Source organism: Lingula anatina, chromosome 7 (genome assembly GCF_051362555.1).
Source record: "Lingula anatina isolate TDL-2025a chromosome 7, LinAna3.0, whole genome shotgun sequence".
Classification (NCBI taxonomy): Eukaryota; Metazoa; Brachiopoda; class Lingulata; order Lingulida; family Lingulidae; genus Lingula; species Lingula anatina.
The window spans coordinates 21,524,097-21,630,583 of NC_141773.1; the positions used below are offsets into that span (position 1 = coordinate 21,524,097).

General features: G+C 36.8%; 9 protein-coding genes and 3 long non-coding RNA genes across 14 annotated transcripts; 5 read left to right on the forward strand and 7 right to left on the reverse strand.

The window, feature by feature from the left end:
• Positions 1-10,171: 10,171 nt before the first annotated feature.
• LOC106158661 (uncharacterized) lies at positions 10,172-17,007 on the reverse strand. Its single transcript, XM_013534738.2, has 11 exons — positions 16,836-17,007; positions 16,386-16,468; positions 15,982-16,125; positions 15,354-15,548; positions 15,107-15,171; positions 14,613-14,757; positions 14,255-14,352; positions 13,764-13,954; positions 12,217-13,355; positions 11,641-11,728; positions 10,172-11,140 (listed from the first exon to the last, which is right to left on the reverse strand). Exons 1-11 carry the CDS (start codon positions 16,963-16,965, stop codon positions 10,980-10,982), a joined length of 2,439 nt encoding a protein of 812 aa, XP_013390192.2. The 5' UTR covers positions 16,966-17,007; the 3' UTR covers positions 10,172-10,979.
• A 160-nt stretch (positions 17,008-17,167) lies between these two features.
• On the forward strand, positions 17,168-22,782 carry LOC106158657 (centrosomal AT-AC splicing factor). The gene is made up of 9 exons (XM_013534730.2): positions 17,168-17,314; positions 17,532-17,695; positions 18,105-18,203; positions 18,381-18,447; positions 18,795-18,866; positions 19,291-19,431; positions 19,802-19,922; positions 20,340-20,478; positions 21,933-22,782. The coding sequence occupies exons 1-9, from the start codon at positions 17,183-17,185 to the stop codon at positions 22,636-22,638; spliced, it is 1,641 nt and encodes a 546-aa protein (XP_013390184.2). The 5' UTR covers positions 17,168-17,182; the 3' UTR covers positions 22,639-22,782.
• A 5,323-nt stretch (positions 22,783-28,105) lies between these two features.
• On the reverse strand, positions 28,106-42,520 carry LOC106158652 (fibroblast growth factor receptor 3-like). The gene is made up of 19 exons (XM_087017420.1): positions 42,481-42,520; positions 41,463-41,541; positions 40,805-41,179; positions 40,256-40,522; positions 39,367-39,678; positions 38,449-38,736; positions 37,891-38,154; positions 37,175-37,447; positions 36,542-36,820; positions 35,742-36,053; positions 35,043-35,168; positions 34,617-34,666; positions 33,840-34,017; positions 33,626-33,739; positions 29,965-30,152; positions 29,542-29,664; positions 29,227-29,338; positions 28,987-29,083; positions 28,106-28,413 (listed from the first exon to the last, which is right to left on the reverse strand). The coding sequence occupies exons 2-19, from the start codon at positions 41,533-41,535 to the stop codon at positions 28,236-28,238; spliced, it is 3,609 nt and encodes a 1,202-aa protein (XP_086873546.1). The 5' UTR covers positions 41,536-41,541; positions 42,481-42,520; the 3' UTR covers positions 28,106-28,235.
• Positions 42,521-43,436: 916 nt separating this feature from the next.
• Positions 43,437-50,541, reverse strand: LOC106158660 (solute carrier family 49 member 4 homolog). The gene is made up of 12 exons (XM_013534732.2): positions 49,997-50,541; positions 49,241-49,331; positions 48,368-48,531; positions 48,109-48,178; positions 47,737-47,762; positions 47,498-47,542; positions 47,099-47,228; positions 46,746-46,854; positions 46,438-46,505; positions 46,131-46,249; positions 45,595-45,777; positions 43,437-44,995 (listed from the first exon to the last, which is right to left on the reverse strand). The coding sequence occupies exons 1-12, from the start codon at positions 50,331-50,333 to the stop codon at positions 44,733-44,735; spliced, it is 1,605 nt and encodes a 534-aa protein (XP_013390186.2). The 5' UTR covers positions 50,334-50,541; the 3' UTR covers positions 43,437-44,732.
• Positions 50,542-51,955: 1,414 nt separating this feature from the next.
• LOC106158667 (isocitrate dehydrogenase [NAD] subunit beta, mitochondrial) lies at positions 51,956-57,524 on the forward strand. The gene is made up of 10 exons (XM_013534747.2): positions 51,956-52,108; positions 52,928-52,990; positions 53,290-53,438; positions 53,900-54,040; positions 54,299-54,431; positions 54,783-54,916; positions 55,283-55,385; positions 55,629-55,775; positions 56,308-56,463; positions 56,881-57,524. Exons 1-10 carry the CDS (start codon positions 52,064-52,066, stop codon positions 56,950-56,952), a joined length of 1,143 nt encoding a protein of 380 aa, XP_013390201.2. The 5' UTR covers positions 51,956-52,063; the 3' UTR covers positions 56,953-57,524.
• A 903-nt stretch (positions 57,525-58,427) lies between these two features.
• LOC106158663 (F-box/LRR-repeat protein 20) lies at positions 58,428-75,120 on the forward strand. The gene is made up of 15 exons (XM_087017076.1): positions 58,428-58,616; positions 63,260-63,327; positions 65,966-66,020; positions 66,190-66,264; positions 66,778-66,872; positions 67,169-67,237; positions 67,443-67,538; positions 67,962-68,088; positions 68,582-68,656; positions 69,041-69,171; positions 69,609-69,669; positions 70,013-70,057; positions 70,364-70,420; positions 70,692-70,904; positions 71,477-75,120. The coding sequence occupies exons 1-15, from the start codon at positions 58,548-58,550 to the stop codon at positions 71,582-71,584; spliced, it is 1,344 nt and encodes a 447-aa protein (XP_086873202.1). The 5' UTR covers positions 58,428-58,547; the 3' UTR covers positions 71,585-75,120.
• A 1,041-nt stretch (positions 75,121-76,161) lies between these two features.
• LOC112041639 (thiamine pyrophosphokinase 1) lies at positions 76,162-89,773 on the reverse strand. Of its 2 annotated transcripts, none has more exons than XM_087017690.1 (7): positions 88,546-88,592; positions 87,589-87,785; positions 83,207-83,355; positions 82,485-82,580; positions 82,106-82,255; positions 77,011-77,122; positions 76,162-76,665 (listed from the first exon to the last, which is right to left on the reverse strand). In XM_087017690.1, exons 1-7 carry the CDS (start codon positions 88,575-88,577, stop codon positions 76,547-76,549), a joined length of 855 nt encoding a protein of 284 aa, XP_086873816.1. In that variant the 5' UTR covers positions 88,578-88,592; the 3' UTR covers positions 76,162-76,546. The 2 variants fall into 2 exon arrangements, with proteins under 2 accessions (XP_086873816.1, XP_086873817.1); XM_087017691.1 differs by lacking the exon at positions 88,546-88,592 and adding an exon at positions 89,732-89,773 and having other exon boundaries at positions 76,163-76,665.
• LOC106158674 (uncharacterized) lies at positions 77,391-80,404 on the forward strand. Its single transcript, XR_015335470.1, has 4 exons — positions 77,391-77,646; positions 77,961-78,067; positions 78,724-78,800; positions 79,314-80,404. It is a non-coding gene; the product is annotated as an uncharacterized LOC106158674 (long non-coding RNA).
• On the reverse strand, positions 77,677-81,441 carry LOC147760876 (uncharacterized). 2 transcript variants are annotated; one of them, XM_087017692.1, is made up of 3 exons: positions 81,076-81,441; positions 80,053-80,185; positions 77,677-79,201 (listed from the first exon to the last, which is right to left on the reverse strand). In XM_087017692.1, exons 1-3 carry the CDS (start codon positions 81,366-81,368, stop codon positions 78,887-78,889), a joined length of 741 nt encoding a protein of 246 aa, XP_086873818.1. In that variant the 5' UTR covers positions 81,369-81,441; the 3' UTR covers positions 77,677-78,886. The 2 variants fall into 2 exon arrangements, with proteins under 2 accessions (XP_086873818.1, XP_086873819.1); XM_087017693.1 differs by lacking the exon at positions 80,053-80,185 and having other exon boundaries at positions 79,062-79,201.
• On the reverse strand, positions 84,620-87,355 carry LOC147760877 (uncharacterized). The gene is made up of 2 exons (XR_015335471.1): positions 86,221-87,355; positions 84,620-86,187 (listed from the first exon to the last, which is right to left on the reverse strand). It is a non-coding gene; the product is annotated as an uncharacterized LOC147760877 (long non-coding RNA).
• Positions 89,774-92,050: 2,277 nt separating the features above from the next.
• Positions 92,051-94,376, reverse strand: LOC106158654 (uncharacterized). Its single transcript, XM_087018202.1, has 3 exons — positions 94,083-94,376; positions 93,640-93,735; positions 92,051-93,172 (listed from the first exon to the last, which is right to left on the reverse strand). Exons 1-3 carry the CDS (start codon positions 94,132-94,134, stop codon positions 92,577-92,579), a joined length of 744 nt encoding a protein of 247 aa, XP_086874328.1. The 5' UTR covers positions 94,135-94,376; the 3' UTR covers positions 92,051-92,576.
• An 8,552-nt stretch (positions 94,377-102,928) lies between these two features.
• LOC147760878 (uncharacterized) lies at positions 102,929-103,811 on the forward strand. Its single transcript, XR_015335573.1, has 2 exons — positions 102,929-103,046; positions 103,609-103,811. It is a non-coding gene; the product is annotated as an uncharacterized LOC147760878 (long non-coding RNA).
• The last annotated feature ends 2,676 nt before the right edge of the window (positions 103,812-106,487 follow it).

A 106,487-nucleotide genomic window follows, 5' to 3' on the forward strand; every position in this document is an offset into this window, starting at 1 on the left:
ATTGTTGAATTAAAAGTATCACAGACAATGCTTTTATACCGTCAAATCTTCACCTCTACTCTGGCGGTAAATTTGTAAATTTGACGGTATAAAAGCATTGTCTGTGATACTATTAATTCAATAATTCATAAAGATTCACCCTTTTTGACCCCTTTCTTGATGTTCAACCCCTGGAACAATCACTTACACTCTCGGTGTCACCTGTACAATGTACCTGATGCTTTAAGTACAGGGCCGTAGCCTGAGCAAAATGCCAGGGGGGGCAGTAAGCGGACACGAGGGGGCAAAGCCCCCGAGGGGGGAGGGTGGGGGGGTATCCCCCTCCCACGGTGTGGAAAATTTTTATAAACTGTATGTATTATACTGCATTCTAGTGCATTTTAACTGTTTTAACTGCTCAATCAGAAGTCAGAAATTGTGGGTTCATTTTGCCATACAAATACATTTTTCAACACAACACGCCAATTGGACTTCATTTCGTAGATTGTCTCAAGATCAGAAATAACGTTTCTTCCTCTGTGGACAAGCAAGACAGCCAATCCGTGCATTTTCTCACAGAATAGATACCAACTTTGCAATTTTTTTTTTACCTTTGCGATTATCTATTTTTTTTTTTTTGCACCTCAAATCCCAGGTGGGGCAACTGCCCCCCCCCCTGCCCCCCCGGAGGCTACGGCCCTGAAGTATTCGGTCCTCTTTTTCATCATCAGTCTGATGCACCCAAATCACTCTCATCTATGGAACTCTTTCACTCTTGGATGTTTTGCCCCCCCCCCCCCCTTGCCTCACGTATCTTATTTTTCTGTGTTTTTTCGTCATGTTTTAATCTAATAAATCATTTGTGTGGAATTTACAGGATAATATTCCATGTTCAACGTATCTTAATCTGGGGTCGTTTACGAACTCGGCACCATTTTTTTAAGTAAGATAACCTCAAACGATACCAAAACTGCAAACATATCTCATATCTCTTGTAAGCTCAGGAAAAAAACGTATAACAAAATTCGTGCTAACAAATACGTCCTGGGGTCTTTAACGGCCTGGTGCAAAATGCTGAATTAAAAACCTCAGAGAATACAACATTTTCTAAAACTATTGCGGCTTAAGGTCATTTGACCCTTTATTTTCATCCAGATACCGAAAATGAGTTTTTTCCTGCACCTAATTATTCAATAATGCATCTATCTTTGTGCTGATTTGAAACAATAATAAAAAATAATAATAAAACAAAAAAAAAAAAAAAAAAAAAAAAAAAACTCGAAAATCTAAAATATCGGCGTTTATTTTTTTCATTGCAATATATAAGTATAGACAACTGAAAGCTTTAATCGTCAATTTCACGCCTTTCTATTTTGAGGTTAGATAGCAATCGGTATGGGGCGTAACTTCATCCCTAAACAAGATTTCATCACGAACATTGGTTGAGTTGGCCAGGTGGGTATAAGCTACAATCTCTTGCCGTCATTGTGATTTAAATGTTTTTGTTATGGAGTTATGAGCCCCTTATTACAGATGTTAAATAAACAAAGGCATTTTTGCTTTATGAATGATAAAATCTGAATTCAGACTTTGAAGAAAAAATCACTGGCAGTGTATGGAGTACAATAGGCAAGGTTCCCATAAACTGGATAATTTTGTCTTTTTCATTCCAAACCAGCAAATGGAAGCTCGGGAGAAATATTGCAAATATTTACTGTATAGCTGGGGCGTTGTGTATATATACTGGAACTGAATACAATAAAGTGGTAACATTTCATAATTATCCTAATCGCTTTATTCCAGTATTGATGGTTCCAATAAGGACAGGTGTATCTTTAATCAGTAACCACCGTCGAACTCATCAAATTCGATCATGTTGTCTCCATTTAAGTCCATTTTGACAAATTCCTCATCGAAATTCAATGCGGATCTCTTGGAACCGCTCAGTTCCGTTACTGCAGCAAAGAATTCGTCCTTGGAAATGTGATCATCTCTGAAACGTGTGATAAGATAATGCAACAGGTGAATCGGATTGACGAATCAAAACTTCAAATGCTTCTGCTTAATGTTTACTTCAGCGAATTTCTATTGACTTCTCTCAGCTAAGAAATGTGATAGCAGGTTAGAAAAAAATGTGTGGCCATACACCAAGAAGAAAACAGGTGATTGCAACTCAAAGGAAATTATTTTGATAATCCACAAAAACGAGTTGAAACGAATTGAGCTGGTTCATTATGTATCTTTCAATTGACTTTTATTAATGAAAGTCTAAGTAACAGACATGTATCAGTTTTTAGTGCTACTGTTTTTTCTTACCCGTAAATGTCAATGTTACTGAATACGTCTCTGTACACACCGAATGTATTGAACAGTTTTTTAATTTTTTAACGCTATTTTTATTGCACAAATGCAAAATGGCATTGTTATCCTTGCCAGTGTTTTAATCTCTTTGGTAAAAACTGCATAAAATTACAAATGTATTTTGACTAGATGCCGAGAAGTGCTGCAAAGAACTGATCGTCACGCATTACTAGTACCTTAAACGATTGCAGCTAGAAACAGACCATGAGCAAGGTTCTTCACATTTAAGATAATCTTGTCTTTTTACTTTTTTACCATGGGCTGCATGGACACAGTTATCACTGAGTGCCTTCTACATGTACATAAGTGATGTGCACAGTGTTCTTCTTCACTGTGGTGTGCAGCTTTATTTCCAGCGAGAAATTTTCGTATTAAATTAATGCCACCACTAAGCTTGCCTCTAGTATACAGAGCATTCGATGAAAGGGATCGAAGTGGTGACTTTTTTTCATAACAGCAGTATAGCTTTGTCAGTCTTCTCAAAGTTTAAGTTAGCAAAAACTTTATTAAACACCGAATATACTTTGACTAGGTTCATGGCGTATTGAAATAAAGTGAGAGACACGTACAGTGTATTACATGCTCTACCTTGTGCATAATGATTGATTACAGGTCAAATAATATAATTGATTTGTAAAAAGTATTGCAATTAAAATAAGACAATGAAAGTGGTTCCTATGATATTAAATAATTTTAAACTTTTTCCACTTGAACCAGGAAATGGAAATTCGACAGCAATTATTAAAAAATCTACGTTATCATGCTGCAACGCTCGTGAGAAGGTTTTAAACAGGTTAGAACTGTATGCAAAAGGGAAAACATCTTTGTTTTGTGGATCACTTCACTTCATTGTTGAAAGCACATCATATACAGGTGTACATGTATCTTCAATTATTGACCACCGCCTCCAAGTTGTTTATCATGTTGTCTTCATCTAGACAAATTCTTTGTCAAAATTTAATGCATATCTCTTGGCGCCGTGGAACTCCGCAACTGCATCCAGGAATTCTTCCTTGGAAATGTGATCATCTCTGAAACGTGTGATAAGATAATGCAACAGGTGAATCGGTTTGTTGAATCATAACTTGATGACCAGCTCACTTACAATTTGAAAATTTCTCTTTTCTGCATTTCTTCACAATCATTCCTTGTTTATCCGTTGTTGCTTTAATTTGATTAAAACCCTATACTAGTACACACGGAGCTGCATTGACACGACCTACCTGTGGTTAAATTTGTCATATATAATAAAGGGCACTTTGCTATACAATATATCTAAAATGGCAATATTTTTCTACATTGTTTGCAAGTTGTTGGCATTGTGTTTTTGCATCCCACATGCAGTAATAACCGTAGTTTTTATTGTTATAAAGGCTTTGTTAGCATTTTCAGTGTTTTAGTCTATGCAGCAAAAACTGCAAAATACTACAGGAAATCCTGGATCGCACTTAAATAAAGCAAGGGGCACGTATTGCTACTTTGTACAAAATGATGAATTAAAAACCTCAGTGAATACAACTTTTTTCTACAAGTATTGCGACTTAAGGCTATTTGACCCTTCATTATCATCCAGATACCGAAAATAAGTTTTTTCCTGCATCTTATTGTTCAAAAATGCATCTTTGTGCCGATTCAAAACAATGAAAAATTCCTCGAAAATTTAAAATATCGGCGTTCATTTCTTACATCGCACTATATAAGCATAGGCAACCCAAAGTTTTAATCAATTTAACGCCTTTCTATTTTGAGGTGGGATAGCAATCGGTATGGGGCGTAACTTCATCCCTGAACAAGATTTCATCACGAAAATTGCTTGAGTTGACCAGGTGAATATAAGCTACAATCTCTTGCCTTTATTGTGGTATAAATATTTTTGTTATGGAGTTATGAGCCCCCTGTTACAGATTTCCATGAAACAAAGGCATTTTTACTTCATCAATGATAAAATCTGAACTCAGACTTTTAAAACAAATCGCTGGCAGCGTATGGAGTACCATAGGCAAGGCTCCCATAAACTGGATAATTTTGTCTTTCCGTTCCAAGCCAGGAAATGGAAGATCGGCAGAAATATTGCAAACATTTGCTGTATCAAGCAGACTACCACACGCTGGGGCGTTGTGTATATATACTGGAACTGAATACAATAAAGTGGTCACATTTCATAATTATCCTAATCACTTTATTTTAGTGTTGACGGTTCCATTAAGGACAGGTGTATCTTCAATCAGTAACCACCGTCGAACTCATCAAATTCGATCATGTTGTCTCCATTTACGTCCATCTTGACAAATTCTTCATCGAAATTCAGTGCAGATCTCTTGGCACCGCGCAGCTTCACAACTGCATCCAGGAATTCGTCCTTGGAAATGTGATCATCTCTGAAACGTGTGATAAGATAATGCAACAGGTAAATCAGGTTGTCGAATCACAACTTCAAATGTTTCTGCTTAATGTCTACTTCAGCGAATTTCTTTTGACGCAGTTTTACCTCCGCTAAGAAATTTTAGAGCAGATGAGTAAAAAATAACGTTCATGGCCATACATCTAGAAGAGAACATGTGATTGCAGCTCAAAGAAAGTCATTTGGATGATCCACAAAAACGAAATGAAACGAATTGAGCAGGTTCATAAACTATCTTTAAATTGACTTTTATTAATGAAAGTCTAAGTAATAGGAATTTACCAATTTATAGTGCTGCTGTTTTCTCTTACCCGTCAATGTCAATGTACTATACGTCTCTGTACACACCGAATGTATTGAACAGTTTCATGAATTATGTCATGTTTCTGTAGAGTAGTATGTATGAAAGAGTTAGTGTCGGGTATGTATTCATTTCTAGTGAAACTTACTCCCTTACCCGTCAATATCAATGTTTCTGAATACGTCTCTGGGGTTAACGACACGTTTAGACAAGGGACGTGCCAGCGATCTCTTGTTTAAGCACGTGCATGTAGCTGATCGACTATTGAAAAAGAAGACATGCTTTTTATATGCGAGATAAGTCAATATTTTCAGTCAATATTTCATACAAAGGACCATTAACGAATGATCTACGCATGTCACTGGCTAAAAGGCCTCATAGAGCTGCAACTCTTGTACATGTATGAGTCAGAACAAGACCCAGCAATTCGTTCCGTAAGATGTGTTTTTTTCACAGAAACCTAATATTGTAATGCTTGGAGGGACATATTAAATCTATCTGGCTGCTATGTTCACTGTAAGTAACCTTTTTTGCTTTTCACAGTATTCAGAATGGCTGCCAGTAATAAATAAATAATAATAATAATAAAAAACCTGCAAGTGGGGCCTGCTCACAAAATACACTTAAACGGAGCAGACCGAATACTTTGGGATAACGTTTCACCTGTACTTACAACCAGGACCCGCCCTCTACTCTGATATCAGAGCACCCGGATCTGCAGCCACCTTGGCAGGCGCAACCGAATATGTTGCACGAACCTACTCCACAATAGAAAGCTGTCTGAAAAATTTTATGCAAAGGATGTGAACTTAGGCCATTGTTATACAGGGAACAAAGACAAAAAGCTTTACACTTTGATCGCAAAGAAAAATAAACCACCCGACTTTATTATAATACCTGTAATCATTGTTTCAGGCGGAATCTACTTAAAACAATCATAAGAACAAGCAAATAACAACTGAAAACTATTTCAATTTCTTGTGCTGTTTCCAAATTAGACACAAAACAATCTTACTTTGCTACAGTCTCCACAGAAGTCATACAGGACAGTGATACAGCACACTGCTTGAGCGTGTTGTATGACAAGTGCTACGGAAAAAGCTGCAATAATAATGGTTACCGGCAAACAGGCCATTTTCTGAAATAAGAAGAACGAAGATATTATATATGAGGCTTTCCCCCAACAAGATTTTGACCACATTAGTCAGAAGATCAGGATACAGTACGGGTGCCCTCTAAGCACCGATCCTCTACGTGGTTTCACCGTTTCAAATCAGCGGGGTTGGTTGGAACACTTTTCACTTTTTTTGCGATATCTCAGCAGTCAAAGCTTTGGGGACAAAAATAAAAACACTGATAGGGGATAATTATATGCCGCACTCATCTATGAAATAAAACATCAAGTAGGTATTTTTATTTTAGAGTAATAAATACTCAAAGTTGCCTCTTAAAACGTTCCATCTCACCCCACCCGCGGGGTAAGTTGGAACAGTCAGTGGGGTGAGTTGGAACAAGAGGGCGAGTTGGAACGCTTGCATATAAATTCAAAGTATAATTCATTTTAAGAGTAGGTTTATCTATATTAATTTCCCAACAAGAACGTATTACCTTGTATTCGTATCTCCATAGTTTGTAAGCATTTTTTAGGTTTATAATTTGCTTTCAAATAGTCTTTTCGATATATAAACCATATCCAGTTACACTTCATTTCATAATGATAACAAAAGTGGTGTAGTTTAAGAGAAAAGAAATTGAATATCACATAACCTATCATCAACAGTATGTTAGACCTACAAATGAAAACTGTATCTCTTTCAACTAGACCTCAGAATCAAAATCGCAGTTCTGACATATGCACACTCGGTCACCCTTAATTAGTACAGTCTTCATGTGACCACTTTAGACAAACAATGCATTTAACCCATTTCTCTTTTGGTCGGCTGTTACTGAACGGCTCCCCACAAACCAGACACGGCCACTCTTCTAATTCTGACTCAGAATCGCTGATCATTTTTAATTTCCTTTTCCTTGATTTTCTCTATCGACTAGAAATATTTAACTGTTTTTTTTATTTTTGTTGCACTTGTCCTTTTTAATTTTGTTGGGCTTGGTCTTTTCTTTTTCGAGCAGCTCTTTTTCAGGTGTGTCAGTTAGAACTGCACTGCATCGTTTTCTTCTTTTAATCTTTGGGCTGCGACGGTGAGCCCAATTATTGCTGGACTTGAGCTGTTTTGGGGTTTTCTTAAGTGCGCTATAGTGTGCTGTAGCACCTCTTCCGATGAGGGCAACTAAGATTTCAACTGAAACTTTGCCTAAGTTACGAGGTGAATGTTTGTCTTTTCTGGCGGATTTTGTACTCTCGTTCACTAAACATTAACAGCAACCCCCAACCCATTACACAAAGCATTTAAAGCAGAATTGGTGTTGTATAGTTTATCCATAACGTAGGCTCTCAGCTAGAATATTTTCATTTTGCCGCGAAATGCAGAGTAATAATCGACATTTTCTTCCACTTCTAACAGAAATTTATCGCAAAGAGTAACAGTTAGCATGCAGATCCCTTTCGACCAAACAGCTAGCAACTGCATTTAACAAGCAGTGACCATCCCCCCTTGTATTTTCTATAAGCATGTACATTCCGGCATCTTGGAGATGTTCTACCAGCTGGATTTCGTCTCCAGTTGGAGTTGTACTGGGTTACTACATTACTACTCTCTTTAAAGTTGAAAATAAAACATTTAGAGAGATAAAAAAAAAAAAAATGTAAAGCACCGTGCGGGGTGGGTTGGAACACTCCTGACAGTGTTCCAACTGGCCCCATGTCAAATGTTCCGACCAACCCCCATGACGTCATGGCCTACTTATGACACTGTACTTCTTTAACACGTGGGAGGTGATTAAAAAAAAACTACAGCTTTTTGAACATAAAGGTGGTCCTAAGCGCTATGCACAGTTTCAGTGATATAATCCTTATACTTTGGTTTACAGCACGATGAGAGTCAAAAATATGAAAACTTACTTCGAGTAGCGAAAATGAGTTTTTTTTCGCATAAAACTTTTACTGCATTTTCGAAACTTCCAAAAGTTTACCGGATGAATGGCCATACCAAGTGACATTTTTATTCTGAAGGAGCACATGATCGGTCTTGTGGTTTAAGAAATAAAGCCAATGTTCCAACTTACCCGCGTTCCAACCCACCCCGCTCTCCCCTGTGTTATTGCAAAAGCTTTTAGTGAAATATTATTTTCCTTTCCTAAGGGTGATATGATAGTGACCAGCTAAATGGCAATTTGGAAATTAATAATTCTTTACCTTTCTTTGCCATTTCTTTTTCTCCTGACGCTGAGTTATGATTTGACTTGAAACTCTATACTACTGCCTGCATAAACTCGGCTTGTGCATCTACCTACCTGTGGCTGGTTTTGTCGAATGAAGGTTGTCCTGATATGTTATTTATCTATAATGACAATATTTTTCTGCACCATCACTCTCATCAGCGCTAAATTTTACGTACGCAGTTATTAACGTTGTTTTTATTTCACAAATGCAAAATGACATTGCTAACCTTACCAGTGTTTTAGTCTCTTGCGTAAAAGCTCCATAAAATTACAATTGGTATTTTTACAAGATATCGGGAAGTACTGCAATTAAGCGATGAAGTCACAAGTATTACCTTGTAAAAATGATTGATAGCAAAATGAACGATTTTTAAAATCATTTACTTGAACTTTTGCAGCTAAAAACATACCATGAGCAAGGTTCCTTATATATATATATATAAGATAATTAATTAATTAATTAATTAATTAATTAATTAATTATATTTTTCAATCTGAACCAGGAAATGGCTGTTGCTCAGTCGTACCCTGTTACCGATGTGACAAACTGCAGCTCTACTTTGGCGGTAAATTTGTAAATTTGACGGTATAAAAGCATTCTCTGTGATACTATTAATTCAATAATTCATAAAGATTCACCCTTTTTGACCCCTTTCTTGATGTTCAACCCCTGGAACAATCACTTACACTCTCGGTGTCACCTGTACAATGTACCTGATGCTTTAAGTATTCGGTCCTCTTCGTCATCATCAGTCTGATGCACTCAAATCACTCTCATCTATGGAACTCTTTCACTCTTGGATCTTTTGGGCCTTCCCTTGCCTCGCGTATCTTATTTTTCTGTGTTTTTTCGTCATGTTTTAATCTAATAAATCATTTGTGTGGAATTTACAGGATAATATTCTATGTTCAACGTATCTTAATCTAGTGGGGTCGTTTACGAACTCGGCGCCATTTCTAAGTAAGATAACCACAAACGATATCAAAACTGCAAACATATCTCATATCTCTTGTAAGCTCAGGAAAAAAAAACGTATAACATAAAATTCGTCAGATACATCCTGGGGTCCTTAACGGCCCTATCCGGTACGGATATGGTTAACCCAGGATTCCCGTTGGCGCAGACGAATATGCTTTTAATGTAATATCATTTTCTTGCTCAACAAATTATATGATGGTGACCGGCTCAATTACAATTAGGAAATTATTGATTTCCGCTTTTCCCCACTTTTTAAAATCTTGTCCCTGAAACATAATTTTCATTGACACCCATGGCATCTACCTACTAGTGGTTCGTATTGAACTGCTATGTAGTGTATTCTTTATAATAACAACATTTTTCGGTATTGTTTGCATGTCACCAGCGCTGTATTTTACATTAGACCCGTATGCAGTAAATTACGCTTCTTTTTCCTTTCATAACAGCAAAATAGCATTGTCAACCTTGTCAGAGTTTGAGATGGTAAAAACTGCATAAAACTACAAATGTAGTTCGACTAGGTTCGGGCCGTATTGAAATACAGTGAGAGACACGTATTACACGTACTGCCTTGTGCAAAACGATTGATTACAAATCAAATGAATAAATAATTTTCTAAAATTATTGAAGCTAAAATCAGACCATAAAAGGGATTCCTATAATATTAGATAATTTTAGTCTTCTTCGATCTGAACAAGGGAATGGAAATTCGACAGCAATTGTTCAAAAACCTACGTTATTGTGCAGACTGCATGGCTCGTGAGAACATTTTAAATGAGCTGGAACTTTAAATAAATTTAACAATTTCACATGTTGAAATTCATTTTATTTCTTATCCAGTCATAATTTTATCCCAGTGAGTGTTTAACTTATTAAAAAATCTATGTCAAAAATATAATTTACATGGATTTTTAACTGCTTTTACTGCAATCTACACCAGTATTTCATGGCATTTAATCTTGATGAAGTTGATTTCAAAATATTTGAAAATAATTCTTTAAACACTGTGAATATGAAATAATCCTGTCCTGGAATAAATCCATCATTTATGACAGAGAGAAAATAATGCTTCATTCAATATAAAAATTCTGACAGTTAGGAAAACACTGGCCAGGCACCACAATTGCTTATACAAGGGTAATACAATATCCTAATTCAACAGCTGACTTAGCAGCTGATGCTGTTTATTTCTGCTTGGTATCAGTTATGGAACTGTCTCCATACAACTAAAGACAATACACAACAGACAATATACTTTTTCTTCTGACTATCAAATAGTATCCAATACGGATGTTATTTAAGAGTCAGAACACATTTCTCAAACTTGGTCCAAATAAGAAGATACTGATAGACTACATAACTCATTACTCTTGATCTAAAAAATAAATAATAAAAAGATGAAAAAATGTTTTAAAAAATTTAGTTAATCTTATAAAATTTGTGATGCCATGACTAGGAAATACTGCAGTCAGTGTGGTTAGGCATTAGCCTGATGCAAGAGCAAATAAAAAGGTTTTAACTAAAAATAATACCACTTACTAGTCCACTTTTACAATCTGACTGCCTGAAGGGCTAGTAGCTTTCAAGAGTTTCTGAAACAGACAGAAAATATATAGTAATCAAAAGAAATCGGCTGCCTTTGCCCTTTTTGCTTTGACAGCTGATCTTGTCCTTTTGTAGATGGCGCCACCTGATGGGGGTGTCTTGAGTATGCCCTGTTCAGGAAGTTTCTCTGGGTTGAAGGCTGGGGTTGGGCTGGGCTTCAAACTCTCCTTGAACTCTAAACATAAAACAATCAAATAAACCTTGAATGAAGTTATGCAATATTTAAGTATTTGTACCAGGAAGACGCATGTCAAGATGTGGCAGGCATGTCAAGAAAACTTAAGGTATTCATCATAAGAATTATATTGACTGTGAATAGTAATGTAATGCTGCCCTTAAAGTTTCTGCCGTATACCTATTTACAATGTAAATTTAATATTTTTTACAACTTTGACTGGAAAATGACTTAAATTATTCATGAAGTTGCAACATCTGATGCCTCATTATATTTCTATATCTGTAGCATTCTGGTACAGTAACTGCAAATTCTATGAAAAATTAGGTCTGATACTGCCTGCATACATACACATATATTAAAATAACACAAGATGTGAACATACTATGTTGGATGGGTGGGCACAGGGTAAAACAATGAACAAGAAACTATACAAACCCTGTGCTATATTTTAGATGGGGTGGCACAGGATATAACAAAGAACAAGAAGCTATACAAACCTTGTGCTATATTTCTGCTCATGATGAAACTGACCCTCTTCTTTCCTTCTGACGCCGGGGCCTCCATGTCTGGGGTCACTAGGTTAAGCTGGCAGAAAGAGAAAGCAATTATCTTATTAACTGATATACCTTCAATCAAATGAGATAAAGGATAAGATAAAGCATCACACAGCCTTTCTCAGGGATGAGACTTTTTGGCTCCCAAAAAGTCAGAAATCTGCCAATACTTGGAAGTCTCATCGCTGCTTTCTTGAATATTTCATTTCTGCCATGGGTGATGAAATACACATAATTTTAGGATTTTTTTTTAGTCTGAGATTTATTCATAGTGTGTTTTAACTCATTTAGGTCTTTCTAGGCCAGTAGGCTATTGATTTATTATAAAGGTAGTAATAAGTATGACCAAAAATTCTCGCACAATTTCCAAATTAATTTTTCATTACCACAGTGAACATTTAATTTTTTTTATTGGTCCATATTCAACGCATCAATGTTGTGCTAGCAAGCATAATTCGATATACTTAAAGTTTATACTTCTGAACTAACAGTTAGGAATGCCCATGTTCAGTATAATACCTTAGACTTTCTTGGTTCTGTCTTAGGCGTTTCCTTAACTTTGCTTGCAGCTTTTCTGACAAACAGGGGTGGTGTTGGGGTGACATTTTCAAATGTAGCAAATGAATTAGGGGTTGTCACTGCTTTGGATTTCTTCCCATGATCTTTGACCTTTGGGGTCATGGTCAATTCTACATTGCTGACAGATGAACCAGTTTTCCTCTTCTTAGATGAAATGTTAATTGTGGTTTCTTTATGTTCTTTTGTTGTTTCTTCATTATGTGGCTCTCCTTTTGCAGTGTTTGTTTTCAAACTTGGATCAGCCTCTCCAATCTTGGCAGTTTGTTTTTCTGAAGTAAAATCTTTATTATTTTCTTCTGAAGTAGTTGGACCGTCAACTGCAGAAACCTTCCCTTTTTTCTTTTTCTTGTTTTTCGTCTTTTTAACAGAATCAGTCATCAAGCTACTTTGATTGAAATTAGTATCTAGAACAAAAGACTCATCGCCTTTTTGTACATGATTTTTTGGTGATTCTGCTGTCGTCCACGTAGTTTCTCCTGCGACAGAACCATTCGCTGGTTCCTTATTATTCTTCTCGTTTTTCTTCTTTTTAACAGAATGATTCACTTCATCACTTGGGCTTGAACTTTTTTCTTGCAGATGCACTAAATTTTTAGTTTCTTCATGTTGTCCATTAACTTGTGACATTTCTTCAATAACAGCACCCGGTTCTTTCTCCATTTTCTTATTTTTCTTCTTTTTTACAGACTGGCTTTCCTTGACATTTTGACTATGGTTTTTTTCTATTGAAGATTGGTCTTTTTTCATCTTTTTAGGAAGCTCGTCTGAAAGAACACCATCACTTATTTGCAGAGCATTATTTTTCCTCTTTTTATCTTTTTTCATTGAAACAACACCATTACTCTCCCCAATTCCTCCAACGAAAGAATCTGCATTGTCTGGAGCATTTTTTAATTTTCTAGTAGTGGAATGACCTTCACCTTCTAACTCATTTTTATCATTGCTCTCCCATTTACCCAGTTGCTCAGACTTGCATTTATTCTTTTTCTTCTTTGGAGGTTCTTTGTCTAGAATCCCATTAATCTGAGATTCATCTTCCTTCACCTCTTGTTTTGATTTCTTCTTCTTCTTGGGTTCTTCTGGAATCCAATAAGTGAATATGTATAATACTAGAATTTACATTCCTTTATTTTCTTACATGTTTTTATATGATATTTACACTAAACCTTAGGGGCAGTATAATTTTATCAACAATGAAATGATACCATTAGATTATTTATGTTTAACAGTTCCTAAAAATACTGCTTGACGTCATGAACCGTTAAACTGACATGTGCAAAGATTTTTGAATTTTTAAGATAAACTGCAAATTTTCATGTTCATTAACAAAATTGTTCATGACAGAAATAGAAAAAGGTGTCAGTTTGAAACAAATATTGATCACTGAGATGGATATCAGATTTTTAGCATAATACAATACAAAAATACTGTAATAATAGTCATAATATAATTGAAGTTTGCAAATTACAGCTTCAACAATGACATACCTTCACTTTCTTCATAAGTTTCTTCTAATTTTCTCTTCTTTTTTGTCTTCTTCTTTTTGATCCCCATCTTCTCTACCTTCCGCAGTCTCTGAACAGCCATGTTGAAATCTGCATTGCTGATTGGATCGTCTTCATCAGATGACCCTATGATGTCATCAGAAGGGAAAATACCTGCTGCCAGGTCTTTGAATCTAAAACACGAGACCCAGTTAATGTGTTAATGATGACTTATATGTGTAAATATTTTACTGTTTTCGTATATATTTAGCATTTCTCATTAATATTATTGACAGGTTAAGTTTACATAACATGATATTTTTTTTGGTCATAAAACAGTCTTTCCAAGAAAAGTATAAAAATTACGCTTGTTGATCACAAAAAAATTAAAGTACTTGTTTTGAGATACATCCAGTTTATGGAACTAACATAATTGTAATAATACTAGTAAGTGGTTATTTATACTACAACTAATAACTAAAGTCACTGCGTACCTTTTGACCAGGTCATATATGGCTGGTCTATTCCTAGAGAGACAATTGTTCCCTTTGGCTAGATCAAAGAGTTTGTCAGCAATTGCTGTGTAATCAAACTGAAAGGAAAAAGGAAAACTTAGGTGTGATGTACCTTTATAATAATCTTGGATTTCACATTCATTTTCTCAAGCATGCACACATATGACTATGTGCACACACACACACACACACACACACACACACACACACACACACACATGGCACAAATTTAATAATGGAATATTAGTTTGGAAATACTATGCCATAGATGGGTGAAAACCCTTTTATGTGGGTAAATTAAAAAAAAATAAATAAAAATTAAACATTATCTCTTCACCTGCAGCTTAGGTGCTTTGTCAGCATCCTGGTTCTCTTCTTCATCCTCATCCTCACTGACGTCCTCCTCCTCATCTTTCCCAACATCAGACTGGTCAATGATGTTTTTAAAGATCCGGTTGACCACGTGGCTGACCAGGTGCTTGCTGGAGATAACAAGAAACTTTGAATTTTTTTTTTCTACAAGTGGCATTAAAACACTTCTGCATATATCTTTGACAAGGAGAGGAAAAATTGATTCTTGGACAAAAGAAAATGACTGAACCTTTTTTTAATTGTTTTGTCACTTTTTTGTTGCTCATGTGTAAAAGTTAGTTGATCTGGGAATATCAGCTCATGGATGACACAAATTCCTGATATATAAAAATGCATTTTAAAATTTTGGAAAATGATGTAATTACTGATTTCAGTCTAGCAGCCTACAAAGTCAAAACAGATTTTTGCGGATATTGAATATTTTACTAAGAATCGGCCAATGTAAATCTGAACACCTACTTCTGACACCGAGTCATCATGGTGCAGTAAGGTTCCAGGAATATCTGAAGGGTCTCTGGTTTTAACTGGAAATGAGACATCACAATTATCAAAATAAGGCAGATAAGAGCAACATTGTAAGAGAAAATATTAGCCCAGTTGAAGAATAACATATCAGTGTACACATTATCTTCTCACACAAAGAATAATATAGTATGAGAAAATCTATAAAATTTTAAAATACAATACAATACAATACAATACATACACTGTCTATTCCCACAGAGGACAGTTCATCAAGATAAATGTCAGCCAAGTGAAACTTGAGGCCATCAGGGCCAGCGCTGTCGCCGTCAGATATCACATACTTCTCCAGAATGGAAAGAAACTGCTTCACCAGAGTCACTTTCCACTTCTTTATCTTCAACATGAGTAAACACTGGTGTATCACCCGTCTGATGAGCTGGTGAACAGAAAATACTGTTATAAGTCATGCCAATTTGATCATGATTAAATCATGTGACCAGATTACATGACAAAAAAAGCTTAAATAAAATTGAATGAAATTTGAGGTCAACAAGTCATTTATCATGTGATGATAAAGCTTTTTTTTTTACCTGGCACCATGTTTATGTTCTTAATTTTGATTCTTACTAGCAAAATGATTTCTTGAGTATTACAAAAACATGAAATTACTTATTTCAACCCGTGGAAAAAAAAACTTAAGCCTATTGGTTCAAAGTAGAAAAAGTGGCTAGTAACTGAACAAATTAAAAAAAAACGTGCTTGCCCTCAATTTCACTGGCATTTGTGTTAATTAACATTGCAGACTTTCATTTTCAAATAAAGAAAAACATACAGTGGTATCTCAATAGTTGACACTGCAATATTCTCACCATCATAAATTTATCCAGTCTCAACCTATCTATTCCAAACCACTCCCTGCACTGTGTTTGGAAGAAGGCGTCTATGAACAGGAAGGCCTGAGCATTGTTGTCGAAGCACTGGAGGAGGTTGGACAGGGTATCCGCCAGGTCCTCCTGGATGACAGAAAATTAACAAAATAGTTTCCTGGGAAATGGTTCAAGGTGAAATGTTAACTTCGGAAGCAATGTTTTCTTTGTAATATATGTAGATATAAAATCTGAAGAACAAAGAAACAGTTGGTGTTGATGATAGCTTCAAGAGACCTATCCTTATTTTTCTTTTACGGTCAATAAAGGTGTATTTTTTTAATGAATATTGATCAGAAGCAAAAACTTATTTTGTTCTGCACCCTGTTGATGTTTTCTATTCTCACCTGCACCAATGGCTTGTCACACATCCACATGCAGTAGTGTAAACCTTTCCATATCTTCAACATGTCATCTTCAGAGAATCCAACTGCAACAAAAATAAGTCAGTGATATTAGATATCGCATTATCGTACCATCAAAGACTCCAGTAATATTAATTGGTAAACTTACCACCTTTATTTCAATCTTTATTTTGAATTAATAACATGTTTTGCCGGGTTCACCAGTATCTTAGATTTATTAAGCAAATTAAAGAGTGAACTAAGCATGGTGATTTTCATCATTCTTTCTTCTTTATTTCAAGTTTTCTTTACAGTAATGGCCACTTGAAAACTCGTATTCGTAACAGTTCTCACAGACTTTAAAACAGACTCCCACGTGGGAGCCTACTAGAGTCAACTGTGACTCAATTGCCGGTCAATTTCTTAGCATTTTGACAACAAACATGGTCATACCTGACTGTGATCTCACGGATATGTACTTTCTCAGCTTTTTCACAGCTCGATCGCGAATTTTCTTTTCATTGGCGGCTAATTTTTGGGCAAAATACACCTCCGCAGGTTGGAGTTGCATGGAAGCAGCCATCTTGGGAATTTCTCATACTCTCAATGCGATGTCCTCAGATAGTTTTAAATTGTACGTATATCTTTATAAAACGCTCCTATGTAAAGAATGAAAAGGTAATTTTTTGTTTATCTTGACCAAGAAAAAAAGAAAAACAAGAGGATTAATCCATAAAATGAATAGTTCGATATGGTTTAGAGATTAAAAACCGCGCTACATTCAGTTCGAGGCCAGAGTGATGTCCACATCTTTCATACAGTTTACTTTCTGCTCCATTTGTAGACAAAACCACCAGCAAGGCAAGAAACATGTGTTTTCAAAAGGCCATCGGGGGATTGTCAAGAACATTATTGATAAATTTTACAAAAAGGTACTTGATATTTTAAAGCATTTTTTTTTTCGATATAAGTTGCATTGCCAACCTCACTCTTCGTCTCTGTTTTTCTCAGAATGTATGTAACCAATGATTTGTCAGACACTTTTAGTACAAATTAGTTTGAATAACACATAAATACAGCGCGTCGAAAAAAGATAGACTCTACAGAAAATGAATAATTACTTATTTACTTTGCCAATACTTTTACCAGGTCCAAGCGGCCAAAAACGCCATGAAGATCCCAGTGGCCCACGAGTTGTCCTGGGAGATGGGGGCCACATTTTGGTGTTACTTCTGTGCTGAAGATGTAGAGAAACATACCAGGACTGAGGAAGCCACTGTGGAATATGGAGGCTTTATCCAACACTTTCTTAGGTATGGTACTGACCCATTAATTCCGAACAAAATTGATGAAGTATGTTTCCCAAATAATGTGTACAAGACAAGGGGCCACAAGTTTGTCATACTTTTTTTTTCTGAAATAAACAAACAAAAAAACAAAATTATCCTAAATTAATTTTATAGGGTAGTCATTTTTTTCCTGACAAACTGACCTGAGGAATGTTTTTAAAATTCTGCCATACCTCTTTTTTTTTTTGGGGGGGGGGGGGGGTGGGGTGGGGGGTGGGTGTAAATTCAATTACTTTTTGTGTCTTTAAATCAAGGCATTTATCTATAAGAAACCTAAACTGATATTTTATCAGCTGAAAAATTCATTATCAGGGAATGGGGTTTGAAAGGTGTAACATGGCTCTTGTTTTAATTTTTTCTACCATCATTTCAGTGCTTCACACATCAAGAGTATGCATCACTTTTTCTATGAGAACAAAGTTGAGAAATCCAGGAAGAAGAACTTTATTCTCAGCATGGAGGACTTTGCAAGGTAAGCATCCACCTTTAATAATACAAAGTTTTCTTTGACTCTAAGGTATTGAGAGATAACATTTGATAATTTTTTTTTCTAAAATGACATCTGGAATTGTTTTCTTCTGGTTGAATTAAGTTTTTCACCAAATTGATTTTTTTAGGACTGATAGTTGGAATTTATAAATTATTTCAGATTTCAAGTTAAGGCTGAGCAAGCTGTGAAGGACTACGTAGAGGAGCAGAGAAGAGAGAGAGAAAAGGTACGTGAAGTCTGAACGTGCATTTAGATTAAAAATAACCATAAAAAGAATAGTAGTATCAATTGGCAAGAAGAAATGAACAGATTTATATATTAATTATTCTTTTATTAAGAAATAAGTTTACAAATAAGAAATAAGAATCTGATATTTATTGATAAATATTTGTTTGTATTTAAAAGTAAATTCAGAAATAAGAAATGAGTTAAGAATCTGAAGATTATTAATACATATTAAATTATCGTTGTATTTGGCTGAAAAAACTAAGCAGTAAATTTAAAGCAAAGGGAAAAAAAGCATTCAACAGTTACTGGTATTTGTCAGTATGAAACGAGAAATATCTTTTTCAGGAAATGCTTAAACTCCGACAGAGGGAGAATGAACGTGCATACATTATCCAGCAGGAGTTACGCCATAAGGAGGTCTGTTGGCTGATGGGATAGCTTGTAGGGTTTGATGTATCCACATTTGTGTTTATTAGAACACTAGCTGTTAAAATTCCAAATGACATATGATAAAAGCATAATCTGATTTATTTAACATTTTAATGATTTATTTACATTTGATTTTTATATAATAATTTAAAGGTAATTAATTAATTGTGATTTCATGCATCACAGTCTTAAGGGTTATTATTTTATTAAAAATTTGCCAGATCTGTTCTGTAACAATTCATGAATTTTTTTTAATCACTTAAAAATGATGACTTGCATGTAAAAATTATCTAGTGGCATGTAAATTCTCCGCAAACATATAGAAAAAATGAATGTCAAACTAAGGATGAAGTGTTTTGGTATATGTTCTGCAAATTTTCTTGTGGTTACACATTTCCTGAATGTTTGGCAGACAAAAAAGTACTCAGATTCTGTAGAGGGCGCTTTGTTCAAGACACCCCAGCCTAGATATGAAGACCCCACAGGTTTGCTGCCTAAGGATGTGCGGACTGAATCTGCCTTTGGAGAAGGCTTGGAGATGGTCAAACTTAAGGTAAATAGGTTTATGGTCTGGATTGTTTAAATTGATTTTTTTTTTCATTTTTTATTTAGTTTTTTTTGTACTTATTCCTCGAAAGCATGTCACAGGGATGGGATTTTTCCCTTTTTCCTGAACTCCATTTTTTTTACAACTTTGTTTTTTATCTCTGAGCAGGATAATTGCACTACATTGTCAGTGTTCACCCCCCCCCCCCAATGCCCCTCCAAAGTCACATCTCTGATGTTAACTATGACTATACATGTATTTCCACCTTTAAATAATAAAATGGTAAAAATGCAAAATAATCCTGAAATAATGGTGGCTTTTGTAAGCCTGGTAAACTGTGTCCGTCCTTTTCCTGGTGTATTTTTGCTATTCACAGCAATATGACCCAGAGGTGGGTAACATCTTCAAGGGCTCCACACCCCCTTGGCTGAGGCCAGGCTCAGGAGAGAGACGGAGTAAAGACATTGGCCCCACGGTGGAGGATCTTCAGAAACATTGTGAGTACAAACACTGGAATACTTAAGTAGTAGTACCTCAGTAAGACACAGACCATGGTATTCTAGGTCATGAGGCTCACTGTCAGGAACAAATGGATGCGCAGGAAATAAGTTACTGAAAGCCACGTCAGTGTCACTGTAGTGATTGTATCATCATCTGGTGGCTGTGCTCAGCTTTTTGTTTGTGATTATAAAAAGTAGACAGTGGATAAAACTGAGGAGATATTATCATTAATCTTTTATAAAATTCTCCCTCTTTCTCTCCCTCTCTCTCGTACATCAACTTTGATTTGTATCAATCATCAGCAGTTTGAAGTACTTGTTCAAGGGACATGGAGGAACGTGAAGTGTTAACATATACTGTACATTCAAGTTTGGTTGTTAGAAATTTTCTAATGTTGCATACCACTATTTCAGTGGAAGCTGAACAGAAAAAGAAACTTCCAGCGAATCGTGTAGGGGCCAATTTCAAGCAAGAGTCTTTGTCACAAGGTGGAGCCACTTGGCTGCCATCTTTTGGCGGGGTGTGGCACCACCAGAGGAGAGCCAATCAGAAGTCAGTAAAATTGGTTTTATTTGACCTTGTTAAAGCCTCGGTCACAACCAGACGCACGAATTTCAGGATCGTACGTCCCCTGCGATTTTTGGGTGTTGCGGAGGCCGTGGAGGTCGTAGAGGTAGAGGAAAGTCTGCCTTGTGAGTCGCAAGGGCCACATGAGATGTCCTTTCAAGCAGGGACGCTAATTGCAAGGAGCGATGGCCGTGGAGATTGTACTCATTTCTTGAGTTTGTCTTGCTTCCTGTGTACGTAGCACACACTCACCACTTACGAAGGGAATGCAACGCACGGCGAAAGTAGTGCCCTTTTGCGTCAGTTTTGCTTCACACTTGCCTCACACGTTTGTGGTGACGCACTGACGGCGTACGTCAGTTTTGCTTCATGTTCTCCTCTTCTTTCTTCTTCCTTCTCCCCTTTTTCTACTATGTAAGCTTTTTTCTCTTGCATTTTGGAGGCATATTAGAAACTAAATTGAGCATAAACTTGAAAATTTTGGACGTTTTGTACTCGTTACACAGTCGACGTTCATTGTAAAGACACGAGCGTGCGTCGTGAGCACGCCTTTTATACGCCAGGCGTGGGGGTGACGCACGTGCGACGCATTCCCGGTGTGCTCTCGACTTTGTTCGTTAGTTGTGAGGGCGTGCGCCTTACTCAACACGCAAAGGGCACTTGATTTCTTCATTGCTTGCGACGTGCATCATGCACAACGCGCGTCTCTCTTGCTAACTCCGTGCGAGGGGAGGAAGCTACGCTTGCGGCCTCGCTGTTCGCAGGCTATTCGTAGAATCTTTTGGACATGCCCAACATCCTCCGTACGTGCTTACGGACTGTCTGCGAACTCGAAATTTCGTAAGAAGGACTTGCGTGGGAAGTGAGATTTTGCGCAAAATGTCGACATAAACAGCCCGTAAGAGGCCGTACGACCGGTTGTGACCGAGGCTTAAGTTCACATTACTTATATTGAAAATATAATGCCTTCTCTAAATTTTGAAACAGTGACTTAAAATATAGGTCAAACTTAAGTTGGTGTTTACAAAAGCTTCGTTTGTGAAGTTTTTAAACAGCCCTTCCCAGTATTGGAATATGTTGTAAATCGCAATATGGATTTAAATACCTTTTACATCATCTTTCATCTAAGTATTTTATTCACCCAAATTAAAAGTATATAATAATTAAAAGCCATCGTTTATTAGTACAAGAGAATGGGTTTAAACATTTTAATTGTAAGTATAGTTGTAGGTGCTTTTCAGGTTATATAAGTGTTTTGTCATTATTTTTCTTTTGAGATTTAGTGTTGTTGATTCCTAAGCAAGCATATGATATACAGAAATTTAGTAACATTTCAAAATAATAACACTGACGGAAAAGTAACTGAAAATAATTTGAAATTTACATAATTATTTTACATGGCTTAGTCAATGTAGGTTGCTTCATGTATTTTCTTCCAGATATCAGTTCCTGAGAAAGTCAAAACAAGGATTTTCCAGATCTGACCCGTCTGTTTACTTATCAGTTCCCGTGAAGAGTATAAAACCTTACCAGAGAAAACGTCCAAATGTCACTGATGTGGGAATGCCCTCTCCATCCTACAGCGGATATATACCAACTAATATTGACACAGGACCAGAAGATATAAGATTTCATCAGCGACCTGTGCCAGAGGTGACATATTCTTTTGGGATGGGTGGGTTGCAATCACGAGGGAGCGGTGAATTTACAGCATCAAATGAAATAGGGGTTTCAACAGACTTTCGAGGAGGTTGTAGTAATTTTGATTTGACAGTGGATAATAATAATAAACGCAAGCTGATACAAACTGAGAGTATTTCTGCAGCTTTATCTTCAAATTCTGATCAGAGACTTAAAGCACACCAGAGTGAAATTTTCAGTACAAAGAATGGAGGTAGTGTTTTTTCAATAAATTCGAACATGGTTAAACCTTATCATAGGAAAAGACCTGCAGGAATTGTGGGAAGTGCATCTTTTTCAGGTAGAGACAGTGTAAAGTGTTATGAAAAGAAAAGGTCAACAGAAGCTGAGGGAAGTACATTGCCTTCAAAAACAGACAAAGTACAAATATATCCAAAGAAAAGACCAGAGGAAACAGTCACAGGTGCTTCTAGTTCAAGTTCAAATTTGATCGAACATTTCTGAAGGTTAAATAACAAATGATTTCACTGATAAAGTCAAAGATCTTGATACATTTGCTATAAGATAAGATTTTTGTTGTTTACAGGACCGTCTTTCATTTATCATTATTTTTTATGGAGATTTTGAATAAAACATCAATCAAACTTACCTGACTGCGGTTTGTAATGAGAATGCTGCCTTCCTTTTTTTTTCCCTCATCCTATATACATTTTGGACAAATCGTTTTATTTGTCCAAGTGTACACGTATGATTTTAGAGATAAAACTTATTTGGTAGGTATAGACTGAAGCTCTCTCCCCAAAGTCTTTGGCTGTTCAGATTTGTTTCGAAAAAAATTAAGGTATTTCTGTGTGTTGTTTTCAATGCATTTAATGTGGAATTTTGAATTCCACACATGTACGAAGAGTCCCTTTCTTTAGAAAAGGCATAAAAGATCGAATCCATAAACTGGGATAGTTAAAAAAAATTATTCGTGAGTAGGAAAACGCCGTTTTCTTTCTTTTGATTTATCTAAGTACATTTGGTTAGCCAAGAGACCATCAGCCATGTTAAGTGTATTTTTCCAAAATTTGATGATGTGGGCTTCAATTATTGAACAAGTTGGAAACGCTCTGACTGCCTGATTGCGTGCTTTTGAATAAAGCCAATAATGGTGTTCGAAGAAATTTTGCATTTAAAAATCAGGAAACAAAAAAAAACACGTTTCATTGCCCTTATTGTTTTATTCTTGTCCCTGCTATATCCCTTAAGCCCATGTACATTGTTGATAATTTTACAGTGATCATAAAAGTGGAAAAATAATATAGAACAACAATAGAGCCATTTGTCCCATAGAAATGTATGCATATGTTCAGACTCGGCCATACAAGTTATAGAGCCCTTTGCTCGCGGCCATGTATACGTTACTTCAAGTTTGGTACAAGCAACATACAAGTGAAAACTACTTAACCAGACAATTAACCAAACGTGCTTAATGGCTCAAAGGTTTTGGGCATATTACTAGCAGTTAAATTCACTTACAATATAGTATGATTCTTTCACTCTAAATGCTGTATCAGAATATTAGTATTATTCAGTTCATAATTTACCATATCATATTTCTGAAAAAATTTTTTTTCCTTTTTTCTCCCTTTGTATTTTCCTTACTCTGAATATATATACTGTTATAGAAAAGTTAAGGTCAATAGAAAATTGTTCTTAGGATACGTAGCAGTTAGCAGTATCCTTTTATCACGTGCGATTAAATAAGTAGATCGTATTCCGGGTGAAAAGACTCGAATCATGCAATAGCGGATTTGGGGGGGGGGGGGGGGGGCTGCTGTCATCCCTAAAATGAAACTACACCCCTCCCTCCTTCAAATAATCCCGGATCCGCCCGTGTGCAGTGTATGTTGGAGGTCATATTCAAAGGTCCCATTTAGATTGGATGATCCGAGTAGGTCTACATAGGCCTACTGATCCGCCGACTAAATGTGGCCGACCACAGTTCAAAAGCGATGCTGTTGATTTCTGATGGTCCAAACGCGCCGTCGCTGCAGGGTCCTAGTAGTTCAACCTTGAGGCAGAGATTTAATCTGTTTAAAGGCGCGTGTGGAGTCGGAGAGACCATCAGGAATCAGCGGCATAGCTTTTGAACTGTGATCGGCCATATTTAGTCGGCGGATCAGTAAGTATTCGGATCATCCATTCTAAGTGGGACCAAAGAGACAAATTAATAAAACGCAATATACTCAACACATACGACGACTTACATATTTTTATATGTAACAGTTTCTGATCTCTTCATTTCTTCACTAAAACTAAACGCACTTGTTATAAATACGTCGACAGGCGTCTTTGAAACAGTTCCCTCCCAGGCAGTTCTTGCTAGATCCGTACGTTTTTTTGTACCTTTCAAGATTGGAATAATGTTTCTTCTGAACATCAATGCAACGGTTATCCCAGCTCCAATTGGCTTTAGAAAATTTAAAGAGATCTAGGTGGAGTTTACTCCGGTTGAAGCTCGAGCATTCAGCAGGGCATAAATCGAAGCCGCCCGAATAACATAGTCCTTCCATTAATGCCATGTTGGATAAGAGTAGGGAGCCAAATTTCTTTTTACTTTTTTTAACTAAAAGGGAAAAGGTTCGTCCGTCATAGTGTAACACCTTCAAAATATAATGTGTGTATATGAGAGAGAGAGAGAGAAAAAGAGAGAGAGAGAGAGGTCATATAAAATGATATCTTGTCACAAATTTTCTGATAGATAAAAAGAGAAATGACAATCTAAAATACAGAAGCACTAAGAGACCACAAATCTCCGCCACCGCAGCCAAATTCTCATCGACATTTTCAAATGTAAATTCAATTCCCAATTACCATAATTAATCAGTTAATTCGTCAATTAATAATTAAAGACTAGCCCATTTCGGATCTGTCATAAAAGTTCTTTAAAATCTCTTCATATCTTTTTGAATAATGTTGCTTACTAACTGTTGGTAACTCGGTCTTTTTCCTACAAGTCCTTAAAATAATAAAATCTATCCACAATCGTTGGCATGATGTTGCTTACAGACAGACACCGATACAGACAGACAGACTGGCTGACAAACAAAAATTAATATTGCTTTCCTTAGCAAAATATCAGGCTTGCCGCAAACTCTCTAACGAACTTGCTGCAAATATGCTACAAATTTGCTGAAAATATTCAAGAACATGAATAGTTTCTTGCAAACTTACTGCAAACTTGAGAATTTTTGCAAATTTACTGCAAATTTGCAAGAAAATAAAAAAAAAATGTGCAGAAAAAAAAAAATTGTGCAAACGTTCTGCAAACAGATGTTCTTTCAAAAATTCTGCAAATTAGCAGCCATACTTATTTTTCTTGCAAACTTCCGCAAACTCCTGGTCGCAAACTTTTAGTTTGCAGCAAATTTGCTGTAGTGATTTTAGGACATTATAAAGCTGATCTCTACACGCCATTAGAACTGACCCTAATTCTATTATTTCACCACCGTGAACTGTATTGTAACCTTGCCAACTCAAATAAGGTCAAATACTATTTGAACCAAATTCGATATCCAATTTGGTTCAGTTAGTATTTGACCTTATTTGAGTTGTCAGGGAAAATTGTGTGCATAAATGCGAATGCTTTCAAAGCCAGCGTTTGTGTACGTGTGTCATTTAAAAAGAATTGAAACTTTTCCCATAGCTTATTGGTATACTAGTTTTCATTTTTATGCACAGACACAGGTGTGTATCTGTGTTACCTGCAGTGCACGATTAAAAATGGTGGTGATTATGTTGTTAAGCATTATGTAATATTGCATCAAAACTGAAGAAACTCCTATCCTGGGCACTGCCGCCATAGTGACCATTTACGGAAAACGATATTACTAGTCTAGCGATTCTCAAACTAATTGAAAAGATTCGTAGGCCCAAAAATACAGCTGTAATAGCTTGATTAGACTCTTTTTCCGGTTGTTATGATGTTTTTGTGATAACTTAATTTTTTATATTTGTATTTTCAATGTGGAACTTGAACTCCCACGACCAGGAAACCGTGTGGTAGTTTCATTTTTCGAATGCCTATGTTTCCTATAGTAGATAATTAAAATTTGGTGTCGTTTGTGATGTAAATCATGATGTAATATTGCATCATACTTGACAAAAAAACTATTTTTCATACCTAAGGAACTATACGGCGGATTATGGTGACGACCATGTATAGCCACCCTTGGGAAGGGCTTCTTTTCTTCTGGAGTGAAATGTTCCTTGTAGTAACTATACGGCACTCTTCCAGCGACACTGCCTTCTGTTTCAGAGAGATTGCCATGCGGATAACTCTGCAGATAAAATCTGTACTCGTTACGGTGGAAGAGGTACATGTACTGGCACATAATATGAAATTGTGATGCAACGATTTTGTGACAGATATTCTCTCTGTATATATCATCAAACGATTTATTGTATCTTTTCTCCAAATAGTGTCTTGCTTCGATTATATGCCTCACTTTAATAAGAACTGGGAAATACACCATGCAACGAAAAACTTCTGGCGTCCCAAATAACTTCTCCGTTGCCATAGCGAATTGTTGATAGACATAGTATGTTTGTTTGCCGATTAACCCAATGACGACTGGTTTGCCATTTTCAAAAAGCAATTCTGGTGTCACCATGGTAACGAATAACGTGTCAGTGTCAACAATGCCAACGTACTCAGCATCGGTGTAGTTCTCGGGGTAAAAGTTTGACCACTGTTGCCGATCATATCCCGAGTTACAATAAACATGAGGTGCAGGCTTTTCAAAGTGCACACTTGGGTACGGATAGCGCTTGGCAATTTCAGCTCCCACAATGTGATCTTGTGACGATTCGTTGTCCAGAACAACAACCAATTTTATCTCATCCGGCCAAAAAAGCCGCATGCTCTCAACAAGCATGCCATCATAGTACGGCAACACTTTCGAAAAAGTCCTAACCATAAGCACAAAGTCTGGAACTGATGCCCAAGCCGATAGTTTTTTTCCGGCTGATCCGTTACTCAAGCCAGGCCAATATCTTGAAGGTTTATCGGAGTCTTTGGACATATATATGAGACAACACAGAAAGCCTATGGTCGCAGTGACAGTCATAGTTTTCACGATACGTGCGACACGTTTGGTCAGCATCGTGGAAAGGGATATGTTCTACTTGACGGCTGCCCTTAGTGTTGGGACACAAGGGTAATAAAAACTAATGCTGAATTTGATGAAATTGCGCTGCCCACCAGGCGGAAATATCAAGCACAATGTACACAGTCCTGAGGGGACTTATTGGAACATTTCCCAGCTAGAGGCAATAGTAGTAAAACGGGCATCGATGCGAAATAATTAATAATAAACGCGCATAACTGCAGGCAAATGTCAACCTACGGACACTACTAGACCTGTGTGGGGCTTTGTGTTAAATATAACATCGCCATCAAAATGGCGAGACTAGCGAGGATACATGTAGCTTGTAGTCCAACTTTTAGTTGAGCTATTTGTACAGTTAGGTAAAAAACTGAACATTCCCTTAAAGTCTAAGAATCCCAGAATGGTGAACATGTATTTTTTGGATAAGACACCAGGACATGGTGACATCTAGTCACGGTTTTTCCAAGATGGCCGCCAATTACCATTGGAATGCACACTCTGTCATATATGATATTATTTCATATCACTAGCATATACGATCTAATATCACAGCACTATTTATGTGGCCAGATATTCTTTTGGCAGACTTTTTGTAAAACAAATTGTGAGCGGACGTCACCAGGTGCTGGTGTCATATTCAAAAACACTACTATCGGCGTTAAAAGCAATTTGATCAAATGCAGTGATTCTATTACAAATATGAACAATTATGCTCAATAACCGCATAATTCTCACCTTTTGAAAGCTCATTCTGTCCACGCAACTCCTATTTTCACCACACAGCCTCTAATAATTGTTTTGAAATGCACTAGATCTACACGTATAATTTTTAATTTTTTCGAAGAAAAAAAGACATACTCGTAGGCTTTTGTGGTACATATCCTACACGAGCAGATTACTTGTCGGGTTAATTGTGCTAGTTAAAATAACAAGAAAATACATTTCTTAGCATTTTTCGTCAGGTTTGCAATGGTCAAGTTCTTCGTAGAGCCTCTCTTCAAATTTCCCCAGAAACAAAACCTCGTAATTTGCAGACAACATGTGGTTCAGTGTGTCTGCAAGGGATTGAAACGTCGGTCTTGAGCGCGGGTTTACCTCCCAGCAATACAGCATTATACTGTACCTGAAAGGGAATTATACATGTATGTGTCACTTAAATCTATGCAGTTAAAACATGTACGAATGTCTGAATAACACACAGAATGCGATGTGCATTGTACAAGGATCTGATGGATCTTGTTTTGGCAATTCATGCTGTATCAAATATTGACTACACATACATGTAGTAAAACAATCCTCACATAGATTGACTGTTACTGAATCTCGTTTGATACCAAACTTCACTGATCAGCACTACTTTTGTGCGTTACACATGCGCACTTTCCATGAACTACTTGGCTGTGCATATATATATATATATACTGAAACTTCACATATACGTACTGTGAATGGTGTCCGCAGTGTGGTTAATGTGTAGTTAGTATCCGTTACTTCCATATTCTGCTTGAAAACACACATTAAAAAAGGTATGGGACTGTGCACTACCTGTATACTTGCGTGTGTATATACTCACAGTACATATCCTGTGAACAGTGCGGTGGTTGTGGCATCCGGTATCCCTCAGTTATAGCCACCATAACCTGCTTGGCTGACATACTGAGATATAGACTGTATGATATACTGCGTATATACTTACATGTCCTGTGAACAGTGTGGTGGTTGTGGCATCCGGTATCCCTCAGTTACAGCTTCAATCACCTGCCTGGCTGACATACCGGGGTAGGGACTGGAACCTGTAATATGGATATCCTGAAATATACTATGTTTGTCTGTCTATTTTTAATCCAGCTCTCAACGAGTTTCACGTGTGGCTTTTGTCAGATTTAATTTTCCAAAAAAATATCATTTTGTTCAGGCAAAAAAGACCCATTCTCACCCAGTGTGACAATCTCCCAGAGCAGTACACCATACGCCCAGACATCAGACTGTGTGGTAAATATGTTGTCATGCAGAGCTTCAGGGGACATCCAGCGAACTGGCAAACGGCCCTAGGAGAATAAGAAAAATGAAACATTATGATATGTTGATTTACAGACGAGAGGCGGGAACCTGTATGAATCCATTCATCAATATAACTAATTGACCGTAAGCATACTTTTAGGAAGTACTGCATATTCACTTGTACTAACTGATTAATAATTTGCAGTGTCGTTGAAAACGGTTTTAAAAGAAAATATATCACTGAAAATACCTCCGAATTTCTTTCATACTGATGGCTTTCAATCACATCCTTGGCAAAGCCAAAGTTCGTAATCTTGCACGTCTTGTCTTCAGACACCAAAACGTTCCTGGCAGCGAGATCTCGGTGGAGAATCTGAGGATATTGAAATTGATTAAGTATATTCAAAGACATGTAATATAATGTATCCACTATTGTAATATAAATCAACTGACTGTCGAGCAATTACACCCAAAAACCTCATAATAAATGAAGACATTTCTTATTCGTGATATAGCATAACCTAGAACAAAAAGTGATTAAAACAATTATATTACTAGAAAATGCATATAAATAAAAAAATTTCTTTTAAATGTTCAGAAATAATTAACTTAATAAATAACTTAACAGACACAAATTAAATATATTAGACAAAAGAAATTGTAGCGTACTCACTGCCGATGAAGACAAGTATGACATGCCACGTGCTACGTCTAAGGCGAATTTCATCAGGTCACGTGACGTCAAGGACATACTGTTGCCATGTAAATTATTATAAACCGTTTTGTTTTGTGAGCGATCATTTCGTAAAAATGTCTGTAGATCTCCGTTTGACAGGTACTCCGTGATTACCATAGGAACTCCTATAATATGCAAACAAATAACATGTTTCATATACACAACATAGGCCCACCCCAACACCATGTGCTTTTATTTACAAATGATCACCTCACAGGTGTAATTTGGTCTAAACAGTGCTTTTTATTTCAGATACCATATCCAACATGATAAATCGTTCAGCAAAAAAAAAAAAAAAAAAAAAAATGTGGTGAAGATATTCATATTTTATGCCATTTATTCAAATTTATATCCCCTCAAGACCAATGTTTCACTGTGATTTCCACAAAGATGTACATTAGATTTCAAAAAAAAAAAAAAAAACACTTCTGCAACAAAACACTTGCCAGATGAGAACTGTGAGTAAGTGCGCTCTCATGATGAGGCCTGCAGTTAACCCTGAAGTCAGCTAGTGCAGATGGAGTGAAATATGAGCAGAAAATGTTGTGTCCCGTGATCCCAGACGCAACAAAACCTGGTCAACCATCACAGGATGAAAGCTGGTTTTTGCTGAAGGATCAAGGTATTAATTATATCATATATATGGTCAAATGAGGGTCCATACATATGTTGCAGGGTGCCTCCTGGAAAGGTGTGTGCAGGATAATGTCGCCTGAGGTGTCAGATCAGTTTGCGTGTGGAGAGCATTCCAAGCCTATATTGGTATTAGTACCTTGTTCCTTCCGGCACTGAAAGTTACTGGGGCATTTTGCTGTAACATTTTCAACAGATATCTCACTCCATTTGCAAGAAATGACTTCAGGGCTGGTACTGACTACATCGTGACAACGCACTTGTTCACAGTTCTCTTCTGGTGAGTCATTTGTAGCAGAAACACTGAGGATGGAACAACCATCTTTGAGTCCTGATATTCTTCCCACTGAGCACCAGTGGCATGGATTGGAGGGTGCAATGCAGAGGAGCACCAACCTCCTAAAAATCTGGACCAACTTTGCCAAATTCTTTAGGAAAATCGGGACAATATTCCACAAAACAGATTTATTACCTTTGTGAAGGCAAACAGCACCGCCTACAGGAGATAATTGCTGCACGCGGTATAAACGCACGCAATTAGACACGTGACCTACAATGAGCATACCCTAGGCCTAATGCTAATTGCGTGTAAATTTGGTGATATTTGGTAGTGCCGTATCAATTCAATGAACACTCCTTTAGCTCTGTGGGATCTCAGTGAAATACCGGATTCGAAGGGGTACATGTTATAAAATTGAATAAATGGTATATATAATGTGTGGATTTTTTTCACCGTTATTTTGTATATTCTGCACCATTTATCATGTCAGATATGGAATCTGGAATAAAAAGCATATTTTATAACAATTTACACCTGTGAGATGACTATTTGTAGATAAAAACATATGGAATTGGGGGTGGGACAACCTTTTTGACAAACCTTCAACAAAACCCCGATACCTGTATCAGAACTATTCATACTATTCGGTAAACAAATCAAGAATATAATCTATTCTTAATTCTTAATGTTTGCAGTTGATCCTAACATGCAAAACTGCATCTAGACCAAGAGAAACAATTAAGGCACTTAATTGTCTCATCTGAAAGTTCCACATCTGATACAGCTGACGCTGTAAAATGGTAAAATGTAAAATGGTACAGAACTGACTAGAAGAATATGGTTAAATTCAACCAGCCAGCCTAATATATACAGCATTGGTCAAAAAGGTTGTCCCACCCCCATTTCCATGTACTTTTATTTACAAATGATCACCTAACAGCTGTTAATTGTTAGAAATAGTGTTTTTTATTACGTATACCGTGTCTAACATGATTAATGGTTTAAAAAAATACAAAATAGTGGTGAAAATATACATATTTTATACCATTTAGTAAAATTTATAAGAGGTACCCCCTCAAATCGACTGTTTCACTGTGACTTCTAAAGATGTAAAGAAATGACTATAAAATTAAAAAGACGCCATCAAATGTCACCAAATTCACACACAATTAGCATTAGGGTGTGCTCATTAAAGATCACGTGCCTAACAGCGTGTGCGTCTACCGCGTACTGCAATTATTTCCTGTAGACGGCGCGACAAGCCTTCAACACGGGTTACAATTCTGTTTTGTGGGATATTGTCCCATTCTTCTTAAACAAGTTGGGGGAGTTGGTCCACGTTTTTATGGGGTTGGTTCTCCTTTCATTGCACACTCCAATACATGTCACAGTTGATTAGTAAGTTTGATATCAGGGCTCAAAGATGGTGGTTCCAACCTTAGACCATTATGTTTCTTCAACAAACAGTTGCCAGGCGAGAGGTGTGAGCAAGTGTGCAATCATGATAAAGCCTGAAGTTAACCCCAAAGTCAGTTCTTGAAGATGGAATGAGATATCAGCTGAGAATGCTACGTTCAGTGATCCCACAGGCACCTGAACCTGGCCATCCATCACTGGAAGGTAGTTGATTTTGATGCAGAATCAAATTATTTCTTGTATCCCATCGATGGTCAAAGAGGGTCCATAGACATGTTAAAAAATGCCCCTTGGAAGGGTGTGTGCAGGATAATATCGCCTGAGGTGTTAGATCAATCCGCATTTGGAGAACATTCCAAGCCCATGGTATTAGTACATTGTTCCTTTTGGAACAAAACGTAACAGGGGCATTTTGATGTAACATTCTCAACAGAAATCTCACTCCATTTGCAAGAGGTGACTTCACGGATACTACTGGCTTCATTGTGACGACGCACTTGCTCACAGCTCTCGTCTGGCAAACGATTTGTTGCAGAAACACAGGGCTCTGAGGATGGGACAACCGTCTTTGAGTCCTGATATTAATCCTATTGAGCACCTGTGGCATAAATTGGAATGTGCATTGCAGAGGAGAACCAATTCCTAAATAACCTTGACCAATTCCGCCACGCTCTTTAGGATGAATGGGACAATATCCCACATAACAGAATTGTTACCCATGTTGAAGGCTTGTCGCGCCGTCTACAGGAAATAATTGCAGTACGCGGTAGACGCACACGCTGTTAGGCACGTGATCTTTAACGAGCACACCCTAATGCTAATTGTGTGTGAATTTGGTGACATTTGATGGCACCTTTTCAATTTTATAGACATTTCTTTACATCTGTAGAAGTAACAGTGAAACAGTCGATTTTAAATTTTACTAAATGGTATTTCACCACTATTTTGTATTTTTTTAACCATTAATCATGTTAGACACGGTATCCGTGATAAAAAGCACTATTTCTAACAGTTCACAGCTGTGGGGTGATCATTTGTAAATAAAAGTACATGGAAATGGGGGTGGGACAACCTTTTTGACCAATGCTGTATATATATATGGATGGATGGTATGAAGGTGAGCTACATCAGATATATATATATATATATATATATATATATATATATATATATATATCAGAAATAAAGGTTAGCTTAATTAAATATGCGACCCAGGTCAAAACTATACTGTCATAAAAAGTTGATATTTTCAAGGGATTGTACACTTACCACCGTCACGCGTGCAAGATCCAAGAAGAGATACCACATTAGGGTGAACAGAAAGCTCCATCATCACTTTCAATTCATTCATCAGATCTCTGATAACAACTGCGTCCTTTTCATCTAAAATGAAAATAATTAGATCGTTGTTTGCTGTACTATTAGTACACGACAAGAAATAAATAAAAAAGACTTATCACAAAGGCAACATTGCAGCTATTACCTCTAGTTGTTTTAATGGCAACTGTGGTCCACTTTTTTTTCCCGTACATGTTGAAGACACTGCCTTTGAAGACAAGGACAAAGGCTCCTTTGTTGATTTGTTGTAACATCTTGATACTACTTCTGGGTATTTCTACATCACGTTGAAGCATATCTATGTATGGAGATTCTTCACTAACCTGAATTTTGGTAAAATATTTGGTGTAGAAAATAACTGCTGAAAGCAAATAATTTTTCCAAAATAAGAGCTCATAAACGTTTTATATGTTCTTCTATAATATGGAATATATTACCAATTCTGAAATTCTTTTTATTTAAACTAAAATGTACGCTTGTGATGATGAAAAAAACGTCTTTTTGAGGGTTACCTATTAAAGATTTAACTACATAACACAAGTTACTAATACACAGACATTCAAAAGAAATGGTAATTTCTCCATTAAGGTATACAACATATGGTTTTGTAGTTGTAGGGTGAATAAAATGAGTGTAGGATGGTGACAACACGGACAGCGGCTGTTTATATACACCAAAACTTAATGTAGTACTATGCATTCCAACTTCTTGTTAGTATGTTAGTCTTTGTACTCGGAAGATGTTGGTCAAAAGTCATTCGCACACGCCACGATCGCCATGTGTGTTACACAGGAAAGAAAAGGGAACGTTATCAGACCTGATCTATTGAAATGTAGTTCTTCCAAAGATTCTTGTCAATTCATGCGCACTGCTAGTCTGCAACGATATCAGTTACTTTATTTTCCAATCTGATGTAGCTCACCTTCATATCATCCATTCTGACGGCGTTTGCTATCTGTGTGTTCGGTCCATCTATACAGCCAGGAATGGAAACATTTTGGGAATGAGAAAAACATTGACGGCTAATACATTAACATTTGCATTAACTGTGGGAGGCTACTTTTAAAGTTATATTCACTTTCATTGGTCCCAAATATATTAACTGCCTAGGCTGATTTGAATAAAACTTTCAAAAGTTGAATATGAATTCTCTAAAACACACCCCAAAATTATTCAACTAATTTAAATACCATAGTATTCTGCGATACTAATATTGTGTTTAGCACATGGCAGTTTTCACTCTATACTTATCATGATAGACATCTGGCATTAAATACAATAAATCACACAACCAAAGCTCCGTTATGATGAGTTAAATTTCCACCCTGAGACGACAAGGTTCACTTACCCTTTTTCCTTCTTACAGACCTTATTTTACAGACGAGAATGGCGATGACAATTGCTATGATAACCAAGGCAATAGGTACGACTATCCAGACGATAATTCCTGTTCCATTAGTTTGATCTGTCAGGGCTGGAAAAATATAAAAATTTGCATTACGTAATTTTGAAATAATTTTATATGAACGTCTGTGATCAGAGGTTTTCCCATTTGGGGTTGATGCTTTTTCAAAACTGGCTTGACTGAAAAGAACAGGTTCATTTTATTATCATTTAGTTGAATGGTGATTGCACACCATTGAGTATCATTGGTTACAAACATATGAAGCGGGAAATCAGTTCAGTTTTCGTAAAGACGTAATTACCACAAACAAAAAATCAAGTAACGACCCATTGTTTATGTCACAGGCCAGATCCCAAGTTTAATGTGATATACCTTGATCTATAACATCCACAATTTTATTACACATGCCATACAAACAAACTGACAGCTCATGTGTAAATTACTTGGCCCATAGCATGCTCATTTTGCTGTTAACAATGTAAAGACCCAATTGGGATCTGGCGTAGTCCAGTTAGTAACTGGACTAGAATGAGATCTGACCTGTGACATATATCTTGGATATAAGGATTAAAAGCAAGGGATTGCTTCCCACTTTTTTTAGGAATATCACCGCAAATGGAAAAAACTAGATCATTTTAGAACCTTTTGTGTTGATGTCCAATATATCTGTAAATGGACTGGCACTCCTACTGGCATCATCGATTTCATTCTCAGCTCGTACTCGGACATTGTAAGTGACGCCAGACCTCAATCCAGCGATCTTGTACTGTTTAATTTGTCCAAAGCCAGGATCTGGAATGTTCGAAATGCTCAGCCATTGTGCAGAAGTGGCCTCCTTGTACTGAAGAGTAAACACCTGTCTACGTCCACCGTTATTACCTGCCCTCCATGATACGGTGACAGATACAGCTGACGACGACACAGCTCGGAAGTCTAATGGAATGTCTGGCTTTCCTTTCAAAAGAACACAAAAAGTTAAAGCTTGATTCATTTCTCACACATGCGCACGTGTGTGAACCATAATTGCGGTTAGGGCGAGCGTTCTTTGATTTTATCAATTCTATTCAAAGATTACATTTGGCATTGCATCAGATTGGCTCGTTAAATGTCAAATACATCTCCGTGTTTTCCTTTCATACTTCAAATTCTTATGAGGGTGAAATATAAGACCAATACATTTCAGAAATCACTCAAATTTTATAAACTTGGCATAATCAATACATATGAGAACGCTTATATTTATCCATTTATTATAATTAACATATATTGTACTTTAAATATGAGTCATGGTATTTTACAGTGCATTCAATTGCATTTTGTGATAAATAGTATCTTTAACAAAGAACTGAATTTAGTCAATTTAAATTTCAGATAAATCCTTGACTCGCGACGAATAAATTATTAATTACATTTATCTGTATGTTGTAACATGTTCTTACTACCTGAGCGTTCCAGTGTAAAATGAACAACAAGTGGCTCCTTCACCCCATTAGTAACTTCACATGTGTAGTTTCCATAGCTAGCCTCATCTATCAGTATTGGCAATGAAGATGAGAAATCTTGGTCCTGAGATGTTATACTGACCACTTGTTTCCCTTTCTTCCAAGTGAATGACGTTGGCTTTGGGTAAGCGATGACATGGACACTTAAGGCCTTTGTTTCCCCTATATCCCCACTTACTCTGCCTTGATATCCGGTATTAGGATCTCTTTTGGGAGAATCTTAAAATGATCACATTGAATATCGAAGAACATGTATGATTCTATAAGAAGCTTGAACTATCGAAAGATACAGCCTCAATTTCAAGGGCTGACTTTGGTCAGCTTATTAATTTTAAATTTTCTATTTATATCTGCTTGGTGCGCTGATGTCTGTATCAATAATAAAAAACAACACAAATATTATCAAAAGTTTGCTTGAAACCTACCCCAAAACAAAAGTTTAACGCGTGTTTTTTTTAACTTCGACACATGCACATGTAGTTGTACGGAACCATGGATTCTGTATAAGAAAATGTGATGCTAGTATAGAATCCATCAATGACATACAAACTAGTACATATTACTCAAACTTACATCTTACTATTACATCCCCTGAAGCGGCTTTCGTGAACACTCCATTGGTTGCAGTACACGTGTAAACACCAGCATCTGTGTACTGTATACGAGTTATCACCAATCTGTCGCTGGTATTGTCAAGTTCCTTAACTGAACCTCCTCCTGTTGGCTGAAACATCCACTTCTGATATCGTATGTTGTTTCCGCCAGGTTCTCCTTGTGCTGTACACGTCATAGACAGGTTGTCACCTTCAGTCTGCTCTGGGACAACAGGGAAAGTCACTGTAAGATCTACAATAGAAAACAATCGATACTTAGATGAAGAAACTTGGTTTTATTTTGACAAAGTGATTTCCAAAGCGGAGAAGTATGCATGACATAATGTGATGCAGATTAATATAATGTTGTTGCAGTGCTTGAAATTAAATATGTTTATTAAGTATATTTCTTATGACACACCATTTTATTCTCGCGCAGCAATAAAAACACATGCAGACACAAAGTTGGTGGTGCTCACAAATTTTATATGGAAGTTCCAAATGAAGAGTTCAAATATTAAAATGTATTTTGACGCATTTCTATGACAATATGTATAGACAGCATATCAAGCAATAAAATTTGCATATGGATACCTAATAATATGCACATTAATGAATTTGCTCTACCAGATAGGCCTATATCAGTCATATTTAAAATATATGCCTGCTACAACTGCTTTTCAAATATGTTCTTACATTGGACAATGAGAGTGATGTTCTTTGTAGAGATAAGATCACCGTGTCTGGCTGAGTTGGCTGTTACTGTGCAGGTATACTGTCCTGAATCATCCTTGGTCAGTTGTTGTATAGTATGGTTGGCTTGTCCTGTTGGCCAGCTACCTTTCTGCCATCTATAGGAAGTGACAGTTGGGTTGCCGTATGCTGTGCATATTAAAGTAACAGACTCGTTGACCTCCCTGGAACTGCTGGGGGAGACGCTGACCTGAACTATAGGGTGGTCTATGGAAATGTAGAATATGAAAAGTACTAGGCCTAATCTTCTAATTAAACGTAAAAGTAGAACGTAGAATCTTATAATTGAATGTTAGAATTAAAAATGGTTGATTATGAAAGAAAAAAATGAAATAATTTTATATCAAGTCCAATTAATAATGCAGCATCTATATATCTTAATGGTATCCCACATTAGCAAAGGCGTTTTAAAGGTGAATGGAAAAACATATCCTAATAATCCACGTGTGTTTGAAATATTTTGGCCTCAACATTTATGGGTCGTGGTGACTATTAACTTACACTGAACATCAAGCCGTAGCGCCTTCTGAACAGTAACTCCTTTTATTGTAGTGTAGTCATTTGAAGCCAGGCACTTGTATTCCACTTGGTTTTCACTTATATCTACAGCTTGGAAAGTGTACGTAGCTGACCCTGGCACAGACACAGAGTTACGTTGCCATGACAACGTTGGTGTTGGATATCCACCAGTAGCTGAACATGTCAGCTGGGCATTGGTGGTTTGGTTCTGTCCTGTCGCCAACCACGGCAATGGAGGACTTGGTGTGATATTTACACTGCTTGGGGGATCTTAAAGTAGACGGTGTCAGAAATAAAATCTATCAACATCATTCATGGACTTTTAAAAATGTTTGTAGTAAACATTGATAAAAATAATATTTATTCCTTGTATAACGCATTCCGTTTTCTTACATGTGCTTTGCAAATATAATACAAAAATTCTTAAGAAGTACAGCACTAAAGTAAAGATTAACTTAAAAACGTATATAAACATTAATCATAAACATTTTTATATAATACTACTGTCAAAATATATCCATGTAAAACTACGTATTTGTTTTTCAATCAATTGGGCACCAGAAATAGATTGAATGTGGCAAGCATATTTCGTCTCAGTATCAAATTAGTGCATGTATATATGATCCTATTTTTATTGTCATTTATGTTGATTATTAATTTATCTAAAACCTATCTCTTTGTAGTCGTTTCTAGGTAACACATACGCTGTCATTTTTAATTTCAATCGGTTAAAAATAACACAGAGAGAACAACGACGAAACCTTTTCAGGAAGGTGAAACGTATACAGTCAATCTGAATCGATCTGAGTTATGCCAGGCTTTTTCATCTTTTTTCATCTTTGTCTATAAAAACCAGACATGAATGACAATTTAAACAAAAGAAGGCAAAAACATACATACGTATAACAAGAAAAGTGACATTTTTCTCCCTGGATGAAGGTGTTCCCTGTGCATGTGTAGCACGACAACCACACGTGGTTTGATGGTGACTGGTTTGTACTGTAAACCGAAGTCTGATCTCTGAGGTGTTTGAGGTGGAATGGTCACTCCTTGTACCATTTGGACAGCCAGATGTCCAGCTTAAGGTCGCTATGGGATTCCCGCCAGGTGCACTACAAGTCAAAATCACAGGTGTCTCCCCAGTGATCAGTTTGTCTGATGTGGAGTTGTATCCTGTTAGCGTGGGTATATTCTGCCAGTTGTCTGGGGCATCTGGAGGAAGACAAATGACAATGCACATTTCTACCTTTGTTGAGGACAATCCGAATTCATCACACGGCCCGATATGTCCGACAGGCCAGATATGTCCTACGACCAGAGAAGGCCAGATATGTCCGACAAAAAAGAGCCAGATGTGTCCAACAGGCCAGATATGTCAGACACAACTGGCTGTTTTTTGTCAGACATATCTAGCCTGTCGGACACATCTGGCTCTTTTTTGTCGGACATATCTGGCCTGTTCTCTGGTCGTAGGACATATCTGGCCTGTCGGACATATCGGGTCGTCACACATCACGGACCGAGTTGTTAAAAGAAATGGAGGTCAAATTGCACCCTTTAATTCATGGCTAGCTGTATTATATAGCACACCAATCTTACCTAAACCTGGGATACTTCATTACTCACAAATAAAATATGGTTTTTACATTAATTTTTATTTAGATGTGCCTGAGTCGCACATAAACTAAATAACTCTGGACGATTCCCCTCTAAAATTAATCCACTGTTGTGATGCACTGACACAAACCACCACTGTCCATTGGCCATGTTTTGTTACAGTGTCACTTACATAAAACATTAAATGTGAATGTCCGGGACTGCTGCCATGATATGGTGTTGCTGGCATTACATGTGTATGGTCCTGCTTGGTTTGGTTGTATATTGCTGATTGTCAACTCACTACCAGCCTGCCGTAATACTGCATTGTTCAGGAGCCATGTATATGTTATAGGTGTCGATCCTGATGATGTCGTACAGCTTAAATATGCGGTGTCTCCCATGGTCACATCATGGCCTGTGGCACGTGAACGGGTTACGGAGACACTTCCAACTGGAACTGGAAGAAAAGGTCTCCTAATAATGTACAGTGAATACATGTACATCTTTGGTTATACATGTATGTACTAGCAAATATTTATTCGTGTTAACAAATTATGTTAGTAAGCTACAAAGCTACTATTATCTGCTGATCACACAAAGTAGATTCTGTCGCCCTATTTTTCACAACATTACAAACTTTTAAATGCTAAAAAATAAAACTCATCATTAAAATAATTACTTCAGGAAGTCAATTTAACAGAGCCTGCAAAACGATGTGGAATTAAGTCGCTTTACTTACCCAAGACCGAAAGAATTGTACTTTTGGTGAAGTATCGAGTGTTTGCCTTATCGCAGAGTGCAGGGTCTGTAAATGTTATCATCACCCCACATGTGTAGGCCCCAGAATCTGCTGCAGTGACACCAGCGATGACAAGTGAGGCTGGAGGCTGGAATGACAACCTTTCATTCCACGCTGGCTGTAGAACAGTTGTAATTCTGCCACTGGTTAATTCTACTTCATATTCCTGTGCATTCCGCTGCCACCTCACTTGGTATCTACTTACATCTCCCGACATTGGAGTAAAAGTGCACTGCAGTGTCACATCCTGTCCACTGTGTACAGAATAAGATGACGGTAGGGTGACACTGATGACGTCATCACACGGTACCGCACCTGCAATGGGAAGAATGCATGGTTCCACCTGTACACGGTTCCGGATACCTGTGAGCTTTGAATTTTTATCCAAATATCAGGAGTTCACTTATGAGTTAATATGTGCTCTACAAAACCTCATTAAAATACATTATGGATATTTCTCCTTTGATGGCTCATTGTTTTTGCAAAATAATTTATTTTTTGCTCTGTCGAATTGAAACTGTTCAAGGACAGTTTTGGGTAAAACCATGCATTTTAATTGCTAGTTTATATCTATTGCGACTTTGCCAGTTTTATTTACCTGTTATGCTGGCAATACTGAGCACCCATAAGACCCCTAGTTCGTTTACCAGACATCGGTAAATCTTCGCCATTCGTTTCTGAAACAAACAACAGAAATTATGGCGAACACCATTTCCTTTAATGTGACTAAACTTGTACATCAGGCCTACCCAACTACCAGACTCGGCACATAAGGATCCTGAATTAACCGGTATATCGGACCACACTACCCGTTTTCAATGTGTGTGTCAGATCGTATTTCGGAGTATCACACCCCAGAACAAATTTTGTAGGACGACCGCGGGCTCATCCACGCTCGGCTGTCACCTTGATTGGATAGCAAACGATTGTCGTAAAATCGCTATATGATTTTAAAACCGGGTGCATAAAATTGAAAACAACCTAGAACAACCTTAGACTGTACTCTTACTTTAGAGTACTCTATTTTATTGTCTCTATGGGGGTATATGGGGACTTTACGACATTCGGTTTGATTGCTTTAACCACTTTTGATAGGGCTTTTTTGCATTGTATTAGATTAATGTGGCAGTCTAATCACCAGTAATTTGCCGATTCAGATAATATTTTTTAATACATAGCAACTTAGTATAAAAACAAAGTGTACACTGTTCATAGCTGCACTGAGATGCAGATCTGCCCTTGCTGTTAATGTGTTAACGCTAGTCTTAGTAATAGCAATCACTATCCCGCTGCTTGAAGTATCATATACCACGTGACTCAGATTTGCAACAGTGGAAAACAGTGCAACAAAGAGCATGCATGTTTTCTTTTGTGAGACCCAAACCAATAATGTATTGATACCTGGGTTTCAGTAAGACTGCGCAAACGATGGAATGCTTATGAAAAAACTTATGCAAGCCGCAGCATACAACTTACTTGTTTCAAATGAGGTAAAGCACACTTACGGCCCAATCTTCGTCGAGAGCAGAACTACTTTATAACGATAGCGATATGTCCCCTAAATCACAAACATGCACAAACTTTCTAAAGAAATTATTAAAAAAAAAACTTGCTACCTGTCACCTACTTCCTCGTCCTGGCTTCCGTCAAGTGGATTGATTGACCTGACCTCGAATATCAATAACACATTCTTAAACCTCTGTATAAAAACTGCTCTTGGATCAGCATATTCTCCCCATGTTACACAGCACACAAGCAGCCGTGTGCGGCAACTGAAGGTGAAATTGGGATTTAATCATTTTTTTTCTGATCATGCAATATCTGCTTCAGTCGATATACTTTTAACAAGGGACAGCGTTTGCTCAGCATCTATTCTGTGCAAAAATATGTGCAATCTGCACTGATTTTGTCGTCGAAGCAGTGTTTGCCACTGTGGAGCCTATTGATTGTCGATAAGTGCGAAATATATATATATATATATATATATATATATATATATATATATATATATATATATATTTCAACATTTTATAGACAAAGCAAGTTACAAAATTCTTCCTTTAATTTTGGATGGTTTATGGTTCGTACTACGGTATCAAATGTGCTGCGTATTAAAGTGAACCAAGGAATTATAAAGGAGTAAATATAATTCTTTGACTGAAAACACTGGTGTCCGGGTGGGCAGCGGGATTTGATAATGCTGTTCGAAATTTTGTCGAACTCTTTAACTGTTCATAAGTTCCATAAAACGTATTGATGCCTCGTAAATACCGCTATAGTTTCAACCATGAAGCAGTATTTACATTAAATGACAGTCAGGTTTTGAGAATGAAGGCATTTTTTCAAAACATGCGCCTCACATAAGGATTTTGAGGCTGGACTGACAGCGGTTTTTATATTATTTTTTCAATGTTCATGTTTAACCTTATTTGGTTCTGTACATTTGTCAGCTTTGTCTAGCTTGTTCGCAATAAAATTTTACGCATAATTATTTAATTTTAAAACGGTTCAACCTTCCATATACGAAATAAAGAAAGATTTTATGGGTGCAAATAATAAACCAACATGTAGATGAGTTTCGAATAATAAAATTTTTTCAAAGAGATTAATGAAATATATTTTTATCCAGGAATTAATATATAATGCGAGTTTTTAGAGTCTCTCTCTCACTCTCTCTCTCTCTCTCTCTCTCTCTCTCACACACACACACACACAGACAGAGAAAGAGAAAGAGAGCAATAAACATCAGAGAAAGAGAAAGAGAGCACTAAACATCAGTTTTAAGAAAAACAACAAACATAATGATAATAGCATGACCGGAATTAAGTCTAGTTAGAATAAATGTAATCTGCTAAACAGAGTAACCTTCATTAAAATAATTTATGAAAACTTACTTCCAGTGACTAACATAACACGATCCTTTAGACTTATAATCTCACTGAATTTTGTTAATATAATTTAAGAATGAAAGAACAAGAGAAAAGTGAACACATGGACCACGGATTTCTAATGGTATAATATTATCCAATCCGTGGCATTCTAGAAAATATTGACTAACAAAAAAATGAGATTTTTTTGTCTAACTTCTCACACAGAAATATTCGATATAATTCCTGAGCACATCTTAAAATGTACAATGTACATATAAATATAATGGGCGAGTAATTCAGATACAGGTTGATATTCATTTCTATCAAACAGACCTTCAGCATTTGAAACATTATCAAAAACAATCACAGTACTAGTTATCACAACCATTATCACCAGCAACCGTAATTATCACAACCATTATCACATCGTTTAAAGTGACTGTGATATTGAACCAACCAGTGAGATAGTTTGATCGTAATGTTAAATGACTTCGCACAGTATACTCTGTATGCATTGCGTTATACTTTATACACAAAACTGTTTGTGTCACACTTGCAACGTTTCGTTGCAAACTTTCTTATTTGTTAACATTTTCCCTTTTGATTTACTTCTTGTTGTTATTATTGTTAACTCTTTTTACTTCTTTACAATATCCCTTTCGATTTACTTCTCGTTGTAATTATTGTTATTGAAAACCGCGTTGAACTATAAAAACAGGAATAGCTTTAATATATTTAATGCAGCATGCAGCCCTTTATATATCACGATATAAACATGTACCTCTTAAATCACCGCTTTGTCCTTGTGGTGCAATATGATAATAAATAAGTCTGTATCTGCTTTTGATTAAATGACAAAATAATGAGATGCTCATGCAATAATAGCTACTTTTCATTTTTTCTGTTAAGCACCTTGTAATAAATAGCCTACATGTAAATCGCACTCGATCATGTTAACCATCGTTGTAAAACCCGGCCAGGAACATTGAACTCGTTGACTAGTAAAGAGGGGCACCTTCTGAATCACGTATCTCTGGCGTGGCTCTCGGGGTTGTCAGAGTGCTCTGGTCACCGTAGGGCAATCGATGGGCCGATGAATGGGGTTCAAATATGGCCCCTTTGGTGTCCTGTGTGTCACACTTGGACCCGGATGTGCCCATGCTGTCATACGTGGACCTCCTGTAATTCTCCTTGAAGGCCACAACCAGGGGGATGCTAACAATGGTTGACGACAACAGAAACCAATTCATCCAAGATGTCCCTGAAACAAACACCATTCTGTTAATCATGTAAAGTCAAGGGGGTGAGTACTTAAGTTACTGCTAATGTTAAAATGTATCACAGTTTGAAATTAATCTCAGACCTCCAAATGTTAGGCACAGAAGGTTTACACTGATCATACACAGATTAGAACAAAGAACATAACACGTTAGATTTACAAGATACGAAACAATTTGGAAACAGTTTGGTAGTGCCCGGCTGCATGTTTCGTTTGTTCAGCCGAACAGATATAAATATATGCGTCGTTCACACAATGATTTAGATTGCGGATCTCGATGGCTCCACACCCATACGGTAATGGGGTTGGGCGTTAAGGCGGGGTGCTTTCTAGAACTTGCCTAGTACAGTTTAATTATAATGCTTTTGAACGACTCTGTTCTTCGTATTCAGACTGGTCGGAATACTTCCTGGATATCCCCGTTGACACGCAGAAGTTTCGTTCAGAGATCTTATTCAGAGTTGCTGCTCACAATTGATGTTGTCAACAGTTGCTTTCCTGTATACTCTTCAATATGGCTATATTTACAGACCGATTTAAACTTCTTTTTCTCACCCAGAAACGCTGCCCTTACTACTCACCAACATTTGGGAATTGAAAAACCAGCAGAAACACAGAACATATGATAGTATTGGCCACAGTCATGATAGTACAAGGTATAGACTCGTCTATAGGATACGTGGCCTCGCACGCCATCTCGTACAACAACGGCACCAGGCCATTAATGAAGAGGCCGCTCAGGATGGCAGACGCGTAAAGGCTCACTGGAATTTAAGCATGGCAAAAAGAGTGTGTTATATTGGGGGTAAAACCAGGTAAAAAAGACTTTATGTAAGAAAAAATTAAGACATTTTGATGAATAAACTATAAAAAGACTGTTTATGTAAAAGAAAGAGACAAATATATCAGTATCTATTCACAAACCTACAGATGCAACATATGATTTACTGCAAACGTGAACTCCATTGGTATCTATTCGTTCAATCACACCCAACACAGTGTAACGTTTGTATACCTGGCGTCACTCACAACAACACCTGACGTCATATCCAACAACAACAGTCTACAGAGTCCGTCTACGAATATAAAACCAACTGGGCTGAGAACAAATACTCACCTTTGGTAAAAGGTATAATCCCAGCAGAAGTCAAAGTAAACCAGGCTGTGGCAGCGACACTCACTATTGATAAGATTATCACTATGCGTTTCAAATGGCCATAATATATATCACTTACACTGAAAGAGAAATAAAGCGAATAATTATATTTATCACGAGATTGGGAAAACAAATATGGACATTTTGCAGAAAAAAAAACAAAAACAAAAAGAGAATGCAGCGTTTAATGAGCGCGAATTGTAAGGATATCTTGTTTGAGGAGAGAGAGAGAGAGAGAGAGAGAGAGGGGGGGGGGGGGGGTCCTTACACTGCAAACACCAAAGCAGATATGCATCCTGCAATAGTGGCCCAGAACCCAATCCAGTCGGAATCATCCTGAAGAACACATAGGTAAAAAACCTTTAAGCCCCTTTGTAAAGATATCATTTTGCAGTTCATTAAAATAACGCACATTTTATATTGATGATGACGTTTCAATACAATAAAGCAAAGTAAACATTCTGAGACTAGTAATTTGTTCTACCTTTGAGCATGCTGTTATAGTTTTCCTGCCACCTAGGTTATTATTAAGCGAAAATAGCCTGCCTACTGTCAACAATGTCAAGTGAATGGTACCTCGGAGACTCCCAATGGTTTCAAATTCAGCGCAAGTACGGTTGAAAACCCGCCATAGGCGCCAACAGGAATACAGTATGCCAGACACACCAACCAGAACTGACCATGGCTGAAAACGGGAATACAAAGTGGCCTATGTAGCAAACGAGAGTATGTCGATTTAACACTTCGAAACTATCGTTTATTTTATTTTTCATTGCGACAGAATAAACAGGTACGCACATACAAGGGGTGCGACAATTGCTTTATATTTCGCATTTAAAAATTATAAACCATTTTATATACAGGCAGAGTTACCGGAAAGTGGAGAGTTGTTGTATAATGCAACAGACAAGACATAAGCAATATATTACGTAATGATGTCCCTGTATCCGCTCCGCGAATCTTCGCGCCCAACCGAAGCAGACGCGCTAGGAGGCTTGGGTGGTTTGGACGGGAAGTATATTAACACGGGCAGAAACAGCGCCAGCGCTATACCAGCCTCTGGAAGGAAAGAATACTTTAAACGGTTATTGCTCATAAATGCTTCATTCATAAGTTTTCTTAATCAGAGAAGGGAAATGAGGCCGTTTTAAGTTAACACATGGCAGTATCATATAAGAATATTTTACATTATGCAAAATTTACATTGTCAGTTACTATTGTCAGTAACAATTTTAAAGTAAAGATTAGCATACCTTTTTTTTGTGTTTTGATATAATAGCTTATATAATACAAGAAGAATTGTTTTCTGGGTACAAAGAATCACTTACCGACAAACATGAATGTACGGATGTAACTAGCTTGCTCAACAGTATCTAAAAGGAAAGAAACTATGCATTATGAAGTAATGATCACAATGTCGACTGGCATATGAGAATATCAAAATGAAAAAAAAAGCAAAGTTTAAATAATCCTCATGTAATAGGACGAATACATGGCACTTATTATTCAGTTTTATGGAAATTTTTACAACTGGATTTGTTGCCAATTGAACAGAGTCGTGACTTACCTAATGAGAAATTCCCACTACATGAACTGAAACATATTAAATTACATCTGTGACTATTCACTGAATGTGCTCGCGCAAAAGTGTTCTAATGAAATTATCTATATATGTTGTTTGTGTATACAAGAGTTCTAGTAAAAGTTTCAACATAGAGATAAAACCTTGAAGGTAAAGTTTGGCTGTGTATTCACGTTTCAAGTTAATCAATCTGTCAGGTTTTATACACAGACACACGAAAAAAAAAATCCGATACAAAAGAAGGTACTACCAATACGTTAGCTAGAGGTTGCCTAAGAATAGTTTTCAGGTGTGGCCAAGTCCTAGGCAATGTGTTTGGTGTGACGCCAAGAATGTGCTGGGTGTGACAGTGCTTACCCGTTGTGAGAACTTTGAGTTGAACAGTTGGTGGATGTAACGTTACTTGGTTGGGGCACCAGAAGAGGACCTGTAATATCAAAGCAATTGTTTTAATAGTATATATTTTAATACACTTTCGTGGGCAACTGTTTATAATTAAATCCCTATATTCTTGCAATGGTGGACCAAGCATGAAGCAAAGTATATCTAAAGATGTGCAGGTCATAAATATTATAATTAAAAATAAAACTTTCAGTAACTAACACAAAATGCTTGCCTATTATAAAGGAGACGGTGGTTCCCATGTAACTTCCCACTGTGGAGACGGCTGTGGCCGTGGTGCGTTGGTGAGGAGGGAACCAGATCGCGGACAGAAAAGGAGGGCCACCGTTCGGCAAATAAGCTGCCAGACCGTTCAAAACTGCCCCTATGTTAATCAACCTGAAACAAGCAGATTTCTTTTTTTTATCATGTTTCGACTTATATTTCCCTTTCTTGTTTATAATTCGTGTCCATTATTTACGTAATTTTTCTAAAGATTAGCACTTTTGACTAATTGATTATTTCAAGCAAGTGATAAAGTGAACGGATTCATCATAATCACCGTGTTGATCTCGCTAAAGAAATAAATTAATTAGGCTAAAACACATCCATAAAGTTCTACTAAATTCAGGTATAAAAGTCCAAGTAAGCGCTTTCTTCAGGGACCTACCATACATGCCAGTCATACATTGCCGGACACTACATGTTTATTCCATTTCGGATATTCTCAAAAAAATTGACATAAAAATATATATTCAGGTTTTTATATTTAATTCAACTCGACAGTGGTGTAACAATAATATTCTTGGTTGGGTTTGAAGAGAATTCTTATGGGAAAAAACAGTCGCATTCAAGCAGGTAATGTTTTATAAAACCTTTTTTACACGCTTGAGCACTTGTTTTTAAATTTTAATCCTTTCGGCGTGTTTTTCCCTTTTAAGATTTGAACCCAGATCTTCTTAGTGCTGCCCCCACTTCACTTCCCATCGATAAAACGCGTTGAATACCCTACAGGGTAATGAGATCGGCTGAAATGACGACGCTTTGCTTTCAGCGCAGTCTCGCTTTTAGATTTATGATCGAGTCACCTGTATGAACTCCAACTCACCAGGTGGCGGGGACTGGTTCTACACTTATACATCGTATAGCAGCACCCACCGTGGCCAGGCCTACGGACAGGACGGTCGCTGCTCGAAGACCTGAGGAGAAAAATAAAATAAAATGAAAAAAAAGTACACTATCAGGATGAACTCAGTTTACTTAAAAGTTGATATTTCACACTCACTATAAAGTGCCTGTGGGTGAAATTAAGACGCGCGATAACTGCAGGGTCCCCCCACCCCCTTCCCCCGTACTGGTTATCGTGCCGGGGAGCAACGTTGACGTACGGCCAAGGCTAACACCCAATATAAATTTTCATGTCGTGAACAGTTGATTTAGGCCTATCTGAATTGTTACACCGATAGGGCCTATTTGATGCAAACCTGACACTATTCTAGTGTAAAAACACACGGTCATCTCTCCGCCCCTTGTGCACACTGGGATCCGTGTAAAGGGTCCTACACTTTGGGATGGTTCAATAATTAATTAGGCTACAACTTTAAAATGAGGAGGGAGTTATTCTACACGCAGTGCCGTTCATAGACATAATCAGGCCTGTAGCCAGGGGCGGGGCGGGGGGGGTTCGAAAGAATCCCCCCTTTTTGCCGGGAAAAAATTCATTTAGGTACATGAAAGTTTTATGGTAAAAAGTACACTTTTTCAGAAAAAGAACCCCCTTTTTAAATTGCTGCATAATCATCATTATAACCCATGATAACCGTATGACCCTATCTTCTTCCTCACACCTTCGGATCAAAATTACCTTTAGTATTCATGAGCCAAGACCCCAGTATCGCCGTCAAAGCGAAGGCCACGTTCCCCCACATGGGTATCAAGGCGATCTGAGCATTATTCCAACCAAAAGCCACCTTGCAGGACGCCTCAATCGGGCCAAACGCATTCCAGGACGCCCCTTGCAGCGTCGCAAACAGCGAGAAAAGTATCAGGATATACCAGCGCCGGGTATACGTCTCATATTCCTGCGGTTTACCGTCAGATTGTATCGAGCCGTACTGCCCGCCACGAAAGAACGAATCCCCGGACGAAGCCCCCAGAAGAACATCTTTGTCTGTTCGGGCATCATCTTCCATTTCTGTCATTTCATATGGACTCGGTTAATCATTGATCCCCGCGGTCGTCTGCTACTTCCTTCGACACCCAATTCCTTCGGTCCGCCATACCTTATCCTACCTTATCGTTGTTTACATTACACTGTATAAAGGTCAATAGACGTCACGAGACTCTATACCTGCATACAATTAGTGTACAAGTGGGGATATGCCCCTTAAGGTTAGGGCATTAACTCACTGGCCCAATTTTACAATTTGTTATATATTGGGCACCCCAAGATTCAGAAGTGCCTGAAAACTCTCTAAAACCCAAGGTGACGGCGACCGGCCAGTGACCAACACGATGACACCAGAACACATCAGTTTTAAAGGAGAGGGGGTCTTTTTTGTCTGAAAAGGCGGACCCCCCCCCCCCCACGCCCCCCCCCCCCCCCCACCGTTCCCTCCTTGACTTTAGACATGATATATAGAACCTAGCTCAAATTATTATCTTAAGCTGACTCTTTTTGACAAAAAAGGAGGTTAAAGTCTCCTTTCCCCACCCATATGGGCATGCATGCATTCACCTGCTTTGCTTTTTTAACTTTCTTACGTAAATGCACTCCTTAAGTGCATTTCATAGGGCCAAAAATGAATACTATCAAATCTGCTTCTTTCGGGTGATACAGATTTTCACAATTATTCTTCTAGGACGTGTAAGGCATCTGAAGACATTGATCGATATCCATTGAGTTTTTAACTAGTATATAACACTGGTAAATGAAACTTTAGCGAAACATCTTCGGAAATTTGGACAAAATCTTCTCCAATGAAAACATTTTGTCAAATCAAAAACACCAAAATCTCTTCAATAAGATATAGGGTCTAATCTAAAAATAAGTGACTTTTTTTATTAGATTGGCTCTTGTTAACTTTAGGTTCTACATTCATTCAGTAAAATATTTTAACAAAAAATGTTTAGGACCTATATATATTTGCTAGTAACTTTTAAAATCTGGTTGGGGATTGTATTCTTAGTTTTAAATAATATGTTTAATTTATGCAGTGTTTTACTTTTCATCTTTTCGGTAGTAGAGGTTGCATACACAGGCGTTAGTAATTTGATTCCTATTGAAGAAATAATTTTTTTCAAAAATGTTAAATTTCAGGAAGAACACAGCTGCAAAAATTAAACCCTGTAATAGTGACAGGTAGGTCTACAAATGTATTCGTCTCATATCCACGTAAATAAAGGAAAGTTAACAGTATAGGGCCTATCAAATTTGACAAAGCACGTACGTTGCCTAAACAATGCACATGACAAAAATCAGGGCAATAACTTATCTATCTCTATACCAGTTTATATGAAAAAGTCATCAAGGCCATCTTGCAGGGATTAAAACAACTTTCGAATCATGATAAAAAGTGCACGTGATTCAAGTAATTCGGCAACATGTATCTGGATGATCAGATAAGGCATGAAATGCCCCTATATCGTAAATTTAATGTAGGGGCCTACATGTATTTATTTTTTCCTTTATTTATTTGACAGGTTTGCCTCGTTTCAATCAGCAATAAATTTGCATTTGATAAATAAATAAATAAATAAATAAATAAATAAATAAAAATTAGCGTAATATAAATCTTGTAGTATATTCGGTTTGTTTAAAAATCAGAGAACAATACTACTTGGAAATTACGCTTTTTTCATTTACCAGTACCGATGAATCCGGGAACCAGCTGTATGACTGACCTTGAACTATTGTGACGTCACTGTAAACATGGAGAGTGCCATGAGGATCTTTAGAAGCCGTGGTGTGTCAAAAGTGAGAAAAAGTCATTAATTAAAGTATATTTATCGATAGTTTAATGGAGTGCGGTTTATGTTTAGTATAATGTAACTTAGAAGGGACCTTAGTGATAAATTATTTTGCGATCTCCATTAAATCAGCAGTGAAAATTGTAACGTTACATTTTGACGCTGAGTAGATCAATTGATGATTGAATCAGCCACTGGTGCTGGTAGTAACACCCCATTTCCATAGTTTAGATCGACCTAACTCCCTGGGGGTTCACGCTAAATAGCTGTCAGCCGGGCGGACACGTAAGTTAATTACCCTCTTACAGCTTGTAGTAGGCGGGACGGACATTTAAGTCGGATTATCTGAAAGTAATCTAGTGAGACTCCCCGCGGGGATAGATCGATCTAAAATCTATGGGAATAGAGCCTAAGGACACATGTAGCTACTTTATAGGTTTTCTCAAATTAGGCTTCGAACGTAGCATTTATGTAAAAAAATGAAAATTCTGTTTTTATTTATTTCTTTATCATTTGATTAGCTTAACTGGGAGACAGCCATCATATTTACATTGAACACTCATAAATCCTGACATAAACTAAATAATTTTTTTATTTATTCACTGTCGGTTACCCAGTAGTGACAGCCATACTGGTACAAGGAAAGACTTCACTGCAGTCACTCTAAAATTAATCTTCTAGATGGAGGACGAGTTTTGTTCTACAAGATATTTATGCATCTGTTATATACACCAGTTTAGCGTTTTCACTCCCAGTAAAGTTTGATTTTGTTTCAATAAAATATTTGCATACGATTTTGATGACACCACTTGTATTTCTGTTTCAGCTGACACACCAACTGCTTAAAAGATGCCTCCATTCATCAACAGTGGCACGTATGGCCATAACAGTAAGTTTGTCAATTATGGTTACAATTACTGACTTGGATAGGAAAGTTGTGACCTAAGTACAGCTGGCATACACAGCACAAATGTCAGACAGATGTACTTATTGTAAAAAAAAGTTATAAATGTATGAATAAATTAATTTTAAAAAAAGATTCAGCACATGTTTAACTAAGTCAGTAATGATTTTATCATCTAATTTCAGTCAAGAACATATATACTAGTCATGTCTGATTGTTATACTTCTTATATAATACTATAAACTGTTATACTGTACAATAATTCACACAAAATCTCAATTCAGCCTAGGTCAGAGCCAGTAAGTCATCCTGAGGGTAAACAAAGGGTCACTCTGGTACCGGGGGATGGCGTGGGTCCCGAGATAATGTCCAGCGTACAGGCAGTCTTCACTGACGCTGGAGTACCTGTGGAGTTTGAGGAGTTTCACATTAGGTAGAGTGTGAGGTTTGCAACCAGAGCCGCTGAGCCTCAGTCACAATTTCTAGTCACAAAATATTCTTTTATATATACTATTAATGTGATACATTGCAACCCTGCTGTAAGGTTGCAACATTTGTGCATTTGGTTATTATAGATGGATTATACACAGATGTATAGTTTTCACTAGTCAAACTAAATTGATCATGTTTTATGTCATACCTCATACAATGGCGATTGCCAGAGAAAGGGGTAACATCCATCAGATCAAGAATGTCATTTCAACACAACACTTTCCATTCATCTACTTTCATTGGGCATTGACCAAGACAGCCCAACTGATACCTTACCAGTACATATGACAGGCATTAAAAGTCCAATATCTTTATCACTGTTATTTCATCTCTCATACACTGTCCTACTGAATGACATAACACAGACATACTAAAATCAGCATTTTGCTTTTCTTGACATAGTGAAGTCAACCCCAAGATGAATGCCAAGCACGATGATGTCATCAACTCTTTCTTGACCAATGGTGTTGGTTTAAAGGGCATCATAGCCACGCCCACCCACTTCAAGGGCGGAGTGCTGCAGACTCTTAACATGAGGCTGAGGTAGGGACAATGGTATATTATTAACAAAACTAACACATATGTGCTTATTTCAAACCCAGTTTGTTTAACATGATTGCATATACAGTACAATTAAAATTTTTATAAGAGTATACCTCTGTGCTGGTGTAGTCTACATGTATTAGCCTAGTATCTCAGCCAGGGCAATGGGCTGATTGTGATATCACAATCTCAACCAACACAATTGCCACACCTAACACAATTGTCACAATGTACTAGTCTAGCCACAATGTATTTCAGGAAGGAAATGGACTTGTATGCCAATGTTGTTCATGTGAAGAGTCTCCCTGGGGTGAGGACAAGGCACAATAACCTAGACTTCCTCATCATAAGAGAACAGACAGAGGGAGAGTACAGTGCACTGGAACATGAGGTGAGATTGTGCTGTCTCAATTAACACAATCAGAAGAGACTGGCATGACTAACCCTCATGCTTGTTTATATTTGTTCAAGTCCATTAATAACATGAGACTAGATTCTTTTCCACCCATTTCATGCCAGCTGTGTTAGAACATGTGAATTATTTTTGCCACTGTCATTTTTCCCCTATTAGAGCATGCTGTCAATTTTTATACAGCATTAGTCCAAATACCTTAAGTGGATCATATTTTGCATTTAAATACTAAAATTATGTTCTATCAGCTTATAGGTCATTTTTCTCAGCGTTCCCCAGAAAGTGTCCTGAAGATTGGCAAAGATTGTTGATAGTTTTCCCTACTTTCAGAGTGTGTCTGGGGTGGTGGAGAGCCTGAAGATCATCACCAGAGAGAAGTCCAGAAGAATTGCCAAGTTTGCATTTGATTATGCCACAAAACATGGCAGGTCCAAGGTCACAGCTGTACACAAGGCAAATATTATGTAAATATTTCTCCTGTTCCTTGTCATGCTTGTTTCATGTATAGCAGTGTCATAAATATGTTGCCTCAGAAGAGAATTTAACAATTTTGTTACTTATATGAAGTAAGGTTGTTTAATAGTAACAGCACAGTTATTGCACTTTCTCTCATACATACATGTTCAAGCATGCGCACACACACACACACACACACACACACATACACTTTCCAATACATTTTATTACTTTGCTTTTTGATGCAGATAGAGAAGTTTTTTTTCTGTAACATTCACATGTCAATTTTTAGATAGAAAAATCTGAAATAACATGTAATGTAGATATTTCATGAAGTTAATACTATTTACTAGGAAGATGTCATTTATTTCCAGGAAACTTGGTGATGGCCTTTTCCTAGAATGCTGTCAAGAAATCTCAGAATTATATCCTAAGATTCAGTTTGAATCCATGATCATTGACAACTGTTGTATGCAGGTGAGAATGCCCTAACATTATGAAATGTTTATATATATATTAGAATACCAGGCAATGTCAGTTTTGACAAACATAATTGTGAATGATTATTTCGGTCAGAATAATTATGGTCTGTTGAAAAAAATAAAAATAAAACAATAAGAGGAATCTAAAGGTATTTAGGAGAGAAATGTTCAATTTAGTCTTGGTAAAATATACTTTCTGTGAAAGTGTGAAGATTTTAGAGCCTCCTTTCTATTTCAGCTGGTTTCTAACCCCTATCAGTTTGATGTGATGGTGATGCCAAATCTCTATGGCAACATAGTAGATAATTTGGCTGCGGGACTGGTAGGTGGCGCTGGTGTGGTGGCTGGTGAGAGCTACAGCCAAGATGTGGCAGTGTTCCAGCCTGTAAGTGCTACAGTTTGTGGTTACAGACTTATGCTTTAGATAAGTTTAAATTAGTCTTTTACCCCAGTAGAATTATTTGTAAATATAATTTTCATGGGTCATGTATAATTTGTCATCAGTCCTGGTAACAATTTTGTTCTTGTTGTAGTTTTTTTTAATGGAAGTATGTTATTTGTAGAATTATGTTACTGAGTGACTGGAAATTAATAATTTATGCATGCAACAAACATTTATTAATAAGTGAAAAAGTGTACATTAATTACATAAATTATGCACAGGTAATCAACTTCAGGAGAAATGCAGTGTGCTCCTGAACAACATTCATCTCACCAAGTTAACACCTGATGAACTTGCCTGCCCCAAACAGATGTGCACTTTTTCCACAGAATAACAGAATTCCAAGATTTTTAATACAATTTTGATAGGACTTATGATGGCCCTGGACCTCCCCATTGAATTAAGTGTTTTGTCCAATGATAAATGTTTAGAAAAAATTAAAAAATCCATATCATATCTGCTGTGTATATTCCAGGGTGCTCGCCACTCATTTGCCCAGGCAATGGGGCGGGACATTGCTAACCCTACGGCCATGCTTCTCAGTGCTTGTAACATGCTGAAACACATGCATTTGGAGTACCACAGTAAACTGATTGAAGATGCCTTACTCAGAGTGATCAAAGCTGGCAAGGTGAGGCATCATCTTAGTTTCTGTCACAAGGAATTTAGACCACATTATTTGTACATTTATTTTGTTTTGTTAATAAAGGGTTTCATTTAGCTTCCTGTAAAGAAAGCACACTGTAAACTGATCTACCAGTCATCATATATATGTTAAATTGTAAAAATTTGACTGATATAAAATGCACTATTATAATACTGATGACACTGTGCTATTTTGCATATTCTGTCTCAAAAATTGTTAAAATGGGGAGTGCTGCTTTGAACAGCTTAATTTTTAATAAAATTCATTTTATTTGAATCATTTGTCTTATTTCCAGGTGTTACTGTTTTTGTCTTAAAGTAAATAAACTAAAACTTGTTATTGAATTTTGTTTTTTTTATGTCTAAATTTTCATTAAAATTAAAAGATATATCTTATTTCCAGGTGCTGACTCCAGACATGAATGGGTTCTCCACTATGTCTGACTTCACCAATGCAATAGTGCACCAGCTTTAGTCTTAACACTACTAGTTCCTGGTCAAACTACACAAAGTCCGAGGCACAAATCGGTATCATTTCCACTTACCAGTTACCAAAAGCAACGGGGCACAATTTCCTTTTGCCAGCTCTAATTCTTTAGTCTTAGAATGGTATATCTTTGTTTGGTCATTCCAAACTAAAATGGTACCAACAAAATCCCCTGTAAAATAGAAAATGTTGACAAGGCTCTTCTGGCATTTGACATAAAGCTATAACATCTGTATCATTTATTACATGTTACACGAACAGGAAACAATCATTGAGATTATTGTACTTTAGAAATCATGAGACTGTGCACGAGATAAATTATTACGAGCGAACAAATGTACACTAGATATGATATTTAAATGAAAATTGGATGTAAATTTTTCATCCCAGTGACGTTGCTTCATTTACACTGAGTGTTGAGATTGTCTTTTCAATTGTGACGTCTTTGACTGTGTTATTTATTGATATGTATGGCAATACTTGTATTTTAGAGACGTGTAAAAAGAATGTATACATTTTAAAAGATATGAGGATATTAAACATAAAATTCTTCACATAAACCTTGTTTTCCTTTTTATTTATTTATTTATTTTATTATGTAATTGTTAATTTTTTGCTATCAGAAATTCTGTTATTTGCATTTTTAAGATGATGATAAAAATGATTAACTCTTGTTTTTTTCTTATGAAATTTAAAAATGTCAGTTTTTATCAAATGTTATCAATATCTCAAGGTAAAAGAGCTTTTTTTCAACCGTCTGATTCTGATGCATTTCATGATTTTTGTTTCAACTAATACTACAAAGTACATGTATGTTGGATCGAGGGGTCGAGCTCCCCTCTACCAAGGCCACAGATTGATATTTCCCTAGATATTCACAGATGTGTCTTTTGTTATATTATGGGACTTTTCTGCACTGCCCAGCGTTAGGAAAAAGTGTACAGATTAATAATAATCTGCGGCTTTGGTACCAGTAGAGGGAAGGATCATGTCAGAACTGTGATATTTTATCTGAAATATAAATCGGAAAGTTAAAATTACACCAGTGCGCATGAAAAGTGCCTAGATTTATTTTCTTCTGGAATGCTTAGTTCTTGCATTTATTATTCATTTGTTTGAAAAACAATTTCTTTGAATAATTACGTGAAAAACAGTTGTAAGCATAATGTTAAAGTTACATTCCTTATCACGTGCGAATTTCCCGAACTATGACGTCATGTGTCAAAATCAAAACAAACATGAAGTCATGGCAAATAAAAGGGTGCATGTGATTGGATGTTTTCCATCCTGCCAATTAACTCTGTTAACTTGCTTAGGGTATTAGTGGAATATTTTGATCTAAATCAACCTACATAGGAATTGATATCGTTATAGGTTTCTATATATTAAATAAATTGCACCTTTATTATTGACAGAATATCAAAGAGATACGCAAGTCTCGTTTCGGACGGCGTCATCACAGGCCAATCACAACACGCCTGACAAACTACTCTGGGCTTAATCCTTGGTGTTTTTATTTTCATTGCTGCATTAGATTTTTCAGCTGTTTTCGATGGAATTTGGCTAGATCATAGATTGGGACCATGAACCACCACAGTCACAACGGTCATTTCACAAATCACTACTCAAACCACGTGAAAACGAAGTCTGAGGTAAGTTGAAGGGGGTCAGGCTACGGGACGGATATTTTGACGCTTTTGTTGTCGTTCGAGATTTGTCCTGGCACGGAGGCTTAGCAGTGCCTAGCCGTAGATTTTTATTCCTGGGGGACCTATCACATATGTTTAATTAGAGTACAATGCTTTGGGTAATCAATTAGGATAATGCTGTATAATTTTTAGTCCCGAAAATAACATACACAGTACTTACTGGCCGAATATCCTTGAGGATATTTGGATTTAACTCATGGAGTGTGCACAGTATCTTTGCTCCTTTGTCTTCAGACTCACGTGCCCGCATACTAGATAACTATAACACAGTCAAACAAAGATGATTAAATATAGACACATCAGCCTTTATTCTCTTGCCTCGTGCAATAATTAGAATAATAACAGGCGAAGTCCGAAGTAGAATTTTGTTTAACAAAGACTGAAATTTAGAGTACACTTACTAGTATAATGTTTTCACTCAAAAATAATAAAACGGTACTAGTTTTTATACTCAAATGCATCATAACAGGATGTGATTCACTTAATTTAGGATGCATTTTACACAAAGAGATCAGTGAGGGACGGATATGGCAAATTTTAAGTTTTGTTGTGACATTCAAAAATTAGTAAATTGTAAATGAATTCTGAAAAAAAAAAAGCTGTTGATATTTTTAATGGGTGTGCAGTGAGAGGCAGTGTATGGTAAGGATGAGTATACAAGGTTTGTTTTGAAAGCTGCTTGCATGGGCCAGTCATGTTATTCACATATTTTACTCTATTTTTAACAGTTAATGTTGTTCTACCCTTGAAAATGCCATACAAGTTGTTTTTAAACTAGTCGGTGCTGTTTGTAGTGGTATGGGTGTCATGATAGACAGATAATTGAGTTCTAGCTGTCTTTCAAAGTATACTTTTATTTCCTTGCTGTCTTATCATTGTTGCAGTTGGAAATAGTGTTCTGTGAGACATACATATATAAAGGTGGAAGACTGTTGAAATTAACACTTTGGTAGGATTCTATTTGGTTGAAATGCCCCCCTCCCTTTCCCTTCCCTCCCAACACACACACACACACACACACACACAAAAAAAAAAAACAACAAAAAAAACCTGACGCTGTACATTTTTAAGAGTTACTAAACTAGAGAGCAGATTTTATCTAATGGCCGTAGTGTTTTCAAGAGCTGTGATGAGGATGTAGCACAGTGTACCTATGTAAAGCTATAATGGAGTTATAGGGGCATATTTCACCTCAGGCTGAACTTCTTGACCTCTTTTGGACGGTGGTGAGTGACATAAGAGGTCCATACAGAATACAGATAGGTTCTAAGTTAGAATCGTATCTGTTCACGCACTAACAAAAAGCTAACTTAGCTTTGTCCAGTGACTGCATTTATGCCCTCTTTCTCTCTCTCTCTCTCCATACATACACTAAGACATGCCAGAAAATAAAAATAATAAAAAAAATAATAATAAAAAAGAAGAAAAATGGAAGAAAAAGTTACAAATTTACATGGGTGACCCACTTGAATTCAGTAATGGTTTTATTGCCACCATAATTGGACTCTTATTTTACCCTGTGAATCCATTTTATTTCATGACCAATTTTTTTTCTTTACTTGCTTTTGGCAAAACAATATTTCAAATTCCAACATTTTGGAGTGGTGGTGTTAATTTCATCTTTACTAGTAAGTAAGGATATTGATCATGCCTTTGAAACTTGAGCACAGGATATATGAAAAGAAAAATGAAAGAATAACCAGAGTGAAAATCACATAATTTGTCTGTCTTTTGTCTTGATGTATGGGTTGTGCGATATTACCAAAAAACTCTCATTGTGGATGAAATATGCTTTCTCTTTCACTTTTCTATCATATTAATGTGATTTATAGTCTTCTGTCACATTTTAGAACCAAAATAGTGAAACCCTATCTGAGTAGAGATTTTATTTTCATTATCAGTCAGAAGCTTGATGTTTATAAAGAAATTGTTACCCTAATTTTTTTTTCATTGCTGGACAGTATATGCCAAGAATTCAAAGTTTGACCTTTTGAGCAATCACCAGAATCACTAGTCCTTCATGTCACTTTTATTGGTCCATTGTAACAACCTATGCCCATTACTAGTACATTTACTTGTCATTTATGTAAACAAGTCATAATAATGTGGACATGAAAACTGTACTTATTTCAGCTGGTCAATACGTATTGCTCCTTACTGGTCATATTGTGCTGTCCTGTGGGAGTCACTTTGACATCCCGTGGGGTCATTTTGACAACCCCTGGGGTCACTTTCACATTCCCAGGATCATTTTGAAATCTCCTTGGAGCCACTTTTTGCAGTTTCAGAACAGATCCGCGGATCAAATATGGCTGACCCCTTGAATGGTTGTTGCATAATGCCGTGGAGAAGCAATTCAGTGTCTTTGGCGGCAAGCTTTTTAGTGGGTAGCCATATTTGATCTGCAGATTTGTTAGTCCGCTGTTCTGAAAGTGCTTTTTGACATCTCCCTGGGGTCACCTTGACATCATCTGATGTCACTCTGCTCAACTGGGGTCACTGACATTTTTGTTTTGGAAAAAGCACATACTAGTAAGGGAGGTGCCATGGCAAGTCTTAAAGTAACGTCGCATTTCCACTACAGTTGGGTTTTTCTAACTGATGGCTACCTGTAGTAAGCTAAACACTAATAAACGGCTTGCTGATATAGTTTGCCTTGAGATAGCCCATTTTTATTGGAAACACAGCAACATTCATGACCAAAATAGGCCAAAATGACAAAGCTGTGTGCCGAAACGTCCAAAACCTATTCAGACATCAGACTATCTGTGGTGAAGAGGGAACTCTCAGTGAGGAAACGGAGATCTTTATAACCCCCAGATGAATGAATTTCCTTGTCTTGCCATACTTCTTAGCTATCAACCATAGTGCCTGGCATTAAAACTAGGCTGATTGTATATATATCTATAACTAAAAGTAAAAAGCGCTGACAGCTTGAAGAGTCTTCCTGCCTCTCAGTATCCCTGGCCTAATAATGATGTGAGCCATTGATCCAATGTCACTTGCTGCAGCTCCAATGTCACCAGCCACTTCCAGGGCCTCAACAGGTGCCTATTATGAATAATATATGACACACTCCTGTAAGAACTGCTGAAGGCGAAATACTGTTACTGTTGCCACACTGTACAACGTGTGCTGTACATAGTACATTGATTATTATTATTGTGGTGCAGGGCTTTGGCTGTGTATAGTACCTGTCCATCTGTGAAAACATCCTATTAAAATTTTGGACAGACTATTTTTCAAAAAAAAAAAAAAAAAAAAAAAGAGAGAGATTTTTTTTCACTGATATCCATGGAGCATAACTGGCCTGTCTTACTAAGAGAATGAATTTATAGATCCTATAATATTTCAAAAATCCTCGCTGAGCCTCTGGTGAAATGACAATAATACAGTCAATTCAGAATTTTATTCTGCATAAAAACTTCTAATTTCATTGTTTAGCTTTTAGTGCCATATGCTTACATTGCTGACTGTCTTTGGTTCTTCTGATACTGCTTTCTGTTTACATGTAAACTTTTTGAATTGGATTTTATATTTTGAAATGAACTGACAAAAAAAACCCCTTTGAGGAAGTGTATGGGCGGCGGTTTATACAAAAATGCAAAACACGATTAGTCGTCATCGTTATCAGATCAGTCGAAATGAAAACACGATTTGTCGTCGTCGTTATCAGATCAGAAGGCAAAATACGACTAGTAGTCGTCAAAACGCAACTAGTCATCATCAAAACGCAACTTGTCATCATCAAAACGCAACTAGTCATCATCAAAACGCAACTTGTCATCATCAAAACGCAACTAGTCATCATCAAAACGCAACTTGTCATCAAAACGCGATTTGACGCCAGATGGCGCCCATTGTACGAAAATCTAGGCCAAGTCACATGATCCACAGTGATCAAAATGGCGGACGTTATTGAAGCAGCATTATCATATTCCTCGCTCGAACTCGAGAATTATCTCTACGCGTACAATCTAATAATGATATTATATATATAATAATATCTGGAACTTGTGAAATGAGTACAACAATAAAGCAGTGCTTCACAAGTGTGTGTTTTTGTTTTTTTTAAATTTATAACATGTCCAAATTATTTAATAAATTATTTAATTATTTATTATTTCGAGAATTATCTCTACGCGTACAATCTAATAATGATATTATATATATAATAATATCTCGAACTCGAGATAATTCTCGAGTTCGAGCGAGGAATATGATAATGCTGCTTCAATAACGTCCGCCATTTTGATCACTGTGGATCATGTGACTTGGCCTAGATTTTCGTACAATGGGCGCCATCTGGCGTCAAATCGCGTTTTGATGACAAGTTGCGTTTTGATGATGACAAGTTGCGTTTTGATGATGACTAGTTGCGTTTTGATGACTAGTTGCGTTTTGATGACTAGTTGCGTTTTGACGACTACTAGTCGTATTTTGCCTTCTGATCTGATAACGATGACGACTAATCGTGTTTTGCATTTTTGTATAAACCGCCGCCCATAGAAGTGCCCTTTTATCATTTTTTACAATTTGGTGAATGTAAAAACTTCTTTATGACCGTAAAATATTGTTTCTTTCAGTTATCCCAAGTGTCTGTAGATGAAGATGCTTTACTAAATAAGAAGTTACCAAAAGAATTATTACTGAGGTGAGTGCACATCAAACTCAATGGGTATTGCCAATTTAAGTGGCACAGAAATGAGCTCGCAATATATGCTCACATTGTTTGAGGTCAGAAGGTATTGTAAGTTCAAAGGCCAATGAGAGGTCAAAGTTAAAGGTCATTTAACCTGTAACCTCTGACCTCAAGTAATCTGATAACATATGTCCCTGTATCACCAGATAGTTTTATTACTAATAAGTAGAAAGTAATGAGTGCAGCATGTGTCATATATAGTCTGTTAATCAATGCAAGGGACAGGCAAATGCACAAAAGAAAAGAAACCTTGGACAGGGGTTTGTGAAATTAAGAAAAATGTTATATCCTTCAGGTCTTTGTTCATATTTAATTAATTAATTAGTTAGATTTTTGTAATTATGATTATTTAATGTGGAGGGCTGCAGATGGCTTAACATTATGGCAGCATAAAAAAATGACACTTGAAATTAGATCAGCAAATATGCAGACATATTCACTAAGTCCGTTGCTTTTCTTCTGATAAGCTTATCAATTGATACAAAAACCCATGAGCAAAGATGTGTGTTTTAAGAATTGAAATTTTATTTATTTATTGTTATTATTTATTTATTTATTTATTTATTTATTTATTTATTTATTTGAATATTTTTTCATCAGATTTCTCTGGTACTGTTAGATGTAACTAAGCAGTGATGGCATTGGAAGTATTGTGAAGATGGAAGGGATGTACAATTACTAATGCAACTTTTTTGGGAATTTCCTTTTCAAATTACCAAGTCCAGACTGTACTTTTGCACCATGTTATTTTGGTGTTTTCTTCATTAATCTGATGTCTTGGAAATTAATTTAAACTAACATTCCCAGTCTTCTGAGGGGCTCCATGCCTGGACAACAAGCTGTGGACTAGCATATTGATTACAATCAATACTGTTGAGTTAAAAAGTAAAGAAAGGACAATTATTCTAGTCTGTTAGACTGTTCACAGTGAATTTTTTTTGACCTTGCAAAGGCACAATAAATCTGCGAGGACTCTCGCTGAAAGCAATCAGGTCAACAGATGAACACATATATCCTCTTGTTTCCAGTATACTGATATAATCATCAGCTTTTTCTCATTCTACTAACATCAGGAGTTTAAAACCTGTTTATTATTATTTTTTTGAAAATGTTTCAATGTACAATGATGTGCTCGTGTCAATATTGTTTTCCAAGTAAGGCAGCTACTAGCTAGTATATACATGTGGTGATTTGTCCTTCCATCATGAATACGGGCTGAGTATAGTACATATGATATCCTCCTGATGCGATTTGTATTTAAGTTAATATACAAGAGTTCGTATTAAGGATGATGATTAGTTTTCAGTCTTGGATTAAAGAAGTTCACACAGACCAACTGTGTGGCAAGCGTCAGTCATTTCCTGATGAAAATATGAGTCAGAATATGGAAAATGTTGTTAAAAGGGGGGCAGTTCCAAAGATAGAAAATATTTTTGTTTTGAAAAATCATATATATATATATCAGGTGATTGCATTAATTGGAATGGTGCTACATAAATTCAGTTTCTGCACAAGTGATTGTGTGTGCAATGTGGAGGTTTCATTCTTTTTCTTACAGTAGTAATAACTGTATCCATTTATCATATGGCACTTTGGCATTTATCTCAATATTTTCTGCCGTGAATGAATCTTAATGGGAAAGACTGTAATTCTCATGGACCTTAGCTTACCTATTAGACTGCTCAAGTACATGCTATCTATATGGATATTGATTCAGAGCTGAGTCTTAAGGTTAAATTGGGATGCTGGATATTGTACAGGTTTCCGGTTGGATAACAGTGCCTTTTATCTAGGTCAAAGGTCAAATCAGGACATTGTCTTTTTCGGATCATTGATCAGATTGGGACAGGGCTATCTATGTAGGTCTTTGTGGGAAATGAGGACTTTTTCATAATATGTTATGTTATTTTCAAAATGTGTTATCCATGTACAGTACATGTGTAATATTATGATTATCTTGCTACAGTTTCTACAAGGTCCTTTTCTCACCATGTGTGCGTTACACCTGTTTGTATTAAAATACTTTTAAAAGGAGATTGACAACTTAATAGCTTTTATATCACATTATCATGTACACAGTTAACCAGATTAATTTTGATTGGTTGAGAATCTAAGGAGTAAACTTGTGAAGGTGAGTGACCCCCCCCACACACACACGCACACATAAAGTACACACATATACAGCAAAATCACATGCTAGGTCTCACCAGTTCATTGAAGTGATATTTAATACTAGTACTAATACGTGTATCTCAGGGTGTGAAAAGGCCCTAAGGCTGTATTCCCAGAGCTTTTAGATCGATCTATCCCCGCGGGGAGTCTCACTAGATTACTGTCAGATAATCCGGCTTAAATGTCCGCCCCGCCTACTACAAGCTGTAAGGGGGTAATTAACTTTCGTGTCCACACGGCTGACAGCTATTTAGCGTGAACCCCCAAGGAGTTAGGTCGATCTAAAGTCGATCGATCTAATCTCTGGAAATGGGGTCTAAGAGACAGACTGATACATCAGATTAGGTATTCAGTACAAGCAGAAATGTAGTTCTGTTAGGTAGTAAATATCTTGACCCAAATATTCTTTATTTTCTAGGATATTTTCTTATTTGGATGTGGTAACACTCTGCAGATGTGCACAGGTGGCAAAGGTAAGAGTTTTTCTTCTGTTTAATTCCAGTCAGTTCATGTATTTAATGTTTGTGTTCACAGTTTAGATGATACTGATCAGTAAGGGGATGATATATTAGATCACACACACACACGGGCACGCACGTACGCACACACACTATCATAGATAATTATTATTTATACTTTCAGTATTGGAACATCCTAGCATTAGATGGCAGTAACTGGCAGAGAGTGGATTTGTTTGATTTCCAGACTGATGTAGAGGTAGGGTCTGATAAGGATGGATAGTAAGGGCCAGTTCCCAATGTACTTGTCGACCTAACTACTGTGTACTTACTCCATGGGAACACTTGCTGAATGCAGTTAATTTTAACAGAGTGACACGCCTCCTCTTGTTTCCATTGTACTTCTATCAGAACCACCTTTTCTTTATTGAACTCAATGCCAGGAGAATGCATAGTGGTTGTTTTAAATCAGATTGCATTCAGCAAGAGTCCCTATGGAGTTAGTGCAATATATGAATGTGGTGCTGAATTCTGTTTATAATTACTAGTACTGTAAGTAGAATTACTTATGACATTCAATAGAAAACGCCCTTGTAAAGTGATACATGTATACAGTATGTGTATATTTCAAGTCATGTGACCTATTTCATGTCATGTGGTACATGTCCATCACAAGTCGTGTTATATATTTTAAGTCATGTGATACACGTTTTAAGTCATGTGATATACATTTCAAGTCAGGTGATGCAATGCGTGTGTATGTATATTTCAGGGTCCAGTGGTAGAGAACATATCAAGACGTTGTGGAGGATTTCTCAAGTCACTAAGTCTGAAGGGATGTCAGTGTATAACAGATGGTGCTCTAAAGTATGTGTCTTGATAATAATGATAACGTTGCTTTAATAAACTACCAGCATGTGGAGGCATTGTTGCAGCCATTGAGCCAATACAACTTATTTAATAAACCAGAAGCATTCAGCATCTCTCAATAACCAGATTGCTTAAAGCTGGATATTAGAAGTCTGACACATTACAAGGTTGCATAACCTTAATGGATTTCTTTAGCTTTAAGCAATGTTTACCTGGATTTCTTTGTAATGTGAAGGTGTGTTGGGTGAAGGTGACAGACAGTATGTGATTATTGTTTTCTCTTTTCTTTTCAGAACATTTTCCAGGCAATGTCAAAACATAGAAACATTGAATTTAGACAGTTGTAAAAAAATTACAGATAGGTGAGTCTCTCTCTCTCTCTCTCTCTCTCTCTCTCTCTCTCTCTCTCTCTCTCTCTCTCTCTCTCTCTCTCTCTCTCTCTCTCTCTCTCTCTCTCTCTCACACACACACCTGTGAACACATTGAAAATAGGTTTAATGACATGTACTTGCAGATTTTCATTCAGATTATTCCAGTTTGCTAACTATTTCAGTCTTTCTGTTTCAGCACATGTCACAGTTTAGGTCAGCACTGTAAGAAGTTGTCACACCTAGATATTACTTCTTGTGCAAACATTACCAATGCCAGCTTGAAGGCCCTGGGGTAAGTTTCACGCCAACTCCTTCTCTCCTTCATGTAGCCAAGCCTTACCCACCAGAAATATGAATTTTAAATGAGTACATTTAAATACTAACTTATTGGAGTATTTTGTGTTACATTAAGTCTGACTTAAACTTGTGGAATTGGTAATTTTGTTGTCATGTCCCAGTAATTTTCCTTTTATATTTGTATGATTATGACATTGAATTGTTATCTTAAAATTATTTATCCTAAGTTCAGAATTTTCATGGAAATATTAACTCAGTGTTTTTGTGAAAAAGTTCAAAAAATGGTTTCAAAATCCTAACATGCTCCTCAGCCTGCAGTTTAAGATTGAGAAGTTAAATTGAGAAGTAAAATATACCAAGACGTTTATTGTTAATTTTGTAATAATGGTAAATAAGTCTAGAGAGTCCATTTTTGCAGAGAAGGCTGTAAACATTTGGACCATCTGAATATCTCGTGGTGCGTCCAGATCACAGACGAGGGACTCCAGTGGCTTTCCAAGGGCTGCACCAAGCTCAGATCTTTTACCTGTAAAGGTTGCCAACAGGTAGGACTGTGCGCGCGTGCGCGTGTGTGTATGTGTGTGTGTGTGTGTGTGTGAGAGAGAGAGAGAGTTTTTCTTTTTGATGTGTTTGTATAATGGTTGCCAACAGATAGGACTGCATATGTGTGTGTGTGTGTTTGCAGGAGAGAAAAAGAGAGTGGAAGAGAGTGTGTTTTTTCTTTTTAATGTGTTTTTATAACGGCTGTATAAAGGACTGTGTTGTATAACATTTGTGATAGCCATTTATGGAGATGTTTAGAATGAGTAAGGTCCAACAAGTCTCCTGGTGTTGAGTAGTATACAGAATTACTGGTGATTTTCTGAGTATGATGGGAACCAAAAGGGACATGTTAGTCTCTTAATCTGACTGCATTCAGTTGGAGTCCCTGTGAAGTTAGGTTGAAAGGCCTCTATGCCACCCTTAGTCTTGACTGTAATCTCTTCACTTTTTAGTTAAAAGAATCAAGTTAATACTTTTGCATGTGTTATTTTTCAGATAAATGACCAAGGAATCAAATATTTAGCAGAAAATTGTACAGAGCTACGGACATTGAACCTACATTGTTGTTTTGTGAGTCATCTTCCTTTGTTCACAGTTTAATTGTAGTATTACTTTGAGGAAAAAAAAAAAAGATTGATCAATTAGCCAGATGCAAAGTGCCTTTATCAGAGATCTAAAACAAATATTATGGATCAAAAGCATGGGCTAATATATTGATATCTGATTTAGTCTTAATGTTCTGTTATGTATCATTTATCTATTTGTATTCCAATCATTGTAATTATTTTGCTAACATTAAGCCTAATTATGGATATTAGAACCCAGTGGTAAATGAACATGGACTGACCTACTCTCTCTTCCACTTAATGCTACCATAACATACCACCATTAACACATTCCCAGCTACAATCTTCCTGTGCCAATGTTTAACAGTGAATTGCTGCGTTATTTCAGAATATTGGCGATGATGGCATCCACCATGTCAGTGATCATTGCCATAACTTGCAATCGCTCTGTTTGTCTGGCTGCTCACATATCACTGATGCTTCACTAGTAGCACTGGGGCAAGGATGTCATGAGTTAAGGTGAGTTGGTGATGATAATAATAATAATGTGTTGAGCTCTCTGTGATACATATAATTATACATTTGTAAGCTTCCTTTACTACAGCTACAATATAGGTGTGCATTATGATATTAAAATAGCCTAGAAGTGCATTTAAAAAAAAAAAAGGATGAGTAACAACAGTGGATAGTGTAGTCCAGGGCTCCGTAACTTGAAAGCATTGCAAATTGTGACCGAGCGCAAGCGTCTCGATTCCATAACTCGTCATTTACTTGCCCCATATAGGCCCTAATAGCCTCGAAATGAAAGGTGATTTGCAATGCTTCCGAGTTACTTAGCCCAGCTTTGATGAAACCCCACCCAGATGTTATCCCTACCACTAAGACCCTGGGGTAACAGTGCTTTGTGTTATGTGTCTTATTTGTGCGTGAACTGTATTCTTTGTTATTCTCTTCAGAACACTAGAGGTATCAGGTTGCTCACAGCTCACAGATGGAGGGTTCCAAGCACTTACCAGGGTAAATAAATTAATTACATTGGTTGGTGTGAGGCAGGCGTTATATATGCTATGTAGTGATATAAGAATCTCAGTATTTTGGTAGAATCAAGTCTCAGAGTGGCACCCAGCAACAGACAGTTTTGTGTTAAAAAGAATATCCAACACTTTGTTATAAATAACATAATTTGTGCACTTTTGCCCCCAGAATATTTGCAACTGTAAATATAATATTAAAAGACATTCAGTAGAATCAGTGATGTACACTTGTAATATTAGATGAAGATGATGATTATGAAGATATATATATGTATCTTCTTGTTTCCACTCGTACTTGAATTCATCTTTTCATTCATTCATTCCAGAATTGCCACATGCTGGAAAGAATGGACTTGGAGGAGTGTCTCCTGGTAAATTATTGATATATTTGATTATTTTATTTATTCAGTGAAGCAGGTATTTATAGATGGACATGTGGTATTATTCACGGAGGTTTGAGATTACAAGCTAACTGGAAACATAAAGTTTACAAATGATTTCACTGAACTGTGTTAGTTGGCTGCACTCTCATGGAATCATGATAGTGATTTATACAGCAAATATAAATGCCAATATATTCAAGATGGTGTGCTACTGTGTTCTGCTAGTTTTTAAATGTCTTATGATATGTGTGTATCAGTTTGTCTGGTGAGTGACATTTTGATGACTATTTTCAGATAACAGATGCCACTCTCGGGTATCTTGCTATGCATTGCCCATTACTATCAAAACTGGTGAGTAAGACCTTTGACATTCACATGTTAACATGAACACACACACACACATGTACGCACAGACACACACCATTACTAAGACACTTGTGGCACATTGAATGCTAAGAAGTACTTTTTAATTTTTTTCACCATCCAGCTGTTATTGGCTTTAAAAATTTTAATCACTCAAAGTGAACTGATACCGACAGTATTTCTGATTTTAACTGAATTGTAAATCACTCACTGAAAAAGAAAATGACTCAGTGTTACCATTATGTCTTCCCTCTTTCAGAGCCTATCACACTGTGAACTTATAACGGACGAAGGCATTCGCCATCTTGGCGGTGGAGCATGCTCAACAGAACACCTGTCAGTCCTGGAGCTGGACAACTGCCCTCTCATCACGGACGCCTCGCTGGAACACCTGATGGGTTGCCAGGGCATGGAGAGGATTGAGTTGTACGACTGCCAGCTCATCACCAGGGCAGGGATCAAGAGATTAAGGGTATAGAGTCCTGTAGTCATACACACATTTTATAGTGCATGCACACATTTACACACACACACACACACACACACACATTGGCAGACATTCACTAACACATTTGCAAATGCACACACATTTTAAAATACAAACGAGTGCACACACACATTCAAGCATGCACACACACAAAGACACAAGATGCAAACATGCACAAACACACATTTAAACATACAGACATGCACGCAATGCAAACACACACACACACACACGGACAGTTTGACCAGCTGGCTGACCTCTCTAGAGTTCTTTATTCATACCTTCCTACTGTTAGCTGAAATGTTAAAACATTCTCGTAAATAATATGTCATAATGTAGTTATAGTTCTGTCTAGACCTCTCCGGGTGTTGAAATGTTTTACTTCAAACCACAGATGATTTAGTTTCAGGAGAGGTCCCACATAACTATTGTGTGAACTTGATGTGTGCTTGAATGCTCTCCCTCCCCTATCCATAACCTGAGATTTTGACTTATTTGAAGTTAATTCTACATGTATAGTCACTGAATAGTTAGCATTGGTCCTGTTTTCTTTGCAGAATCACCTCCCAGACATCAAAGTTCACGCCTACTTTGCCCCAGTGACTCCACCGCCCTCTGTTGGAGGAAGTAGACAACGCTACTGCAGATGCTGTACAATATTATGACGCAGCAGGTCATGTGACACTTTTAGGGACAATTGCAATGACAATTTATAGGACGGCATTAGTATCCGCCATGAAGTTTTTTTTTTAATGTTACTGCAAAGGTGACATGTTACCACACCTGCATGTATTATAGCCTAAAGGTTAATATGTGTTACCATGTGGCTGTATTGCTGCAGAGATCCACATGCTACTGTACGGATATATTACCATACATGGACATGTTACCATATATGGACATGTTCCCATATATGGATATGTTACCATATATGAATATGCTACCCTATGTGACACGTTGCCCTTACCTATGAAATAACAGAGATGTGGTCTGTAAACATATCATCGATAATCTTTGACACATGACACTTGCCATGGGGTCGTATTGATGATTGCCAGGAATGCTTAGTGGTTGCTGTTAAGTAAAGGAGTTAGCAGCACTGAGCGGGCAGTACAAGGATGTATTAAGAAGAAGTATTACAATACAGGATATTATGGAATAGATGCTGGTCAAATCACCACTTGATTGATGTGCTTGAGCCCTAGCTGAACTACCACACAGGTGATGAGGAATGGATGTTACCATGGGTTTAGTCGGACACTTGGAAATGTGTTACCATGTAGGTGTTGCACTGGAGTCACAAGTTACCATACATGTTACCATGGGTTGAGACTCTATTGATGAAGTGTGCCACCACCTCACACAAGATCATCTGGTAATTCTTGTGAAAACAGGTTGATGGATTTCTGAGGATTCACCATTAAAGTGCTGATGATGTGTGTAACCTGGCAAAGAATGAAGGAAGATGATCCATTTTGCCACACAGATGCGCCATGCTGCCAGAGATTTGTTACCAGATTTATCACAGGTTTTACCACAGTTTTGTATGTTTGATCAGAAAGTGAAGATGCTTGTTATTCTTCAGGATTGATTCAGGTGACAACAGTTATAACCATGTGTTTGGATGTAGAAGACATTCTTATGTGTCGTTCACTGTGTGATCATCACAAAAATGAACAGTGGTGACCCCTATTGCAAGAGTGCAGTTCTTGGTCATAACTCGTCTGAAGATTTTCCAGTCACTTTCTTTTAAGAGCAAGGTTATTTGAATTGGGAGTCAAATGCCATTTGGAATGGTGTGTAATGTATAGAAAGCAAAATTTCCTTTAGAAGAATGATGTCACATTGAAGGCTTTGTTTTGTGGATTGTGTGCAAGGGGTTTTTGTAGTTGCATTTCATCAGCAGCAATTGGTCTTTCCCATGGGAAGGTTTTTTTCGCTATTGTCATAAGTTTCATGTTGTGAGTAAACTTCGATGATTGCACTTGGAAAAAGTGAAGGGGGCAGCGAACTTGGTACTCTTTTCCTATTCCTCTTTCACCTATGAAATCATAGATAAGCTACTGCACAGCCAGCTCAGTTGTCATGGTATTATTAGCTAACAGGGCACTGTCTCTTTATTGTGTGTGCAGAAGGCTCACCTTCTAAGGATCGCGTACGATTTTAAAAACAGTCTTGGCAACAAGTTGTTTTTTAAACATTTATTGGGACATATGGTTAATGTGGCATTTTGTTTTTTTTAAGCCAGTCATTTTATTCATTAAGCTGTTTTACTGTATATGCCAATAAAACACAAAATATCACTGGATAAGACTGCATTTATTTATTTTTTTTATTATTTGAATTTTTTACATTGTTTTAAAATAACTTTTTGGAGAAACAGAACTTGTAAATGGTTAAAACTCAGGTCACTGAAAAAATACAGTTGGATCCAATGTTACTGACTGTTAATTGATTTCTTAGACAAGGGTTAAAAGAGAACCTTTTATATGGTATACTAAGTTCGTATGAAAAACATGAAACACTGTCATCAGTGGGCATTGCTTGGTCAGCAAGAAAAAAAAAATCATTTCACTGTTGCGTATGGTTATGCCCATTTTGAAATGAAAAACTGCATTATCGTCATCCTGAAAGTCCCAGCAAAGAGAACGTGTTTTCTCCGACTTTAAATGGTAATATTTGCCAATGTCAAGGCCATCAGTATTGTTAGTGAAAATTAGGTCAGGGTCTCTGTGAAGATGAAAAACAGTCATATTTGATTTTCGCATAGGGTATGCATGTACACCCACATCCCTTAGGTGTAACCATTTATTTATTAAATGAGTAAATGGTTTTCATGAAATTCTTTCAGTTAAATATGTTAAAGAAAATATATTTGCATTAAGCTTGAGGGGGCAAATTGTTCCCTTGCATTTCTTGGTATCGTGTCACATTCTTTGAGAAACCCAAGGGGCTCTTTAGGTTTTTTTCTTGATATAATGATTGTGTATGTTTTTTGGATATATGTACACCTAGAAACCTATGGTCTGTGTAGAAATTCCCTTTTAACTTATAAAGGGCTGCACAGTAATTACGTTTTTTATCATTCTGTAAACTAATGTCGTAAATTGAGCTTAATTTATTTTGTCTGTTTGCTCCACAATTTCCATGCTTGAGCTGGCAGCTTCTTACTTGTGGTGATATTCAGGATTTCCAGCTAGACTGTTACAAATCTACTTTAATAGTAAAGGCAAATATTAGCATATAAAGACCAAATTCATGTGCTTTGTAGGGTAAAAGCATGAAACCCAACTCTGACTGATATTATTGCATGGATTTCATAATTGTCCTGAATACAACTGCAGCAAAGTGGTGCTGCATTTCTTAAATGTCTAAGTAGGTGTTATCTAACACTCATTTCTCTCTCTCTCTCGGTTGCTGTAAATTTAATCTGCTCTTAGTCTGATGATTGGGTGGGGGTAGTCAAGCAGAATGTCAAATGCAAGGTAAAAAATGAGAGACGATATTTGAAGTTTTTCATCAGAGGGGAGTTAAAAGCCCAGGCCAATGAAAAACTTTGTATATCATGGACAGTGTTTCATGGAAACTTGTTTTATTTCATTTTATGAATTTTTTTTCACCAATTCAGTTGGGTTGTTATTTATTCAATTAAAGAAATAGTCAGCCTCCACGAAACTACAAAGCACTTGCATATAAAGCAGGTTAAATGGTAAATTTAAGTATGCTTTTTACGGTTACATACTTCATGTATCAGACCTTTAGAAAGCTTGCACTGTATTGGTATCATATCTGCATAGCAGCGATGTTTTGAAAAGAAATGCCTGTTGCTGTGCTATGTGTGCCAGTTTTAAAAGTTAAAGGTTCAGTTTACAGCTACGGAAATTACTGAAAAATATGTGAGGTTAAAATATTATTTACATATTATCATTAAGCTGGTAACATATTACAGGCATTATTATAAAATTATTATTATTATTTGACATGCAGTGATGTGAATTCAAGTATTTGCTTGTCTTTAAAAAAGACAACAAACTGTCTAAAAAATGTGAAATGGTGGGGAAACCCCAAATGTAAAACGATTCTTTTATACTTATATGTGCACTTGTAGGGTTTCTTTTGACTATGAATTCTTATTTACTCATTTAATTTATGGAAAACAAAATGAGAATAAAAACTTAATAAAAATATATGTCAAAAACTACACTGTTTTTTTCTCATTAGCTTAGAACTTCCTATAGATTTCATCATTAGTTACTAATAATGAAAGAAAGTCGCACACACAAGCAAATTTGAAAAATTGTATTTACTAATGGTTTATAACTCCAATGAAAGTGCTGAAAATAAAAAATAAATTCTCTTTTTATATTCTGTAAAGAAAATCATCATAGCTGCCTGATAAATCATTAAGACCAACTTTTCTTAATCTGAACGGAACATTATTAAAACATGGTATTGTATCAGTGTGACTGGTAAAACGAAATCTTTGTGACTGAGAATAATTCAACAAAAAGCTCCTTTCTGTTCATAAAATAATACAGAACTGGCATGAAATGAAGACTGACATTTCCAAAGCACCAAGATCCATACATTTGTGGCAATTCAAAACCTGCAGAAATGGGATTTGAGATGGCCCAAAGTCAAACGACTCCGTATAAAATCATGGGATCATGTGATTTGGCGGAGATGTCAGACTATGCACTGTGGTTACAAATCAGACAAAATTGAACCATGGGTAATTACCTGGTTGTTTTCTCTTCAATTGACAATGTGTGATTTGACAAAAAATTGGTATCATGACAAAATTTATGGACAGAATACATAATATTTTTGCTTAAATTATCACTTCTATATCTGCATGACATAAAATATTCTTGTGTAAACTTGTCATAAAAATCAAATATCAAATAATCAAATAATGTGTTGTTTTAAATACATTTTGTGAAATTAGCATGAAATAAAATAATCTTTCTCATATTTTCAAGTAACCTCCAAATAAGGAAAGACATCTAGTAAAGGCATGATAATCATATTTGAATCCAGTTTTCCCAATAAATCAAATTTGTTCAGCCCATCACTATATGTGAATCTAATTTTATATATCCTGTTGCTAATTTAATATCACTAATTAAATAAAGAATGATATTTTCAAACACTGGCACATGCAATATCCCATTAAATGGCACATTATACAATGTTACATTATACCAACTTGCTCTGACTACCCTAAGAATCATTTAAATACTATTATAATATATAAATTCTTCATTGATATAATATAACAGACCTATATTTTGAAAAACAAGCCAAAATTTACTTACAATAAGCACCATATGCATCACCAGTGTAAGTTGAGACTAAAGATAAATTTTAACTGAAAAGACCAGCAACAAACCACAGATCTAGAGTAAGTTAGGATCAGAAACAGCTTTATGAAAATTAAATATGAACTCACAATGGCTTTGTCTATGTAACCTTGTTTTCTGGACATGTCACATTCTAGTAGCTATAAAAAACTTCTGGACATTCTCATTTAGTCTGCTTGTAGGCATAATCAGTGTTCTCTATTTGAGGTATTTGGTCTAATTTAGTCGACTCAGGATCACAACCTATTCATTCTTAACATCCCCTCAGTGTAACTTGAACCCCATAGTCCAAACCAAGGGCTTATCAGTCTCTACCGTGACCACTTGGTCCACAAATTCATTGGACGTACTGACCAGGGTGCCAAATTTTAATGTGTCGTGATCTAAAATATGCATTAAAAAATATCATCAGTGATGTTCAGTGTGAAAGAAGTTGACATGCAATATAATAATGGTGTCTTTAAAGTTGTAGTAACTATCACTATCATAGATAGGGTATCATATGACATTTCAACTACTAGTATTGCTTACAAAAATTACTTAAATCAATGGCAAAAATATATATTCATATATATGTAATAATGATAATAATTAAACAATATTTCTAGTTTGATATCAAATTATTTGGTGTTCTTTAACAAAAATTTCCCATGATGATCAAAATTTTATGCAAGCAAAATATGACTAGTTTTAATTTTGATACGTAAAAAAAAAGTAGTCCTACTTACTAAGATCCCACTTAAGCCCAGTAGTAGTGACATCTTTACAAGGGTGACCTATGGGTAACAAACCACACCATTTTCCTTCTATACCTGTAGATACACGTATGGTGTGTTGACCCTGGAATGTTGGATGAGATTGTGTTAGGTGTGACAGTAATTAAACCAGCAGTGTGCTGGCAGTGACAGTGTGTTGTAATTGTGTTAGGTGTGACAGTAATTAAACCAGCAGTGTGTTGGCAGTGACAGTGTGTTGTGATTCACCGTTCCGAGATGAGTGATTGACAGCATTGTTTTAACCAATAGAACCGTATAATTAATGTTACGTGATACGCATGTGTAAACAGCCGCCATCTTACCGGACAAACAATCATCTGTCCGGTGTATCAAATTACGCTGAAGATTTTTGCATTTTTTGTCACTTAAGAATATGTTTCTCCGACAAAGTCATGCCAGTAAAACACTGTTGTTATGGGTGTTGCAAATCTGATTCTCGTTATCCGGAACGAATGGAAGGGGTGTATTTCATTGCTTTTCCGAAGCCAAAAACACAGCTGGAGAAGTGTCTAACCTGGATTCGTGCATGCAGCCGTCACACAACTCAGCGTTAAGGATGTTACAAAAGACACTTATATATGTTCAAAGGTGAGTTAAAGCTCTTATTTATGCAGTGCAGACATTTACTTATTCAGTTTATTGCAAAAACAATTTATTTACAGTAAACGGTATACAAAACGTGAAGATGGCGCCGAATATTAATATGGCGACAGACTTAGTAAGTTTGTAATGCAGGACAGGGAATGTAACAGCCACGCATCGTAAAATTGTGTATTTTCCCTGGTTACTGGGGCTTTTTCTGGTTAAACCACCGGTGTTATGAAGATATGTTTGATGTTTATGCCTTTAAACTATAAACCTTTATAATAGAAACTATACATTTTTTCATTCATGACATGTAGCATTTCAAAAGTGCCAATGGCCCAACATCAGATTATCCTGATCCTGTTCCCTTTGACAGCAGTGTCTTCAGAAAAGCAAGGAAAAGACTATAGCAGGAGGTTGAAAGGTAATATTATTATACTACACATCAAAACATCTGAGAACATGTAAATTAGGCATAATTTTCAATTATTCATTTCTTGGGAAAAAAAATGATTGAGAAATATGTACACAACAGAATGTGCTTTGTTCAAACTTATACCCCCGTCACACTTATTTGCAATCAGCAGGAAACAAGCAGAACCAACCGGAATGAATGAAATTTAAAATTCGTACACCATTCGGGAGGGAATTTCAAATTCTTACAGCTTTGTGAGAATGTCGCTAGAATACTCGGAATGAACATCAAATGATTCTTAAAGGACCCGTCACACTAGAGACGGAATGAGCAAGAATGCCGTTGGAAATACAATCCTTTGTACATTCCTGGATATTAGAATAGCTGACCCTAATGTTTTGCTCATGCTCAAAACTTTTGAAATCCATTCAGTGGGAAATTTATTTGGTTCTGGTGTACAAGTGATCACAAAATTTATGGATAATGTTCCATGACGTAAAGAAAGTTTTAAAAAATTGGACTTGTGGCCTCAATTCAATTATTTCATTTAACTGTGAAGCATATTCTTGATTTAATGTCCCCATTATGCCTATTTCAGCTTTATACATAACAAAAATTTCATAGAATATAATTTTTTTTCGTTCAAATAATTTTTGTTCTTGCAGTGATGAGAATAATTCGCATGCATCGGACTCAACTGTTGAAACAGAAACTGGTACAGGCACTCAGACAGAAGAACAGTGTAAGTTTATTTCAAGTTTAAAGTATTAGACAAAAATGGTTTTGCAAAGTCTTTGGAAAATCTGGATAGTTTTCATAGAAGTTCCATCATGTAAGCTTGATCTGGCATAATCCTCTGAATTGTGTAAATACAATAAATTCACAGAAGTCGCATCCTGTTATCATGAGCTGTCCTTGAATTTGAGCGTAATAGCCATGGGTTGTTTTTAATCTTATTTCCCCATTATTGTTTTCAAGACAAAAATTGGCAATGTCTTCACATGCTGCCAAAATTTTCATGTTTCTTGCTGTGAAGGGACATTTGATTTCTGCAATTCCAGTTTGTCCATTGTCACACAACTTTCTATCTGGAGTTGCCCCAATTCCGTGGACTGAATCCTCTGTCCTTTTGATGTTTCTTGTCTGAAATAAATCAGTCATAATTAAAAACTAAATGTATATTTAAATAAGAAATCATGTCAGCATATACATTTATTATAATTGTAAATATATACATATTTTTTTTTTATTGCAGGGGTTTCTCCAATGGACATGTTAGCTATATCTACAGATTAACACGTATTGCGTGGTGAATTAGACTTGAAAAATAACAAAATCAAGCAATTGGAGTCAATGATCATGAAATTGAAAGACGAAAAAAAAAGCAGCTGAAGGCAAAAATTGAGGATCAAATGAAATTTGGAATAGACAGCATTTTAGACAAAGAACCGAAGTTAAATATTACACAGGAATTACGGTTGCGGTTTAAAAGCGGTTTAAAAGTTTGTTCAAATTTTTGATACCAGACAACTATATACTACAGCATGAAAAAGGTTGGAATGATATTAAAATTTTGACACAAGAGGACTGCTGATTTTCAGTGTTGATACAGTTACGTCACAATTTTGGTTTCAAGGATATTGCCATTAGATTTGGTTTAACTGTTCAGTCTGCTGGAAGTATTTTTAATACATGGATAGCCCACATGCATCATAAGTTAGGACAACTGTCAATATGTTGCTTTATAACTTTATTTCAAGTTACTTTTGTCACTGATAAAAGCTCAAATGAAGATGATTGATTATTGAAAAATAAATTATAATTGTAGAAATAACTTTTAATTGTACTTACTTAAATGAAAATGTGTATATATAGAAGCGAAAAATGCTTTTATTGTATACAGTGATTTTTTTACCCCAATTTTGCCACTTTTCTGCCAAAAGCTGATAAGAACTTGTTGTCGAAATGTTATGTGATATCAAGCAGATTTTTACCTGATAAGATAGATATGAGCCAAGTTGCACTTTTCTTAATGGTATATCTACATCCACTGAAGCAATATAGGCCAATGGGTTCCCTTTCAGGTTTTTGAGGATGTTGATGTCTTGGTGGTTTATCTTTGGTAATCTGAAGTTCAACAGAATTTTCATATAACTTGAACACCCAGGTTTTGAAATAATACTATTAAATCATCTCGTGTTATTTGAGTGTTACACAATGTAACACTACACTTGGGTCCAAAACAGAAACTACCCGATGTCAGTACTGTACATAAAAATATTATCTCTGTAGAATTTTATTGCTGAAAAGTATATAATAAAACCACAGAATGGGCTTTTAAGCATATGAGTAATTTGTTATGATTTATCTGGGGAAAAGCAAAATAAAAGCATTCAGCACATAGTTGAAAACGGACAATTTTTTAAAAAAATTTAGTCAAAACATACTGGGAATAGGGATAAAAAATGCAAGTAAACAGTCTACTAAAATAGCTCACTGAGATAGCAACCATTTGATTTTCTAGAGGTGGTTTGGAATTCTTGTCTGGTGAAGAAATTTTAAATTATTTTCTTGATGCAGTGAGACTAATATTTTTTCTTCAAATTTAAAATTTCATATGGTAAGAATTATTTTTACAAACTGTCAAAATCATCTTTACTCAAATCTATACCTCCCCCCCCCCCCAAAAAAAAAAAAAAAAAAAAAAAAAAAAAACAAGAGAACACTCAATACGTTTTCAAGGGTGGTTTTCTAATTATTGTGTGTAAGACAACACAGAAATCTAATAATGTACTTGTAATAAACACCATTTGACCAAAAATATATTTATCACATTATGAGTGACTCAATATCGTGTACAGAAGTTTCACTGCACAAATGTAAACATGTCCACTGTGGTACTACAGTAGGCTAGACATAAATGATAGATCAAATGAAAGGCGTGAACGGCGTACGCAACAATTGTACCTCTAAAAGAATCTAATTGTAAGGAAAAAGTAGAAAATGTAAAAACTTACCCGGCTTTACAAGAACAAAATGAATCGGACAACATTTTATCGCCGATTTCGATTTGGAGTTTGTGCGGTTCTTCAGTTTTCCTCATCGAGCGCCAACATTGTGCGTCACCATAAATTGTTCTGTTTCCCTCAGAAATCTTCACATTGTGAATATAACCTTGCGTAAAATAGTTCAGTCCTGCTTGAAGAGCCTTTTTTGACACAGATTCACTATTCGGAAGGAAATTAACTACGATATTTTCTGGTATGTTCTCTAAGGAATCTGACACGATGTTTGTCTGCTCGGTGGCCATTTTGACTATTGCTTGTTACACCTAGCAACAGTATCTAAGGGGGCGGAGCTTATCCGCTCATCTCGGAACGGTGAATTATGTTAGTAGTGACAGTAACTGAACCACCAGTGTGCTGGCAGTGACAGTGTGTTGTGAATGTGTTAGGTGTGACAGTAATTAAACCACCAGTGTGCTGGCAGTGACAGTGTGTTGTGAATGTGTTAGGTGTGACAGTAATTGAACCACCAGTGTGCTGGGTGACAGTGTGATGTGATTGTGTTAGGTCTGACAGTAACTAAACCACCAGTGTGCTGGCAGTGACAGTGTGTTGTAATTGTGTTAGGTGTGACAGTAATTAAACCACCAGTGTGCTGGCAGTGACAGTATGTTGTGATTGTGTTAGGTGTGACAGTAATTAAACCACCAGTGTGCTCACAGTGACAGTGTGTTGTGATTGTGTTAAATGTGACATCCTGAAGGGCAAGACAGTGTCTATATTACTTTGTGTCAAGACTGTGCTAGATGTGGCATTGTGAGAGACATAATTGTAAGTTGTGGTACTTTGACCATATTAAATAATGTATTACGCTGGACAAGAAAGTAAGATGCTCTACCATGTGGGGCAGAAATTTGTTAAATGTGCCTCATTCTGGACTAAATGGAAATACTAGGGCTATCTTAAATGAAAGGATGTCAGATGTGACAATATGTTCTTAGTGAAGTATTTAAAATTTTGAAATTTCCAGGAACTTACTTACCGGTGAAAGCAGATACACCATGGACATGCCAGCAATCAGAAAGACAGGTTTGTCTGTCAAGTCTTTTGCTTGATATAGAGTGTCTATGTTGGCTAAAATATGGTCAAATCTGGACATAGAATTGGCTCCAACAACAATTATGCTGTCAATCTGGAAGATAAAAAGAAATGTAGCATGTTAATCAGTATCTTTATAGTCCCTGATGTATACAAGGAATACTATGGGCAGTGGGATACAGAGAGGATACACAAGGAAATATTGTTATCCTGAAGATAAGGCTTACATTTATTTATATATGCTCTTGTTTGATCTAGCCTGCAAGCTGATAATCCACTTTTCTCACCAGAAAGCTCTCTCTAATTACTTCACACTTTCTCACCTGAAGATGATGAGAGGTGATTCTTTCCAAAACCAACTGCAAACATTTGGTAAAATCTGTAGCATCCTGGTCTGGTGTCTTGTGTATCTCAGCTCCCTGTTGAAAATACAACATCACAAATAAATTGTTTCACCTTAACAGTTAACAGTACTGAACAATCAATCTACAACAGTTTTTTTTTAAACTTTTTAACTATTAATTCCAACTCTATTTAAAAAAAACCAACATACAAACTCAAAAATTGATTTTTTTTTGTTTTGACTCCACTTTGCGAAATGAGAAATTCAGTGGACTTAGCTTTTTATTCTAATGAAAAAATTAATTCTTTTTTCCCATATAAAATTTTCAATAATTATTTCAAACATTTTTTTTTTCTCATTAATCTTTATAAGCTTTTATTTAACTCAGACAAACACTAAATTGCACTTGTTGAGCACATAAGAAAAAAGAAAACTAGAAAAGCACTCTGAGAGTGCAGACCTCGGCCAAGGCATTGATTTTTGATTATTATTGATTATTGATTGATTATTGATCTGGATCATCACCAAAAACTAATCATCTCTTCCTTGGCGCACTTCTGACAGTTCCTGAAAATTTCATCAAAATCAGTCCACAACTTTTTGAGTTGTGTTGATGACAGACAAACAAACAGACAAACGGGGGTGAAAACATAACCTCCTTGGCAGAGATAAAAAAAGGAGGGGGGGGGGAACTATAATCACCTTCTTCTTGTAAAAGTCTAGAACTTCTTGTCTGGCAGAGTCAAAGTCTCCAGAAATGAAGTGTGGAATGTGTTTGTCTTCCTCGTTGCTGGTTGCCATGGTGTCATACAAACTGTTAGCGCCTCCATCTGCACACACCCGCAGAACAGCTAAATATGCCATAATTACTTTACATTAAATATTAACGGACTTAAATACATACTATTCTACAATACAATGTTTTGATATTTTGTGTTTTAAGAAAAATGTTGATTTATAATTTCAGAAGAGGAACATGCTTATCAGATTGTCACCAAGTTGCATCAATGACCCTCCTGTTCACCTGAATGACTTATGATAATTAAGAGCTTGTCCACGAGAGAACCAGCCCAGGGTGGCAAGGTGGGGGTCAGCGGATTTCAACCAAATTTGTTGTATGGAGGCATATTAGGAAGTTATTCATGAGTTAGGAAGGAATCCCAAAAATATCCTTTCTTCAGAGAATTATAGCCTATTATAAGTCATGGCTTATGTAGCCTCTTTGAGACTCCATTTTTACCTTGAAAAAATAATGATATATTTTGTGTAAATTAAACAAAAATGGAGAACCCTAAAAAATATTAGACCTTACAATCATTGAAAACAATCATTTGGCTTGCCACAGATATATGTAGAATTCAGATAAGACCCTGCTTGGGCGAGCCACACCCATTTATAACACCCCTCCCCCCAAAGTCCAATTTTGATACTACCATCTTTAATTGCATATATCTCCATCTTCACAGGGTTTACAGCTATAAAACTGCCTGAATATTTTAGGCAGATATGGGTCATTCCAAATCAAGTTTCAAAAGTTACTGCTGTATTAAAACAGGTACTGAAAAATACCTCCAAAGTTGGCCATTTTTAAGGCAAAAAATCGTGGTGGATTCATTCAAGTCTATGTAGACGATAGGTTTGATTAATTTATTAAACCATTTTGCTCTACAATGATGTTACTAAATTAATAGGGCTGGTGAACATGGAAAGTGGGTGTGTACTAATGAATATCAGGTCAGTAGGTCAAGGTCACTGGGCTTCATATTTGTAAATTGCCATATATGGACTTCTTAATTTATATGGACAAAAAATTTAGAGGAAATAAATCATAGATTCTGTTACTTTGGACAGGCACTGGCAATTAACTTGAGAGTTTACAAGATAATTTTAATATATATATATTTTTTAATATCATCAATTTGGTGAATACAAATTAAAATCTTAGTTTAGTAGCGATTTCTTTTTGGTGCAATATTTATCATATAGAGATCAGGATATGCCATAGTATTTATGATAGCAAAGCCAGAACAAATCTTTTTTAATTATCAAGAGTTTTTTTTTAATCATCCACACCACTTTTTGGTGACTATTTATGAGCATACAGTAACTAAAAAATTATTCAATTTAGTTTATTGTTGTCTCAGATGAATAATTACAAATAATAAAAAAAATCACAAAATTATAATATAGCAATACATGCAAAGCAGTGCAACATTAGTTGTGATCATTACAAACTATATCATAATGTAGCAAAACAAGATAATTTTCTATTCAAAAAGCAAAACTAACACAACCGCAAAATATATCCTGGTGTTATGAAACATCTTTGCAGTTTTGTATCAAACATTACAGCTCATAACATCAAAGTTTTTAATACATTCAAAAATAACTGCCGATTTTTTCTTCCTGAATAGTCTGTAACCCTCCTTACTGACATTTCAATCTCATCTTCATGCTCACAAATGCTAGGTTCTGCTGGCCTGTTTCTTGTGCCCTTCTAAACTCCTTCAGTAAAAACTCCTTTACTTTATTTGAATATAGTTTCAAAGGTTTAGATGACTTTAAAGCTCATCCATTGTGTAACTCAGTGAGATATTCAAGAGGGTGGAGTTCTCTCACAGCTGATGTGCTTTAAGTTTTTCTTTAGTCAGATTGTTGGCCCACTAGACTTTAATTTGATCAAAAGCTGTTTTTTTTGGCACATTTCATAACTGTGGTCTAAAAAAGGACCTTACAAATACTCTTCAGTCTTAGTAGCAAAAGATTTCAGAGAAAACTTCTCTGGACAAGAAAAAATTTCCCTGTTTGTGATCTTGCTTGGTATAGTCCCAGTTGGCATATTTGCCTCAGAAAAACCCAAATTAACTTTTACATCAGTATCACTCATGTTAAAACTGCTCAAGGAAGGAAGACACCTTTTCTCATGTTGTAGGAATCAAGAAAGCTAAATTTTTGTAATTGGACACTCCAGTCCACGCAGGTTTGGAAGATGTCTGTCTAGCTGGATGTAGAAAATGGCTCCAACTGCAGAAACTAGGGCCTCATGCATCTCCTCAGCATTTGTTATATTGTGGCTTTCATTTACATACATGCCTTTCTACAACAGCCATCATTTCCACACTAGTTTCAGTTTCTGCAAGACTTTGGACTCTTTTGCTGACCATAAGATCACTGTGTGTAAAATAACACTTCTCAAATATGCCTGAAATATAAATATAGCTTACTATAGACACATGAAAACACTTATCTGAAAGTTAATTGATACATTGATGAAAAATAAATTATTATCCCATTTGTCCATGTTTTATAAGTAAGGCATGGTTTCGAATATTAATTATGATGAGCCTAGCAATTTTGCCAAGACCAGCCCTAGCTTCAATCTAATTCCAATTGTTACCCTTAAATTTATTTTACCCAAGTACCATTAAACCTACATAAATACCCACACAAATATAGCTTAAAAGATAAAATTATCACAGGTCCTTAGGATGCAATTTCATTATTTGAAAGGGGGCATTTTTCTTTTTAAAAAAATGGAGCGTTTACCATTAAAAAATTACACCTAGATCATTTTTCTGAGTGAACTTTTTTTCTGGATTTTAGCCTGTATTTAAATACAAACAAACCCGTTTCTTACCTGAACCAAGTGGCATCAGTATATTCAAATGGCTTTTTGTCTACACCTTGGACCTCTCTAGTTAGGTCCAAGTCTACACTGACATCTGCAAGTTAATCCCATGACATATTTCGTTATAGGCTCGTTTTCCCCTGTGTGGATGGTTTCCAGCACAAACCAAGCCCATATCCCAGTGCTGGTCACATGGTGTAACCCATTTATTCTCCCAAAGATACTTGAAAAAGTCCAATTGCTGTCATCGGATACAAAAGAATTCACACCTGACAAGAATCAGTGTGCTTTCGTAACTCACGCTGTTTTGCTTCACGTAAACGCGACGAAGATGACTGTTAATATCTCTGTTGCAATTTTTCAATACACTACATGTTTTTTTTATATCTGTAGACAGAGTATAAACCACATGATATACGACTTCGTTGAGGAAGATTTGTAAACAAACAGTCTGCGATTTCCGCCATGTTGGATAATGACGTTGTGTTGTTCTGACGTTAGTACATTAGTTTCACATGGTTTTAAAATGTGTTAGATGCTTGTTTTAACCAGAAAAAATTAGAATAGGTAAAATGAAAATAAAAAGTTCAACTAACAGTGTTTTAAACCATTTGTTGACTTGAAAGAGATGGCTGAAGTTCAGTGCACCGATATACGTGTCCGCATATATTTACGAAAAATGAAGAAATTAGGTCATGTTCTATCTGTTACAACGGACAAGTTGTAGAACAGCAGTAAGTTTTGATTTCATCTATAAATAGATTAATGAGTTATCTGTTAGTCCTGAACACGCTTTATCCCAAAGACCTGTGAAGATGAAGATATTGTCAAAAATAGAAGGGGGGTGTTCAAAGCATGTGGTTTGTAGGCCTGAGAAAAACGCTTGGTTTGTTACCATGGAAACAAAGAGAGTGGAAAAAGTGTATACCATTTTAATCCCCTATCTTTCGGTTATAATATATCACCAAACTAAATCATTTGGTGACACCAGTATAAACTTTAAGGCCAATCAATATAACCCTGTTTTTCAGAAGAATTTTTGGTTGATAAACCCCCCAAATTGTCACTGGCCATATCTCTGTAAGTAAGGATTTTTTTCAGGAAATATTGCAGCCTCAGATATTGTTCATATAAAGGTTCAAACACACCAAATATGATGTAAATCCGTTCACCCCCACCTTGCCGCATTTTCCACATTTGGTTTGGTTTTCTCGTGGACACACACTTAAGGCTGAAACAAACTTTATAATACTTCATTTTGAAACCATTTTCATGTTATCTAATTTATTTATCATATTTACTTCATTAATACTTTATCTTGATAGTTAGTAATACCATAATTATAGAAAATGAGTCAGACTGAAATAAATAACATAACATTTAACAGAATTATAGCTATAACAATATTAGATAGCAGCACAACTGAAATATCATATGTGTTCCAATGGCACTCCACCTTTATCCCATAGTGTACCCAGAACAGTCTTCAGTCCTGGTGTCTTGTGTCCATCTAAGTTCAGCAGTATCAAGGCAAGCTTGTCATCAGTTCCGGGGAGCAGACAGGACAGTGGAGTGATGGACTGCCTTGGACTGGTAACAGTGCCATTGGTGCAGTTTGCCATTTCTTCTCCTCCCTTCACTGGCAGCATAAATCTGGGGTGAAAATACACAGTGCATCTTTAGTCCACTCTCTAAATTCAGGCCTGTAGCCACCCATTTAAAAAAGAGGAGATCTTTTTTCGTTAACAGTTTAGCTTTCTTACACACTTAATAAGTCAACCCAACCTAAAATACAGCATAGAACTTTAATCTAATTTTGATTCAGAGCAGAATATTTCCAGTCAAAAGTGAGGACCATTAACCCCCCCCCCCTCCCAAACTTAACACCACATCCCTAGTGCCTATGGACCAAAGATTTAAAATGGGATCTAGTGGTAAAGCTTCCCATTAATTAGGACCCCCACCATGTACAATAATTGGCAAGAGAGTACATTCTCTTGATTGTGTCTTTCTTGTGTCTACATCAGGATCCAATTAAACTGGAGACCAGCACTTGTTCTGGCATCCGTGTATTATATTTCAAAGAGTTACATTGTATTCTTGCCTCCATTATGAGACTAAATTTCTAGAGGATAACAATTAAATCATATCAAATCATTGCTGCCATCCAGGATAGGTGAAAATTGTCCCTGGTATATACAGTTTCATGGCAAGCAGCAGGAGCGGATCCAGGCATATTTTCTGACAGTTTTCCAAATTATCTCTATTGATCCATCCTTCATTTTTGACCGTCTTCTGACAGAAAAAATTAGATACCCGTCAATGTAAACTTGAAAATCTGACCGTCTTCTGGAAGACTCAGAAAACGGCCTCAATCCGCCCCTGAGCAGAATATCTTAGTTTTTGGCCTTACTTCCTGTGGTAAGTGCCTGCATAATATGTCATTTATGGCTTTTTCAGTCACATACAGTAACACAAGTTTGCTTGTCTGCAGATGACTTCTTACTCTACAGACCCATTAAAAGTATTACTGACCATATCACTCTACAACAGGACTTGACCAGTCTTGAATCAGGGGCTTCAACATGGGTCTTGTCCTTTATTGCAAGAAAATGCTACATACTCTCAGTCAACCAAAAATCCTCCCACTTCTGTCAGTTTACCATCCACAATTTAGACCAAGTTTCCAAAAACCCCTATCTTGGAGTCATTCTTTCTAAAGATCTTAAATGGGGCCCTCACATCATCAACATAACTACAAAAGCTAGCTGCTCTCTAGGATTCCTAAAATGAAACATTAAACACCCTGCAGGAAACCCTCGTATCAACCTTTTGTCCATTCCACTCCTGAATATAACTCCACAGTGTGCGGTCCCTTTCACAAAAAAAAAAAAAAAAAAAAAAAAAAAATTTATAAATTCGAGAAAGTTCAATGACAGGCAGCATGCTTTATCACATATAATTATGCTGATAGAAAATCAAGGTGACGTGTCTCAAAAATGTTAAACAATTTAGGCCTAGCTCCACTCTGGGAAAGGTGTAAAGCAAAATGACTGAGAACCTCCTACCATCTGTGCGTCACCAGGACAACTTGACAAAAATCCACAGCAACAAATCCACAATCAAAACCAAAGATTTCTCCTGGCTGATAACTAAGCTAACAAGAGCAAAATGCTTCTACCCTCTTGCAGGCAAAACAGAAATCTTCACAAACTCTTTCCTGCCAAAGAACCATAGTGGACTGGGACCATCTAGAGGATTCTATAGTTTGTCTGCAGTCTGTTGACTCGTTCGGAGCAGCAGTACTCAGTGACTAATACCCGAAAATCATTTTCTCTCCCGTGGCGTATATGCCTTGCGGCGTCAACCCATTCAGATTCCAGCAAGCAAGCAGACGTCCTATACATGTACATGTGCTGTACAAGTAACCTTGGGTTTTCATCTAAGAAGATATCGGCCAGACAGACCAGACAGTTCTAACTGCCTCACGTTCAGAGATAAGATCCGTGGGATGTACTTCAATTAATGGAAATGAGGGGACAATGCGCACTTTGCTTTGTAGCACAATTCAAATTTGTCGAAATACCACCTTAACGTACCGCGAGGCTGTCTTCTTCACCTACCGTAAGTGGGTACTTTGATACACCCCAGACTAAAAACATAACAAATAAAAAACGTAAAAATCGTTTTCATATGGTTAGCCATATTAATTATACTTCAAAATGTTTTCATAATGCGATCCACTAAAACCATGCCACAAATGTAGTATTTCTATGTTTTAATACATTGCAGTTCACGACTTTATAACGTACTGCGGTCGTCTATTTTCCTACCTTCACCTCTCGGAGAGCGCGCACTTGCAAGCACACGTCAGTAAAGGGGCTAAATTCCCCTCCTGATTCCGGTGTAATTTGACAGAGAGTTCCCCATGATAGAGAGTCTGCTTCCCATTAATTTATACAGGTAAACCTCGCCCTAGATTTTTACCCACTTTAAGTCAGGCTTACCCTAACCATTTTAACTAATGGAGGGCGGACTTAAATTTCTGTTACACGGAGCCCCGTTTCGTTACACCGCGGTCTGTCATAATAGCTGTCACAGTTACCGTGTATACGTGCGCGTACGTTATTATAGAAAAGATTAATAAACAATTGAGATACAATATACAATTATGTACAATATCACTCAGAAAATACATGTAGAGCCAGTAATTTTGCGGAGATCTAACGCCTTGATGTCACTGCGATCTCGCTGAAAGTACCGGTACCTGTACAGGTAGAAGTTGAAAATAGCATAGATTTCAATTTTGAGCGGCAAGATTACCTCTTCAGGAGACACTGGAATTTCCTGCATATCTACTGTACTGCTTACGTGACGTGAGTGAATTGGATATAAAAAACTCAATTCCATGTGTGAAAGTATCAAAACTATAAATTGTTCCAAGACTAACGTGCACAGTCTACACGCAGTATTTTTTTAAATCTATTTTTATTTAATTTATTTGATAGAATAAAATATTGACACATGTTGTTGTTTATTCTTATATTAATTTTGGACAGAATTCTGAACAAAATTTCAATTTCTGACTTATCTGAATTTATTGCGTTGTGTGCCGATATCCTTATAAATAATTCCTTGAATTTGAATTTATTGTACCATTTGGATTCTATTTAAAGTGAATCTTCGCTCCAAGTTTGGCAGTGTATTGTGCTTTGATAATTGAAATCATTTTGTGTCAATTTATTTTTTCGCTTAAAAAAGTACAATTGCGAGAGCGATAAGATCGAATATCGGTGTGACAGGATCGGTACAGGGTAGTCCGCCAAGAATTCGTAGTCTGTTCCCCATTACTTTGTAGAGTTGTTATTCGTCCCATATACTAACCCCAATACTCCGCCTAATCCTAACCTGTACATGTACTTATCATTTGGGACCTCGGGCTTCCATTCCTAGGAATACCATCCCTATCACACAGGAAAATCGTACGACTTAGGCCTTTATGAGGATGTCGATCTTTGGGTACGCTAAACATGTAGGTCAATACCGTGCAGATTGGATTCTATCGGCCTATGCCAGAAAAAAGTGGGATCCCTGTGACCAGATGAAATATTCTGGAGAATGGTGGATCCAATACTGGATCAAATGTAAGTGAAAACATCTCTTTTGGTAGTTCATAGGTAGTCAGTGTGAGTGACCTCGATCCTGGCGTACATGTGGCAGCCCAAACCTTTTAAATTAGTAACTTCCTACATTCAACATGAGGTTGCTACTGGGGGCATATTGGACAGATTTTGAAAAGTTCTAAAGCTGGGGGAAGGGATTAAAATTCGGGCATGAATCTCTTGTAGTAAAAATGTGCGAAAGGCTCAATTAATTAATCACTTCTTCAAAAAGAAGTCCGTTCGAAATGCATGCGCATTGCCTGCTTAAATCTTTCTTCTTAAACGCCTTAGGCCTTCAATACACATGCATGTACATCAAATTACAGACGCGACAGATGATATTGCAGCTTAAACTTTTTACAAGAAAAATAATAGTAAACGAAACCTACTAATTTTAGAAAATTAATGAAGACGAAAACGGATTTTTCAAAAGAACTGATGGAATATGTCGATTTTGAAACCATTGACGATATTTCCCTTTTTTTGAGTTTTCTTTCTCATCTTGTAAAAGGAGGAAAGATGCAATCCTAGGCTGACATTAGCAGGCTTTATTGTCTAAAAATGTCGCTGCTTAAAGCTTGTTTGTTTCTTGAGTGAACAAGAGTCATATTTATTGGACTTATTTCTAGGCTCACGTTTACTTTCATTTAGGATACTTCAATGACATTAAGTGTCAGACATATTGTATTTTAAGTGAAACAAACAAATTTATATAAATAAGATAAAAAAACTCAAGAGGTCTTTAATGTAATGAGATTTAATAATGGCGAAATGATAATCACAATTTAAATAAAAAAGTATATGGTAAAAATCAGTCACCGAAGATGGTTATGTTGCAAATCTTCCTACTAGGTCTGTCTTCGTTGAAAAAAAAAATTAAATTACGCATCATACATGCAAATGGTGATCAAACCATTTAAAAAACAGGCAAGTCAGCTCTGTAGAGAGAGAGAGAGAGAGGGAGGGGGGGGGGTAGGTAGAGGGTGGTGAGCAGCTTATGAAGTTCGAACGAGCTGCCATTTTTGCCAGTAGTACAGGTTTTAGTCTCTCATAACCCTTCGTAGGGTGTTTTTTTTAATGTGAGACGTTAATAAAATTATTATTATTATTATTATTATTATTATTATTATTATTATTATTATTATTGAATAGATCATCTATAAATACTGTCAAATTATAATAGCTGATTACGGTGATTTAGGTGTTCGGTGTGACCACAGTGCAAGTCTTGTTTCGTGTCGTCATATTATACTTCAAATATACAGGAAACCCTTGATAATAATTAATAATTGTTACCAAAATACTCAATGGTGACAAAACCGTGGCCAGTGTTGTAACCGTTGATTCCCGTTGCGTTGACGCCAGCGTTGAATGAACCACCTCCGCCTCCACAATAATTAGCTGTGTTCTTGCCTCCAGCCCCACCCGAGTACCCTCCCCCGCCTCCTGCTCCGCCGCCATAGCCATGAGAACCACCTCCACCGCCGAATCCCCCATCTGATCCAGGTCTGTATTTGACTCCAAGTCCCCCCTCCCCGCCGTGCAGAAATGACTTGCCGCCCGTGCAGTCCAAACTGCTGCTGTTGCCACCATCTGTGTAGAACCCCGCGCCTCCACATCCTTCTAGATACCCTGGTGCCCCGTTACCATCACGTCCACCTGTCCATGAAGTACCGTAAGCAGTACCACCCTCTGGATTGGTGGTGCCGTCACATTCTGGACGATAGGTTTGTATGTAGTCTGTACCTCCGCCGCCGCCGGCCACGATGTGCGGAGAGTTAGTGGATTTGGCAACAAAACTGCCTCCCCCGCCTCCTGATCCACCATACCAACGGTTAAATCCCCCCTTCTGGCCGACTACGATATGTAGCGTCTCCCCTTGACATATGAAGAACATATTGTGATTAATAACTTATAATTGTTGTAATAATTACATTTGGTTATAAATAAGTTTGAATATTTTAGTTTGTTGTAAAGTCATTTAAAAAATAATAATCTGAACATTCTTTTACTTAAAAGAAACTGAACATTTTCACTTTGCTTTCCTTTCATTCTTATCCTATTACATACATTTAGCAGTGACTTTTCAAACAGCAGGGTACAAGATGGTCGGTGCTTTGAATTTATTATATCTTTTGCAGCAGGTTGTATTTTTATTGAGACGAAAAATGACATATTCAAATAGAACGTCGTATCAAGTTTTCTCGCGCATTGCAATGTGTGGCTGTTAGTTTGGAATAGAGAGGCAACTAATTAATAAATGAATTATGATTATATGGTGGTACACAAACAGTTTCAGTAACTGTGATAAGGATTTTTATAAGTGAAACTGTCAGTATATGTACCTGCAGACAGTTGAAATAGCCCAGCAACATACGCCCCCTTTGATCGCAGATCGCAACCCTGTGAGGAATGATATGTGTCACATCCACCAGCAGCACCTAAGAGTACGATGTTCATGTATAGACTACAATTACTACCTCTTTACTGAGTAATGCACTTGTTCTCTTTTCTATCCACCTTATGTCTTATTTCTGTTGTCCCAATTTTCTAGATCACACGTTTTAAGTCTGAACTCAACTTTTGCGGGACAGAAATAATATACTATTTAGACTGCACAATTTAATAAACGCGTGTATAACGAGGGAAAGCAGTTAACCCTATTTAGGCTCAAGTGTCTGCATTTTTTTTTTTCCCTAAAATTTTGTTTGGGTGTAAATGTTTTCAACTAATGAAGACATGTCATCACCTTGATGATAATAAATTACGCAATTTAATTTGCACGCACCTGCTGCCTCTATCCTATATGTCCCTGAGTATGGGACAGTAAAGTGCTGCATCCCTCGAGTGACGTTCACCAGTCCTTCATGGGATTGACCATCATAGTGACTGCCTACAGAGCTGGGACCAAGTCTTCCTTCAGCGCCAAGAGTGGTGAAATTTACTTTGAATACTGGTACTGTAAGTAATGCATTGCATTTGTAATATTATGATCTATATGGGATCTTCTTTATACTTTGTCAAAGTCTTCACCAGGTCAAGTCGTGACATTATAGTTGATAACTACTAGTGGGCAGCTTATGATTACCTATGAGTGCATTCAGAACATGTTGATCCGCGGACTAACAGATCCGCAGATCAAATATGGCCGATCCACATAAAACCAAAGCTGACTAATCCGCTGATGGTCTCCCGCCCCCCACACGGCCTGTTTTTTTCCCTCCCACTAGATAAAACGAGCAAACGAGGAACAGTGGAGGCATGTGGAGGTCGAACTGTATGATCGAGCTTCTGTGGTAAGGTGCGAACGAGAAAAAAATGACGTGTGATAGAGTTAAGATCAGATTTATTCTGCACGTTGCAGCAATAATTAATGGAGGTCAGAAGATTTGATTAAAGGCTTACCCCCTGTATAGTCTTTTTAATGCATGAAGTAACGTTAAACTAGCACAAGGGGATGGGGAGATTAACATACGATTGTCCAAGACTTGATACTAACCTACAAGCGTTGCGCACGTCTGTCCCGTATATCCAGGCGGACACACACAGCTGTAGGAGTTCGCACCATCCTTACACGTAGCCCCGTTTTTACATGGTTGACTGGCGCATTCATCCTTATCTGAATGGAAAATATTGAACATAATTAAATAGACAAGACCTTTTTGGTCAGTATCTTCAAATATCTAAAATTTCCGTTAATAAGGCAAAAGTAATTAATGTTTTCCCCATTTATTAAATTTAAACGTCAAACTTGAAAAACAAAATAAGCATTAAATAATTTGCTTATTTACTACATTGAAATTGTTACAAAACGACCCTTGGCATCAAGTTAATGTTACAAGCGTTAGGGCTTCACTTATGGCAACAAACCTAGTGAAATTTGTCTCTTCCCTTTGTACGGCAAATTATATGAACCTAGTGAAATTTTTCTGTTCCTTGTGTAGGGTAGGTGTCAAATCGAAATTATAAGATATTACAGTTCAAGTATGGGGCCTATTGACTTATTCAGCGACAAGCTACGTTGTGTACAGTGGTTTACTAGAACGCTATAAGTAAAGTGTGATTCATAATATCGCCCTAAATTCACATGGTCTCTACTTACATGTAGCAGAGAATCATTTAACCTGTAGCTCATTGTAAACACAAGTTGAAAAATTCAAAAATCCTACCCGTGGTGCTTGGACGAGTGGTGGTGGTCGCTTTCAAGCATTCAATGTGGCGTTTTGATGCCAGGTCAAGAGCATGCTGAGCCAACTTAATTTTCAGGTCCAAAGTATCCGAATCCGCCGGTGCCAACTGCCTTTTCCCAAACAGGCCCCCAAGTTGTGCAAAGTTGCCCGGTTTATGGAAGAAAGATGGGCAATCCACATAGATTTCTTCCATAAGTCTCTCCAACTGGGCATTGAGAACATAAAGATGGTAAGTTTTGGCGAAGTTGCTTTGAGATGGCGAGATCTGCCCCAGTATCGTCTGATATAAGCAGACGACAACGAGAAGGGACGCCCATGTTACCCTTAACATCTTGTCACCGATATGATCATCACACGCAACAGGCGGTCACATTTGTACGTGTGCGATAAGAAGCCGTATGAAAAAATCTACGTTTTTTATACACAGACACTATGTGTACCCGGATCGTCGAGATCGCCTATGCCATTCTTTCCATATATTTTGTCAACGTTCAATCTACAAATGCAAAACGATATTTATATTTTATTTCAACATTTTTGAGTGCCTCTGTTTGATAAAATGGGAGATTTATTTTGAAAATAAGCAAGATTGGATTACCTTGACAAAAATTTTAGGGTGTGTTTTGGCCATCTCGTATTTTGTTTTTTGTTCTTGTTGATTCTAGGCTATAATTGCCCCGAAACACCACATAAAGAAAATTGTCAGAAACAAATCGTGACATATACCCTCTTCCAGGGCGACAGATTGATTTCTCACAGATATTCACAGATATGTCTCTAGATAAATAGACAGTCATTTTGGTCTGATGTCAGCAAAAAATGTCCACAATAATAATAACTGCGGCCCTGGTAGAGGGTAAATGACATATAGGACATGCCTTCAGTCATGATTGTACATGTATATTTAGGTTGGATTGCTAATTTCCATATGACTTATTCATTTATTTATTTATTTATTTATTTATTTATTTATAATGGAAGCACGACGTTGCTAACTTTCCAGCATGTTATTAATTTACTAGGTTAGACAGATCGGATTTATGATTGCCACCTTTCTGCGTTAAAATGGATATGATAAACACTATTTGTAGTCTTACCATTTACATTTACTGTTGACAGACTGATGAATATATACAGAAAATATTCCGTCGAATAATGATAGTATTTAGATTGTTGGTTTAGATCAGTCTGTTTGACTCAGTGGTGAATAAATATTTACATAGCTTAGGGTAATAGTTGACTTGCATGCTACTCACAATCTCAGTATACAACGAAGCTGACCACACAATACATGTATTAGGTGTCCCTTCAAGTAAGAATCTGCCATTTATAATAGAAAAGAATCTAATAGAACAACATATTTGTAAATTTACAGAATACTTACAGCCCTAATGACAACAGTGTGCAAAATGATCGCTACAGTTTTTTTTCTATTTACAACACGTTATCGTTATACATCTACTTCTAATGGGTCATTTGGTGCAATTGAAGACGAGGTCGTGAATGTATTAACAAGGGTGTGTTCGTGGCATTATCAAACCGTCAATTAATGATATATTTTCTAAGTTCCTCGTAGGCGTTTAACTTAAAATGTGATAAACACTGCACTAATGCTGAATGCGAATGTTGTGAATTCATACAAATTTTATATGAGTTGTTTGGTTCAATGTGTTAATGCATTCTAGGAAAAGTTGATGTATATTCAATTTTTAAATGTTACAGGTTTAAACGACGTGTAATAAAAATACTTGCAGCCAACCCAATCCTGTATACCAGACTGTTCATTGATTTGTACACTCCACTGTAACATGACCGCTTTATTGATACTAAACCTCCGCAGGCTTATTAATCGGGTCCGTGATTTATCAACTGTACAAATAAGTGATCAAGGGTTTATTGGAGATTAAATTTTACGTCATACGTACTATTACATCATTGCGGGTGTCGGGAACAGTGCCTCTGTTTAAACACTTGCAAACAAATATTACTCAGTCAATATTAGCCTTCCTTAATGTAACACATAAATAGCTACAGGATATGGGGCACTTTAATTGTCAATTTTTAATAATATATATACATTCCAGTCAAAAATGACTGAGGTTGTTGCACTATACATGTATTCCGTAAAATGATGGGGTTTAAAATGTGCAAATCTTTTTAAGTAAAAGCTGTGCTAGAGTCATGCCTGTATTTCCAAATGAATTTGCGAAGTTGTTGGTATATTTATGGCGGCACACGTAATGCCAACCACACACATTGTCGTCATCACGTACCCTGGTCACGTGTTCTGCATCAATGACGTCAATGCCCAACTTTCGAAATTTCTCATCTAACACTGTATTGCAGGCAGCCTGAATGAAATTGTTTCTATACCCGGTTGATGGACCGAACGCAGAAGCAGGAAACGCAACATTGTTCATCCATATTATTCTGGCTTCTTTCCACGAATAATCGTCCTGCAAACGGGTAACCTCATTGAGAATGCGCATGGAAGAATTGTAGAGATAGTGCGCCCAACCGTTCATCCATAGATCCCACGATCCAGCTGATATCACAATGACGTCATTTTTCGTTTTTATGACGCCATCTTTATTTCTACTGTGACTCAAGTTAGCTAATTTATCAGCCAGTAAATCGGGAAACCCAGCAAATAAGATATTGAGTTTAGGATAGGGGCTAGGCAAGAGATCATAATGTCTATGGTAGACGACGTTACTCATGTTAATCCCTAGTAATTCAAGATAATAATCACCTGTGTTCCGTACGTGAGAATCTCCAATGAGCGTTATAGAGGATAGTTTCTCAAAACATGAATGTATCTGGTCATCATTAAAAAATCCAAATAAACACCCATCTTGAGATCCCCACCTCCATTTGCCGCTGGGTTGTCGAAACCATCTTCCTTTCAAATAATCCTCATTTGATACCTGATCACAAAGCCGTTTGTAATGTGACGTCACTTTTGATGTGACGTCAGCGGTGTTGTAGGCTGGAGAACTTACGTCACCTGTTTCCCACTCCGTTGTGCTCTCTTTCGGTCCTATCGTCTTGTCACTTGGGCACCAGGAATGGTCGTAGATTTTCTTAAACAGTGGTGTCATAACTTCCTGCAAGGAATGAACCGAGTACGCCTCGAAAGCCGTGTACTGAAGATGAATTGTAATATTAGCACACTGGTTCGCGGCAGGACAGCAGGCAGTATATGTGCCATTAAAGTGATCTATAGCTTTGCAGTGTGTCCACTCCTCGCCTTTGATTTCAATGCGAAAACTAGATCCCCCGTCAGACCATGTCCATTCTTCCTTCACCCAGTCATAGAGATATTCACTGATTCCTATGATGATCTCTGTCTCCGTGGAAACGTAAAACACATCGTGAGCATAATTCAGTGCGTCTCTTCGGCGTTTCTTTGTAAGATTTTCCATAATTGACCACGTGGCGGGGTCTTTTTGAAGCTTGAGCACTGCATCTATACTTAGATTCACTGGTCCAATAAACTGCTGCGTTTTTAGGAAAGATTCTAACTGTGCGAATTCCGCCCGTTGAAGACTGGTACACGTGTCACGGGGCACGGGGCTATAACCGTTAGGTTTAGATTTAGGATCCGTGGCCAGCACCGTTGAGTTGGTCCGCAGTCCTGACAACGAAAAGGAAACTGAGCTGGAGGGATATTGGTGGTTCCAGTAGATGCATGTTCCAAGCAGCAGCGGCATCATAATTAACAGATAACGAAGCTGGACTTTCATCATGTAGTGATAAGATCTTTGCTGGTTAGACGATATGTAACAGAATAAAATCGTTATTTGGAGAGATCGGATCTGAAAAATATCAATCTGCATTGAACATACCTACGTATGAAATTACATAACTGCAATTTTAAAGGGCGTTTTTTTTTCCAAAAAAGCTGATTTTTTTACTGTAAAGCCTCTTTGTGGTCCAAGCACCTATAACAAATTTAAAATGATTACGGACTTCCTCGTGGACACGAGTGTTTCTCTTTTCGAACCTCTAAACCTCCTCCCTACGCCTCCCTTTCATTTTCCCTCAACTTATGACAATGTAAAGGTATCAGTAACGATTGCCTGTGTAAAATAGCGTAGTGATCTAATGTAGCCTACGTTAATAATTCAACATAATCGACTCGGGAGTGCAACATACATGTAGCACGTATCATGTTATATATACGTACAGTATATGTTTTAATTGCACAGAAAATGATATTGATAGTCAAAAGACAAGCCACTTACATGTGTATTGTATCACTGGAGAACTTTATAACCTTTATTTTGTAGTCTCCTCGTCTTCTTCGTTCAGATTTTATAGAACGTTGTGATTCTCGTTTACAGTGCAGCGGCCCTATTAGAAAAAGAGAAAGACTTATGAAAACGTGTTGTTACTGAGATTTAACGTGTGGTCTCTATTAGATATCCATTTGACTTTACCACATCCCAGCTGTTCAAATGTGTCCAGATTGATCGCTTATTTGATACGAAGACAGTTGCATATAAGCAAATATACATTCACGTGAATACTTTCCATGGTCTTAAATCAAGACCAGGAAATTTACGATATCAGTAGAATTCAGGCCCCGGTTTCACAAAAAAAAAAAAAAAAAAAAAAAAAAAAAAAAAGTCAGGTTTCCTGACAAAGAACTTTTAATCAAACCATTCTAATTGAAATTACCAAAGTTACACGGTCACCTAGACACGTATCTTACCCTATCAGGAGTAGAGTAACAGCACTCTGATGGAGATCCTAGTCAATTAAGCTAGGGAACTGACTTAACTTTTTTTGTTTGTGAAACCGGGGCCAGTTCTTTCTAAATCGACTGAAAACGTAAGTTGTTTTTAGACTTTCGAATTTTTAGGTTGTGTGCGTATATTTCATCAGTACTTGTAATCCAGGTTGTATGAAAGGAGAGCCAAAAAAAAAAAAAAAAAAAAAAAAGCGAGTCTGTGAAAAAACATATATCATTCTGCAGTGACTGTTGTCAGCAAATTAGGACCCTTCCCCCAAAAGATTCTTCGGAAGTCCCTATTTTTCTGAAAATAAATTTGAAAATTAACAGTCTTACAATACAAGCATGAGAAGCTGGATAATTATACGAGCTTTGGGTGAGATACCAACTTCAGACATCTTTGAAGATTTTAAAGATTTTGAATCTCAGTATACAAGTAGCGGTGTCACTTTGTACCGTGACATAACAGAAATGTCCCATGTTTAATTGTGCGTGACGAAAACTAAAAGCATATTATTTGAAATGTTACTTAAGACACATTTATTTCATGTTTCCGTGATCCAAGTGGCATCTCTTGTACCTGCGCTTATTTTAATATTTGCTCTACACCTGCTGTTAACGAGGGGTTGGATATTCTTGTTCGCACGTGTTTTTGTTTGTTTTGTAACATGATTATGTAGGCTTGTGAATGAGTGTGTGGAAAGAAGGAGGCGGGGACTGATTTTTGGATAAATAAAAAACCCTCATTAATAAACATTCTGAAAACGAGACATTTCTGAACATTACATCATTCGTTTTTTGATAATAACAATTCGTTTTGAATCATCAGAATCTTCTAGTTTTTATTTATGTGCATCGGAAAGACATCAAATACTTCGTGAGTTTTGTAACAATGAATTTTATGAAATAAAATAATTTCATCGTGCTGCGACGCCTCTCCCCTCCCCCCCCCCAAAAAAAAAAAAAAAAAAAGCAATATATTCAACGACAGGAATGATGACATTTGACATGTGGTCAAGCCAAATAGACAAATCTCTGTTTGACTTAATTTTAAAATGCCTGGAAATGTGCGGTTTATTGCATGCTATGGTTTAATATCTTCCTTTGTTCGTCTTTCTTCACAGCTCCGTCACATACGGTTTCCAACGGGGTCGATAACAAGCCTTCTGCAGTATATTTTGCATCTCTTTATCACTTTTAAATCAACGTTAATACCGCTCAGTTTACAACTTAATTCGCATGCACTGAAAGCCAATTCAGGCGGAAGCACATAATTATCCATTTGCCTGTTATATTTTCAAGATCAAAATAATACATTTGTGTCTGCATCTAGTGATAAAGGGCGTGTGAAAATAACATACTGGTTATAAAATGTGGGCCTTGACAAAAGTGTGTGCAACATCACGCGATATTTTTTAGCCAGTTTAAAAGGACCGCCCCTGTCCCATCAGGCATTACCAGCACGACGACTTTACCACAGCTCTTAAGGCGGGAATCAGGTAGGTACCGAGCGTTGTCGAAGCCGTCATAACAGTGGATTTGTTATGACTTTTTCTATCTCTCTTTTTTTTTCATTTTGATTCTTATTCTTATTTTTATATCTGCTTATCTATTCTGTTTAAATTAACGCACTGTCAAAGTTGCTGTTAAGGAATTATTTGGGTTGCGCATTGTACAAATCTCATTTGTTTTACATACAAACTCTTCTCCGCAATTATTTTATAGCTTTCTGAATCCGTGAGCCTAGCAGTTATAAATGACAATCCGTAATTCTTTCACCTACGTACGTCAAAATATAAATAATTATTTTCAGAGTTGTTCTTCTGAAGTATAACAAGACTAAGTCGGTTGTTGTCCGGGAAGTGTAGGAAATGAAAACTTTTTTCTTTACTTGGAAATGGGACGAATTGACCCCGTTTTTATAATTTAGAAACCATAATACACAAATACCCTGTGCTATTAAATGTAATATATTTTTTCTTTCAAGCTGAGTGATGAGCAGGTGCTTATTCATGAAAATTATTGAGAGAAACTCATTATATACTTTAAACTTTTTTTTTCAAATGACAATCCCCCCTACAATGCAGATAGCTGGACAATGCGTCTTTCAATTTATTTTTAGCAACTGAATTTTCTGGAGAACATCATGGTGCATCCCCGAGCGTGTGTTCTGATATGTCTCTTGCTGACCAGCTGGACAAACGCAGGATTTCTTGGGTTTACACAAAACTCATGTGATCTGTGCGTTGGCAACACCCTGCGTAAGCGAAATACATCGCTTTATCCATTGACTTTATTGTTGCTATCTGTTCTGAGCATATTTTAGACTTTTGTTTAGTTATGCATCTCTGTTCGCTCTCTTATATTTTTCACTCATCCTTCAAATTACTCGATATATTTACGCTTATTTACGTGTATGTTTGTACATGATAGACCAATTCCTGAGACTACCATTCCTGCCATGCCGAATAGTCCCAATGGCCCTATTCAGAATAGGGGACTAACTAGTCCGAGGGTCAAATATGGCCGACCTACCTGAATACTTCCCCACGGGTAGGACGATAGGACGGCAAGCTTTGGCGTGGATCGCCATATTTGACCCTCGGTCTAGTTAGTCCCCTATTCTGAATGGGGCCATTATCACACCACGGCGTGAGAGTCTATTCACTTACACTTTACCTTTCTTTATCTCCTTTCCAATTACAGGGCGGTACAGGTGTAGTCAGTTCCCCTGGTCGATCTTTTTCCCAGACTGCAGGGGCCAGTGTGGTATTATTAACCCCTGTTTCAACAACAATGCTTGTGGAGGTGCCTTCAGATGCAGGTATATATTTATAACAGTATAGAGAAAGAATCTTCACTAGTATAGGAAAGAAATATATATCAAATTAGTCAACCTGAGTTTTAGATGTTGTTGGAAAATCAACTCTTTGAAACCAGCGTGCCTTTGTCTTTTCGCGGGCATGTTGTTTGTGGAGATTTGAGTTTCCGGAAACCTCTGAAACTCGGTGATGCTAAGGGCTGAACAACCAAACGGAATCATCCTAGAAAGCTCAAAGTTAACGTAAACTGGGATAGGTTTTGCTGGATTTGTAGGAAGGTGGGATAAGAAATGTTTCCATACACTGCACTAGCGAATGTGGTGCGTCGCACATGTCAGAACCTAGATATTTTTTGTGATTATCTCTTATGTAATAAATGCGCAGCAATGTTTTCACCATGTTTATTATTATTATTTTTGTATTTCATTTATTAGTAGTCGGTGGGGTATTCCTTAAGCATTCTGAAATACAGCATTTATTTAAATAACTTTACATTGGTTAAACTTGGATGAAGAAAATCATGCTATAAATCAACAAACTTAATGGATATCACTTGCATTTCAGACAAGATTGTTTCTGTAATAAGAGGTGCGTTGGAGCCTTTCCCTTTATTGACACCCTATGTTTCTAGTGATCGGTTCGGCTGCCTTCGTCTTATGGCCTAGCGGAGGAAACATTTTCAGGTTTAGTCAAAATGTAATTGATTCGATTTCTTCCTAAAACCTGTATACCACTGTCCAAACGAAAATAGATACTTTTGTGAAATACATGCACAGTGCGTTGTTGTTATTGTAATTGCTACTAATGTTTTCAGCTGTTTTATTTTTTTAAAGATATACTGTATATGCGGTTGTTATAAATCAGGTTTGTCATTTAAGATTGACACATATTATTCTCTTTACCTTAGACCCATGCATTCCCATAGCTTTTAGTTCGATCTATCCCTGTGGGGAGTCTCACTAGATTACTGTCAGCTTAGCCGGCTTAAGCGTCCTAAAAGTCCTAATTGTCCCGCCTACTAAAAGCTGTAAGGGGGTAATTAACTATGGTGCGCGCTCGGCTGACTGCAATTTAGCGTGAACCCCCAGGGAGTTAGGTCGATCTAAATCTAAATCTCTGGATCGATCTAAATCTCTGGGAATGCACCCTTACATTCCTTTGATAAAAGTTTTCAGTATGACCAACACGTCTGTGGATATTCAAAAAAAAAAAAAAAAAAATGATAGGTGAAAAAACAAACAAATAAACAAACGAATCCAATTTCCTCAAAATTAGATTTCCCCACATTACTATAACTGGTCAAAAAAGGATCGCGGAACAAGAATAATTAAACAAGCCAGATAATTTGATGCTCGGCAATTAAACTTCGTGTTCTGGGAAACACCCCGGGTTTCTACTATCACTAAAATGTTTGTCATCATATAATCTCACCAAATAAAAGCGAGGAATATTGTGTAGCCATAAAGGTGATAAACTTTAAAAAGAATCTAACTGAACACCGTAGTTTCCCGCTGGCATTCGCAATAAAACTTTATCAAGAGTGACTCGCCGATCACGTGATTTGCTTATCGCTATCTGTGCGGCTAAAAGCGCATTCCGAACAAAATGATCTGCTGACTAAATGTGGCCACTTCAAAGTGATGCCGCTTTTCCCGAAGGTCTCCCCGCCTTCACACGCGCCATTAAATGGGTAATACTCTGCTCCGAGGTTTAATACAGGGGTGGAGCCAGATTTAATTGAACGGTGGGTCCGCGGATGCAAAGCCACCCCCTCCCCCTTGGTGTTAGATTCGGGGTCCGCTGAAGGGCACTGAAAAATTTGGGTATTTAAGAGAGCGAACGATGCCACTTGGTACGGCTTAGAACTATGATTCAGCTAGTCAAAATTCTCATTTCAAGAGAGGACCATTGGTATGTTTTGTTTTTCATAAATCGAAGGGGGGGGGGTCAGGACCTCCCTCAATCCGCCTCTGTTATTGCTAGGCCCCTGCAGCGACGGCGCGTGTGGAGGCGGGGAGACCATCATGGAATTAGCAACATCGCTTTTTTGAAGTGGGGTCGGCCATATTTAGTCGGCAGGTCTGTTAGACCTGGGATCATCTGTTCCGGATACGCCCAAAGCGTTTGTATTATACTCTCTCGGAACAATTAACATGAGACCTATACACAATAACAGTATCACGCTGAAGTGGCAGATAAAAAGGTACCTTTTAATACAAGACCAAAAAGGTAGGAATTTTTTGTTTGAAAAACAGTTTGTTATTTATTTGAAAGAGTGTGTAAAGTAAAAAATAGTCATCTCACATTAAACGGACATGTCGCCACGGTGGACATAAGTCCTTGCGTAATTATATTAACATTCAGTATTGTTAAAGCCCTTTACACATTGTGCAAAATACGTATATGTATCGCAACGTTTTGAAAGATTGACGGCCTAATAACCAGGGTATTGCATACGAAAGACATATATTTATCCGGGGCGAGAGCCTCCCAATTGACACGACCAAGCAGTAAATCTGTGAAAGGGAGCACTCCCTCTCTTTCCCCTTGGCATAATATTGCATGTTAGAATCCTTAGTCAAAACGATGCAATACAGATTAATAAACCCCATCGAGGGATAGGGACCTAACATTCCAAAAACTGAACCGTTAGATGCCAAAAATTTAATATATGAGGAGAGAATATTTAATTAAGTCAACTTTAAAATACAATTTTCTCCATTCTGATTTTATACGCATGCATCACTTTATATGTGCGTCATTCGTCAACCTAGTTTGATACCATTATCAACATTCTGATCAAGAGCACCAAACATTGTATATACTTATCATACATTAGTTAACCTTATTATTGGTACATTTTATCCTGTACGGGTGGAGTATTTCTTTTATTCATTTTAGAAGACCACTACATATTTTAAAAATGTACTTCGTGTCATACATATGCATTGAACCGGTACATGTACCAGTAAGCCCCACCAAACAATGTCTCCACTGGCAGCAATTCGAAGAGGACTGCCGTTTGTAGATAAGATAAGCACAAGTGAACAATGGGGAATTTTACGAACAGCATTGTTTGGTTGGAATGCAGGGCAATATCTGCAATTACACGTGTGTTTTCCTCACTTTGAGCGTATTTTTGGATATCAGGGCACCCCCCCCCCCTCGACAACCCTCCGCCCGTAATGATTATCATATTACCATATGTAATATTTATCAAAATATATCTCCAGGTAGAGATGGGGTAAACAGATAAACTCACTCATTCAGGTATATATCATCATTTATCATCATTTATTTATTTACGTGTCTTGTGTTTTGAACACCCAGCCCTTCAGGCTTATAAGACACCTGTTGAGTACAATTGTTCTTGTCTTTCATCAAAAATCTTAACTACAAATTTTACTAGCTGCCTCAAAATTTTCTCCATCAAATCTTCTATA

Coding starts and splice junctions, on each gene's coding strand:
- LOC106158661 (XM_013534738.2), bottom strand. CDS start 16,965: ATGGCTGCTTCCATGCAACTCCAACCTGCGGAGGTGTATTTTGCCCAA. Junction 13,955..14,254: donor ATATATGACCTGGTCAAAAG/GTACGCAGTGAC, acceptor CTCGTGTTTTAG/ATTCAAAGACCTGGCAGCAG. Junction 13,356..13,763: donor AACTTATGAAGAAAGTGAAG/GTATGTCATTGT, acceptor ATTGGATTCCAG/AAGAACCCAAGAAGAAGAAG.
- LOC106158657 (XM_013534730.2), top strand. CDS start 17,183: ATGTCCACATCTTTCATACAGTTTACTTTCTGCTCCATTTGTAGACAA. Junction 17,696..18,104: donor TTTATCCAACACTTTCTTAG/GTATGGTACTGA, acceptor CCATCATTTCAG/TGCTTCACACATCAAGAGTA. Junction 20,479..21,932: donor CAGAGGAGAGCCAATCAGAA/GTCAGTAAAATT, acceptor ATTTTCTTCCAG/ATATCAGTTCCTGAGAAAGT.
- LOC106158652 (XM_087017420.1), bottom strand. CDS start 41,535: ATGGCGAAGATTTACCGATGTCTGGTAAACGAACTAGGGGTCTTATGG. Junction 38,737..39,366: donor TGTCACTTTTCTTGTTATAC/GTATGTATGTTT, acceptor GTCTACTTTAAG/ATCCCCCAAGCAGTGTAAAT. Junction 30,153..33,625: donor ATCTTGCACGCGTGACGGTG/GTAAGTGTACAA, acceptor TGCATATTATAG/GAGTTCCTATGGTAATCACG.
- LOC106158660 (XM_013534732.2), bottom strand. CDS start 50,333: ATGACAGAAATGGAAGATGATGCCCGAACAGACAAAGATGTTCTTCTG. Junction 49,332..49,996: donor TTGGCTCATGAATACTAAAG/GTAATTTTGATC, acceptor TTTTCTCCTCAG/GTCTTCGAGCAGCGACCGTC. Junction 48,179..48,367: donor CACCGTCTCCTTTATAATAG/GCAAGCATTTTG, acceptor TTGATATTACAG/GTCCTCTTCTGGTGCCCCAA.
- LOC106158667 (XM_013534747.2), top strand. CDS start 52,064: ATGGAGAGTGCCATGAGGATCTTTAGAAGCCGTGGTGTGTCAAAA. Junction 52,991..53,289: donor TGGCACGTATGGCCATAACA/GTAAGTTTGTCA, acceptor ATCTCAATTCAG/CCTAGGTCAGAGCCAGTAAG. Junction 54,041..54,298: donor ACTCTTAACATGAGGCTGAG/GTAGGGACAATG, acceptor AATGTATTTCAG/GAAGGAAATGGACTTGTATG.
- LOC106158663 (XM_087017076.1), top strand. CDS start 58,548: ATGAACCACCACAGTCACAACGGTCATTTCACAAATCACTACTCAAAC. Junction 66,021..66,189: donor GATGTGCACAGGTGGCAAAG/GTAAGAGTTTTT, acceptor TTATACTTTCAG/TATTGGAACATCCTAGCATT. Junction 69,172..69,608: donor CAAGGATGTCATGAGTTAAG/GTGAGTTGGTGA, acceptor TATTCTCTTCAG/AACACTAGAGGTATCAGGTT.
- LOC147760876 (XM_087017692.1), bottom strand. CDS start 81,368: ATGGCCACCGAGCAGACAAACATCGTGTCAGATTCCTTAGAGAACATA. Junction 80,186..81,075: donor TTTTGTTCTTGTAAAGCCGG/GTAAGTTTTTAC, acceptor GTTGAACTTCAG/ATTACCAAAGATAAACCACC. Junction 79,202..80,052: donor GCTCATATCTATCTTATCAG/GTAAAAATCTGC, acceptor GATTTATTTCAG/ACAAGAAACATCAAAAGGAC.
- LOC112041639 (XM_087017690.1), bottom strand. CDS start 88,577: ATGACATATTATGCAGGCACTTACCACAGGAA. Junction 83,356..87,588: donor GGGTACACTATGGGATAAAG/GTGGAGTGCCAT, acceptor TGGCATATTTAG/CTGTTCTGCGGGTGTGTGCA. Junction 82,256..82,484: donor TCACCTCTCATCATCTTCAG/GTGAGAAAGTGT, acceptor TTTATCTTCCAG/ATTGACAGCATAATTGTTGT.
- LOC106158654 (XM_087018202.1), bottom strand. CDS start 94,134: ATGCAGCACTTTACTGTCCCATACTCAGGGACATATAGGATAGAGGCA. Junction 93,736..94,082: donor ATATAGGATAGAGGCAGCAG/GTGCGTGCAAAT, acceptor TCGTACTCTTAG/GTGCTGCTGGTGGATGTGAC. Junction 93,173..93,639: donor GCTATTTCAACTGTCTGCAG/GTACATATACTG, acceptor TCATATGTCAAG/GGGAGACGCTACATATCGTA.